At 40.0% G+C, this 144179-nt stretch overlaps 2 protein-coding genes across 4 annotated transcripts; one reads left to right on the top strand and one right to left on the bottom strand.

Annotated features, from left to right (window-relative positions):
• Positions 1-30667: 30667 nt before the first annotated feature.
• Positions 30668-36145, bottom strand: LOC129249851 (uncharacterized). Its single transcript, XM_054889521.1, has one exon. The coding sequence runs from the start codon at positions 36143-36145 to the stop codon at positions 30668-30670; it is 5478 nt and encodes a 1825-aa protein (XP_054745496.1).
• A 25510-nt stretch (positions 36146-61655) lies between these two features.
• Positions 61656-136330, top strand: LOC129249766 (protein BCL9 homolog). Of its 3 annotated transcripts, none has more exons than XM_054889393.1 (7): positions 61656-61877; positions 63335-63966; positions 130014-130355; positions 130434-130646; positions 130702-132870; positions 132934-133127; positions 134631-136330. In XM_054889393.1, exons 2-7 carry the CDS (start codon positions 63423-63425, stop codon positions 136236-136238), a joined length of 5070 nt encoding a protein of 1689 aa, XP_054745368.1. In that variant the 5' UTR covers positions 61656-61877; positions 63335-63422; the 3' UTR covers positions 136239-136330. The 3 variants fall into 3 exon arrangements, with proteins under 3 accessions (XP_054745368.1, XP_054745366.1, XP_054745367.1); XM_054889391.1 differs by having other exon boundaries at positions 132931-133127; XM_054889392.1 differs by having other exon boundaries at positions 61876-61990; positions 132931-133127.
• The last annotated feature ends 7849 nt before the right edge of the window (positions 136331-144179 follow it).

Below are 144179 nucleotides of genomic sequence, written 5' to 3'. Positions count from 1 at the left end.
ATAAGTCAATGGACACTATTACTGGTCAAGATGAGGTCGTAAATTATCCAACTGAATTCTTAAACTCACTCGATTTGTCAGGCTTACCACCTCATAATTTACGATTAAAAATTGGAGCACCGATTATTATGCTGCGCAATAGTAATGTGCCCCGACTTTGCAACGGTACCAGACTCGCTGTGAAGAAGCTAATGGGTAACGTTATCGAAGCAACTATTTTGAAAGGGAAGTACAAAGGAGAAGACGTTTTGATACCCAGAATTCCATTGATTCCGGCGGATTTACCATTCGATTTCAAACGTTTGCAGTTCCCTATTCGCCTTGCCTTCGCTATGACAATTCATAAGGCGCAAGGACAGTCTCTACAAATGTGCGGTATTAATTTAGAATACCCAATTTTTTCTCATGGACAATTGTATGTAGCTTGCTCACGAGTTGGCAAACCATCGTCATTATTCACGCGAAAGATGAAAAAACCAAAAACGTTGTCTACCAAAAAGTGTTACAATAAAGTTCGAATGAAATTGTATCAAAGAATTTGCTTTGTTTCGTATTAATTTTATTCTCTTTCAGCAAATCATTGAATTTAACGTCTAGCGAAGCGGGCGAGGGTACGCTAGTATTATATAAAAATGAAATGATGTTCGCTTGTCCGCATTTTTTTGGGCCGATACGAGGCCAATTTTATTCGTTCTTTTTTTCATATTATAGGGATCCACTAGGGGAAGGTTTTCAGCAAAAAAAAATTTCTTTTAAATATTTTCTTCATATAAAAAGAGAAAAAATCAAAATATTGTCCAAAACAAAACTTGCTCGATTGTTAGATTAAAGTAAGTTTCGAATCGACATTCATTTTATGTGTACAACTTTTTTTGAATTTTTTGTATTTGTATTGTGATACAGAAATGTATTGTATACAGAAATTTCAAATGATTCGAATGAAATTTTTTTTTTTTTTTTTTTATTTCTTCCATAAAATATTACACCTGTCGTTAGACAATAAGTAATTTGATTTACAAAAAGATGGAATGAGAGTGATGTTGAAGGGCCAATGCCCCCAAGCTCATTTAGAAGAAATATATACATATTATTTAAAAACAAGTGGTGAACAAACAATGATATATACGATTAGTTGACAATTGATTACAAGGATTTTGCAAGATCTGTTGGTGTTTGACGGTTAAGCCGACTTTGGGTAGATTTTTCTTTATTTGGTAGTCTTCTCATCATAGGATTTGTATGCGTTTATAGTCTATTTATGTGTCTTCTGCTAGCGCTTTGTATTGTTTCATCAATAGTATCGATGTCAAGGTCGCGATGAATATCTGCGTTAGGTATGTACCAAGGTGCATTAGTTAAGGTCCTAAGTATTTATGAAAATAATGTTTCAATTCAATTGAGCAATGCTTTCTTTGACCAATTCTATATGGAAATGAATGCGTTTGCAAACGATGTTTTCGGCTATGAACAAATGTTGGAATCGAATGAAAAAGGAAAGAAACGCGAAATGATAAAAAAAATTCTTGGAAAATTTAAAATGAATGGTGCTTCATTGGAAAAATTCAAAGGTAATAAGAACATACACAAGATAAAGTTAGAATTCGAATTTTTAGATTTATTTTGTTTATTTCTCATTTTTTTCAGAAGTACACCACACAACAACTCATTCCAACTCTGATTTTGAAATCCTGTTGGAATTGGTGATCGATAATTTTGTCACTATAATGGTCAATGGAAATTTGCGTGTATCAGACCCTGCATATTATTTACCATATCAACTTTTTATGGAACATATGGACCAAATAAACACAAAAAAATAATTTAGTTTTGTTTTGATTTTTTGCAACATTTTGGTTTTCAGTTAATACAATAAAAACAATACTGTTTTTTCGTGAACACAAAATTCTAGATTTATTACGTTGTTTGTTTAGAATTTTTTTAGAAAAAAAGTAAATTTTTTGGTTTTGAGGAAATTTGTTTATTGTTGCTATTTGTGAAAGCGTAGATATTTGTAAGTATTTGACTATAATCCTAAAAGTTAATGGAATACCACTATGACACATAGAAAACATTTTTTCAAAGGGGTGTTTTTCGAAAATTATAAAAAAAATTGTTTTCAAAAATTTCGAAAGCATGAAATTTTTTCAAAACCAAATTTTCCTCAAAAAGATAAAAGAAATTTCTTCGAAGAGGTGTTTTTCTACAATTACAAAAAAAAAATTTCAAAAATTTTAAACAAATAAAATAAAATAAAACTTTTTCAAGAGTAGGAAATTTTTTCAAAACAAAATTTTCTGAAAACCAAACAAAATTAAAAAAAAAAAAATGGTGTTTTCAAAGCATTTCATATTCCACTATTAATAGAGAATACATTTTTTCGAGGGGGTGTTTTTCAAAGCGGAAAAAATCTTTTTTAACAAATCAATTTAAATTTTTACAAAAGTATAAAATTTTTTCAAGAACAAAATTTTCTCAAAAACGTTAAATTAAAAAAAAATAGTTTTTTCAAAATATTTAATTTTCAGCAATTAACTGAGAAGAAATTTGTTAGAGCGAAGTGTTTTTCACAACTTCAAAAAACACTTTTTAACCAAGAAAAATAAACCTTTTTTCAAAAACAACAGGAATGATAACATTGCCTAACAATTTCTGCACTTTTGCACAGTCTAAAGAGGCATTGATACAGAGTGCATTTCCAAACATAGTTCAACATTACAAAAACCATGATTGACTCAGCGAAAGAGCAATTTTAGCTGGGAAAAATAAGGACGTCAATGATATAAATTCAGCTATTTTAGATCAAATACCTGGTGACATAGTTGCGTATAAGTCAATGGACACTATTACTGATCAAGATGAGGTCGTAAATTATCCAACTGAATTCTTAAACTCACTCGTTTTGCCAGGCTTACCACCTCATAATTTACGATTAAAAATTGGAGCACCGATTATTATGCTGCGCAATAGTAATGTGCCCCGACTTTGCAACGGTACCAGACTCGCTGCGAAGAAGCTAATGGGTAACGTTATCGAAGCAACAATTTTGAAAGGGGAGTACAAAGGAGAAGACATTTTGATACCCTGAATTCCACTGATTCCGGCGGATTTACCATTCGATTTCAAACGTTTGCAGTTCCCTATTCGCCTTGCCTTCGCTATGAGAATTAATAAGGCGCAAGGACAGTTTCTACAAATGTGCGGTATTAATTTAGAATACCCAATTTTTTCTCATGGACAATTGTATGTAGCTTGCTCACGAGTTGGCAAACCATCGTCATTATTCACGTGAAAGATAAAAAAACCAAAAACGTTGTCTACCAAAAAGTGTTACAATAAAGTTCGAATGAAATTGTATCAAAGAATTTGCTTTGTTTCGTATTAATTTTATTCTCTTTCAGCAAATCATTGAATTTATCGTCTAGCGAAGCGGGCGAGGGTACGCTAGTATCTATATAAAATTAAGTCAACTTTTTGTGTGTGTTCGCTAACCGGCCGTGTCTTTGCACCAAATTAAACCAAACTTACACACATTATTAAGTAGGTATTGAAGATGGTTTACGTATAGTTTGGATGCCTATTGGTGGATAGGGCTCGAGATATAGGTCAAAACATGGACCCGGGTAACCTTCGGATGTGTATGTACAATATGGGTATCAAATGGAAGCTGTTGGTGAATGCTTTGGTCCAGAGTATTTTTCATGCCGCTCCGTGACTAGGGTCTCGAGATATAGACCAAAACGTGGAGCCTAGAATGTGTTTGTACAATATGGATATCAAATTGAAGCTGTTGGTGAATGCTTTAGTTCAGAGTATTTTTCATGCCGCTCCGTGACTAGGGTCTCGAGATAGAGACCAACACGTGGACCCTAGAATGTGTTTGTACAATATGGATATCAAATTGAAGCTGTTGGTGAATGCTTTAGTACAGAGTATTTTTCATGCCGCTCCGTGACTAGGGTCTCGAGATAGAGACCAAAACGTGGAACCTAGAATGTGTTTGTACAATATGGATATCAAATTGAAGCTGTTGGTGAATGCTTTAGTACAAAGTATTTTTCATGCCGCTCCGTTACTGGGGTCTCGAGATATAGGTCAAAACGTGGACCCGGGTAACCTTTGGTTGTGTATGTACAATATGGACATCAAATGAAAGCTGTCGATAAGTGCTTTAATACGGGGTAATTTTCATACCTATTGATGACTAGGGTCTCGAAATATATGCCAAAACGTGGACCCGCCGTGTCTTTGCGCCGAATTAAACCAAACTTACACACATTGTTAACACTTGATGATCATGAAAAAAGAACATTTTTTTTAAATTTCAAATCAACGCAAATGAATAACTAAGAAACAATCGTCAAAAAGAAAAAAGAAATTTATTATTTTTTCAATTAACAATCGCTCACGTGCTTATATTTTTCTTATACATTTAGGAATTTTCACGTGGTAAATTGGAATTAATTAATGTAAGTTTTCATCAAATTTAATGGATTTATTTTTTCGGTTCATATGCGATAAACTACGATGCACCATGAGTGAATCAAATGATAAAAAAAATAAAAAAACCAAAAATATAATCCACAGTGTGTGTGCCCAGCGAAGCGGGCGGGGTTTGCTAGTAAATTTTTACTTATGTTTTCATTGTTCATTACTTTATTATTATTACATTATATTCTTTTTTTATATCAATTTTGAATAATTTCATTTAAATATCAGTTTTCGAATATTATGCTTATTTATGTATTTTGTACTGATTATGCTTATTTTTATTATATGTAGGTGTATACGGGTGATATTAGGCTACCGGGTAACCGTGCATTAAATACTAACCTCAATGGGGTAGTGGAAACTAAAAATTCCCAATTTTAGTTTCAAAACTACCCATTCAATTTTTTTTCTACAATTCTGTTGCAATCGCGAAGTTTCGCGAACCGACTGACAACATTAGCGAACAAGAGGCCAAAACAAAATCATTAATTAGCCTTGATAGCGTCAGCAGATAGGCATTACACGCTTTCTGGCCCTCAACTATGTGAGTTAGACGAAGACACCAGGTGACTAGTACGCTGCTGCTACAACAGAACTCGCCAGAAGATACGAGCTGTCAGATCTAGAAATTACGATAGTTATTAAGCACATGTATAACAGGTGGCGCTAAAGTAATCCTCCTATCAGAAAATGCTATAAATTTTGCGATTGGCCCCTAATGTCAGTTCTGTTTTGACATTTGTGTAGTAAACACATGCGAAATACACGTTAATAAACAATGTTACGCTACACTGCTCCAGAACGCGGAATATTGTTGACTAATTATTTGACCAATAATCGGTCGGTGACTTTGGCACAACGTGAATTTCGCCGCAGATTTCCTCGCCGTCTAACGCCTACTGGTGAAACACTGCGACGTTTAGTCGCTCGCCTCGAAGAGACTGGCACAACACGAGATGCTGCCAGGCGTGGCAGACCCCGGAGTAGCCGTTCTGCAGAGAATATTGCTGCTGTACCCGGTGACGTCATGGAAGCGCCGTCGACATCGACCAGACGACGTGCCACGCAAACGGGTATCAGTCGACGGTCTTTACAGCGAATTTTGGTACAAGATTTGAAGATGTTTCCGTACAAAGTCCAGAGGGTGCATCAGCTGTTAGCTGCTGACCGCCAATCGCGTCTAACATACGCTCAAGCCATCCTTAATCACCACCAAGAGGAAGATGATTTTTCATCAAAACTAATCATGACTGATGAGACCCATTTCCATCTTAGCGGGTACGTAAATAAGCAAAATTTACGCTTCTGGGGCACTGAAAATCCGCGTGTAACCCACGAAGAGCCATTACACCCGCTGAAAGTCACTGTATGGTGTGCTGTTTTCGCTGGAGGAGTCATCGGACCTTTTTTCTTCGAAGACGTCGCGGGCCAAACGGTTACTGTGAATGGTGAGCGCTACAGAGCAATGATCAACGAGTTCTTTTTGCCGCAACTTGCTGAATTGGGATTGGAAAACATGTGGTTCCAACAGTACGGTGCAACGGCACACACTGCACGTGCGACAACCGATATGTTGAAGAATGCATTTCCCGGGCGCCTAATCTCCCGTTTTGGCGATTTGCCCTGGCCAGCAAGATCGCCTGATTTGACCGCTCCAGACTTCTTTTTGTGGGGCTTTTGGAAGTCGCGGGTTTATGTCAACAAGCCTCAGACTCTTGCAGCTCTTAAAGGCAATATCCGTCAAGAATGTGAGGACCTATCGCTGGAAGTTTTGGCCAAAGTGATGGAAAATGCCATAAAAAGGGCTCAAATGGCAATCAACTGTGGCGGCGGCCATTTACATGACATCATATTCTCGACTTGATGTAAAAAAATTAAAAGACAAAATAAAAATAATCCACAAGAAGAATCAAAGTTTTTCATTTTTTTTTTTAAATTACAGCCAAAAAACATCGCAAGGTTACTTTTGCGCCACCTTGTATACGAAAAGTAAAAGAGTGATTCATTCTTAAGCTGAACGTGTACATTTAGAAGTCAAGTGTTGGAAATAAATCCAGTGATCGAACTCAGAGAGTTATTGTACGAGATTTATTTCGTAACAATTGTTATCAGAAGTGGGATTGTTGGATAAATGCCAAAGTTGAGCAAACTCAGGCTTCAGTGTGAGGCTATGGAGACAGCGGGCGTTGATGTAGACGAATATGTGTTACAGCTAGAAGATGAGGAATTATAAGCCAAAATGAAAGAAAAGACAGAGCCACCAAGCAGTCAACCGAAGGCGAGTCCAGGAGCGAGAAAACGAGGCTCTGAAAGTGACAATAACGCTCCAGATGCAAAGTAGACGTTAAACGATAACGAAACAGCTCTAAGGTGCGAGAACTGGTTCCCACAACTGAATGCCTCACAGTTTCTTACTCGCAAATTGAACGGAAAAGCAACAACTTGACTATAAGGAGAAATGTAAATCTTCGATCCCAAGTGCTTACTCTGGACACAGCTGCAACGAACTCGATCATGCGGTCAGATTTGGCAGGCAATGGCATACCTCCGAGTGTATTTCTGCCATGAAAAAGCTCCTCATAAAAAATACCTGCCGTTCGGAGTCTGCTCGAAACTGTAGATCCCTCCATTTGTGGAACAAGATCAAGACGCACACCACAAATAGGAGGAGGAGCTCGGCCAAACACCCAAAAAGGGTGTACGCGCCAAATGTAGCCCGCGACTGCAGGGTAAGGAGGTGCACTGCTTTCAGCCACCATCCTTCTCCACTTTCCCTGAGAGCGGGACAGTTTGGGAGCGCCCGTGCCTACCGAGGACTCGGTAGCTTCCGTGGGTGTCACTTCCATCGACCGAAGTCTTTTGGAAGACACAGCCGCAGAAGGGCCGGCAGAGCCACATAAAGACTTCCCCTGCATGAGCCTTGCCCGCCACTTTCTTCTTTCCCTCCTTGCCACGCTCTTCGTTTTCTCGGCTTCTTTGGGAGGTCGTGCCGCCACCGAATTGACTTCAAAACTCAGGCTCTCCGAAATTGGGAAACGTTTTTCAGTCTCTGAAGAAGAGGAGAAATCCATGCTCCTGCCACCGAAGCGGGTTGATCCCCACTTGTGTGGGTTCCACCTGGAGTAATATCCTTTCTGTTATCCATTACCAAAGAAGGTTTTTATTTGAAGATAGCCCATCAGGGAAGGCCACTCGTGTGATGCCAATGCTTCCCTATCCCCAAAATGCGACGCGCCCGATGGGAGATCAGGCAACTCCTCATGGGGAGCGGTAATTGGTGACACGGTTTGAATTGCATTCAAACCAAGGAAGAAACTTCGAACACGCAGCATTTGAAAAGATAAGCAACACATGGAGATTAAAAAACACGTACAACACTCTTGCACCCGCAATCAGATAGAATGGTCGAAAGCACGAAATGGTCAACTGCACTCTAGAGGAGCACATGCGAAAGGTAGTTGAGAAGTGCCAACAAAATTCGAAGAAACACATCTAAACGTTCCTATTGCTTTAGCGCTCAGCTAAACATGAAGCCACAGACCAATCCCCGCAAGGACTATCTTTGAAGTGGGTGGTTAAGTGTTCGGAATAGGTGCCAATCCGGGAATGGACGAAGGTAGTCATTGGGAAACACTGCAAGGTGATATAGATGAACTATAATACATAATTATGTGAGGTTATATACCAGCATAAGTAATAACATTAATGATCGATTTGACCATGCTGTGAGCTCCGAGGGAATTAGCGAAGGTAATTTCGTACTTCTTTATAATCCGCAAAGAAAAAAAGGGGTAGCTCCGAAACAGCAAGCAGTCTGGGAAGGTCCATGCAAGGAAACTGAAAGATTGAATGATGTGGCGTATCGTATACAGCAATGCAAAACTGGACAGGGGAAAGTCAAAGTAGTTCAACTGGAGAAAGTGGCTGCTTTTCGATACAGTAATTTAATGGATTAGTTAGAACTGCTCAGGCCTTAAGGCATATATGGAGTTGTCCCCATGGCTTATGGTGACATGGTTGCTCCCCCCATCCGACGCACATATCTACCACAACAAATGGAACCTCAATGGCTCCAACCGACTTCACGAACCGACACGGTATTTTAATATCTACGGTCCAAGAAACAAAATTCCACCGATGTGCGCGTAGCAAACACGCATTCCGCAAGGCGATCACTGCCGTTCTAGCAAACGAGCGTGATCACCTACCCCAGGTCGATTCGGGGATCTCCACGTACGGGATCTCAATTTGGAGATTCGGCAACTGGGTACTCAACGTAAGCGGACCAAATAGGCTGATTACCTGAAAACTTGCAATTTCCCCTCTGGTGCAAGTAAGCTCTGGTCCCCTGTAAGGTTCTTATCGAGCCCGACAGGGGGGCAATCGCTTTCTGTGGTTTTACTTCATCGACGACAATTCATTTCACATCCTCTGGTCAATAGTTCTAAGCGTCTTTTCACCAGATGTCTGCACAATCTGCCAAACAACTGTACACCGCAACACTGCGTCAACAAAGTGAAACCTTCAAAAGCCATTAGCCCCGACGGTATTAACATGCCGATGTTGAAAAACCTGGCCCCATTGGGTGTAGCATACTTCCTCAATCTGTCTATGGCCACAGATTATCCGGTTTTTGCCTTCAAACACAATGGTATTGAAGTAAGGTTGCGGCATGTCATATAACTTATCTTTCATTTAAAACCATTCAATTATATTGTCATAAATTTGCGGTCGCCGTAGCCGAATGGGTTGGTGCGTGACTACCATTCGGAACTCACAGAGAGAACGTAGGTTCGAATCTCGGTGAAACACCAAAATTAAGAAAAACATTTTTCTAATAGCGGTCGCCCCTCGGTAGGCAATGGCAAACCTCCGAGTGTATTTCTGCCATTAAAAAGCTTCTCATAAAAATATCTGCCGTTCGGAGTCGGCTTGAAACTGTAGGTTCCTCCATTTGTGGAACAACATCAAAAAGCACACCAGAAATAGGAGAAGGAGCTCGGCCAAACACCCAAAAAGGGTGTACGCGCCAATTATATATATATGTATATATATAAAGGTTTTTTTCTGCAATTAAGAATTTTTTCTAAGAACTTTCCTCTAAAATTTTGTAATTTACAAAAATTTTGATAATCTTGTTAATAATTATCTACAGATAGTAATGTTTTAAAAAAAACTCCCCAGAGTTCCCTAGAGGAGTTAAAGTGGTTAGGGGTAACTTATGTTAAAGTACAGATACTGCTTTTCCTAAGGAGGAGGGTTGAGAAACCCACACCTTCTTGTACTCCTTCCACCACACCAAAATATCAAATAGAATGCTACTTGCCTCAGCGTAATCATAATCCTTTTCTCCGTGCTAATGCATTCTCGGATGTTGGTAATTTGTTTTAGACATCCTGTAAAATGTCTGAAATTTGTAATCATCCTCTTGTAACTCCCTCGTGGCAATGAATAATCTGCTGTTTGAGTTATTCCTAATGTACGGATACACCCAGTACCTCCGATAGAGAAGAATTACTCTTACTGTAGAATTACTCTTAATGGGAGTTTTTGGTGATGCAGGCGATTGCTTCTTTTCGTTTTTCTTTCATCCTAAGATATTACTTCGGCATCTGCAGGCAATTCGGCGCACTGAGGTGCTAGAAGTTTGTCGTCAAATACCTCTTCCGCATCATTTATTTCTGGTGTATGCAACAGCTCCATTATTGGCATCCGTACAAACTCCAATGTCTTCTGCAATTACCGGTTCAGATAGCGGATAGGTCATCCTTTTTAACATAATTTTCCTCATCCCCTCTGTCAATGGCAAACTATTGACATTGTCACTGGCTAAGGAAGCGGGTACAAAACTTTCTCTCAGACTCATTCGTACCCTCTTCGTTTTGTACACCCGTTGGTCCAAATGGCAATGAGAACTTTTTTTGTCGATGCCTGTTTCTGATACAAGGAACTCTTCCGTGACAACTTGCTCGTCTTCCTGCATGGTGAACATGCACCTCCTTCGGGCGGTCAACTAGAAGTTCTCAGTATACAATACGGTCATCGTCTTGTGGCATTTCTTCAACTATTTCCTTTGATTCTACAATGTGCTCCTCATATATTATAACATCTCCATCGCCAACTGGACTGTTACGCTTGCGCTTCTTGCAACACTTACGTAATAACGTCTATTAGTTAACAAACCACGCTGTTCAAACTTTTTCTTAGGATGCTGAATTTTAAGTTCGCACAGCTTTGCCATTTTCCCTTTCCTGTTCTATGGGGCTTTATTCACCAATCCCACTTCTAACACCAATTGTTACGAGTTTGTTTGAATTACTTTATTATATTTTTCGTTTACTCTTTTACACGTTAACTTAAGACTGAATATCCTATAAGAATGCTCATCTGTGTATTTACATGTGCTTAATAACAATTTTTATATTTGGCAAATCGTATCTTCTGGCGATTTCTGTCTCGCCATCTAGAGTTTGGTTTGGTATCTCATTCGCTCAGTATTGTTGCTAGTCGGTTCGGGAATATCCGCGTTTCGTTACAATATATGTATTAAACAAATTCCTCTACTTCGCTCGACATATTGACAACTCGACTTGTAAGCGTGTTGTCGCTGTAAAAACACATATCATGCCGATGACGATACGAGCCGTATGCGAAGGGCTTTGAAGATTCTCGAAATCTGTGTATAGGTCTTAAGATTGTTACAAAATTAGTACCACAACTGAGATCATCTAATTACAAAATTATTATTATTTATTATTATTATTATTATATATTAACTATTATTAACTAAATATTAATATTGAACGAGCATTAGCTGCCAGGGCTATCAGCTCTACAAAAATATGATATGTAAAAACAGTAGGACTAGTATGTTTGTGTGGAAATAAAAGGTATACATTTTTACTTACGTACTAAAAACCTAATAGGGAAAATTTGTAGTTCATTTAAATTCGGATTTTTTAATAATTCAATCCAGTTTTTCCTGAGATAATGATTTCTGCCGTGTACTGTGTGCGCGCACTGGTGTGGCTCCACTGTCATAATGTGTTCTTGCGTGTCAATAGTGTGGCCAAGCCGTAGACCTTAGAAACGTTTTATCTGTGTTTCCATAGGCCGGTGGGATATTATGGGATACATACTCTCGATTTACGGTAGTGTTTAGTCATTCTATTTTCGTTCTGATGTTTAGATATCGCTAATTGATGATAATATCTCTTTTTCACATATGAGATCTTTTGTTACCGGTGCTGAGGAGGCTTGTTTGTTTTAATAAGAGATGCACAGTCCGGCATAGTTTGAACCCGTAGAGTGTCGCCGTTTGTGTGAACTACTGCAAAGCTGGCTGGTATACTATCAGATTTTAAGCCATCTGTGAACCACAAAATCCAGTTTTCAGATTCATAGTATGTCTTGCGCTCTTGGAACATGGAAAGGAATGCTTCTGGTTATGTGGTTTTTTTGCAAATTTTAATAAATTGGTGTCGCACGATAATTTCGTTATCTCCCATTCAGGGTTTTTTGCTTGGTAGTTCTCCAGCGGATTAGATAACTCCAGCTTGTTGACGATCTCAAGTATTTGATACATAGCAGAAGGAACTTTTTATGGGTCTTTCTTCTTTTTTTCTTTATCTTTTATTATAGGTTTTGTCTGTTTTTCTTTACATAAAAATTGTAATACATACACACATACTTACACATATACATTGATACATCAACTCATTTTAGCATTTAGAGAAATTACACATGCATAAATCTCATATCATTGCTGTGTTTGATTTTTGGTACATAGATATCCATCTTTCTGCCCATCGTTTTGGTGGTCTTCCTGGTCGTCTTCTTCCTTCCTATATCGAGCTATTTTTATCAACCGATTTCTAGGGGCTCGTGTCACATATTCGTTCCATGCCCGTCTTCTGGCTCTTATGAATTTTATAATATCGATCACACCTGTCTCCGTTCTTATCTCCTCGTTTCTTATGTGGCCTAGTCTAGTTTTTCCAGCTATGGTCCAAAGCATGCATTTCGGTAGTCCACAGCAATTGCTTCGTTTTCATGTTTTTTGCACGAGCTTCTACTCCGTAAGTCGTATTTTGTTTTCCATGTTCATATAGATACTTGTTTCTACAAACGAGTTGTCACAGACACTGTGATATCCGTTCACCACTTCCGCATCTCTCTCACACCTGTGGTATTATATTTCGATTGCTAGATACATCTATACCCAAATATTTAAATTACATTACTTTTTCTATCATATGAACAGTTGATAGGCGAAATTGCGAGCTGCCAGAAGTAAGCCACCAAAAATAACTGACAGTTCTTTTATGCTTTATGGAAAAATGCCGAGATTCAAATATTTATAAGAATTTATCTTAAAATCAATTCAATTGAAATGTAATAATTTAAATTGAAGAGAGTTTTTAGAATTTTTCAAAACCTCTTATGTCCTTTTCGGTTTGTGTTTTTAATTTGTCTTGTGTACATAGGTATATGAATGCATTTATTTAAATATTGTACATATAATTTTATTGAAATCTGTGTGTTGATTTATGTCTGTAAATTTGTATATTTGTATGTTTAAGTTATAAAAAATTAAAGGTTACCTGCTCTGTCTTATTCATTAAAAATCCCAATATTTTATATATCTTATATCTATATAAAATAAAGTCAACTTTTTGTGTGTGTTCGCTAACCGGCCGTGTCTTTGCACCGAATTAAACCAAACTTATACACATTATTAAGTAGGTATTGAAGATGGTTTACGTATAGTTTGGATGCCTATTGGTGGATAGGGCTCGAGATATAGGTCAAAACGTGGACCCGGGTAACCTTCGGATGTGTATGTACAATATGGGTATCAAATGGAAGCTGTTGGTGAATGCTTTAGTTCAGAGTATTTTTCATGCCGCTCCGTGACTAGGGTCTCGATATAGAGACCAAAACGTGGAACCTAGAATGTGTTTGTACAATATGGATATCAAATTGAAGCTGTTGGTGAATGCTTTAGTACAAAGTATTTTTCATGCCGCTCCGTTACTGGGGTCTCGAGATATAGGTCAAAACGTGGACCCGGGTAACCTTTGGTTATGTATGTACAATATGGGCATCAAATGAAAGCTGTCGATAAGTGCTTTAATACGGGGTAATTTTCATACCTATTGATGACTAGGGTCTCGAAATATATGCCAAAACGTGGACCCGCCGTGTCTTTGCGCCGAATTAAACCAAACTTACACACATTGTTAACACTTGATGATCATGAAAAAAGAACATTTTTTTTTAAATTTCAAATCAACGCAAATGAATAACTAAGAAACAATCGTCAAAAAGAAAAAAGAAATTTATTATTTTTTCAATTAACAATCGCTCACGTGCTTATATTTTTCTTATACATTTAGGAATTTTCACGTGGTAAATTGGAATTAATTAATGTAAGTTTTCATCAAATTTAATGGATTTATTTTTTCGGTTCATATGCGATAAACTACGATGCACCATGAGTGAATCAAATGATAAAAAAACCAAAAATATAATCCACAGTGTGTGTGCCCAGCGAAGCGGGCGGGGTTTGCTAGTAAATTTTTACTTATGTTTTCATTGTTCATTACTTTATTATTATTACATTATATTCTTTTTTTATATCAATTTTGAATAATTTCATTTAAATATCAGTTTTCGAATATTATGCTTATTTATGTATTTTGTACTGATTATGCTTATTTTTATTATATGTAGGTGTGTACGGGTGATATTAGGCTACCGGGTAACCGTGCATTAAATACTAACCTCAATGGTGGAGTGGAAACTAAAAATTCCCAATTTTAGTTTCAAAACTACCCATTCAATTTTTTTTCTACAATTCTGTTGCAATCGCAAAGTTTCGCGAACCGACTGACAACATTAGCGAACAAGAGGCCAAAACAAAATCATTAATTAGCCTTGATAGCGTCAGCAGATAGGCATTACACGCTTTCTGGCCCTCAACTATGTGAGTTAGACGAAGACACCAGGTGACTAGTACGCTGCTGCTACAACAGAATTCACCAGAAGATACGAGCTGTCAGATCTAGAAATTACGATAGTTATTAAGCACATGTATAACAGGTGGCGCTAAAGTAATCCTCCTATCAGAAAATGCTATAAATTTTGCGATTGGCCCCTAATGTCAGTTCTGTTTTGACATTTGTGTAGTAAACACATGCGAAATACACGTTAATAAACAATGTTACGCTACACTGCTCCAGAACGCGGAATATTGTTGACTATTTATTTGACCAATAATCGGTCGGTGACTTTGGCACAACGTGAATTTCGCCGCAGATTTCCTCGCCGTCTAACGCCTACTGGTGAAACACTGCGACGTTTAGTCGCTCGCCTCGAAGAGACTGGCACAACACGAGATGCTGCCAGGTGTGGCAGACCCCGGAGTAGCCGTTCTGCAGAGAATATTGCTGCTGTACCCGGTGACGTCATGGAAGCGCCGTCGACATCGACCAGACGACGTGCCACGCAAACGGGTATCAGTCGACGGTCTTTACAGCGAATTTTGGTACAAGATTTGAAGATGTTTCCGTACAAAGTCCAGAGGGTGCATCAGCTGTTAGCTGCTCACCGCCAATCACGTCTAACATACGCTCAAGCCATCCTTAATCACCACCAAGAGGAAGATGATTTTTCATCAAAACTAATCATGACTGATGAGACCCATTTCCATATTAGCGGGTACGTAAATAAGCAAAATTTACGCTTCTGGGGCACTGAAAATCCGCGTGTAACCCACGAAGAGCCATTACACCCGCTGAAAGTCACTGTATGGTGTGCTGTTTTCGCTGGAGGAGTCATCGGACCTTTTTTCTTCGAAGACGTCGCGGGCCAAACGGTTACTGTGAATGGTGAGCGCTACAGAGCAATGATCAACGAGTTCTTTTTGCCGCAACTTGATGAATTGGGATTGGAAAACATGTGGTTCCAACAGTACGGTGCAACGGCACACACTGCACGTGCGACAACCGATATGTTGAAGAATGCATTTCCCGGGCGCCTAATCTCCCGTTTTGGCGATTTGCCCTGGCCAGCAAGATCGCCTGATTTGACCGCTCCAGACTTCTTTTTGTGGGGCTTTTGGAAGTCGCGGGTTTATGTCAACAAGCCTCAGACTCTTGCAGCTCTTAAAGGCAATATCCGTCAAGAATGTGAGGACCTATCGCTGGAAGTTTTGGCCAAAGTGATGGAAAATGCCATAAAAAGCGCTCAAATGGCAATCAACTGTGGCGGCGGCCATTTACATGACATCATATTCTCGACTTGATGTAAAAAAAATTAAAAGACAAAATAAAAATAATCCACAAGAAGAATCAAAGTTTTTCATTTTTTTTTTTAAATTACAGCCAAAAAACATCGCAAGGTTACTTTTGCGCCACCTTGTATAAGTCGAGGTGCATGCGTTTGGGATATTTAGTTGGAAATTAAACTTGTAAGCGAATAAACGAAAAGTAATAGTGTGATTCATTCTTAAGCTGAACGTGTACAATTAGAAGTCAAGTGTTGGAAATAAATCCAGTGATCGAACTCAGAGAGTTATTGTACGAGATTTATTTCGTAACAATTGTTATCAGATGGCAAATGCCAAAGTTGAGCAAACTCAGGCTTCAGTGTGAGGCTATGGAGACAGCGGGCGTTGATGTAGACGAATATGTGTTACAGCTAGAAGATGAGGAATTATAAACCAAAATGAAAGAAAAGACAGAGCCAAGCAGTCAACCGAAGGCGAGTCCAGGAGCGAGAAAACGAGGCTTTGAAAGTGACAATAACGCTCCAGATGCAAAGTAGACGTTAAACGATAACGAAACAGCTCTAAGGTGCGAGAACTGGTTCCCACAACTGAATACCTCACAGTTTCTTACTCGCAAATTGAACGGAAAAGCAACAACTTGACTATAAGGAGAAATGTAAATCTTCGATCCCAAGTGCTTACTCTGGACACAGCTGCAACGAACTCGATCATGCGGTCAGATTTGGCAGGCAATGGCATACCTCCGAGTGTATTTCTGCCATGAAAAAGCTCCTCATAAAAAATACCTGCCGTTCGGAGTCTGCTCGAAACTGTAGATCCCTCCATTTGTGGAACAAGGTCAAGACGCACACCACAAATAGGAGGAGGAGCTCGGCCAAACACCCAAAAAGGGTGTACGCGCCAAATGTACCCCGCGACTGCAGGGTAAGGAGGTGCACTGCTTTCAGCCATCATCCTTCTCCACTTTCCCTGAGAGCGGGACAGTTTGGGAGCGCCCGTGCCTACCGAGGACTCGCTAGCTTCCGTGGGTGTCACTTCCAGCGACCGAAGTCTTTTGGAAGACACAGCCGCAGAAGGGCCGGCAGAGCCACATAAAGACTTCCCCTGCATGAGCCTTGCCCGCCACTTTCTTCTTTCCCTCCTTGCCACGCTCTTCGTTTTCTCGGCTTCTTTGGGAGGTCGTGCCGCCACCGAATTGACTTCAAAACTCAGGCTCTCCGAAATTGGGAAACGTTTTTCAGTCTCTGAAGAAGAGGAGAAATCCATGCTCCTGCCACCGAAGCGGGTTGATCCCCACTTGTGTGGGTTCCACCTGGAGTAATATCCTTTCTGTTATCCATTACCAAAGAAGGCGCCCGATCGGAGATCAGGCAACTCCTCATGGGGAGCGGTAATTGGTGACACGGTTTGAATTGCATTCAAACCAAGGAAGAAACTTCGAATCCGCAGCATTTGAAAAGATAAGCAACACATGGAGATTAAAAAACACGTACAACACTCTTTCACCCGCAATCAGATAGAATGGTCGAAAGCACGAAATGGTCAACTGCACTCTAGAGGAGCACATGCGAAAGGTAGTTGAGAAGTGCAAACAAAATTCGAAGAAACACATCTAAACGTTCCTATTGCTTTAGCGCTCAGCTAAACATGAAGCCACAGACCAATCCCCGCAAGGACTATCTTTGAAGTGGGTGGTTAAGTGTTCGGAATAGGTGCCAATCCGGGAATGGACGAAGGTAGTCATTGGGAAACACTGCAAGGTGATATAGATGAACTATAATACATAATTATGTGAGGTTATATACCAGCATAAGTAATAACATTAATGATCGATTTGACCATGCTGTGAGCTCCGAGGGAATTAGCGAAGGTAATTTCGTACTTCTTTATAATCCGCAAAGAAAAAAAGGGGTAGCTCCGAAACAGCAAGCAGTCTGGGAAGGTCCATGCAAGGAAACTGAAAGATTGAATGATGTGGCGTATCGTATACAGCAATGCAAAACTGGACAGGGGAAAGTCAAAGTAGTTCAACTGGAGAAAGTGGCTGCTTTTCGATACAGTAATTTAATGGATTAGTTAGAACTGCTCAGGCCTTAAGGCATATATGGAGTTGTCCCCATGGCTCATGGTGACATGTTTGCTCCCCCCATCCGACGCACATATCTACCACAACAAATGGAACCTCAATGGCTCCAACCGACTGCATGAACCGACACGGTATTTTAATATCTACGGTCCAAGAAACAAAATTCCACCGATGTGCGCGTAGCAAACACGCATTCCGCAAGGCGATCACTGCCGTTCTAGCAAACGAGCGTGATCACCTACCCCAGGTCGATTCGGGGATCTCCAAGTATGGGATCTCAATTTGGAGATTCGGCAACTGGGTACTCAACGTAAGCGGACCAAATAGGCTGATTACCTGAAAACTTGCAATTTCCCCTCTGGTGCAAGTAAGCTCTGGTCCCCTGTAAGGTTCTTATCGAACCCGACAGGGGGGCAATCGCTTTCTGTGGTTTTACTTCATCGACGACAATTCATTTCACATCCTCTGGTCAATAGTTCTAAGCGTCTTTTCACCAGATGTCTGCACAATCTGCCAAACAACTGTACACCGCAACACTGCGTCAAAAGCCATTAGCCCCGACGGTATTAACATGCCGATGTTGAAAAACCTGGCCCCATTGGGTGTAGCATACTTCCTCAATCTGTCTATGGCCACAGATTATCCGGTTTTTGCCTTCAAACACAATGGTATTGAAGTAAGGTTGCGGCATGTCATATAACTTATCTTTCATTTAAAACCATTCAATTATATTGTCATAAATTTGCGGTCGCCGTAGTCGGATGGGTTGGTGCGTGACTACCATTCGGAACTCACAGAGAGAACGTAGGTTCGAATCTCGGTGAAACACCAAAATTAAGAAAAACATTTTTCTAATAGCGGTCGCCCCTCGGTAGGCAATGGCAAACCTCCGAGTGTATTTCTGCCATTAAAAAGCTTCTCATAAAAATATCTGCCGTTCGGAGTCGGCTTGAAACTGTAGGTTCCTCCATTTGTGGAACAACATCAAAAAGCACACCAGAAATAGGAGAAGGAGCTCGGCCAAACACCCAAAAAGGGTGTACGCGCCAATTATATATATATGTATATATATAAAGGTTTTTTTCTGCAATTAAGAATTTTTTCTAAGAACTTTCCTCTAAAATTTTGTAATTTACAAAAATTTTGATAATCTTGTTAATAATTATCTACAGATAGTAATGTTTTAAAAAAAATTCCCCAGAGTTCCCTAGAGGAGTTAAAGTGGTTAGGGGTAACTTATGTTAAAGTACAGATACTGCTTTTCCTAAGGAGGAGGGTTGAGAAACCCACACCTTCTTGTACTCCTTCCACCACACCAAAATATCAAATAGAATGCTACTTGCCTCAGCGTAATCATAATCCTTTTCTCCGTGCTAATGCATTCTCGGATGTTGGTATTTTGTTTTAGACATCCTGTAAAATGTCTGAAATTTGTAATCATCCTCTTGTAACTCCCTCGTGGCAATGAATAATCTGCTGTTTGAGTTATTCCTAATGTACGGATACACCCAGTACCTCCGATAGAGAAGAATTACTCTTACTGTAGAATTACTCTTAATGGGAGTTTTTGGTGATGCAGGCGATTGCTTCTTTTCGTTTTTCTTTCATCCTAAGATATTACTTCGGCATCTGCAGGCAATTCGGCGCACTGAGGTGCTAGAAGTTTGTCGTCAAATACCTCTTCCGCATCATTTATTTCTGGTGTATGCAACAGCTCCATTATTGGCATCCGTACAAACTCCAATGTCTTCTGCAATTACCGGTTCAGATAGCGGATAGGTCATCCTTTTTAACACAATTTTCCTCATCCCCTCTGTCAATGGCAAACTATTGACATTGTCACTGGCTAAGGAAGCGGGTACAAAACTTTCTCTCAGACTCATTCGTACCCTCTTCGTTTTGTACACCCGTTGGTCCAAATGGCAATGAGAACTTTTTTTGTCGATGCCTGTTTCTGATACAAGGAACTCTTCCGTGACAACTTGCTCGTCTTCCTGCATGGTGAACATGCACCTCCTTCGGACGGTCAACTAGAAGTTCTCAGTATACAATACGGTCATCGTCTTGTGGCATTTCTTCAACTATTTCCTTTGATTCTACAATGTGCTCCTCATATATTATAACATCTCCATCGCCAACTGGACTGTTACGCTTGCGCTTCTTGCAACACTTACGTAATAACGTCTATTAGTTAACAAACCACGCTGTTCAAACTTTTTCTTAGGATGCTGAATTTTAAGTTCGCACAGCTTTGCCATTTTCCCTTTCCTGTTCTATGGGGCTTTATTCACCAATCCCACTTCTAACACCAATTGTTACGAGTTTGTTTGAATTACTTTATTATATTTTTCGTTTACTCTTTTACACGTTTAACTTAAGACTGAATATCCTATGAGAATGCTCCTCTGCGTATTTACATGTGCTTAATAACAATTTTTATATTTGGCAAATCGTATCTTCTGGCGATTTCTGTCTCGCCATCTAGAGTTTTGTTTTGGTATCTCATTCGCTCAGTATTGTTGCTAGTCGGTTCGGGAATATCCGCGTTTCGTTACAATATATGTATTAAACAAATTCCTCTACTTCGCTCGACATATTGACAACTCGACTTGTAAGCGTGTTGTCGCTGTAAAAACACATATCATGCCGATGACGATACGAGCCGTATGCGAAGGGCTTTGAAGATTCTCGAAATCTGTGTATAGGTCTTAAGATTGTTACAAAATTAGTACCACAACTGAGATCATCTAATTACAAAATTATTATTATTTATTATTATTATTATTATATATTAACTATTATTAACTAAATATTAATATTGAACGAGCATTAGCTGCCAGGGCTATCAGCTCTACAAAAATATGATATGTAAAAACAGTAGGACTAGTATGTTTGTGTGGAAATAAAAGGTATACATTTTTACTTACGTACTAAAAACCTAATAGGGAAAATTTGTAGTTCATTTAAATTCGGATTTTTTAATAATTCAATCCAGTTTTTCCTGAGATAATGATTTCTGCCGTGTACTGTGTGCGCGCACTGGTGTGGCTCCACTGTCATAATGTGTTCTTGCGTGTCAATAGTGTGGCCAAGCCGTAGACCTTAGAAACGTTTTATCTGTGTTTCCATAGGCCGGTGGGATATTATGGGATACATACTCTCGATTTACGGTAGTGTTTAGTCATTCTATTTTCGTTCTGATGTTTAGATATCGCTAATTGATGATAATATCTCTTTTTCACATATGAGATCTTTTGTTACCGGTGCTGAGGAGGCTTGTTTAGCTGCACAGTCTGCCATCTCATTCCCGTGAATTCCTATATGACTTAGTATCCAAAGTATACGTAAGGTAGCCTCCTTGCCAATACGCGTATCTCATTTTATACTGAAGATAAATGAGTTAGATAGAGGGTTTTGAACGGCTTTTAGAACGGATTTTCTGTTGGTGCATATAAGAGTTTTACAATCTGTTTCCAAAGTCATGTTTATAGCCTGATAAACGGCAACTGCTTCTGCAGTAATAAGAGATGCACAGTCCGGCATAGTTTGAACCCGTAGAGTGTCGCCGTTTGTGTGAACTACTGCAAAGCTGGCTGGTATACTATCAGATTTTAAGCCATCTGTGAACCACAAAATCCAGTTTTCAGATTCATAGTATGTCTTGCGCTCTTGGAACATGGAAAGGAATGCTTCTGGTTATGTGGTTTTTTTTGCAAATTTTAATAAATTGGGGTCGCACGATAATTTCGTTATCTCCCATTCAGGGTTTTTTGCTTGGTAGTTCTCCAGCGGATTAGATAACTCCAGCTTGTTGACGATCTCAAGTATTTGATACATAGCAGAAGGAACTTTTTATGGGTCTTTCTTCTTTTTTTCTTTATCTTTTATTATAGGTTTTATCTGTTTTTCTTTACATAAAAATTGTAATACATACACACATACTTACACATATACATTGATACATCAATTCATTTTAGCATTTAGAGAAATTATACATGCATAAATCTCATATCATTGCTGTGTTTGATTTTTGGTACATAGATATCCATCTTTCTGCCCATACTTACGCATATACATTGATACATCAATTCATTTTAGCATTTAGGGAAATTACACATGCATAAATCTCATATCATTGCTGTGTTTGATTTTTGGTACATAGATATCCATCTTTCTGCCTATCGTTTTGGTGGTGCCCATCACACCGATTTCTAGGGGCTCGTGTCACATATTCGTTCCATGCCCGTCTTCTGGTTCTTATGAATTTTATAATATCGATCACACCTGTCTCCGTTCTTATCTCCTCGTTTCTTATGTGGCCTAGTCTAGTTTTTCCAGCTATGGTCCAAAGCATGCATTTCGGTAGTCCACATCAATTGCTTCGTTTTCATGTTTTTTGCACGAGCTTCTACTCCGTAAGTCGTATTTTGTTTTCCATGTTCATATAGATACTTGTTTCTACAAACGAGTTGTCACAGACACTGTGATATCCGTTCACCACTTCCGCATCTCTCTCACACCTGTGGTATTATATTTCGATTGCTAGATACATCTATACCTAAATATTTAAATTACATTACTTTTTCTATCATATGAACAGTTGATAGGCGAAATTGCGAGCTGCCAGAAGTAAGCCACCAAAAATAACTGACAGTTCTTTTATGCTTTATGGAAAAATGCCGAGATTCAAATATCTTAAAATCAATTCAATTGAAATGTAATAATTTAAATTGAAGAGGGTTTTTAGAATTTTTCAAAACCTCTTATGTCCTTTTCGGTTTGTGTTTTTAATTTGTCTTGTGTACATAGGTATATGAATGCATTTATTTAAATATTGTACATATAATTTTATTGAAATCTGTGTGTTGATTTATGTCTGTAAATTTGTATATTTGTATGTTTAAGTTATAAAAAATTAAAGGTTACCTGCTCTGTCTTATTCATTAAAAATCCCAATATTTTATATATCTTATCTTTATATATATATTTCTTATGTTCGTGTGTTTGTCACTGAACTCCTCCTAAACGACTAAACCGATTTTGATGAAATTTTTTGTGTGTGTTCAATGGGATTCGAGAATGGTTTAGATTCACAATTTGGTCTCCTGGAAAATGTCTAGGGTCTCGAGATAGAGACCAAAACGTGGAGCCTAGAATGTGTATGTACAATATGGGTATCAAATGGAAGCTGTTGGTGAATGCTTTAGTTCAGAGTATTTTTCACGCCGCTCCGTGACTAGGGTCTTGAGATAGAGACCAAAACGTGGAGCCTAGAATGTGTATGTACAATATGGGTATCAAATGGAAGCTGTTGATGAATGCTTTAGTTCAGAGTAGTTTTCATGCCGCTCCGTGACTAGGGTCTCGAGATAGAGACCAAAACGTGGAGCCTAGAATGTGTTTGTACAATATGGATATCAGATGGAAGCTGTTGGTGAATGCTTTAGTTCAGAGTATTTTTCATGCCGCTCCGTGACTAGGGTCTCGAGATAGAGACCAAAACGTGGAGCCTAGAATGTGTATGTACAATATGGGTATCAAATGGAAGATGTTGATGAATGCTTTAGTTCAGAGTATTTTTCATGCCGCTCCGTGACTAGGGTCTCGAGATAGAGACCAAAACGTGGAGCCTAGAATGTGTATGTACAATATGGATATCAGATGGAAGCTGTTGGTGAATGCTTTAGTTCAGAGTATTTTTCATGCCGCTCCGTGACTAGGGTCTCGAGATAGAGACCAAAACGTGGAGCCTAGAATGTGTATGTACAATATGGGTATCAAATGGAAGCTGTTGGTGAATGCTTTAGTTCTGAGTATTTTTCATGCCGCTCCGTGACTGGGATCTCGAGATATAGGTCAACACGTGGACCCGGGTAACCTTTGGTTGTGTATGTACAATATGGGCATCAAATGAAGACGTTCTAATACCGAGAATTCCAATGATTCCACCTGAATTGCCATTTGAATTCAAGCGTTTGCAACTACCCATTCGCTTAACATTTGCAATAACTATCAATAAATCACAAGGGCGAACTTTAGAAATATGCGGGATGAACTTAGAAGAACCAGTATTCACCCATGGTCAACTATACGTTGGCTGTTCACGTGTTGGGAAGCCAACAGCATTATATATTTACTCAAAAACAAATAGAAAAACAAAAAATATTGTGTATGCCAAAGCGCTGGAATAAAGAATAAAGAAATAAATAATATGAAAACCATATCTTTTCTGTTCTAAACCATATCTATTCTATTTTAGTGTGCCCAGCGAAGCGGGCGGGGTTTGCTAGTATCTATATAAAATAAAGTCAACTTTTTGTGTGTGTTCGCTAACCGGCCGTGTCTTTGCACCGAATTAAACCAAACTTATACACATTATTAAGTAGGTATTGAAGATGGTTTACGTATAGTTTGGATGCCTATTGGTGGATAGGGCTCGAGATATAGGTCAAAACGTGGACCCAGGTAACCTTCGGATGTGTATGTACAATATGGGTATCAAATGGAAGCTGTTGGTGAATGCTTTAGTTCAGAGTATTTTTCATGCCGCTCCGTGACTAGGGTCTCGAGATAGAGACCAAAACGTGGAGCCTAGAATGTGTTTGTACAATATGGATATCAAATTGAAGCTGTTGGTGAATGCTTTAGTTCAGAGTATTTTTCATGCCGCTCCGTGACTAGGGTCTCGAGATAGAGACAACACGTGGACCCTAGAATGTGTTTGTACAATATGGATATCAAATTGAAGCTGTTGGTGAATGCTTTAGTACAGAGTATTTTTCATGCCGCTCCGTGACTAGGGTCTCGAGATAGAGACCAAAACGTGGAGCCTAGAACGTGTTTGTACAATATGGATATCAAATGGAAGTTGTTGGTGAATGCTTTAGTACAGAGTATTTTTCATGCCGCTCCGTGACTAGGGTCTCGAGATAGAGACCAAAACGTAGAGCCTAGAATGTGTTTGTACAATATGGATATCAAATTGAAGCTGTTGGTGAATGCTTTAGTTCAGAGTATTTTTCATGCCGCTCCGTGACTAGGGTCTCGAGATAGAGACCAAAACGTGGAGCCTAGAATGTGTTTGTACAATATGGATATCAGATGGAAGCTGTTGGTGAATGCTTTAGTTCAGAGTATTTTTCATGCCGCTCCGTGACTAGGGTCTCGATATAGAGACGAAAACGTGGAACCTAGAATGTGTTTGTACAATATGGATATCAAATTGAAGCTGTTGGTGAATGCTTTAGTACAAAGTATTTTTCAGGCCGCTCCGTTACTGGGGTCTCGAGATATAGGTCAAAACCTGGACCCGGGTAACCTTTGGTTGTGTATGTACAATATGGGCATCAAATGAAAGCTGTCGATAAGTGCTTTAATACGGGGTAATTTTCATACCTATTGATGACTAGGGTCTCGAAATATATGCCAAAACGTGGACCCGCCGTGTCTTTGCGCCGAATTAAACCAAACTTACACACATTGTTAACACTTGATGATCATGAAAAAAGAACATTTTTTTTTAAATTTCAAATCAACGCAAATGAATAACTAAGAAACAATCGTCAAAAAGAAAAAAGAAATTTATTATTTTTTCAATTAACAATCGCTCACGTGCTTATATTTTTCTTATACATTTAGGAATTTTCACGTGGTAAATTGGAATTAATTAATGTAAGTTTTCATCAAATTTAATGGATTTATTTTTTCGGTTCATATGCGATAAACTACGATGCACCATGAGTGAATCAAATGATAAAAAAAATAAAAAAACCAAAAATATAATCCACAGTGTGTGTGCCCAGCGAAGCGGGCGGGGTTTGCTAGTAAATTTTTACTTATGTTTTCATTGTTCATTACTTTATTATTATTACATTATATTCTTTTTTTATATCAATTTTGAATAATTTCATTTAAATATCAGTTTTCGAATATTATGCTTATTTATGTATTTTGTACTGATTATGCTTATTTTTATTATATGTAGGTGTATACGGGTGATATTAGGCTACCGGGTAACCGTCCATTAAATACTAACCTCAATGGTGGAGTGGAAACTAAAAATTCCCAATTTTAGTTTCAAAACTACCCATTCGATTTTTTTTCTACAATTCTGTTGCAATCGCGAAGTTTCGCGAACCGACTGACAACATTAGCGAACAAGAGGCCAAAACAAAATCATTAATTAGCCTTGATAGCGTCAGCAGATAGGCATTACACGCTTTCTGGCCCTCAACTATGTGAGTTAGACGAAGACAGCAGGTGACTAGTACGCTGCTGCTACAAGAGAACTCGCCAGAAGATACGAGCTGTCAGATCTAGAAATTACGATAGTTATTAAGCACATGTATAGTCACATGTAATGCCAGTTCTGTTTTGACATTTGTGTAGTAAACACATGCGAAATACACGTTAATAAACAATGTTACGCTACACTGCTCCAGAACGCGGAATATTGTTGACTATTTATTTGACCAATAATCGGTCGGTGACTTTGGCACAACGTGAATTTCGCCGCAGATTTCCTCGCCGCCTAACGCCTACTGGTGAAACACTGCGACATTTAGTCGCTCGCCTCGAAGAGACTGGCACAACACGAGATGCTGCCAGGCGTGGCAGACCCCGGAGTAGCCGTTCTGCAGAGAATATTGCTGCTGTACCCGGTGACGTCATGGAAGCGCCGTCGACATCGACCAGACGACGTGCCACGCAAACGGGTATCAGTCGACGGTCTTTACAGCGAATTTTGGTACAAGATTTGAAGATGTTTCCGTACAAAGTCCAGAGGGTGCATCAGCTGTTAGCTGCTGACCGCCAATCACGTCTAACATACGCTCAAGCCATCCTTAATCACCACCAAGAGGAAGATGATTTTTCATCAAAACTAATCATGACTGATGAGACCCATTTCCATCTTAGCGGGTACGTAAATAAGCAAAATTTACGCTTCTGGGGCACTGAAAATCCGCGTGTAACCCACGAAGAGCCATTACACCCGCCGAAAGTCACTGTATGGTGTGCTGTTTTCGCTGGAGGAGTCATCGGACCTTTTTTCTTCGAAGACGTCGCGGACCAAACGGTTACTGTGAATGGTGAGCGCTACAGAGCAATGATCAACGAGTTCTTTTTGCCGCAACTTGATGAATTGGGATTGGAAAACATGTGGTTCCAACAGTACGGTGCAACGGCACACATTGCACGTGCGACAACCGATATGTTGAAGGATGCATTTCCCGGGCGCCTAATCTCCCGTTTTGGCGATTTGCACTGGCCAGCAAGATCGCCTGATTAGACCGCTCTAGACTTCTTTTTGTGGGGCTTTTGGAAGTCGCGGGTTTATGTCAACAAGCCTCAGACTCTTGCAGCTCTTAAAGGCAATATCCGTCAAGAATGTGAGGACCTATCGCTGGAAGTTTTGGCCAAAGTGATGGAAAATGCCATAAAAAGCGCTCAAATGGCAATCAACTGTGGCGGCGGCCATTTACATGACATCATATTCTCGACTTGATGTAAAAAAAATTAAAAGACAAAATAAAAATAATCCACAAGAAGAATCAAAGTTTTTCATTTTTTTTTAAATTACAGCCAAAAAACATCGGAAGGTTACTTTTGCGCCACCTTGTATAAGTCGAGGTGCATGCGTTTGGGATATTTAGTTGGAAATTAAACTTGTAAGCGAATAAACGAAAAGTAATAGAGTGATTCATTCTTAAGCTGAACGTGCACATTTAGAAGTCAAGTGTTGGAAATAAATCCAGTGATCGAACTCAGAGAGTTATTGTACGAGATTTATTTCGTAACAATTGTTATCAGAAGTGGGATTGTTGGATAAATGCCAAAGTTGAGCAAACTCAGGCTTCAGTGTGAGGCTATGGAGACAGCGGGCGTTGATGTAGACGAATATGTGTTACAGCTAGAAGATGAGGAATTATAAACCAAAATGAAAGAAAAGACAGAGCCACCAAGCAGTCAACCGAAGGCGAGTCCAGGAGCGAGAAAACGAGGCTCTGAAAGTGACAATAACGCTCCAGATGCAAAATAGACGTTAAACGATAACGAAACAGCTCTAAGGTGCGAGAACTGGTTCCCACAACTGAATGCCTCACAGTTTCTTACTCGCAAATTGAACGGAAAAGCAACAACTTGACTATAAGGAGAAATGTAAATCTTCGATCCCAAGTGCTTACTCTGGACACAGCTGCAACGAACTCGATCATGCGGTCAGATTTGGCAGGCAATGGCATACCTCCGAGTGTATTTCTGCCATGAAAAAGCTCCTCATAAAAAATACCTGCCGTTCGGAGTCTGCTCGAAACTGTAGATCCCTCCATTTGTGGAACAAGGTCAAGACGCACACCACAAATAGGAGGAGGAGCTCGGCCAAACACCCAAAAAGGGTGTACGCGCCAAATGTACCCCGCGACTGCAGGGTAAGGAGGTGCACTGCTTTCAGCCACCATCCTTCTCCACTTTCCCTGAGAGCGGGACAGTTTGGGAGCGCCCGTGCCTACCGAGGACTCGGTAGCTTCCGTGGGTGTCACTTCCAGCGACCGAAGTCTTTTGGAAGACACAGCCGCAGAAGGGCCGGCAGAGCCACATAAAGACTTCCCCTGCTTGAGCCTTGCCCGCCACTTTCTTCTTTCCCTCCTTGCCACGCTCTTCGTTTTCTCGGCTTCTTTGGGAGGTCGTGCCGCCACCGAAGTGACTTCAAAACTCAGGCTCTCCGAAATTGGGAAACGTTTTTCAGTCTCTGAAGAAGAGGAGGAATCCATGCTCCTGCCACCGAAGCGGGTTGATCCCCACTTGTGTGGGTTCCACCTGGAGTAATATCCTTTCTGTTATCCATTACCAAAGAAGGTTTTTATTTGAAGATAGCCCATCAGGGAAGGCCACTCGTGTGATGCCAATGCTTCCCTATCCCCAAAATGCGACGCGCCCGATGGGAGATCAGGCAACTCCTCATGGGGAGCGGTAATTGGTGACACGGTTTGAATTGCATTCAAACCAAGGAAGAAACTTCGAATCCGCAGCATTTGAAAAGATAAGCAACACATGGAGATTAAAAAACACGTACAACACTCTTGCACCCGGAATCAGATAGAATGGTCGAAAGCACGAAATGGTCAACTGCACTCTAGAGGAGCACTTGCGAAAGGTAGTTGAGAAGTGCAAACAAAATTCGAAGAAACACATCTAAACGTTCCTATTGCTTTAGCGCTCAGCTAAACATGAAGCCACAGACCAATCCCCGCAAGGACTATCTTTGAAGTGGGTGGTTAAGTGTTCGGAATAGGTGCCAATCCGGGAATGGACGAAGGTAGTCATTGGGAAACACTGCAAGGTGATATAGATGAACTATATGCTAATTATGTGAGGTTATATACCAGCATAAGTAATAACATTAATGATCGATTTGACCATGCTGTGAGCTCCGAGGGAATTAGCGAAGGTAATTTCGTACTTCTTTATAATCCGCAAAGAAAAAAAGGGGTAGCTCCGAAACAGCAAGCAGTCTGGGAAGGTCCATGCAAGGAAACTGAAAGATTGAATGATGTGGCGTATCGTATACAGCAATGCAAAACTGGACAGGGGAAAGTCAAAGTAGTTCAACTGGAGAAAGTGGCTGCTTTTCGATACAGTAATTTAATGGATTAGGTAGAACTGCTCAGGCCTTAAGGCACATATGGAGTTGCCCCATGGCTTATGGTGACATGGTTGCTCCCCCCATCCGACGCACATATCTACCACAACAAATGGAACCTCAATGGCTCCAACCGACTTCACGAACCGACACGGTATTTTAATATCTACGGTCCAAGAAACAAAATTCCACCGATGTGCGCGTAGCAAACACGCATTCCGCAAGGCGATCACTGCCGTTCTAGCAAACGAGCGTGATCACCTACCCCAGGTCGATTCGGGGATCTCCACGTACGGGATCTCAATTTGGAGATTCGGCAACTGGGTACTCAACGTAAGCGGACCAAATAGGCTGATTACCTGAAAACTTGCAATTTCCCCTCTGGTGCAAGTAAGCTCTGGTCCTATGTAAGGTTCTTATCGAACCCGACAGGGGGGCAATCGTTTCTGTGGTTTTACTTCATCGACGACAATTCATTTCACATCCTCTGGTCAATAGTTCTAAGCGTCTTTTCACCAGATGTCTGCACAATCTGCCAAACAACTGTACACCGCAACACTGCGTCAACAAAGTGAAACCTTCAAAAGCCATTAGCCCCGACGGTAATAACATGCCGATGTTGAAAAACCTGGCCCCATTGGGTGTAGCATACTTCCTCAATCTGTCTATGGCCACAGATTATCCGGTTTTTGCCTTCAAACACAATGGTATTGAAGTAAGGTTGCGGCATGTCATATAACTTATCTTTCATTTAAAACCATTCAATTATATTGTCATAAATTTGCGGTCGCCGTAGCCGAATGGGTTGGTGCGTGACTACCATTCGGAACTCACAGAGAGAACGTAGGTTCGAATCTCGGTGTTGTAAAGAAAAGAGGATTCTAATTTTTAATAGCTTCTTTGATTGATGCTTTAAAAAACCTGTAAAGGTATTTATTTATTTTATTCTTTTAGTTTTTACATATTTTTTACAATTCATAGTTTAATTATATTTCAGTTTTTCTTTACCTTAGTTTTCCTCTCTTATTCTTTATTTCTTTCAATTAGGCCTTATGTGTGTCCGCGCGCACCGATAAAAATGAAATGAGCGATATAAAAGAGTAAAGCTTAGTTATAGTGACAAGTCATAATTTCGCGCAGAGTTGCTCTTATTCGTAAATTTTTACGGGTTGCTTAAGTCGGCAACAATGTCCCCCCGGTAAGCGGACGAATCTTCGGAGCTTGCCTTGTCTTTGCCGATGTCGAGCACTGCAAGCTTTACTGCTGGTCGTTCTAAAACACCTTGCCTCGTTTTTACTTTAGCACGCCTTACTTGTCCATCTTTTGCCATCGTTGTTTCGACGACTATACCTTTTAGCCAAGTGTTCCTTTCTGCGTTTTCATCGACAATCAATACGATGTCACCCTCGCTTATGGGTTTCACTTTTTCAAACCATTTACTGCGACGTGTAAGTGATGGAATCATTTCGCGTACCCATCGACGCCAGAACAAATTCGCAAACATCTCGCTTTGACGTAAATTCATTTTTAAGCTAATTTCTTCAGGTTTACAAAACGGCTTGGCTCCATTTGAACTGCCCAATAAAAAATGGTTTGGGGTAATCGGTTCCTGGTCCTCATAGTCGAGCGATAGATATGTCAGCGGTCGAGAATTAATGATCATCTCCACCTCCAGCAAAGCCGAACGTAAACTTTCATCAGAGAATCTCTGCGACGGCGAGATCTTATACAGCACTGCTTTTGTTGTTCTTATTAGGCGTTCCCATGCTCCACCCATGTGAGGTGCAGCTGGTGGATTAAACTTCCAGGCGATACCTTTGTGAGCAAGTTCACGTTCTACTATAGAAGCATTCAGTTTAAGCAACTCGTCTTTTAAAAAACTATCAGCTCCGCGAAAATTCGTACCGTTATCGCTATATATTTCAACAGGGCAGCCACGGCGAGCAATGAAATTTCGCAAGCACATTAGACAGGAGTCAGTACTTAGAGAATGGGCTATTTCTATGTGTATAGCTCTTATTGTCAGGCAGGTCAGCAATACTCCCCACCTCTTCTTCGCCTTGCGGTTTTCAGTAACTAAGATCGGCCCAAAGTAATCGATTCCAACATACGTAAAGGGACGAGAGAATGCGGCAAGCCGGGCTATGGGTAATTGCGCCATTTGTGGAGCTTGCGGAGCGGCGTTCGCGATTTTACATACTTGGCAATTTCGCCTCACAGCTTTAAATAACGATCGCAGTTTTGGTATAAAAAACAATTGTCTTACCTCATTCAAGGCTGTCTCGTGCTGAATATGGTAAAAGCGTTGATGATAGTGATCTACTATAAGATAGGTTACTCGATGACCAGGTGGTAGAACAATGAAATCACGTTGAGGCTGGTCGCATGACTGAAAATATGTTGCCCTATTTTTCACGCGAATGAGATGCTCGTCGTCCATATAAACTTGCAGGTTTCGTAGCGGACCAGTTTTACATACAGGCTTACCAACTTTAAGCAATGACCAGTCATCAAAATGTTCCATTTGGATTGTCTTAAAAATAAACAGTTTTGCACGCCGAAAATGACATGCGGTTAGATGACTGCCTTCCGATGTGATTTGGAGCCGTTGTTTAAGTTTTTCGATGTAAAGCACACAGTTTGCTATAGCTCTATATAGTCGAATCCAATTCGAAAAATATTCAAAGTTGATATTTACCTTTTGCACGTTGTGAATTAGAAGCTTAGCTCGAAATTCGCTAGGGTTCACCGTACCCAGATCTTCTTGTTCCGGCCACTCTTTAGTAGGTAAAGTAAGGAAAGCGGGACCATTTATCCACTGATGAGCCACCTCAATGCAAGGCCTCGTTTTCGTAGCAATATCAGCGACATTCAATTTTGTTGGTATCCAACGCCATTCACTGATAGCAGTTGCTTCTTGGATTTCAGCGATACGAAACATTACAAATTGTTGAAATTTACGCGGATCACCATGAAGCCACTTTAGAACGGTTTTTGAGTCGCTCCAGATGCAACGTTTCTCAAATTTTATATGATGTGCTTCCTCAACCATGTTTGTTAAACGTGCACCAATTACCGCAGCCTGTAGTTCCAGTCGTGGTATTGAGAGCGGGCGCAACGGTGCGACCTTTGCTTTAGCTGCCACCAACCTACTGACGATGTGACCACCAGCTTCAATACGAAAATATGATACGGCAGCGTATGCATTTTCACTTGCGTCTACGAACGTATGCAGTTGTACTTTACAGTCATCTTCATAAAGGAGTGGAGAGTAGCAACGCGGTACCGACACGCTAGTAATAACGGGAATGTATTCAATCCAAGTTTTCCATTTCAATGAAAGTTCATAATTTAACGGTTGATCCCAGTCTATTCCACTTCGCCAGATATCTTGAATAAGAATCTTTAGATATGAAGTTAAGCAAGCTACTAGTTCCATCGGATCGAAAACTGACATGAGCACTTGCAATACTTCTCTCTTTGTAGGGACGACCCTGTCCGCGAATACGTTGCGCTTAAGCCGAACAAATTTGAGCACGTAGCTGAATGTATCGGATTTTGGTTCCCAATACATACCAAGTATTTTTTCGAAATTTATGACATCCTTACTGCAGTCAAATGATTTAAGTAGTGGCTCCCCATCTCCATTAAGCGCTGCTAAAACATCTGGCGAATTGCTTGACCAATTACGCATGTTGAAACCACATTTGGAGTGAACATCTCGAACATTTTTTGCCAATTTGATAGCTTCGTCGACGGTTTGAGTCGAATCAATAAAATCATCGACGTAATGGTGATTCTTTATTGCACACGCTACCTGAGAATTTTGAGCAGCGTGTACCGAAGCATTTAGGTTTCGCACGTAATGCGCTATACATGGAGAACAAGAAGCACCAAAACTTAAAACGTTGAGCCTGTAAACGTTTATCGGATCATTCATGTTAGTACGCCAGAGAAAACGCTGAGCATCTGCGTCTGGGTGTCGTAACTTAATGCGGTGGAACATTTCTTCGATATCACCGCATATTGCGATTCTACCCATTCGGAAGTTGAATAATATATTTACTAGTGGAGTTAACATATCTGGTCCTTTCAGTAAGAAATTGTTTAGGGATACATCTCTAGATTTTGCGGCTGCATCCCACACAAGTCGAATTTTATTTGGCTTGTGCGGATTGCGAACAATAAAAACCGGCAAATACCAAATTTTATCACCACGATCATTTATAGCTTCGTTCGGTAACTTGGTCGCATAATTTTTCTTAACTAAGTTGTCAATTTGTTGCTGCATATTGCGTTGTAGTTCAGGATTGCTAGATAACTTACGTTCCAGACACTTAAAGCGACTAAGAGCTGTTGGCAAGCTGTCTGGCAATCGTATATTATCATTTGACCACAGCAAGCTCGCGGTGTACTGACCCTCATGCAACTCGCAGTTACCCAAAATTGCTATGGCTCGTTGATCTTCCATTGAAACTGGATTTACCTTTGGCACTGAAATTCCAATATTTTCATTCAACATGAAAGACTTTACGAGTTCATGCAAGTTGCTATCGCTCTCACAGTCGCATTTATGTAAGTTTAATCCGTTACCTTTACTCTGATTATTACCGCCACCAAAAATTGTCCACCCTAATCTGGTTTTTGCCCCTACGGGATCTTGCCATCCACCTTCACGTACCTTCTGTGCCATTATCAAATTGGGGTTATTTACACCAATAATTAGCTTAGGAACTATGTCAATAAAGTTTGGCAAGGGAATGCCTTTTAAATGTGCATATTTTGTTTTCAATTGGTCAGCAATCAATGTTGATGATGACATATTTAAGCTACTAACCGTGTAAACACCTCGGAGTGGATATATTGTCGCACCTTGAATATTACCTGAAATTCGTAAATCGAGTCGTTGCGAATCAGCTTCATATCGGTTTATGTCTCCAGTCCAGTGAATGCATAGAGGATCGGGAACGCCAACCTCACCCAATTCATCTGCAAGTGTTTGATCTATAAGTGTTAGTGTAGATCCATCATCCATAAACGCGTATGTGGATATTGTTTTATTTCTTCCATACAAAACTATCGGCAAGATTCGAAAATATGTGGTGTTGTTGCTGGAAATCGAACGGTGGTTATTCAGCATCGTTGAAACTTCACTATTTTGTTTAACATCAGAATTGTGAAGGAGTCTGTGGTGACGTATTGTGCAGCTATCCACCCCACACGACTTATTACTCCAGCAGCGGCGAGAGTGTGTTCCCAAACACTGGCGGCATAGATTTTTCCTCTTAACAAAGTCCCATCTCTCATTCATAGTGAGTGCTTTAAACCGGTCACACTGAGGAACCTTATGCGGGTTATTACATATTGCGCATCTGGGCATAGATTTTGCTTCTTCGTATTGTTTTAAAACGGCATCAGATTTATGCGTGTGCAAATGAGCTTCACGCTTGTTAAGTTTCTCTGAGAGTGATGCCGGATTCGTAACACGGCAAGCTGCTTCAGCCAATGTGGACAACCAGGTAGAAAAATCTTCCAAGCAAGGGTTATTCATGCCAGTTGAATAAATTGCCCAGTTAAGTTTTGACTCCTGAGAGAGCTTCTCAACGAATTCCTGCAATAGTAATGGGCTGTTGAGGTAACCGCTTAGTTTGCTTGCATGAATTATTGCTACTATATTCTTGATAGCAAATGCAAAGTCGATGAGTAGATCAAGTTTACCCTTAGGCGATGGTAATTGCCGCGCCCTATCAATAAGTACTCTAAGTATTTGCTCAGGACGTCCAAAATACATTCTGAGCGTATTTATAATATCAGGTACCATCTCCGGTAATACCAGTAAATTGCGCACGACCTCCCTAGCCTTACCACGTAGACATTTTTGAAGGCGAACTAAATTCTCATGATGAGAGTAACCAGCCATTTGTGTGCTCTGTTCATATGCACTAACAAAAATATGCCACTCTTGGGGGTCACCGCTAAATATCGGCAAGTCTTTTGGCACGCATTGCCGCGCTGCAAACTGCGAAGTCGTCAAATTACAGGTATCGGCTGATTGAGTTGCGAATACCTGATTTGGCGAACGTGCTGTACTGGTTGGTGCTGTGAACGTTGTAAATATGTTTGGCGAATTACCGTTGCAGTCTACATGTAAGGCCTGACTACGCTCTGCCGCAGTCCGCGTCGACGGCTGACGTGGTGACTGCATAACTGTATGTACCGGTACCTCACGCGCTGGACATATGTTGGTTCTATTATTTTGTACAGGCTGCACTGGAGTAGGAGAAAATGCTGTGTTACCGCTCACATTAGTTCCACACATTTTGGTGGGGCCAATAACACATGGACCTTCTATTTCCTCGTCTGCATCTTCTGCGTTCAAAATGCGAAATTTTTCCCGTAAATACTCTTCTCTTAAACGCATGGTCTCTTCTAGTTGCTGTAAACGGAGCTGTTTTTTTCTGCTATGGATTAGCAATTCTTGTGGTGCGCTGAGACTGCCACCGTCGCCACCTAGATTTATTTGTAAATTTTGATCTGCAGGCGGTGCAGGACTAGTGACGTTATACTCACAATCATTTTGCACTACAACTTCTTCAGCCATCGTGTTTAGCGTTGCTGGAACACCGTTTAATTCCGCCATCATTTAATAAGGTTTTTTAAAGATTTTGTTGTAAAGAAAAGAGGATTCTAATTTTTAATAGCTTCTTTGATTGATGCTTTAAAAAACCTGTAAAGGTATTTATTTATTTTATTCTTTTAGTTTTTACATATTTTTTACAATTCATAGTTTAATTATATTTCAGTTTTTCTTTACCTTAGTTTTCCTCTCTTATTCTTTATTTCTTTCAATTAGGCCTTATGTGTGTCCGCGCGCACCGATAAAAATGAAATGAGCGATATAAAAGAGTAAAGCTTAGTTATAGTGACAAGTCATAATTTCGCGCAGAGTTGCTCTTATTCGTAAATTTTTACGGGTTGCTTAAGTCGGCAACACTCGGTGAAACACCAAAATTAAGAAAAACATTTTTCTAATAGCGGTCGCCCCTCGGTAGGCAATGGCAAACCTCCGAGTGTATTTCTGCCATTAAAAAGCTCCTCATAAAAATATCTGCCGTTCGGAGTCGGCTTGAAACTGTAGGTTCCTCCATTTGTGGAACAACATCAAAACGCACACCAGAAATAGGAGGAGGAGCTCGGCCAAACACCCAAAAAGGGTGTACGCGCCAATTATATATATATGTATATATATAAAGGTTTTTTTCTGCAATTAAGAATTTTTTCTAAGAACTTTCCTCTAAAATTTTGTAATTTACAAAAATTTTGATAATCTTGTTAATAATTATCTACAGATAGTAATGTTTTAAAAAAAATTCCCCAGAGTTCCCTAGAGGAGTTAAAGTGGTTAGGGGTAACTTATGTTAAAGTACAGATACTGCTTTTCCTAAGGAGGAGGGTTGAGAAACCCACACCTTCTTGTACTCCTTCCACCACACCAAAATATCAAATAGAATGCTACTTGCCTCAGCGTAATCATAATCCTTTTCTCCGTGCTAATGCATTCTCGGATGTTGGTATTTTGTTTTAGACATCCTGTAAAATGTCTGAAATTTGTAATCATCCTCTTGTAACTCCTTCCTTCCTCCTTTCATCCTAAGATATTACTTCGGCATCTGCAGGCAATTCGGCGCACTGAGGTGCTAGAAGTTTGTCGTCAAATACCTCTTCCGCATCATTTATTTCTGGTGTATGCAACAGCTCCATTATTGGCATCCGTACAAACTCCAATGTCTTCTGCAATTACCGGTTCAGATAGCGGATAGGTCATCCTTTTTAACATAATTTTCCTCATCCCCTCTGTCAATGGCAAACTATTGACATTGTCACTGGCTAAGGAAGCGGGTACAAAACTTTCTCTCAGACTCATTCGTACCCTCTTCGTTTTGTACACCCGTTGGTCCAAATGGCAATGAGAACTTTTTTTGTCGATGCCTGTTTCTGATACAAGGAACTCTTCCGTGACAACTTGCTCGTCTTCCTGCATGGTGAACATGCACCTCCTTCGGGCGGTCAACTAGAAGTTCTCAGTATACAATACGGTCATCGTCTTGTGGCATTTCTTCAACTATTTCCTTTGATTCTACAATGTGCTCCTCATATATTATAACATCTCCATCGCCAACTGGACTGTTACGCTTGCGCTTCTTGCAACACTTACGTAATAACGTCTATTAGTTAACAAACCACGCTGTTCAAACTTTTTCTTAGGATGCTGAATTTTAAGTTCGCACAGCTTTGCCATTTTCCCTTTCCTGTTCTATGGGGCTTTATTCACCAATCCCACTTCTAACACCAATTGTTACGAGTTTGTTTGAATTACTTTATTATATTTTTCGTTTACTCTTTTACACGTTAACTTAAGACTGAATATCCTATGAGAATGCTCCTCTGTGTATTTACATGTGCTTAATAACAAATTTTATATTTGGCAAATCGTATCTTCTGGCGATTTCTGTCTCGCCATCTAGAGTTTTGTTTTGGTATCTCATTCGCTCAGTATTGTTGCTAGTCGGTTCGGGAATATCCGCGTTTCGTTACAATATATGTATTAAACAAATTCCTCTACTTCGCTCGACATATTGACAACTCGACTTGTAAGCGTGTTGTCGCTGTAAAAACACATATCATGCCGATGACGATACGAGCCGTATGCGAAGGGCTTTGAAGATTCTCGAAATCTGTGTATAGGTCTTAAGATTGTTACAAAATTAGTACCACAACTGAGATCATCTAATTACAAAATTATTATTATTTATTATTATTATTATTATATATTAACTATTATTAACTAAATATTAATATTGAACGAGCATTAGCTGCCAGGGCTATCAGCTCTACAAAAATATGATATGTAAAAACAGTAGGACTAGTATGTTTGTGTGGAAATAAAAGGTATACATTTTTACTTACGTACTAAAAACCTAATAGGGAAAATTTGTAGTTCATTTAAATTCGGATTTTTTAATAATTCAATCCAGTTTTTCCTGAGATAATGATTTCTGCCGTGTACTGTGTGCGCGCACTGGTGTGGCTCCACTGTCATAATGTGTTCTTGCGTGTCAATAGTGTGGCCAAGCCGTAGACCTTAGAAACGTTTTATCTGTGTTTCCATAGGCCGGTGGGATATTATGGGATACATACTCTCGATTTACGGTAGTGTTTAGTCATTCTATTTTCGTTCTGATGTTTAGATATCGCTAATTGATGATAATATCTCTTTTTTCACATATGAGATCTTTTGTTACCGGTGCTGAGGAGGCTTGTTTAGCTGCACAGTCTACCATCTCATTCCCGTGAATTCCTATATGACTTAGTATCCAAAGTATATGTAAGGTAGCCTCCTTGCCAATACGCGTATCTCATTTTATACTGAAGATAAATGAGTTAGATAGAGGGTTTTGAACGGCTTTTAGAACGGATTTTCTGTTGGTGCATATAAGAGTTTTACAATCTGTTTCCAAAGTCATGTTTATAGCCTGATAAACGGCAACTGCTTCTGCAGTAATAAGAGATGCACAGTCCGGCATAGTTTGAACCCGTAGAGTGTCGCCGTTTGTGTGAACTACTGCAAAGCTGGCTGGTATACTATCAGATTTTAAGCCATCTGTGAACCACAAAATCCAGTTTTCAGATTCATAGTATGTCTTGCGCTCTTGGAACATGGAAAGGAATGCTTCTGGTTATGTGGTTTTTTTGCAAATTTTAATAAATTGGGGTCGCACGATAATTTCGTTATCTCCCATTCAGGGTTTTTTGCTTGGTAGTTCTCCAGCGGATTAGATAACTCCAGCTTGTTGACGATCTCAAGTATTTGATACATAGCAGAAGGAACTTTTTATGGGTCTTTCTTCTTTTTTTCTTTATCTTTTATTATAGGTTTTGTCTGTTTTTCTTTACATAAAAATTGTAATACATACACACATACTTACACATATACATTGATACATCAATTCATTTTAGCATTTAGAGAAATTATACATGCATAAATCTCATATCATTGCTGTGTTTGATTTTTGGTACATAGATATCCATCTTTCTGCCCATACTTACGCATATACATTGATACATCAATTCATTTTAGCATTTAGAGAAATTACACATGCATAAATCTCATATCATTGCTGTGTTTGATTTTTGGTACATAGATATCCATCTTTCTGCCTATCGTTTTGGTGGTGCCCATCACACCGATTTCTAGGGGCTCGTGTCACATATTCGTTCCATGCCCGTCTTCTGGTTCTTATGAATTTTATAATATCGATCACACCTGTCTCCGTTCTTATCTCCTCGTTTCTTATGTGGCCTAGTCTAGTTTTTCCAGCTATGGTCCAAAGCATGCATTTCGGTAGTCCACAGCAATTGCTTCGTTTTCATGCTTTTTGCACGAGCTTCTACTCCGTAAGTCGTATTTTGATTTCCATGTTCATATAGATACTTGTTTCTACAAACGAGTTGTCACAGACACTGTGATATCCGTTCACCACTTCCGCATCTCTCTCACACCTGTGTTATTATATTTCGATTGCTAGATACATCTATACCCAAATATTTAAATTACATTACTTTTTCTATCATATGAACAGTTGATAGGCGAAATTGCGAGCTGCCAGAAGTAAGCCACCAAAAATAACTGACAGTTCTTTTATGCTTTATGGAAAAATGCCGAGATTCAAATATTTAAAAGAATTTATCTTCAAATCAATTCAATTGAAATGTAATAATTTAAATTGAAGAGGGTTTTTAGAATTTTTCAAAACCTCTTATGTCCTTTTCGGTTTGTACTTTTAATTTGTCTTGTGTACATAGGTATATGAATGCATTTATTTAAATATTGTACATATAATTTTATTGAAAACTGTGTGTTGATTTATGTCTGTAAATTTGTATATTTGTATGTTTAAGTTATAAAAAATTAAAGGTTACCTGCTCTGTCTTATTCATTAAAAATCCCAATATTTTATATATCTTATATCTATATAAAATAAAGTCAACTTTTTGTGTGTGTTCGCTAACCGGCCGTGTCTTTGCACCGAATTAAACCAAACTTACACACAGTAGGTATTGAAGATGGTTTACGTATAGTTTGAATGCCTATTGGTGGATAGGGCTCGAGATATAGGTCAAAACGTGGACCTGGGTAACCTTCGGATGTGTATGTACAATATGGGTATCAAATGGAAGCTGTTGGTGAATGCTTTAGTTCAGAGTATTTTTCATGCCGCTCTGTGACTAGGGTCTCGAGATAGAGACCAAAACGTGGACCCTAGAATGTGTTTGTACAATATGGATATCAAATTGAAGCTGTTGGTGAATGCTTTAGTTCAGAGTATTTTTCATGCCGCTCCGTGACTAGGGTCTCGAGATAGAGACCAACACGTGGACCCTAGAATGTGTTTGTACAATATGGATATCAAATTGAAGCTGTTGGTGAATGCTTTAGTACAGAGTATTTTTCATGCCGCTCCGTGACTAGGGTCTCGAGATAGAGACCAAAACGTGGAGCCTAGAACGTGTTTGTACAATATGGATATCAAATGGAAGCTGTTGGTGAATGCTTTAGTACAGAGTATTTGTCATGCCGCTCCGTGACTAGGGTCTCGAGATAGAGACCAAAACGTAGAGCCTAGAATGTGTTTGTACAATATGGATATCAAATTGAAGCTGTTGGTGAATGCTTTAGTACAGAGTATTTTTCATGCGGCTCCGTGACTGGGGTCTCGAGATATAGATATAGGTCAAAACGTGGACCCGGGTAACCTTTTGTTGTGTATGTAATTACTACATGGGCATCAAATGAAAGCTGTCGATAAGTGCTTTAATACGGGGTAATTTTCATACCTATTGATGACTAGGGTCTCGAAATATATGCCAAAACGTGGACCCGCCGTGTCTTTGCGCCGAATTAAACCAAACTTACACACATTGTTAACACTTGATGATCATGAAAAAAGAACATTTTTTTTAAATTTCAAATCAACGCAAATGAATAACTAAGAAACAATCGTCAAAAAGAAAAAAGAAATTTATTATTTTTTCAATTAACAATCGCTCACGTGCTTATATTTTTCTTATACATTTAGGAATTTTCACGTGGTAAATTGGAATTAATTAATGTAAGTTTTCATCAAATTTAATGGATTTATTTTTTCGGTTCATATGCGATAAACTACGATGCACCATGAGTGAATCAAATGATAAAAAAAATAAAAAAACCAAAAATATAATCCACAGTGTGTGTGCCCAGCGAAGCGGGCGGGGTTTGCTAGTAAATTTTTACTTATGTTTTCATTGTTCATTACTTTATTATTATTACATTATATTCTTTTTTTATATCAATTTTGAATAATTTCATTTAAATATCAGTTTTCGAATATTATGCTTATTTATGTATTTTGTACTGATTATGCTTATTTTTATTATATGTAGGTGTATACGGGTGATATTAGGCTACCGGGTAACCGTCCATTAAATACTAACCTCAATGGTGGAGTGGAAACTAAAAATTCCCAATTTTAGTTTCAAAACTACCCATTCAATTTTTTTTCTACAATTCTGTTGCAATCGCGAAGTTTCGCGAACCGACTGACAACATTAGCGAACAAGAGGCCAAAACAAAATCATTAATTAGCCTTGATAGCGTCAGCAGATAGGCATTACACGCTTTCTGGCCCTCAACTATGTGAGTTAGACGAAGACACCAGGTGACTAGTACGCTGCTGCTACAAGAGAACTCGCCAGAAGATACGAGCTGTCAGATCTAGAAATTACGATAGTTATTAAGCACATGTATAACAGGTGGCGCTAAAGTAATCCTCCTATCAAAAAATGGTATAAATTTTGCGATTGGCCCCTAATGTCAGTTCTGTTTTGACATTTGTGTAGTAAACACATGCGAAATACACGTTAATAAACAATGTTACGCTACACTGCTCCAGAACGCGGAATATTGTTGACTATTTATTTGACCAATAATCGGTCGGTGACTTTGGCACAACGTGAATTTCGCCGCAGATTTCCTCGCCGTCTAACGCCTACTGGTGAAACACTGCGACGTTTAGTCGCTCGCCTCGAAGAGACTGGCACAACACGAGATGCTGCCAGGCGTGGCAGACCCCGGAGTAGCCGTTCTGCAGAGAATATTGCTGCTGTACCCGGTGACGTCATGGAAGCGCCGTCGACATCGACTAGACGACGTGCCACGCAAACGGGTATCAGTCGACGGTCTTTACAGCGAATTTTGGTACAAGATTTGAAGATGTTTCCGTACAAAGTCCAGAGGGTGCATCAGCTGTTAGCTGCTGACCGCCAATCGCGTCTAACATACGCTCAAGCCATCCTTAATCACCACCAAGAGGAAGATGATTTTTCATCAAAACTAATCATGACTGATGAGACCCATTTCCATATTAGCGGGTACGTAAATAAGCAAAATTTACGCTTCTGGGGCACTGAAAATCCGCGTGTAACCCACGAAGAGCCATTACACCCGCTGAAAGTCACTGTATGGTGTGCTGTTTTCGCTGGAGGAGTCATCGGACCTTTTTTCTTCGAAGACGTCGCGGACCAAACGGTTACTGTGAATGGTGAGCGCTACAGAGCAATGATCAACGAGTTCTTTTTGCCGCAACTTGATGAATTGGGATTGGAAAACATGTGGTTCCAACAGTACGGTGCAACGGCACACATTGCACGTGCGACAACCGATATGTTGAAGGATGCATTTCCCGGGCGCCTAATCTCCCGTTTTGGCGATTTGCACTGGCCAGCAAGATCGCCTGATTAGACCGCTCTAGACTTCTTTTTGTGGGGCTTTTGGAAGTCGCGGGTTTATGTCAACAAGCCTCAGACTCTTGCAGCTCTTAAAGGCAATATCCGTCAAGAATGTGAGGACCTATCGCTGGAAGTTTTGGCCAAAGTGATGGAAAATGCCATAAAAAGGGCTCAAATGGCAATCAACTGTGGCGGCGGCCATTTACATGACATCATATTCTCGACTTGATGTAAAAAGAATTAAAAGACAAAATAAAAATAATCCACAAGAAGAATCAAAGTTTTTCATTTTTTTTTTTTAAATTACAGCCAAAAAACATCGCAAGGTTACTTTTGCGCCACCTTGTATAAGTCGAGGTGCATGCGTTTGGGATATTTAGTTGGAAATTAAACTTGTAAGCGAATAAACGAAAAGTAATAGAGTGATTCATTCTTAAGCTGAACGTGTACATTTAGAAGTCAAGTGTTGGAAATAAATCCAGTGATCGAACTCAGAGAGTTATTGTACGAGATTTATTTCGTAACAATTGTTATCAGAAGTGGGATTGTTGGATAAATGCCAAAGTTGAGCAAACTCAGGCTTCAGTGTGAGGCTATGGAGACAGCGGGCGTTGATGTAGACGAATATGTGTTACAGCTAGAAGATGAGGAATTATAAACCAAAATGAAAGAAAAGACAGAGCCACCAAGCAGTCAACCGAAGGCGAGTCCAGGAGCGAGAAAACGAGGCTCTGAAAGTGACAATAACGCTCCAGATGCAAAGTAGACGTTAAACGATAACGAAACAGCTCTAAGGTGCGAGAACTGGTTCCCACAACTGAATGCCTCACAGTTTCTTACTCGCAAATTGAACGGAAAAGCAACAACTTGACTATAAGGAGAAATGTAAATCTTCGATCCCAAGTGCTTACTCTGGACACAGCTGCAACGAACTCGATCATGCGGTCAGATTTGGCAGGCAATGGCATACCTCCGAGTGTATTTCTGCCATGAAAAAGCTCCTCATAAAAAATACCTGCCGTTCGGAGTCTGCTCGAAACTGTAGATCCCTCCATTTGTGGAACAAGGTCAAGACGCACACCACAAATAGGAGGAGGAGCTCGGCCAAACACCCAAAAAGGGTGTACGCGCCAAATGTACCCCGCGACTGCAGGGTAAGGAGGTGCACTGCTTTCAGCCACCATCCTTCTCCACTTTCCCTGAGAGCGGGACAGTTTGGGAGCGCCCGTGCCTACCGAGGACTCGGTAGCTTCCGTGGGTGTCACTTCCATCGACCGAAGTCTTTTGGAAGACACAGCCGCAGAAGGGCCGGCAGAGCCACATAAAGACTTCCCCTGCTTGAGCCTTGCCCGCCACTTTCTTCTTTCCCTCCTTGCCACGCTCTTCGTTTTCTCGGCTTCTTTGGGAGGTCGTGCCGCCACCGAATTGACTTCAAAACTCAGGCTCTCCGAAATTGGGAAACGTTTTTCAGTCTCTGAAGAAGAGGAGGAATCCATGCTCCTGCCACCGAAGCGGGTTGATCCCCACTTGTGTGGGTTCCACCTGGAGTAATATCCTTTCTGTTATCCATTACCAAAGAAGGTTTTTATTTGAAGATAGCCCATCAGGGAAGGCCACTCGTGTGATGCCAATGCTTACCTATCCCCAAAATGCGACGCGCCCGATGGGAGATCAGGCAACTCCTCATGGGGAGCGGTAATTGGTGACACGGTTTGAATTGCATTCAAACCAAGGAAGAAACTTCGAATCCGCAGCATTTGAAAAGATAAGCAACACATGGAGATTAAAAAACACGTACAACACTCTTTCACCCGCAATCAGATAGAATGGTCGAAAGCACGAAATGGTCAACTACACTCTAGAGGAGCACATGCGAAAGGTAGTTGAGAAGTGCCAACAAAATTCGAAGAAACACATCTAAACGTTCCTATTGCTTTAGCGCTCAGCTAAACATGAAGCCACAGACCAATCCCCGCAAGGACTATCTTTGAAGTGGGTGGTTAAGTGTTCGGAATAGGTGCCAATCCGGGAATGGACGAAGGTAGTCATTGGGAAACACTGCAAGGTGATATAGATGAACTATAATACATAATTATGTGAGGTTATATACCAGCATAAGTAATAACATTAATGATCGATTTGACCATGCTGTGAGCTCCGAGGGAATTAGCGAAGGTAATTTCGTACTTCTTTATAATCCGCAAAGAAAAAAAGGGGTAGCTCCGAAACAGCAAGCAGTCTGGGAAGGTCCATGCAAGGAAACTGAAAGATTGAATGATGTGGCGTATCGTATACAGCAATGCAAAACTGGACAGGGGAAAGTCAAAGTAGTTCAACTGGAGAAAGTGGCTGCTTTTCGATACAGTAATTTAATGGATTAGTTAGAACTGCTCAGGCCTTAAGGCATATATGGAGTTGTCCCCATGGCTTATGGTGACATGGTTGCTCCCCCCATCCGACGCACATATCTACCACAACAAATGGAACCTCAATGGCTCCAACCGACTTCACGAACCGACACGGTATTTTAATATCTACGGTCCAAGAAACAAAATTCCACCGATGTGCGCGTAGCAAACACGCATTCCGCAAGGCGATCACTGCCGTTCTAGCAAACGAGCGTGATCACCTACCCCAGGTCGATTCGGGGATCTCCACGTACGGGATCTCAATTTGGAGATTCGGCAACTGGGTACTCAACGTAAGCGGACCAAATAGGCTGATTACCTGAAAACTTGCAATTTCCCCTCTGGTGCAAGTAAGCTCTGGTCCTATGTAAGGTTCTTATCGAACCCGACAGGGGGGCAATCGTTTCTGTGGTTTTACTTCATCGACGACAATTCATTTCACATCCTCTGGTCAATAGTTCTAAGCGTCTTTTCACCAGATGTCTGCACAATCTGCCAAACAACTGTACACCGCAACACTGCGTCAAAAGCCATTAGCCCCGACGGTATTAACATGCCGATGTTGAAAAACCTGGCCCCATTGGGTGTAGCATACTTCCTCAATCTGTCTATGGCCACAGATTATCCGGTTTTTGCCTTCAAACACAATGGTATTGAAGTAAGGTTGCGGCATGTCATATAACTTATCTTTCATTTAAAACCATTCAATTATATTGTCATAAATTTGCGGTCACCGTAGCCAAATGGGTTGGTGCGTGACTACCATTCGGAACTCACAGAGAGAACGTAGGTTCGAATCTCGGTGAAACACCAAAATTAAGAAAAACATTTTTCTAATAGCGGTCGCCCCTCGGTAGGCAATGGCAAACCTCCGAGTGTATTTCTGTCATTAAAAAGCTTCTCATAAAAATATCTGCCGTTCGGAGTCGGCTTGAAACTGTAGGTTCCTCCATTTGTGGAACAACATCAAAACGCACACCAGAAATAGGAGGAGGAGCTCGGCCAAACACCCAAAAAGGGTGTACGCGCCAATTATATATATATGTATATATATAAAGGTTTTTTTCTGCAATTAAGAATTTTTTCTAAGAACTTACCTCTAAAATTTTGTAATTTACAAAAATTTTGATAATCTTGTTAATAATTATCTACAGATAGTAATGTTTTAAAAAAAATTCCCCAGAGTTCCCTAGAGGAGTAAAAGTGGTTAGGGGTAACTTATGTTAAAGTACAGATACTGTTTTTCCTAAGGAGGAGGGTTGAGAAACCCACACCTTCTTGTACTCCTTCCACCACACCAAAATATCAAATAGAATGCTACTTGCCTCAGCGTAATCATAATCCTTTTCTCCGTGCTAATGCATTCTCGGATGTTGGTATTTTGTTTTAGACATCCTGTAAAATGTCTGAAATTTGTAATCATCCTCTTGTAACTCCCTCGTGGCAATGAATAATCTGCTGTTTGAGTTATTCCTAATGTACGGATACACCCAGTACCTCCGATAGAGAAGAATTACTCTTACTGTAGAATTACTCTTAATGGGAGTTTTTGGTGATGCAGGCGATTGCTTCTTTTCGTTTTTCTTTCATCCTAAGATATTACTTCGGCATCTGCAGGCAATTCGGCGCACTGAGGTGCTAGAAGTTTGTCGTCAAATACCTCTTCCGCATCATTTATTTCTGGTGTATGCAACAGCTCCATTATTGGCATCCGTACAAACTCCAATGTCTTCTGCAATTACCGGTTCAGATAGCGGATAGGTCATCCTTTTTAACATAATTTTCCTCATCCCCTCTGTCAATGGCAAACTATTGACATTGTCACTGGCTAAGGAAGCGGGTACAAAACTTTCTCTCAGACTCATTCGTACCCTCTTCGTTTTGTACACCCGTTGGTCCAAATGGCAATGAGAACTTTTTTTGTCGATGCCTGTTTCTGATACAAGGAACTCTTCCGTGACAACTTGCTCGTCTTCCTGCATGGTGAACATGCACCTCCTTCGGACGGTCAACTAGAAGTTCTCAGTATACAATACGGTCATCGTCTTGTGGTATTTCTTCAACTATTTCCTTTGATTCTACAATGTGCTCCTCATATATTATAACATCTCCATCGCCAACTGGACTGTTACGCTTGCGCTTCTTGCAACACTTACGTAATAACGTCTATTAGTTAACAAACCACGCTGTTCAAACTTTTTCTTAGGATGCTGAATTTTAAGTTCGCACAGCTTTGCCATTTTCCCTTTCCTGTTCTATGGGGCTTTATTCACCAATCCCACTTCTAACACCAATTGTTACGAGTTTGTTTGAATTACTTTATTATATTTTTCGTTTACTCTTTTACACGTTTAACTTAAGACTGAATATCCTATGAGAATGCTCCTCTGCGTATTTACATGTGCTTAATAACAATTTTTATATTTGGCAAATCGTATCTTCTGGCGATTTCTGTCTCGCCATCTAGAGTTTTGTTTTGGTATCTCATTCGCTCAGTATTGTTGCTAGTCGGTTCGGGAATATCCGCGTTTCGTTACAATATATGTATTAAACAAATTCCTCTACTTCGCTCGACATATTGACAACTCGACTTGTAAGCGTGTTGTCGCTGTAAAAACACATATCATGTCGATGACGATACGAGCCGTATGCGAAGGGCTTTGAAGATTCTCGAAATCTGTGTATAGGTCTTAAGATTGTTACAAAATTAGTACCACAACTGAGATCATCTAATTACAAAATTATTATTATTTATTATTATTATTATTATATATTAACTATTATTAACTAAATATTAATATTGAACGAGCATTAGCTGCCAGGGCTATCAGCTCTACAAAAATATGATATGTAAAAACAGTAGGACTAGTATGTTTGTGTGGAAATAAAAGGTATACATTTTTACTTACGTACTAAAAACCTAATAGGGAAAATTTGTAGTTCATTTAAATTCGGATTTTTTAATAATTCAATCCAGTTTTTCCTGAGATAATGATTTCTGCCGTGTACTGTGTGCGCGCACTGGTGTGGCTCCACTGTCATAATGTGGTCTTGCGTGTCAATAGTGTGGCCAAGCCGTAGACCTTAGAAACGTTTTATCTGTGTTTCCATAGGCCGGTGGGATATTATGGGATACATACTCTCGATTTACGGTAGTGTTTAGTCATTCTATTTTCGTTCTGATGTTTAGATATCGCTAATTGATGATAATATCTCTTTTTTCACATGTGAGATCTTTTGTTACCGCTGCTGAGGAGGCTTGTTTAGCTGCACAGTCTGCCATCTCATTCCCGTGAATTCCTATATGACTTAGTATCCAAAGTATACGTAAGGTAGCCTCCTTGCCAATACGCGTATCTCATTTTATACTGAAGATAAATGAGTTAGATAGAGGGTTTTGAACGGCTTTTAGAACGGATTTTCTGTTGGTGCATATAAGAGTTTTACAATCTGTTTCCAAAGTCATGTTTATAGCCTGATAAACGGCAACTGCTTCTGCAGTAATAAGAGATGCACAGTCCGGCATAGTTTGAACCCGTAGAGTGTCGCCGTTTGTGTGAACTACTGCAAAGCTGGCTGGTATACTATCAGATTTTAAGCCATCTGTGAACCACAAAATCCAGTTTTCAGATTCATAGTATGTCTTGCGCTCTTGGAACATGGAAAGGAATGCTTCTGGTTATGTGGTTTTTTTGCAAATTTTAATAAATTGGGGTCGCACGATAATTTCGTTATCTCCCATTCAGGGTTTTTTGCTTGGTAGTTCTCCAGCGGATTAGATAACTCCAGCTTGTTGACGATCTCAAGTATTTGATACATAGCAGAAGGAACTTTTTATGGGTCTTTCTTCTTTTTTTCTTTATCTTTTATTATAGGTTTTATCTGTTTTTCTTTACATAAAAATTGTAATACATACACACATACTTACACATATACATTGATACATCAATTCATTTTAGCATTTAGAGAAATTATACATGCATAAATCTCATATCATTGCTGTGTTTGATTTTTGGTGCATAGATATCCATCTTTCTGCCCATACTTACACATATACATTGATACATCAATTCATTTTAGCATTTAGAGAAATTACACATGCATAAATCTCATATCATTGCTGTGTTTGATTTTTGGTACATAGATATCCATCTTTCTGCCTATCGTTTTGGTGGTGCCCATCACACCGATTTCTAGGGGCTCGTGTCACATATTCGTTCCATGCCCGTCTTCTGGTTCTTATGAATTTTATAATATCGATCACACCTGTCTCCGTTCTTATCTCCTCGTTTCTTATGTGGCCTAGTCTAGTTTTTCCAGCTATGGTCCAAAGCATGCATTTCGGTAGTCCACAGCAATTGCTTCGTTTTCATGCTTTTTGCACGAGCTTCTACTCCGTAAGTCGTATTTTGATTTCCATGTTCATATAGATACTTGTTTCTACAAACGAGTTGTCACAGACACTGTGACATCCGTTCACCACTTCCGCATCTCTCTCACACCTGTGTTATTATATTTCGATTGCTAGATACATCTATACCCAAATATTTAAATTACATTACTTTTTCTATCATATGAACAGTTGATAGGCGAAATTGCGAGCTGCCAGAAGTAAGCCACCAAAAATAACTGACAGTTCTTTTATGCTTTATGGAAAAATGCCGAGATTCAAATATTTAAAAGAATTTATCTTCAAATCAATTCAATTGAAATGTAATAATTTAAATTGAAGAGGGTTTTTAGAATTTTTCAAAACCTCTTATGTCCTTTTCGGTTTGTACTTTTAATTTGTCTTGTTAACATAGGTATATGAATGCATTTATTTAAATATTGTACATATAATTTTATTGAAATCTGTGTGTTGATTTATGTCTGTAAATTTGTATATTTGTATGTTTAAGTTATAAAAAATTAAAGGTTACCTGCTCTGTCTTATTCATTAAAAATCCCAATATTTTATATATCTTATCTTATATATAAAATAAAGTCAACTTTTTGTGTGTGTTCGCTAACCGGCCATGTCTTTGCACCGAATTAAACCAAACCTACACACATTGTTAAGTAGGTATTGAAGATGGTTTACGTATAGTTTGGATGCCTATTGGTGGATAAGGCTCGAGATATAGGTCAAAACGTGGACCCGGATAACCTTCGGATGTGTATGTACAATATGGGTATCAAATGGAAGCTGTTGGTGAATGCTTTAGTACAGAGTATTTTTCATGCCGCTCCGTGACTAGGGCCTTGAGATAGAGACCAACACGTGGACCCTAGAATGTGTTTGTACAATAAGGATATCAATTGGAAGCTGTTGGTGAATGCTTTAGTACAGAGTATTTTTCATCCCGCTCCGTGACTAGGGTCTCGAGATATAGGTCAAAACGTGGAACCTAGAATGTGTTTGTACAATATGGAGATCAAATTGAAGCTGTTGGTGAATGCTTTATGCAAATGAAAGCTGTCGATAAGTGCTTTAATACGGGGTAATTTTCATACCTATTGATAACTAGGGTCTCGAAATATATGCCAAAACGTGGACCCGCCGTGTCTTTGCGTCGAATTAAACCAAACTTACACACATTGTTAACACTTGATGATCATGAAAAAAGAACTTTTTTTTTTTAATTTCAAATCAACGCAAATGAATAACTAAGAAACAATCGTCAAAAAGAAAAAAGAAATTTATTATTTTTTCAATTAACAATCGCTCACGTGCTTATATTTTTCTTATACATTTAGGAATTTTCACGTGGTAAATTGGAATTAATTAATGTAAGTTTTCATCAAATTTAATGGATTTATTTTTTCGGTTCATATGCGATAAACTACGATGCACCATGAGTGAATCAAATGATAAAAAAAATAAAAAAACAAAAAATATAATCCACAGTGTGTGTGCCCAGCGAAGCGGGCGTGGTTTGCTAGTAAATTTATACTTATGTTTTCATTGTTCATTACTTTATTATTATTACAATATATTCTTTTTTTATATCAATTTTGAATAATTTCATTTAAATATCAGTTTTCGAATATTATGCTTATTTATGTATTTTGTACTGATTATGCTTATTTTTATTGTATGTAGGTGTATACGGGTGATATTAGGCTACCGGGTAACCGTGCATTAAATACTTACCTCAATGGTGGAGTGGAAACTAAAAATTCCCAATTTTAGTTTCAAAACTACCCATTCAATTTTTTTTCTACAATTCTGTTGCAATCGCGAAGTTTCGCGAACCGACTGACAACATTAGCGAACAAGAGGCCAAAACAAAATCATTAATTAGCCTTGATAGCGTCAGCAGATAGGCATTACACGCTCAACTATGTGAGTTAGACGAAGACACCAGGTGACTAGTACGCTGCTGCTACAACAGAACTCGCCAGAAGATACGAGCTGTCAGATCTAGAAATTAGGATAGTTATTAAGCACATGTATAACAGGTGGCGCTAAAGTAATCCTCCTATCAGAAAATGCTATAAATTTTGCGATTGGCCCCTAATGTCAGTTCTGTTTTGACATTTGTGTAGTAAACACATGCGAAATACACGTTAATAAACAATGTTACGCTACACTGCTCCAGAACGCGGAATATTGTTGACTATTTATTTGACCAATAATCGGTCGGTGACTTTGGCACAACGTGAATTTCGCCGCAGATTTCCTCGCCGTCTAACGCCTACTGGTGAAACACTTCCACGTTTAGTCGCTCGCCTCGAAGAGACTGGCACAACACGAGATGCTGCCAGGCGTGGCAGACCCCGGAGTAGCCGTTCTGCAGAGAATATTGCTGCTGTACCCGGTGACGTCATGGAAGCGCCGTTGACATCGATCAGACGACGTGCCACGCAAACGGGTATCAGTCGACGGTCTTTACAGCGAATTTTGGTACAAGATTTGAAGATGTTTCCGTACAAAGTCCAGAGGGTGCATCAGCTGTTAGCTGCTGACCGCCAATCGCGTCTAACATACGCTCAAGCCATCCTTAATCACCACCAAGAGGAAGATGATTTTTCATCAAAACTAATCATGACTGATGAGACCCATTTCCATCTTAGCGGGTACGTAAATAAGCAAAATTTACGCTTCTGGGGCACTGTATGGTGTGCTGTTTTCGCTGGAGGAGTCATCGGACCTTTTTTCTTCGAAGACGTCGCGGACCAGACGGTTACTGTGAATGGTGAGCGCTACAGAGCAATGATCAACGAGTTCTTTTTGCCGCAACTTGATGAATGGGGATTGGAAAACATGTGGTTCCAACAGTACGGTGCAACGGCACACACTGCACGTGCGACAACCGATATGTTGAAGGATGCATTTCCCGGGCGCCTAATCTCCCGTTTTGGCGATTTGCACTGGCCAGCAAGATCGCCTGATTTGACCGCTCTAGACTTCTTTTTGTGGGGCTTTTGGAAGTCGCGGGTTTATGTCAATAAGCCTCAGACTCTTGCAGCTCTTAAAGGCAATATCCGTCAAGAATGTGAGGACCTATGTATCGCTGGAAGTTTTGGCCAAAGTGATGGAAAATGCCATAAAAAGGGCTCAAATGGCAATCAACTGTGGCGGCGGCCATTTACATGACATCATATTCTCGACTTGATGTAAAAAAAAATTAAAAGACAAAATAAAAATAATCCACAAGAAGAATCAAAGTTTTTCTTTTTTTTTTTTAATTACAGCAAAAAAACATCGCAAGGTTACTTTTGCGCCACCTTGTATAAGTCGAGGTGCATGCGTTTGGGATATTTAGTTGGAAATTAAACTTGTAAGCGAATAAACGAAAAGTAATAGAGTGATTCATTCTTAAGGGGGAAGTCTACTGTGACAAGGGAAAAAACAGGCTTATTTTCCGGATTTTATTTCTAACAAAATATTGCTCGTACATAAAATCTATTTAAACTCTTATCTTTATTATATATTTAAGTTTTTGAAAAAAAAATTTTAAGTCAAAATATTCAAAATGGCCGCTGTGGCACTTCTGCAAGCGCAGGTCCGCTTTTCTATACGGTGTACACGATATCTCGAGTTCTGATAAATGAATCAGCTTAAAAATTTAATTATATATTCTCTGTAATAGTGTCTCTCGTCTGACATAGGATTTTTTTGATATCGTTATTTGTTAAATTGTTATAAACAATAGTAACATCAATTTTAGGCAAAAAAAAAGAAAAAAATTTCAAGAATTTTTTTTTCAACGCCAAAATTTTTTATCGACATAATCCTACGTCAGACGAGAGTCAATACTATGTATATGATAACAATATTTTGTTTTTTTGTTTTAAATCACCGAAACGTAAGATTTCATGTACACCGTTTAGGCACCTAAGAAAAGCGGACCTGCGCTTGCAGAAGTGCCACAGCGGCCATTTTGAATATTTTGACTTACAATTTTTTTTTTTCAAAAACTTAAATATATAATAAAGATAAGAGTTTAAATAGATTTTATGTACGAGCAATATTTTGTTAGAAATAAAATCCGGAAAATAAGCCTGTTTTTTCCCTTGTCACAGTAGACTTCCCCCTTAAGCTGAACGTGTACATTTAGAAGTCAAGTGTTGGAAATAAATCCAGTGATCGAACTCAGAGAGTTATTGTACGAGATTTATTTGAATTTTATCGTAAAAAAATTCGTAACAATTGTTACCAGAAGTGGGATTGTTGGATAAATGCCAAAGTTGAGCAAACTCAGGCTTCAGTGTGAGGCTATGGAGACAGCGTGCGTTGATGTAGACGAATATGTGTTACAGCTAGAAGATGAGGAATTATGAACCAAAATGAAAGAAAAGACAGAGCCACCAAGCAGTCAACCGAAGGCGAGTCCAGGAGCGAGAAAACGAGGCTCTGAAAGTTACAATAACGCTCCAGATGCAAAGTAGACGTTAAACGATAACGAAACAGCTCTAAGGTGCGAGAACTGGTTCCCACAACTGAATGCCTCACAGTTTCTTACTCGCAAATTGAACGGAAAAGCAACAACTTGACTATAAGGAGAAATGTAAATCTTCGATCCCAAGTGCTTACTCTGGACACAGGTGTAACGAACTCGATCATGCGGTCAGATTTGGCAGGCAATGGCATACCTCCGAGTGTATTTCTGCCATGAAAAAGCTCCTCATAAAAAATACCTGCCGTTCGGAGTCTGCTCGAAACTGTAGATCCCTCCATTTGTGGAACAAGGTCAAGACGCACACCACAAATAGGAGGAGGAGCTTGGCCAAACACCCAAAAAGGGTGTACGCGCCAAATGTATATATATACATAATGTGGAACCACTGGTTGGCTAGAAGTTCCAGACAGCTACAGGAGAGATTTCCGAAAAGGTAGTTTGCGAAGTCGTTATTGGAGCTCTGTCAGTCTCAAATTTTTACTGGCCGAAATTTACCTTGGATTTGGGTAAAAGGGTTCTGTCGTGTCAGAATATGGAGATACCGCTGAGCACCGAGTATGAGCCAAGTGTACAGTTCTAAAAGGTAATCCTAAGTCATCATCAACGCATTCCGCCGAAATCTGAAGAAGTTATATAAGCTTATGTGGAACGAAGCTGTGGACAGGCGAAGTGTGAGTCATAGACGACGACAAACATAATCGTGAGAAGGACACTAGAGAACGGAAAAAAACAGAAGAGTTCCAGTAAGGGTTCCAAAAAATTTGAAGTCAGAAGTTTTTCTGGATAAAGGAGCTGTAATTGGGAAATGTCGGGCTGTAGAAGCTATAGTTAACTGCGATCGACCACAACAGGAAAGGGAAGAATTCCAGGAAGCAGTAAGAAAAACCTCCAATTTCGTAAGGACTTGGTGGCAAGAAGTAAGACGACTATAGAGAATGAAAGCTAAGAAATTGCTGGAGAAATACGGTTACCTATTCAACAGCGATTTTGAAAATTCTGAGATCGTGAAATATCGACTAGATACAAAAGATGCAAAGCCAATTCGCCAAGGTCCACGTCGAGTTCCACTAGCAAAGCGCGAAGAAGCAAATCCGATAATCCAGGATATGCAGCAAAGTGGAGTTATTGAACCACCAATAAGCCCGTGGAGCACACAGGTTGTGCTGGTTAAGAAAAAGGATGGAAGCAGCCGATTTTGTGTGGGTTATAGAAAGCTGAATGAAGTCACGAAAAAGGACAGCTACTCATTACCACGAATAGATAACACTTTTTATCCGGCGCAAAATGGTTTCTACGCTTGATTTATGTAACGCACCAGAACCTTAGAGCGCCTAATGAAGCATGTGCTGAGGGGACTGCACTGGAAAACGTGGTTAGTCTATCTGGATGACATCATCATCATGGGTAAAATTTTAGCGACCATCTCAAAAATTTGGAAGAAATGCTTCAGGACATCGCCCCCGCGGGATTACGAGTACACCCGAAGAAGTGTGTCTTGTTCAAAACGGAAGTCACGTATCTTAGACATAAGGTGACAACCGATGTCATCAAAATGGACGAGGAAAAATTTAAATTAGTATAAGATTGGCCACGACCCAGATATGTGTACGAAGTGCGAAGTTTCCGAGGACTGTGCACGTATTACCGTCGTTTTGTTCCAGTGTTCACTAAGAAGAATTGAGCGTTTGTGTGACACAAAGAACAGGAGGAAGCGTTCCAAGAATTGAGAGAGCTACTCTGTACTGCATTTATGCTAGCGTATCCGGTCGCGGGGGAAAAGTTCGTTGTGGATACAGATGCTAGCGCATACGGTGGAGTGCTGATAAGAACAGAGTTCTCGGAAAGCCGGAGATGAATTACTGAGTGGCCAGACGAGAACTGTTAGCTGCAGTTGAGTGCGTAAAACATTTCCACATATACTTTTGCCGTCAACGATTCCAGTTAAGAACCGACCATGTGTATTGAGATGGTTACTCAAGTTCAAGCATCCGGAAGGAAAAATTGCACAGCGGATCGAAAGACTGCAAAATTACGACTAGAGGGAACACCATGGAAATGCTGATGCAGTATCTCGGCGACCTTGTGCAATAGAGTGTAAGCATTGTTCCAAAATCGATAGGTCTGAAGGGATAGTTGATATCAGACTAATGCAATTGGATCTCGATGATGAGTAGGAACTAAGTGCAATAAGAAGAAGTCAATTCAATGATGCTGACCTTGGGAAAATCATGGAAGTGAAAGAGGCAGGAAAGAGCTAATCTAAAAAAGAAAAGACAAAAAAAAGTCCTGGGGCTAAAGCCCATTGGGTGCAGTGAACTAGTCTTAATATTAATTAATGGAGTTTGGCATCGCGTATGGAAAAGTGAAGATGGAAACCATCCCCGTGATCTGATTATAGTCCCTAAATCTAGAACTGCCTCTGTGTTAGAGGAATTTCACCATGGGGCAAGTGGAGGTCATCTGGGTATCACTAAAACGCTGGAGAAGATTAAACAGTAGTTTTACTGGGTAAATTGCAGAGAATTAGTAGCAGGATGGATTCGAAATTGCGCTGAATGTATCGCAGAGGTCCAAAGGAGTTGAGACATGGGGATTACAAAAATATAATGCAGGTTCACCAATTGAGCGAGTGGCCATGGATGTTGAAGGCCCGTTTCCAACAAATGATTCCGGCAACAAATATGTAGTCGTTGTTATCGAGTACTTCAGTAAATGGCCAGAAGTGTACGCTCTACCAAACTAAGAGGCCAAACCATTGCTAATGGTTTTATGAAGAATTGGGTGACTCGGTTTGGAGTTGCATTCAGACCAAGGCAGGAACTTCGAATCCGCAGTATTCAGAAAAATGTGTTGCTTGTTGGAAATTAAAAAACACGTCGAACACTCGTGCACCCCCAATCATATGGAATAGTCGAAATATTCAAGCGCACTCTGGTGGAGCACTTGCGAAAGGTAGTTGGAAAGTTCAAATGAAATTTGGATAAACACGGCTAAATGTTCCTGTTGTCCTATCGCTCATCTGTTCATAAAATACTGGCTAATCGCTTGCTAGGACCATTTTTGGGAGCGAATTAAGACTTTTGGGTGATTTATCGTTCGGAAGAGGTGCCGCTCCTGAAATGCACGCAGGCTGTCATTGGGAAACGCTGCAGGATGACATGGACATGAATGAAGAACAGATTTGACCATGCTTTGAACTCCGAAGGATTCAGCAAAGGAAGTTTGGTACTTCTGTATAATGCGTAAGGAATGGGAAGATGATTAAAAGATCAAAAGATTAGATCAAAAGATTTGGTGTCTAATCGGGGCAATCAGACTTAATCAAAAGGCAGTATTACATTCACGAAGTTTCGAAAAACAACTGACAAAGTCATTAATTAGCCTTAATAGCGCCAGCAGATAGCGAGATAGTGCACGCTTTCTGGCCCTACAACTATGTGAGTTAGACGAAGACAACATTTGACTAGTACGCTGCTGCAACAACAGAACTCGCCAGAAGATAGGAGCTTGTCAGATCTAGAAATTGCTATGATTATTAATATGGATTGGAAATAAAAGTTGTGAGCGAATAAACGAAAAGTAATAGAGTGATTCACTCTTAAGCTGAACGTGTACATTTAGAAGTAAAGTGTTGGAAATAAAATAAAGCAAGTGTGTTGCGGCCGCCGTAGCCGAATGGGTTGGTGCGTGATTACCATTCGGAGTTCACGGAGAGAATGTAGGTTCGAATCTCGGTGAAACGTCAAAATTAAGAAAAACATTTTTCTAATAGCGGTCGTCCCTCGGCAGTCAATGGCAAACCTCCGAGTGTATTTCTGCCATGAAAAAACTCCTCATAAAAATATTTGCCGTTCGGAGTCGGCTTGAAACTGTAGGTCTCTCCATTTTGTGGAACAACATCAAGACGCACACCACACATAGGAGGAGGAGCTCGGCCAAACACCCAAAGAGGGTGTACGCGCCAATTATATTATATATATATATATACATAAGTGTGTTGCCATTAATTTTTGTGTTTTATTCAACAAGCCAGTGATTGAACTCAGAGAGTTATTGTAAGAGTTTTATTTGAATTGTATCTTAAGAAAATTCGTAACAATATAATATAAATTATCACAATCCTAATAAATATGTACATCAATAACCAAAAAATACTAAAATTGATATTTAAATAAAATTATTCAAAATTGAAAAAATGCTGATAATAAAGAAATATACCCGAAAAACATACGTATAAATAAATACATAAAATATTCCGATTTTTTAGTATAACATAAAAACTGGGTAATATAGGTTATTAGAATAAGTTAAAGCAGTATCAATTCCCTAACCTACGCTTTTCAACCATAAAATATTTACGTATATACAAATTTACAGACATAAACCAGTACACAGTTTAAAATAAAATTACATGTATGTAAAATGTATTCATATATGTACACAAGATTAATTAAAAGTAGAAGCCGAAAAGCATATAAGATGCTTTAGAAAATTCTAAAAGCTCTCTTCAATTTAAATCATTACGTTTTAATTGAATTAATTTAAGACAAATAATTGTAAAGATTTCATTCGCAGCATTTTTACGCAAACGGTTTTCGTCAGTTATTTTCGGAGCGTTTTTTTTTCATCGCCATTCTGCCTATCAGCTGTTCACCGTTCCATGATGTGTGAATACTGCCAAGCTCTGTCACAAGCTAATGGGCGCGCTCTCACTCCAGATGAAAAGGTTTCGCATCTTATTATCTATGGTCAGAACAACGACTGATTTTAAGAGCGTAAGAATACGTATGTTTAGTCATTGCATAGGCCTATAAGTAAAAATACTCTCACTTGGATGTCGAAAAATTCCCTCAACTTAGATAAGCTGATTTTAAATTGCTCTTTTATGTAGCGTGGTTGCATACAAATCGATTATATTTCATAGAAAATCTGATCAAGAGGTCTAAACAATGGCTTAAAAATTCAGATATTTCTCAATAAAAATCATAATTATAGATATAAAATGTATTAAAAGTATTTTTTATTGTAAATTTTCCAAGTCAAAGATAATATTTTGGATATTTGTTTATTATTTTTGTTGCTACCATAAAAATTTTAATTCGGCATAGCAACGCAGCCAATACGCTCAAACAAAAATACCAAGCATCACCCGCTGGACTGCCTGTCAAATTCACACCAAAGGTGCTTGTCAACAAATAGAGAAATGAAGATTGTTTTTACTTGAATTTTTGTACAATTAACTTACACCCGAAGTAGAATTGCAGCAGGACTGCGGGTAACGGATTGACTGGTGGTCATCAGCTGATCGACTGCCGTCGGAAGATGGCAATTGCGACGGGGGCGGAAAACATTATTACGAGAAAAGGGTTTTCAGTTGACATTTTGTGGTTACAATAAAATTAAGTTTGTCGTAGAGTATTTTTGTTTGATATATATATTTGTGAGGCAACTCGTTTCAGCTCATTGATACATAAAAACATATTCTTTTTCAGTGTATTGAAACTGTGTGGGTTTTCTTGTGCAAATCGAATATTATTTGCCTGCTGTTTGCTCGTAAAAAAATTGTTATCAAATGATCAGAAAAGCAAACCCTGAGCCTTCAACGAGTCGGAGAAATTATAAATTAATCTAACTATTTTCCCGATGTATAAATAACCGATGCCAAGCAATCCGTCGTTTGTGCAATTTCATGCTCTTAAATGTTTTAATTTTGCTAATGTGCAGTCGTCAACCCATTTCTCGATGTCCGCTCCGATTCTGAACAAGGTGTAAGCTTTTTACACAAGCCACTGTGTGTGGTGAAAAACTATGCTACACTTAAGACCCGTCTATATACAATTTTCGTTTCCTTTTGGTGGTCGCTTCGTTTTGATGCAACGGGAGAGTTCGATGCTTGACACAATGACCGCTTCAGTCATTGTCTTTCGATTTTGTTAAAAGCTTTGTTAAGTGACATTTCACACGCAATTATACTAGTAGCAATATTTTACAGATTTGAGCTAAAAAGAATATTATTATATTGAGAAACTAATGAAACTGGTGCCCGCCGTAGCCGATTGTGTTGGTGCGTGACTACCATTCGGAATTCACAGAGAGAACGTTGGTTCGAATCTCGGTGAAAACACCAAAATTAAGAAAAACATTTTTCTAATAGCGGTCGCCCCTCGGTAGGCAATGGCAAACCTCCGAGTGTATTTCTACCATGAAAAAGCTCCTCATAAAATATCTGCCGTTCGGAATCGGCTTGAAACTGTAGGTCTCTCCATTTGTGGAACAACATCAAAACGCACACCACAAATAGGAGGAGGAGCTCGGCCAAACACACAAAAAGGGTGTACGGCCAATTATATTTATATAATTTTTATTTATTTATTTATTTAATTATAATGGTATAAAAAAATTGTATGTGTAATCCCCTCCATTCGTAGAACAGCATCGAGATCCACACCACAAATAGTAAGAGAAGCTCGGCCCAGCTCCTAATTAAGGGTGTAAGAGCCAATTATATATATATATATAAATGGCTCTTATATACATATGTATAAATATATATGCTATATATATATACATATACCATTTTTGTAAGAAATACTGATTTATATATGATTGTACGCAGAGCTTAATCCCCTTTATATTTTCTGAAATTGGAAGAAGTTATGCGTAGTCATGCGAATTGGACCTTAGGTAAATATGCATAATATAGTAAATACAATTTTTTATTTACAATAAAAACAAAATGCAGTTTTTCACCTATTTATATCAAATGTTATACCTACTTATATTTAAATCCGGTAAAAATTTTTTTAATAATATTATTTGTTTACATCTGATGATCGTCGATGCATGCAAAAATATGCGATATACATACCTGTCTGACGCTTTGACGTTCGCGGTGCCCAACTTTGGTTATGGGGGATGCTTATGTAATTTTGGTTTTCACAGTCAGCTTTCGAAGCGATGCCAACGCAACAAAATAATTGTATGTAGACGGACCTTTAATTTCACTACTTGGAAATTTAACATCATAAATGACTTTCACCACACGTTTGTACAAATTTGATTGTAAAGTAAAGATACACCAAAATCGCTGCATTGATTGTGATTCGATGTCCGCGGTAGTAAAGTATGATAATAATCGTCTGAAAACCTGATAATATTATAAGTCACAGTTGTTTGTTATTAGAACGTAGAACGTTGAGATTCCTAATTTGGATACTGTTTGCTATATTGAAAGGCAGACGGATAAAAGGTGTGTTTACAAGTTTTCTATGCTAAAATGAAAAAGTTTGGTAAATTAAGTGACGATTGGTAATTTTGGCATCGGACAGCGAGATTTGAATCGCTTTGAATGAAAGGTCTTAGGTGAGCTGCACTGAGAGTAATATGGAATTTGAGCTAATTCATTTCCGAGTGAAATTGGCTGGTCCTGGGCTAAACTTTCCAGTATGAACACAAAGTATTTTATTTTTGTTGGGAGGTGGATAGAGCTTGTCTTCGTCTACAACCCTCATATTAAAGAACACCGTACTATTTACAGAAGTCCTAACCTACTAGGATCTATATACATATATCCTTAGGGAACCTCCAGAAAAAGAAAAGAAATAACGTTGAGAACTGTATAACGCAATTGGTAACCCAACATGCATTTAATCAGGATTTTATAATTCATAACAGATGAACTTTTAAACTAGAAAGTGTTTGTGTTTTTTGAAAACACCTCGAAAACAGTGAAGAGAAAACTTTAGAATGAAGCCCTCCAAATAATCAAATTTCATATGCAGACAATAAAAACTACAAAAAATATTAAAAATTAAACAAAAAGAAGATTCGCGTTTTTTTGTTCAAAATTTTCACTAATTATTAAAATATTCTAATAAAAATGCTTATGTAAATCTTGACAATTAATGCCGGTGTCGTCTGAGATGCATAACCCTCAATCAAGAGAATTACCCTTTCTGTTACCGCAGTATTACAGAACATAATTCGTTCTCTTACTGCAGTATTATGTGCTGGTTTTATCCGCCGCTTTCGTAATCATTTTTCTCCAATTTTTTTTTCTAAAATAAATAGTATTACAAAAACTTTTCGCTTTTTGTTGGCTGGGTGTTTTCTTGTGTCGTTTTATTCTTTTCACGATTTCGTTCTTTTGACTTCGTCCCTCACTTCTATTTCATTACAACTACTTAGAAGAACAGTTTTAATAATTGAATTAAGAAAAACATAGAGTATTATTTAGTAGCAAAGCTTTAAATGAAGTGAAGATTCTTTATAAGTGAATTTTGTTCCTGTTCGGTGTTTGTATTAAAGTAAAAAAAAGTGTAATAAGAAGTTTCTTAAAACGTATGCAAAAATAAGAATGCTTACCGTTAAATTTTCATATTAGTTCTTAATGGTAATTTGTAAAAAATACTGTTATACAAAAGGCTATATATTGACCATATTTCTGTGCAATAGTTTTTAAATTAGGTCCACGCACTTGGACATTATAAGCAAACTTTTGGAAAACCAATATCAAAAATTGTACCATTAGAAAAGCTTTTTGTCTTATAAGACATTCCATTCATGTTTATGAATCGAATATTTGGAATGTCCGTTTCAACTCTCCAAAAAGCATAATGCCAGGAAACAGAATTTAATTTATGACTTCATCTTTGTTTAAATTTTTCTATCATTCTAATAAATTTCTTTATATAATTTGTCTTACAGTTAATAGTGTGATCCATTAACGAAAATTACGCGTGTAAACAAGTGGCATAACAATATAAATGTCAAGTATAATTTTATATATTCAGCAATGAACACTGCGTCAAGGGCAGTTTCGAAGCTACTTATAAGTCAAACGAAATCATTGGAGACATTTGATATAACATCGCCTTTGGTTGAGATTTCATCAAATACTGCAACAATTGAGTCAATTACAGTAGAGAGATCTTCCAAATCTTCTTCGCCATTTAAAGATTCTTCAAAGTTCTCACCAAAGTCTGAAGTAAAAATATCATCCTCAGAAATTGCCTCTGCTATTAATTGTGTTGGGAGTACCATTATCGGTGATTCGAATACAAACAATTTGGCGAACTCTCGCATTCTATCTGGAAAGATATCGCCAATAGACAGCCCCGTACTTCCATTTCTGAGTGAAACATATCAAAATAAGCAGCAAGAGATTCAAAAAAAAGATAACATATTGAAAAATCATTGTGAGAGTATGTTATCAACGTCAGGAAATAATAACAAGAAACCTTCGGGGCCGACTCCTACAGGAGGAACTGCATCGTCACCGACTAACAATAATAAAAGTATCAAATGTGAGCCTTATTCGACACTATCGCCACTTAATGGTAAGTTCCTATCTTATATCGACTTGTGACGTATAAATAAGTAATGGTATAGTAATTTTTTGGGTGGTGTTTAACCGAATAGGTTTGTGAGTGACTATCATTCGGTAGGGCTCGGGCTCGAAACCCACTGCGAGCATGAAACAACAAATGATTAAAAAAAGTTTTATTCTAATAGTGGTCGCCCCTTGGCAGGCAATGGCAAACCTCCGACTAAATTTCCGCTATAAAAAATTCCTCGTAAAAAACTACTTGCCGTGCGGTGGCGGCTTAGGCTGTAGGTAGTTTGTGGAACAAAATAAAGACTCCCTCCACAAATTGGAGGAGGAGCTCGGCGAAGCAACCAAGAAATATCATATCATATCCCGCATGCACTAATGATGAACTGTTGCAAACACATTTTCTTGTACTGATCACGTGTTCTTAGAAATCGAACATTTAGTTTATCGATAAAAAATAAGGGAAGACATGGTAAGTACACTTAAGGAGCCAAAACAGGATGGCAAAACAATTGACTTTTCCATTTATATCCAATATTATTTACTTTTAAAATAATAAACGCAATTAACTAAAAAAAAGGTGGGAAATTGCATCTGCGTCTTAATAGTTAATTGCTGATTCTTGTTGTAGCAACTTACTAAACCCTTTCAGGGCGATGTAGTTACCGGTCGTTTTCGTCCAACCATCTAACGGTGTACCAAGAAAACGTGCTGTTTCCACAGGTTGAGTCCAGAGGGAGAGGGGTGCTGGTCAGTAGGTTTGCAAGTGGGCCAAAGTTACGCGGGTCTCGCCGGGTAGCTGAAGCTCTTCACCTGCCATAGGACTCCCATGACCTCATTCAGAGAGTTTAGTAAAATGGTAAGTGTCTCCCGATGAATGTCGTTAGTCCAATAATTATTAATGTGTGGCTGCGGACGTGTTACCTTCCGAAGCACCCAGGGAGAAACTGCTTGCAGCATTTTATTGTGCTCCCTGACCGGAAGCATTGATGCCTCATTGTGTATGTGTTACAGGGTGGACATCAGAAGGTATCCTGTAGCTGTCTTGATTGCAGAATTTTGACATGTCTGCAGCTTTATCCACTGGGAATCACTTGTGCCAGGCGACTAGACAGGCGCAACATAATTAAAAACCGGCTGGCCGAATGCTTTAAATTTCGCTAGCAACATTTCTTTGCCTTTGCCCCAAGTGCTACCGGCGAGTGATTTGAGGACCTTGTTGCTACTTTAGTGGCAATTGCTGTTGGGTGCGCAGAGAAGGAGAGCAAACTGTCGAAGGTGACACCCAAGCTTTTGGGCTTGTTTACTGTCGGTATTAGTGTGTGTCGACTTTCACTTTGAGTTTCAGTTTGACCTCTTTTGTCCTCGCAGTGAAAAAGTAAGAAAAGTTGGTGAGGTAAACATTCACTTCGGCGCACTGGCCGTCAATGTCATTGTCCGACACCAATATTGTGCAGCGTAGGAGACCCTAGAGACTCCCATTCCCATGGCAGCCGGGTCTACGTTACCGGAATGACTCAGGTTTTTCCCGTCCAAGGGCTGCCGCCCCAGTAAACTAGCCCTGTCTAGCGAAACAGCATATCACCCCACCCCTTACGTCACAGGAGCAACTTCTCGCAGCAGCCTTCCTCCAAATGCTTCCCCTCAGGGCTACAATTGAATCCAACCCTAGGCCAGAAGTATTCTATTGCTGCGTCTGCCATAAACGGCTCCATCCGAATTCCACCTTGGTTAGGTGCAGACCTGTTCAGGTCTTTCTGTTCAGGTCTTCAGGTGAGTGGCCAACGCGGTATGTGGCCTCGTGTTGCTCCCGCCAGCAGGCCCAACGAAAGCAACCCCACGCGTCCCTCACCCCCCCGAGTTACAACGACCTTACCTAGAAGCTTCATGATTCTACAATTCAACTGCAACGGACTCACGAGTAAGGTCGACGAGATAGTTGACTTCATGAGCCGACACAGTATCAAAATAGCTGCGGTTCAGGAAACCAAGCTGCACGCTAGGTCCTCTCTGATCACCAGATATGGCTATAACGTGCACAGACATGATCGCGAGCGAGACAATGGTGGTGGCCTGGCGTGTATATTCCACCTTGGCATTCAAGCCTGCCAAATGATCATAGGGGGCAGCAATTGGCAGAGCAAATAGACGATTCGACATTCAGCACTGTGAACGACGAAGCCCCCACCAGGGTAGTGGGCAATTGTAGCAGCTCGCCTGATCTAACAATAGCTAGCGCAGGTCTGATAAATAGCATAACGTGGCGACCTATGCTATCGCTTCCATCAGACCACTTGCCCATTATCGTCTCGATTGAGAGACCTGCCGACTTTGTTTCCGCGAACCACCGGTCCTATTTTAACTTTAAAAAAGCTAATTGGGCCGGCGTCACGGAATTCACGGCTTCATACAACGACAAGGTGGCCATCACCTTCAACGGTTGTACTTCGTCGGACCCAAAGAGATGCGCGAGCTATTTTAGCCGGCTTTTTATACTGCATCCTCCGGTCGACAGATCCAAGCGTCGTGCTACCAGGAGGCTGCACAAACTGACGAACGGCAGTGCGCCACATACTTTCTCCGGTGATGAGGTTCAGGGGGCCATCAACAAGTCGAAAACATCCAAAGCCATTGGCCCTGACGGACTAAACGCGCTGATGCTGAAGCACCTGGGACCTTTGGAAGTAAGATTTCTCACAAGGGTCTTCAATCTGTCCTTGGCCACTCTCATCATCCCTGAGGAATCCAACCAAGAGGAATCGTCCGATAACTCTCCTTTCCCCAGTAGTGAAGACACTTGAAGCTCTCCTACTCCCACTCTTCACGAAATACCTGGGCCCAGCCCAACATCAGCACGGCTTCCGACGAGTGCATAGCACCATTACTGCACTCACCGCCATAAACGCCCAGATAAACCGCGGGCTTAACCGAAACCCCCCGCTGCGAGAGGACTGTCCTAGTACCATTGAACCTGAAGAAAGGTTTCGACACAGTCAGCCATTCCACGCTACTAGATGATATTTATCAGTCACTCGTCAGTGATTTTTCGAGACCAAATATCAAAGCAGAGGAAGATAAAGCAAGGTGTACGGCAAGGTGGTGTCCTTTCACCCTTGCTGTTCAACTTCTACATCTCGAAGCTCCCCCAACCATCAGAGGGAGTCTCCCTGGTCTCATACGCGGATGACTGCACGATAATGGGGTCGGGCAATGACATTGATGGTCTCTGCTCCAAAGTGAACAACTACCTCACCGACCTTTCTCGCTTTTTCACTGCGAGGAATCGACAACTTTCCCCCGCTAAATCCACGGCGACCCTATTTACCTCCTGGAAAAAGGAGGTCAAACTGTCCCTCAGGGTAAAAGTGGATGACACACCCATTCCGACGGTAAACAATCCCAAAATTTTGGGTGTGACCTTTGACAGTTTGCCCTCCTTCTCGGCGCATACAACCGCAAGGTCCAAAATCGCAACAAGGTCCTTAAGTCGCTTACCAGCAGCACTTGGGGTAAAGACAAAGAACTGTTGCTCTCGACATTTAAGGCAATTGGTCGGCCGGTTCTAAACTATACTGCGCCTGGCTGGTCGCTTGGAACTAGTGACACGCAGACATGCCAAAATACTGCCATTCGGACAGCGACCGGTTGTCTCCTGATGTCCCCTATTCAACACCTTCACAACGAGGCACTAATGCTCCCTGTAATGGAGCACAGCAAACTGCTCAGCAAGCAGTTACTGCTGGGGTGCTACGGCAGGTTTCACCCTTGCAGACACCTGCTTGAGCCAGAGCCGCCTCCTAGGCGCGTCAGGAGGCACCTTTTAAACTATACCGACGAGATCCAGGACAAAACTGACAGAAATCTACTGGACCAGACAGTATTTAGACAGTCAATAAACGACATTCACCGGGAACCGTCACCACCTTCTTAAGTTCCCGCCCTGGGAATGCCGTAATCGGAGACCAACCATTGAAGATGAAGAGCTCCAGCTTCTCCGTGGGACACATGTAACACTGGCGCAACTATATATATTGTAGCAGGTTAAACTCCTTCTTATCCAGAATTGACCCCGACATACGAAACATATGTTCGGCAGGCAAAGACACTCCGCACGACACTAACCACCTCTTCAAATGCCCCGTTAAACCTACTCATCGAAGACCCCTCTCCCTCTGGACCCAACCCGTCGAAACAGCTTGTTTCGTGGGCCTACCCTTAGATGAGCTAGACGAAGACGACCGGTGATATGCCCGACACTGGCGGGGCTGCTATTACTGTTAACAAACAAACCAGCGAGAGTCCCTCTGGTGGCTGGGGAAACTTCGATATATGGATATAGAAGCTGAGAAGCAAGCGTGAAATGACACCACTCTTCGGAACCCTTTGCTTTGTCTTCCTCTGTTTAGAGATTTGGTCGCGAAAGATCACTGACGAGTGTCGACCACTTAGATAGTTAGCGAACCACCTCCTCAGCCCTGGCTGGAATGTCGACTGTATAATGTCATCGAGTAGTGTGGAATGGCTGACTGTGTCGAAAGCCTTCTTCAAGTCCAAAGCTACTAAGACAGTCCTCTCGCAGGGGCGGTTTTGGTTGATCCCGCGCTTATCTGTTATCGTCCGACAACAGTCGGTTGGCGGGTTTCCCAGGCTTCAGTAATTTTATTTTTATTTATTTAGTTTTTACGGTCTTAAAACCTAATTTATACATTTATATGCTTATATGCTAAATAGTACAATAATAATATTCCTATGTGTACAATAAAACAAATTATAGTTTACAATTATCAAGTTTTTACAGCGTAATTTATAGTTTAGCATAGTTAATGTAATACATATGACCACTGCTTGTAAAGGAAGGGTCTAGTTTCTATCTAATCGGCAACGTTTTACAGTGATTAAATAGCAGCCTCTTAAAAGTGCTCATGTTAAGAGAATTTTTAATTTGAGTTGGTAGCTCGTTAAAACATATTAATCCTTTAAAAAGGGGTTTCCAATAAAATCTGTTACAGGTGAATGGATTGCGCTGTCGAGAGATGATTAACGATTTTTTATGGCCTGAATTGGATGGGATTGATCTGGACAACGTTTATTTTCAACAAGACGGCGCAACGAAACTATAGATCTTTTAAGGGAAAAGTTTCCGGACTGTGTTATCTCTCGAAGAGGTGATCACAATTGGCCACCGAGATTTTGTGAGTCAACACCTTGTGACTTTTTTCTTTGGGGTCACGTGAACGAGAAGGTCTACGCCAATAGCCCAGAGTCGATTCAAGACCACAAATATGGAATTCGTGAGGCTATCGAGGACATAGGTCAGCCACTTTGCAATTCGGTTATGGAAAATTTCATGAAAAGGGTAATGTCCTGTAAGCGTGATCGTGCTGGTCATTTGCCTGATGTTATTTTCCACTATTAACGGCATACCTTCCTCTTTATAATGAAATAAACATCCGATCATTTATATTAAAAAATAAAATTTTTCTTTGAATATCAAAATAACACCTCTTATTAGATAACCCTATAGAATATATTTTTCTTATCAACTTCTATTCTAAACAGTGGTAGTCTAAAACTATTACTTTCCCTGAGTATATGAATGGATTTCGTGTATGTATCTAAGATTATCGCTCAGATAATACGGTAACTTGCCCTGGTTTATATTAAAAACGAACTTCATGGCGTGATAAAATATTTGCTGTTTCACGCTCAGCCATTTCAAGTTTCTGATCATTTCTTGTATGGGTGTATCATAACGCTTATTCGAAATGAATCGCAGCTCTCTGTGGAGTTTCTCAACTTATGTGTCGCTAGCCATGATAAAAATTGTTGAACAGTATATAAAATGCGGCTCAACTATTGATCTATAAACCAAAATTGTATACCTCTTTCCTTTATACCTTTCGTTCCCACTACAGTTGGTTCTAAGTTACCGGAACGACCCGGATTTATATCCGGCCAAGGACTGCCACCTCAGCAGCATTCCCCATATATGTATGGGGAATGTTTATGCTGCTACAACAACAACAACAACCTCTTTCCTATGTACTTGCATGATCTTTTCACGAGTCCGATTTTTTTCGCAATCTTATTAACTGTATATTCAACGTGCTCTTCTTATTTTAACTTATTATCTATATAAATTCAAGATATTTAATTATCTTTTTGTAATCTTCTTGTATTTTTGTTACTGCTCTAGGCAGATTTCTATCGCTGACTGTTGAGAGAGTATCGTCAGCGAATAGATTTATCTTGCAAATTTCAATGCTGTATTTATATCATTAATGTTTATTTATTCATTCTTTGATCAATTAAAGTACAACTCAGATTACTAACACTAAAGCTTAAATATAATATTATATATGGTAAACAATACTGTGAGATACATTTATTTATTTATTTATTTAACAAACGCCAATCGGCAATATACATACAAATAAAAAGAGGGTACAGAAACAGAACTTATAGAGGGCTGGTATGTAATACAATGATAAAGAAAATGGGCCGGACGGTTCTTGAGAAAAATCTATAGGATGATATTTTTGGCATTTCGCAGAAAAGTATCGTAGGTTCCACCATAGAAGTCGAGAACACCATGAAGTGAGTTGACACTGATGGCTATTCTATTGCACGGGCCGTGATAGACGTAGCTTTTGTAAGTAGCGACTGTTTTCAGTAGACGACTATTCCTAAGTGTGAGACCAGCCGGGGCAAGCTCGAAGGAGCTGCGTACTTCCGGGGCATCAATAATACCATTTACCACTTTATAAAAGAACGCCAGATCAGTTATGCGACGGCGAGCCCGCAGACTGTTGATGTTGTACCGAATGTAGATAATATATCTTCTGTAGCTGAAGCGGTTGATGATGAATGTCGGAAGGCTAAGGTCTTGCAGAGCTTACGCTGCACTCTTTCAAGTCTAGTAATGCCTGCTTCAGTGTATGGAGACCAGATTATGGATCCGTACTCCAGTATTGGAAGAACTTGAGTTTTGAAAAGACAAATCAGGGAGTAGGGATTCTTGAAGTCCTTGCTATTCCTAGTTATAAAACCGAGTATCTTGAAAGCTCTCTGAGTTATTCCGTCTATATGCTTGTGGAAAGTTAGTTTTGTGTCAATCGTGACACCGAGGTCTTTGATGTCATCCACCTCCCTTATTTTATCACCATTGAGTGTGTACACTGCAGGTAAGGGAGTGCGCGATCTCGAGATGCACATCACTGCACACTTTTTAAAGTTGAGATCCAGTTTGTTCCTTGCACACCAGCCAGAGAGATTGTCGACGTCCTGTTGTAGTAGATGACCATCCAGCACACTAGTGATTGATCGATAAACTTTAAGATCGTCTGCAAAAAGTAGGTATTCCGAGTTGAAGTCGTTACCAATATCATTCACGAATATGCTGAAAAGAATCGGACCGAGGTGAGAACCTTGCGGAACACCCGAGTTAGCCACATATTCATCGGATAGGTGGCCATCCACTTTGACCTGCAGGTGCCTACCAGCTAGATATGACCTAAGCCAGTCTAACGCTTTGCCGCCGACGCCATATTTCCTGAGCTTGTATAGCAAGATGTCATGGTCAACTCGATCGAACGCTTTTCTGAAGTCAGTATAGATGCTATGAACACAGGTGTTGGTATTCAGTGAGTTCAGTAGATAGTTGGTGTAGGCGAAAAGGTTAGTTGACGTTGAACGGCTACTAATAAAACCATGCTGTCTTGTGGTAATGATTGGACCAAAAGCAGCAGAGAGTTTCGGTAGGATCAGCTTTTCAAAAAGTTTAGCCAAGGCCGACTGAATGCAGATTGGCCGATAATTCGTGACTGTATTCTTTGGACCTTCTTTATGAATGGGGCTGATGTACGAGAGTTTCCAGTCTGTAGGAAAAACACCACACTGCAGAGACGATTGGAAAATGTGTGTCAGCGGTTCACAGAGGCCATTGGCGCAGTTCTTAAGAAAGGCATTCGGTAGGCCATCAGGTCCCGCACCTTTACTAGGATCTACGGAGTTCAGCTGCTTGAAGACATTGTCAAAGGTAACCTCAAAGTCATTTAGGTTTACCGATTGCGTTGACATTAGTCAGAATTCAGAAAGTGTATCTCCAGATTAAGTTTTGATTTGAAAGCCTCTCGTGAGTTAGAGAATATATCCAAATTTTTGCATAATTGGTTAGACTGTTTTATACAATGTGCACGCGGTTCATTTCGACTAAAATTGGTCTTGTGATAAGGTAAATGGAACATATTGCTGAGTCTTAGGTTACTAGTGGGACAATTAAAAAGTATTAGCTCCAGCAAGAAGTGACATTTGATATCATTCGTAACTATGTCCCTTATAAACATTACCGATGAAATTTTTCTCCGCATTTCTAAAGTTGGCAAGACTAACAAAATACCTCTACTTCATATGCAGGCAAACTGCTAGGCCAACGAAGTGAATGAATAGCAAATCTAGTGAAACGTTTTTGAACCTTCTCAATTCTTAAAGATGAACCCATATAGAATGGATCCCAAATAATGCTGCAATATTCGACGTTTGATCTCTCAAGGGAAAAATACAAATTCCTCAGCGTAGAAATATTCTGGAACTCCCATGAATTCCTTATTACAAAGCCAAGCATAGATCTAGACTTGACAATTATAAAGTCTATATGTTAAGAAAACGACATTTTCGATGTAAATATGACCCCCAAGTCTTTCTTGTAATAATTTTTTTTCTGAATGACATGTGCTGGCAAACATTAAGAGGTAAGGAGTTATCATCACACCAAGCTTCCAATCTTGTTAAGTCTTCTTTAAGTCTTATGCAGTCAGTTACGTCCTCTATCCGACTGTAAATTTTCAGGTCATCTGCATAAATCAGACAACGTGATGTCTCGAAAACGTCTGGAATGTCATTAACAAACATTAAGAACAATAGTGGCCCAAGAGGCTACCTTTCGAAAAATCGGTGAATATAACATCGCAATCGGTGAATATAACATCGCATTGTTGGCCTGTTTCAAATTGGTTTAAGACATAATTTGCAAATAACCCTAAATTCGTAACAGTAGATCTACCCTTAACAAAGCCGTGCTGATTAGGCGATATGAGATTTGAAATTTGAAAAAAAATAAAATCATGAACTAGCTTTTCAAAGAGTTCAGGTATGCAAGAGATTTTGCAGATAGGGCGATAATCGGTATGATAAACGATTTTTTCCAATTATGTAAAAACTTACCAGAAGCTAGTGATTTATTGAAGATAATTGTTAATGGTTTTGCTAACGATGTAGCACAGTTTTTTAATAATATAGGAGGGAAGCCATCTTCTCCAGGAGTTGGGTAATTTGCCAAGGCCGAAAGGCTCCTGGGTACATCATTAGACAGTCGGTTCTACGTTACCGAAACGGCCCGGCTTTATATCCGGCGAAGGACTGTCACCCCAGCAGCATTCCCTGTATGTAAGTATGGGGAATGTTTATGCTGTTACAACAACAACAACAACAGCTGGAAACCATTATTTGTTCGTGAGCTGTTAAAAGAGGTATCTTCTATTCCGGTGTCGGGTTGACAAACATAAACTGATCGAAAAAAATCTGCAAAAAGGCTACTAATTTTTTGAATGTCCGACAACGTTTCCGCCAAATAATGCATTTTATCCAGAATTCCAGTGATTATCTTTTTACGGTTAATGAACTGCCAAAAAGATTTACAATTTTCTTTGATACCACTCGACTTTAGAAATGTAGTTCTGATATAAAAATTTGTTCAGAACATTGAATTCTTTTTGCAACCGATTGTTTTATTTTTAGATTTGCGGTATAGTTTGTATGCTTTGGTTTTTTGATTGTTAAGATTAATGAGCCTAGAATTATACCAGGCCGGTTTGGACTGATTTTTTGCAGATACTATAGGAACAAACATATGAATTGCCCTTTCTAATCTGTGATAGTTCGGATTTGTTTAAGACAGTTCCCCAATCTACCAAATCCAATGACCGCGATATCTGGTTGAAATTGGCGTTATAGAAGCTATAATTTATGCAATTATTAATAACTGATTTGATATAGCTTATATGTTTAAAACGTACACACAACGCTTTGTGGTGCATGGAGTTAGGAAGAGGGGCTGAAGAGAGGGACTCGACATCGGACTTTAGGTCATTCCTTATGAATACTAAATCCAGTAAGCGATTTATATCATTGTGTACTCTGTTAATCTGATAGAGGTTATATTCGGCAAAAATGTCAAGCACTTCACATTCTCTCTCGCTTGATACTCCATATGGTACTAATTTCTTAGAATCATCGTCGAAACACCAATTAACATTGGGTAAGTTAAAGTCACCCAAAATAATTATGTTTTGACTGTCAGTTAGACTATCCAGTATTGTACAACAATTATTTACATGCTTTTTATATAATTCAATTGGGCTTGAAGGCGGTATATAACTTACACTAATTTCGATTTTCCTAAATTAATTTTAATTAATATCTGGTCAACATCAAAAAATCCCTTGTCGGAACTCATATTTGGTGACAAAGTGATTTGTGTGAGTAGTCTCGAACTTACAACAACAAGTACGCCACCACCTGTCTTTACGAAATACATTATACAGTTGACAGTCAAATATTTCTGCAGTATAATGCCGTTCAGAAAGCCAAGTCTCTGTTAAAACTATGATATCATAGACAGATGAAGAGGAGAAAAACAACAATGGTAGCATTTTAGCATTCTGAAAATACAGTAAAAAATCTGCCGTATTTGATATCTTATTAACAGCGTCTTTTTGAAAATTCTTAAATGGACGCACTTTTATATTCTCTTGCCAAAGAGAAGCATCGAAAATCTTGTTATAATTTTTTTCAGACACACCAAGTTTAAACGATACTCTCTTTAGTCCTTTAAGTTCGACGTCTATCTTTACTAACATATAACAAGAAAGGTCGCTCTCATCAATCGCTGCATGGTTGTGTACATATTCAATTATGCTTTCAGTGGCCACTGTGTGGTTGAAATATGACAAATGTACCCACTTCATGGCTACAATTACATCCAGTTTACGGTTTGCATTGGAGCCAACAACAGTGTCTTTCGGTTTACGTTTTGGTTTTTTGTTCTTAGCACCAACAGTTGCAAACATTTCGTCTTTAACCGACTGCTGCTGTGAATCAGCAAGAGAAAGGTTATCCGACGGCACTGCTTGATTGCTTTGTGATAGCAACGACGTAAGCAGCGCTGGATAGTGCGTATTATGTTTTTGTGTTTCTGCTGTATTAGATATTTTAACATTAGGCGTAGCAGCGAGAGAGAGCTTATTAAAAACCTTAGCATTTCGTTCGATATTGACTGGAGAGTCGGCAGCGGCTGCAGCAGATGTAACATGAGAGGTAGATGGAGCAGAAGAGAAAGATGACGGTGTTGAGTTAGAAACAAGTACCCGATCCTTGTTCTTTGTTGTTGCAGAATTATTGTCGTGTAGTACATGTAAATTGTTGCGAGGGGCTTTTATATTATATCATTAGCCAAAGCAGGAATAGTAGCAGCGACATCGAGATCGCAAAGTTTGTGACGAACGGCTTTTACCTCAAACTGTAATTCTTCTACCTTTTTAATTAGATTTCTCTTGTCGGTTTGCAAAGAGCTAGTTACAGCTATCATTTTCTTCTGAGCATATCTAAGAGATCTAATTTCGTCGAAAACAGCTTGCAGGTTGATTTCTTGCTTGCTGCACTCCGCTGATGAATTTGAATGAGATGTTGGCGGTCCAAGAAATATTTTCATTAGTGTTGTCTGCATCTAGTGGCGGAGAAACTGAGCGAGGAGACAGTAGGACCGAATTACGGCGCGCTTTTGTGCATTGTTTACAACAATACTGCTTATTTATTTTCAGCAGGTACTCAATGTCAGCAGGCAATAAATTTTCACAAGTAAGATGATAAAATTCGCTGCACTTCACACTGAAGTTTTTGGTTTGGCTGCCCACGGTCAACCTTTTGACCGCATATGCATGGGATTATAGACAAAAAAGTGTCCAAGTGAGTAAAACGATAAGCAAAATCGAGTCACTGTCGCACGAACGATTAGGTATATTACCAATAAAACTTAATTTATTTATTTATTAATTAACGCGGGAGGTCCGAAAAACACGTCCGTTACGTACAATGTTATTGCGAAGAATATAATATAATATAAACATTAAAAAGTATGGGAGCTAGGACCGACCCCTGTGACAAGCCAAGTTCGACTCCTACCTTTCTTGACATATATGAGTCTATAAGCGTTTGTTGATTCCGATCTGACAAGAAACTACGGAACCATTCAAGTTCAGTGTTCTCCACACCAATATATTTAAATTTTTTAACATTACTTCCCGTTCAATCGTCTCGAAAGCTCTTTTAAGGTCAATAAATACTGCTACTACATTCAGTTTGGAATTGAGGTCTTCCTTCCACTGCGACAGTACCAAGTTAAGCGCAGTTTCGCATGAATGCTTTGCCCTGAAACCGGATTGCTCCTTTATGAAAATATTATTGGACTCAATATAGGGTATTAGTTGGTTTTTTAACACCGTTTCTAATATTTTTTCTAAGTTCTTTACTGGTACTATGGTGGAAGTTTTCTATTCCATAGGTACTGTTCTTGACCTAAGACTATTATTTACCAGTAAGGCGTAAAACTGACCCATATATTTCACTGAATCCTTAATTTCCCCTTCTGATAAAAAGTTATTTCCACCCAATTTTCTCTTTGATTTCCTAACAATAGGTATGAACGATATCTGTGCTTATTTCTTCAAATTTAAACGTAGTTGGAGGTTTTTCCTGCCTTATAAATTCATAACACCGCGTTACACACATTCTGTCCTATGAACCAAATATACTTTTTCGGAAAGGGGATAAAAAATAAAAATAAACGTGTATCGGCGATTTTCATGTACACGTCATAATTTTTTTTTTTGTATTTTATAACTTTAAACGAGCAATTCTTGTATGCATATCTGTATAGCCACACGATCTCAGGATTAGCTTAACGGATTTCAATGAAATTGGGCACACAGATAGTGTATCACATTTCTAGACTTTTCACCTAGGTGTTGCCACTGACAAAGTGACACAGGGTTGCCACCTGTTCGAAATGAAAAAAAAATTGCATGAGATATGCCGATGTGGGTATCAAAAGAAATGTATTTCACTCCGCATTACAATAGAGATATAAAACCCCGAATTTTTTTATTTATTTTATTATATTAAAATTAAAAATTGTTACATTAAAAATTTTAATGCTTTTAAAGAAACTTAAGCCTTTTATTTTTGCGTTTGTAAGCATTTGTGTCAGTATCGCGACAAATAGGCCAACAGTATTCGCCAAGCATATGCGTAATGTCTTGTCCTTTAAAGCGCTTTTCAATAGCCGCAATGTCCTGATGGAACCTTTCGCCATGTTCATCGCTACAAGCTCCTAAATCACCAGGGAACAATCAAAATGATTGTGAAGGAAATGGATCTTTAGCGACATTAATATGCCCATTTCGCCATATGCCGAAATAATTTCTGCAACAATATTTTTATAATTGTCAGCTCGTTTCTTGCCAAGAAACTGCTCAATAACGGCAACTGTGCCTTTCCATGCACGTTGTTCGATAGCATTCAATTTTGATGAAAATTCATAACTTGCAACTATTTTTTTTATCTGCGGGCCACTGAAAACACTTTAAATTATACACATCATTAAAAAAATAAAGTTACTAAAAGCCTTCGTAAAAAAAATACCAGCATGAATCTTTGCGTCACTCAGTTTCGGAAAAATATTGCGCAAATTTGTAATCGCGTCGCCCTTACGATCCAGTTTTTTAACAAAATTTGATACGATACCGAGCTTAATATGTAGTGATGGCAAAATGATTTGAGATGGCTGCACTAATGGTAGATTTTCTATACTTTCTACGCCTACTTTGTAGCATGTTCGCGGCTTTCACTTAGATTCAGTGTAATGCTGATCTCTTTTGCGATCTTCCCATGTACACAAAAAGCACTGGTGGGTTGGAAATACACGCTTAACACCCATGAGTAATCCGACCACTTTTAGATCGCAGCATATTTTCCAATTATGCTCTTGGTAGTTTATCAGCTGTAATATTAATTCCATGCCTTCGTGTGTTTCTTTGAGGTTGGTGGTATATGCGGTCGGGACAGCTGGATGTTTGTTACCGATATGAAGCAGCACTACTTTAAGGCTGTTGACCGATGCATCGATGAAAAGTCGCCACTCCTCTGAAATATGAGGGTAACCAATTTTTTCAAACATCGAATCAATATCACAACAATAAGCCAGGTTTTTTCCCGATCTTCGTGCAATTTAAAAAATTCGTCATATGGAATACTGCTACGTCGATCACGAGCGGCTGTTATTTTAAAATCAGCCGCCACTATATTCCACTGCTTAAAGCGTGATGCAAAGAGTTCGGCTGTTCTCTTTGACAAATTTCCTTCTCGTACAAGGTCATTGAAGTCGGCTTGCGTTACTAAAGGCGGCACTGCAGTTCCAAGTTCACTGGGTGTTGGTACAAATTCCGATACTTCTGGTTCCCCGCATCTCGCATTCGATGCAAGAGTTATCATCACACCAAGCTTCCAATCTTGTTAAGTCTTCTTTAAGTCTTATGCAGTCAGTTACGTCCTCTATCCGACTGTAAATTTTCAGGTCATCTGCATAAATCAGACAACGTGATGTCTCGAAAACGTCTGGAATGTCATTAACAAACATTAAGAACAATAGTGGCCCAAGAGGCTACCTTTCGAAAAATCGGTGAATATAACATCGCAATCGGTGAATATAACATCGCATTGTTGGCCTGTTTCAAATTGGTTTAAGACATAATTTGCAAATAACCCTAAATTCGTAACAGTAGATCTACCCTTAACAAAGCCGTGCTGATTAGGCGATATGAGATTTGAAATTTGAAAAAAAATAAAATCATGAACTAGCTTTTCAAAGAGTTCAGGTATGCAAGAGATTTTGCAGATAGGGCGATAATCGGTATGATAAACGATTTTTTCCAATTATGTAAAAACTTACCAGAAGCTAGTGATTTATTGAAGGTAATTGTTAATGGTTTTGCTAACGATGTAGCACAGTTTTTTAATAATATAGGAGGGAAGCCATCTTCTCCAGGAGTTGGGTAATTTGCCAAGGCCGAAAGGCTCCTGGGTACATCATTAGACAGTCGGTTCTACGTTACCGAAACGGCCCGGCTTTATATCCGGCCAAGGACTGTCACCCCAGCAGCATTCCCTGTATGTAAGTATGGGGAATGTTTATGCTGTTACAACAACAACAACAACAGCTGGAAACCATTATTTGTTCGTGAGCTGTTAAAAGAGGTATCTTCTATTCCGGTGTCGGGTTGACAAACATAAACTGATCGAAAAAAATCTGCAAAAAGGCTACTAATTTTTTGAATGTCCGACAACGTTTCCGCCAAATAATGCATTTTATCCAGAATTCCAGTGATTATCTTTTTACGGTTAATGAACTGCCAAAAAGATTTACAATTTTCTTTGATACCACTCGACTTTAGAAATGTAGTTCTGATATGAAAATTTGTTCAGAACATTGAATTCTTTTTGCAACCGATTGTTTTATTTTTAGATTTGCGGTATAGTTTGTATGCTTTGGTTTTTTGATTGTTAAGATTAATGAGCCTAGAATTATACCAGGCCGGTTTGGACTGATTTTTTGCAGATACTATAGGAACAAACATATGAATTGCCCTTTCTAATCTGTGATAGTTCGGATTTGTTTAAGACAGTTCCCCAATCTACCAAATCCAATGACCGCGATATCTGGTTGAAATTGGCGTTATAGAAGCTATAATTTATGCAATTATTAATAACTGATTTGATATAGCTTATATGTTTAAAACGTACACACAACGCTTTGTGGTGCGTGGAGTTAGGAAGAGGGGCTGAAGAGAGCGACTCGACATCGGACTTTAGGTCATTCCTTATGAATACTAAATCCAGTAAGCGATTTATATCATTGTGTACTCTGTTAATCTGGTAGAGGTTATATTCGGCAAAAATGTCAAGCACTTCACATTCTCTCTCGCTTGATACTCCATATGGTACTAATTTCTTAGAATCATCGTCGAAACACCAATTAACATTGGGTAAGTTAAAGTCACCCAAAATAATTATGTTTTGACTGTCAGTTAGACTATCCAGTATTGTACAACAATTATTTACATGCTTTTTATATAATTCAATTGGGCTTGAAGGCGGTATATAACTTACACTAATTTCGATTTTCCTAAATTAATTTTAATTAATATCTGGTCAACATCAAAAAATCCCTTGTCGGAACTCATATTTGGTGACAAAGTGATTTGTGTGAGTAGTCTCGAACTTACAGCAACAAGTACGCCACCACCTGTCTTTACGAAATACATTATACAGTTGACAGTCAAATATTTCTGCAGTATAATGCCGTTCAGAAAGCCAAGTCTCTGTTAAAACTATGATATCATAGACAGATGAAGAGGAGAAAAACAACAATGGTAGCATTTTAGCATTCTGAAAATATATCTTATTAACAGCGTCTTTTTGAAAATTCTTAAATGGACGCACTTTTATATTCTCTTGCCAAAGAGAAGCATCGAAAATCTTGTTATAATTTTTTTCAGACACACCAAGTTTAAACGATACTCTCTTTAGTCCTTTAAGTTCGACGTCTATCTTTACTAACATATAACAAGAAAGGTCGCTCTCATCAATCGCTGCATGGTTGTGTACATATTCAATTATGCTTTCAGTGGCCACTGTGTGGTTGAAATATGACAAATGTACCCACTTCATGGCTACAATTACATCCAGTTTACGGTTTGCATTGGAGCCAACAACAGTGTCTTTCGGTTTACGTTTTGGTTTTTTGTTCTTAGCACCAACAGTTGCAAACATTTCGTCTTTAACCGACTGCTGCTGTGAATCAGCAAGAGAAAGGTTATCCGACGGCACTGCTTGATTGCTTTGTGATAGCAACGACGTAAGCAGCGCTGGATAGTGCGTATTATGTTTTTGTGTTTCTGCTGTATTAGATATTTTAACATTAGGCGTAGCAGCGAGAGAGAGCTTATTAAAAACCTTAGCATTTCGTTCGATATTGACTGGAGAGTCGGCAGCGGCTGCAGCAGATGTAACATGAGAGGTAGATGGAGCAGAAGAGAAAGATGACGGTGTTGAGTTAGAAACAAGTACCCGATCCTTGTTCTTTGTTGTTGCAGAATTATTGTCGTGTAGTACATGTAAATTGTTGCGAGGGGCTTTTATATTATATCATTAGCCAAAGCAGGAATAGTAGCAGCGACATCGAGATCGCAAAGTTTGTGACGAACGGCTTTTACCTCAAACTGTAATTCTTCTACCTTTTTAATTAGATTTCTCTTGTCGGTTTGCAAAGAGCTAGTTACAGCTATCATTTTCTTCTGAGCATATCTAAGAGATCTAATTTCGTCGAAAACAGCTTGCAGGTTGATTTCTTGCTTGCTGCACTCCGCTGATGAATTTGAATGAGATGTTGGCGGTCCAAGAAATATTTTCATTAGTGTTGTCTGCATCTAGTGGCGGAGAAACTGAGCGAGGAGACAGTAGGACCGAATTACGGCGCGCTTTTGTGCATTGTTTACAACAATACTGCTTATTTATTTTCAGCAGGTACTCAATGTCAGCAGGCAATAAATTTTCACAAGTAAGATGATAAAATTCGCTGCACTTCACACTGAAGTTTTTGGTTTGGCTGCCCACGGTCAACCTTTTGACCGCATATGCATGGGATTATAGACAAAAAAAGTGTCCAAGTGAGTAAAACGATAAGCAAAATCGAGTCACTGTCGCACGAACGATTAGGTATATTACCAATAAAACTTAATTTATTTATTTATTAATTAACGCGGGAGGTCCGAAAAACACGTCCGTTACGTACAATGTTATTGCGAAGAATATAATATAATATAAACATTAAAAAGTATGGGAGCTAGGACCGACCCCTGTGACAAGCCAAGTTCGACTCCTACCTTTCTTGACATATATGAGTCTATAAGCGTTTGTTGATTCCGATCTGACAAGAAACTACGGAACCATTCAAGTTCAGTGTTCTCCACACCAATATATTTAAATTTTTTAACATTACTTTCCGTTCAATCGTCTCGAAAGCTCTTTTAAGGTCAATAAATACTGCTACTACATTCAGTTTGGAATTGAGGTCTTCCTTCCACTGCGACAGTACCAAGTTAAGCGCAGTTTCGCATGAATGCTTTGCCCTGAAACCGGATTGCTCCTTTATGAAAATATTATTGGACTCAATATAGGGTATTAGTTGGTTTTTTAACACCGTTTCTAATATTTTTTCTAAGTTCTTTACTGGTACTATGGTGGAAGTTTTCTATTCCATAGGTACTGTTCTTGACCTAAGACTATTATTTACCAGTAAGGCGTAAAACTGACCCATATATTTCACTGAATCCTTAATTTCCCCTTCTGATAAAAAGTTATTTCCACCCAATTTTCTCTTTGATTTCCTAACAATAGGTATGAACGATATCTGTGCTTATTTCTTCAAATTTAAACGTAGTTGGAGGTTTTTCCTGCCTTATAAATTCATAACACCGCGTTACACACATTCTGTCCTATGAACCAAATATACTTTTTCGGAAAGGGGATAAAAAATAAAAATAAACGTGTATCGGCGATTTTCATGTACACGTCATAATTTTTTTTTTTGTATTTTATAACTTTAAACGAGCAATTCTTGTATGCATATCTGTATAGCCACACGATCTCAGGATTAGCTTAACGGATTTCAATGAAATTGGGCACACAGATAGTGTATCACATTTCTAGACTTTTCACCTAGGTGTTGCCACTGACAAAGTGACACAGGGTTGCCACCTGTTCGAAATGAAAAAAAAATTGCATGAGATATGCCGATGTGGGTATCAAAAGAAATGTATTTCACTCCGCATTACAATAGAGATATAAAACCCCGAATTTTTTTATTTATTTTATTATATTAAAATTAAAAATTGTTACATTAAAAATTTTAATGCTTTTAAAGAAACTTAAGCCTTTTATTTTTGCGTTTGTAAGCATTTGTGTCAGTATCGCGACAAATAGGCCAACAGTATTCGCCAAGCATATGCGTAATGTCTTGTCCTTTAAAGCGCTTTTCAATAGCCGCAATGTCCTGATGGAACCTTTCGCCATGTTCATCGCTACAAGCTCCTAAATCACCAGGGAACAATCAAAATGATTGTGAAGGAAATGGATCTTTAGCGACATTAATATGCCCATTTCGCCATATGCCGAAATAATTTCTGCAACAATATTTTTATAATTGTCAGCTCGTTTCTTGCCAAGAAACTGCTCAATAACGGCAACTGTGCCTTTCCATGCACGTTGTTCGATAGCATTCAATTTTGATGAAAATTCATAACTTGCAACTATTTTTTTTATCTGCGGGCCACTGAAAACACTTTAAATTATACACATCATTAAAAAAATAAAGTTACTAAAAGCCTTCGTAAAAAAAATACCAGCATGAATCTTTGCGTCACTCAGTTTCGGAAAAATATTGCGCAAATTTGTAATCGCGTCGCCCTTACGATCCAGTTTTTTAACAAAATTTGATACGATACCGAGCTTAATATGTAGTGATGGCAAAATGATTTGAGATGGCTGCACTAATGGTAGATTTTCTATACTTTCTACGCCTACTTTGTAGCATGTTCGCGGCTTTCACTTAGATTCAGTGTAATGCTGATCTCTTTTGCGACCTTCCCATGTACACAAAAAGCACTGGTGGGTTGGAAATACACGCTTAACACCCATGAGTAATCCGACCACTTTTAGATCGCAGCATATTTTCCAATTATGCTCTTGGTAGTTTATCAGCTGTAATATGAATTCCATGCCTTCGTGTGTTTCTTTGAGGTTGGTGGTATATGCGATCGGGACAGCTGGATGTTTGTTACCGATATGAAGCAGCACTACTTTAAGGCTGTTGACCGATGCATCGATGAAAAGTCGCCACTCCTCTGAAATATGAGGGTAACCAATTTTTTCAAACATCGAATCAATATCACAACAATAAGCCAGGTTTTTTCCCGATCTTCGTGCAATTTAAAAAATTCGTCATATGGAATACTGCTACGTCGATCACGAGCGGCTGTTATTTTAAAATCAGCCGCCACTATATTCCACTGCTTAAAGCGTGATGCAAAGAGTTCGGCTGTTCTCTTTGACAAATTTCCTTCTCGTACAAGGTCATTGAAGCCGGCTTGCGTTACTAAAGGCGGCACTGCAGTTCCAAGTTCACTGGGTGTTGGTACAAATTCCGATACTTCTGGTTCCCCGCATCTCGCATTCGATGCAAGAGTTATCATCACACCAAGCTTCCAATCTTGTTAAGTCTTCTTTAAGTCTTATGCAGTCAGTTACGTCCTCTATCCGACTGTAAATTTTCAGGTCATCTGCATAAATCAGACAACGTGATGTCTCGAAAACGTCTGGAATGTCATTAACAAACATTAAGAACAATAGTGGCCCAAGAGGCTACCTTTCGAAAAATCGGTGAATATAACATCGCAATCGGTGAATATAACATCGCATTGTTGGCCTGTTTCAAATTGGTTTAAGACATAATTTGCAAATAACCCTAAATTCGTAACAGTAGATCTACCCTTAACAAATCCGTGCTGATTAGGCGATATGAGATTTGAAATTTGAAAAAAAATAAAATCATGAACTAGCTTTTCAAAGAGTTCAGGTATGCAAGAGATTTTGCAGATAGGGCGATAATCGGTATGATAAACGATTTTTTCCAATTATGTAAAAACTTACCAGAAGCTAGTGATTTATTGAAGATAATTGTTAATGGTTTTGCTAACGATGTAGCACAGTTTTTTAATAATATAGGAGGGAAGCCATCTTCTCCAGGAGTTGGGTAATTTGCCAAGGCCGAAAGGCTCCTGGGTACATCATTAGACAGTCGGTTCTACGTTACCGAAACGGCCCGGCTTTATATCCGGCCAAGGACTGTCACCCCAGCAGCATTCCCTGTATGTAAGTATGGGGAATGTTTATGCTGCTACAACAACAACAACAACAGCTGGAAACCATTATTTGTTCGTGAGCTGTTAAAAGAGGTATCTTCTATTCCGGTGTCGGGTTGACAAACATAAACTGATCGAAAAAAATCTGCAAAAAGGCTACTAATTTTTTGAATGTCCGACAACGTTTCCGCCAAATAATGCATTTTATCCAGAATTCCAGTGATTATCTTTTTACGGTTAATGAACTGCCAAAAAGATTTACAATTTTCTTTGATACCACTCGACTTTAGAAATGTAGTTCTGATATAAAAATTTGTTCAGAACATTGAATTCTTTTTGCAACCGATTGTTTTATTTTTAGATTTGCGGTATAGTTTGTATGCTTTGGTTTTTTGATTGTTAAGATTAATGAGCCTAGAATTATACCAGGCCGGTTTGGACTGATTTTTTGCAGATACTATAGGAACAAACATATGAATTGCCCTTTCTAATCTGTGATAGTTCGGATTTGTTTAAGACAGTTCCCCAATCTACCAAATCCAATGACCGCGATATCTGGTTGAAATTGGCGTTATAGAAGCTATAATTTATGCAATTATTAATAACTGATTTGATATAGCTTATATGTTTAAAACGTACACACAACGCTTTGTGGTGCATGGAGTTAGGAAGAGGGGCTGAAGAGAGGGACTCGACATCGGACTTTAGGTCATTCCTTATGAATACTAAATCCAGTAAGCGATTTATATCATTGTGTACTCTGTTAATCTGGTAGAGGTTATATTCGGCAAAAATGTCAAGCACTTCACATTCTCTCTCGCTTGATACTCCATATGGTACTAATTTCTTAGAATCATCGTCGAAACACCAATTAACATTGGGTAAGTTAAAGTCACCCAAAATAATTATGTTTTGACTGTCAGTTAGACTATCCAGTATTGTACAACAATTATTTACATGCTTTTTATATAATTCAATTGGGCTTGAAGGCGGTATATAACTTACACTAATTTCGATTTTCCTAAATTAATTTTAATTAATATCTGGTCAACATCAAAAAATCCCTTGTCGGAACTCATATTTGGTGACAAAGTGATTTGTGTGAGTAGTCTCGAACTTACAGCAACAAGTACGCCACCACCTGTCTTTACGAAATACATTATACAGTTGACAGTCAAATATTTCTGCAGTATAATGCCGTTCAGAAAGCCAAGTCTCTGTTAAAACTATGATATCATAGACAGATGAAGAGGAGAAAAACAACAATGGTAGCATTTTAGCATTCTGAAAATACAGTAAAAAATCTGCCGTATTTGATATCTTATTAACAGCGTCTTTTTGAAAATTCTTAAATGGACGCACTTTTATATTCTCTTGCCAAAGAGAAGCATCGAAAATCTTGTTATAATTTTTTTCAGACACACCAAGTTTAAACGATACTCTCTTTAGTCCTTTAAGTTCGACGTCTACCTTTACTAACATATAACAAGAAAGGTCGCTCTCATCAATCGCTGCATGTTTGTGTACATATTCAATTATGCTTTCAGTGGCCACTGTGTGGTTGAAATATGACAAATGTACCCACTTCATGGCTACAATTACATCCAGTTTACGGTTTGCATTGGAGCCAACAACAGTGTCTTTCGGTTTACGTTTTGGTTTTTTGTTCTTAGCACCAACAGTTGCAAACATTTCGTCTTTAACCGACTGCTGCTGTGAATCAGCAAGAGAAAGGTTATCCGACGGCACTGCTTGATTGCTTTGTGATAGCAACGACGTAAGCAGCGCTGGTTAGTGCGTATTATGTTTTTGTGTTTCTGCTGTATTAGATATTTTAACATTAGGCGTAGCAGCGAGAGAGAGCTTATTAAAAACCTTAGCATTTCGTTCGATATTGACTGGAGAGTCGGCAGCGGCTGCAGCAGATGTAACATGAGAGGTAGATGGAGCAGAAGAGAAAGATGACGGTGTTGAGTTAGAAACAAGTACCCGATCCTTGTTCTTTGTTGTTGCAGAATTATTGTCGTGTAGTACATGCAAATTGTTGCGAGGGGCTTTTATATTATATCATTAGCCAAAGCAGGAATAGTAGCAGCGACATCGAGATCGCAAAGTTTGTGACGAACGGCTTTTACCTCAAACTGTAATTCTTCTACCTTTTTAATTAGATTTCTCTTGTCGGTTTGCAAAGAGCTAGTTACAGCTATCATTTTCTTCTGAGCATATCTAAGAGATCTAATTTCGTCGAAAACAGCTTGCAGGTTGATTTCTTGCTTGCTGCACTCCGCTGATGAATTTGAATGAGATGTTGGCGGTCCAAGAAATATTTTCATTAGTGTTGTCTGCATCTAGTGGCGGAGAAACTGAGCGAGGAGACAGTAGGACCGAATTACGGCGCGCTTTTGTGCATTGTTTACAACAATACTGCTTATTTATTTTCAGCAGGTACTCAATGTCAGCAGGCAATAAATTTTCACAAGTAAGATGATAAAATTCGCTGCACTTCACACTGAAGTTTTTGGTTTGGCTGCCCACGGTCAACCTTTTGACCGCATATGCATGGGATTATAGACAAAAAAGTGTCCAAGTGAGTAAAACGATAAGCAAAATCGAGTCACTGTCGCACGAACGATTAGGTATATTACCAATAAAACTTAATTTATTTATTTATTAATTAACGCGGGAGGTCCGAAAAACACGTCCGTTACGTACAATGTTATTGCGAAGAATATAATATAATATAAACATTAAAAAGTATGGGAGCTAGGACCGACCCCTGTGACAAGCCAAGTTCGACTCCTACCTTTCTTGACATATATGAGTCTATAAGCGTTTGTTGATTCCGATCTGACAAGAAACTACGGAACCATTCAAGTTCAGTGTTCTCCACACCAATATATTTAAATTTTTTAACATTACTTCCCGTTCAATCGTCTCGAAAGCTCTTTTAAGGTCAATAAATACTGCTACTACATTCAGTTTGGAATTGAGGTCTTCCTTCCACTGCGACAGTACCAAGTTAAGCGCAGTTTCGCATGAATGCTTTGCCCTGAAACCGGATTGCTCCTTTATGAAAATATTATTGGACTCAATATAGGGTATTAGTTGGTTTTTTAACACCGTTTCTAATATTTTTTCTAAGTTCTTTACTGGTACTATGGTGGAAGTTTTCTATTCCATAGGTACTGTTCTTGACCTAAGACTATTATTTACCAGTAAGGCGTAAAACTGACCCATATATTTTACTGAATCCTTAATTTCCCCTTCTGATAAAAAGTTATTTCCACCCAATTTTCTCTTTGATTTCCTAACAATAGGTATGAACGATATCTGTGCTTATTTCTTCAAATTTAAACGTAGTTGGAGGTTTTTCCTGCCTTATAAATTCATAACACCGCGTTACACACATTCTGTCCTATGAACCAAATATACTTTTTCGGAAAGGGGATAAAAAATAAAAATAAACGTGTATCGGCGATTTTCATGTACACGTCATAATTTTTTTTTTTGTATTTTATAACTTTAAACGAGCAATTCTTGTATGCATATCTGTATAGCCACACGATCTCAGGATTAGCTTAACGGATTTCAATGAAATTGGGCACACAGATAGTGTATCACATTTCTAGACTTTTCACCTAGGTGTTGCCACTGACAAAGTGACACAGGGTTGCCACCTGTTCGAAATGAAAAAAAAATTGCATGAGATATGCCGATGTGGGTATCAAAAGAAATGTATTTCACTCCGCATTACAATAGAGATATAAAACCCCGAATTTTTTTATTTATTTTATTATATTAAAATTAAAAATTGTTACATTAAAAATTTTAATGCTTTTAAAGAAACTTAAGCCTTTTATTTTTGCGTTTGTAAGCATTTGTGTCAGTATCGCGACAAATAGGCCAACAGTATTCGCCAAGCATATGCGTAATGTCTTGTCCTTTAAAGCGCTTTTCAATAGCCGCAATGTCCTGATGGAACCTTTCGCCATGTTCATCGCTACAAGCTCCTAAATCACCAGGGAACAATCAAAATGATTGTGAAGGAAATGGATCTTTAGCGACATTAATATGCCCATTTCGCCATATGCCGAAATAATTTCTGCAACAATATTTTTATAATTGTCAGCTCGTTTCTTGCCAAGAAACTGCTCAATAACGGCAACTGTGCCTTTCCATGCACGTTGTTCGATAGCATTCAATTTTGATGAAAATTCATAACTTGCAACTATTTTTTTTATCTGCGGGCCACTGAAAACACTTTAAATTATACACATCATTAAAAAAATAAAGTTACTAAAAGCCTTCGTAAAAAAAATACCAGCATGAATCTTTGCGTCACTCAGTTTCGGAAAAATATTGCGCAAATTTGTAATCGCGTCGCCCTTACGATCCAGTTTTTTAACAAAATTTGATACGATACCGAGCTTAATATGTAGTGATGGCAAAATGATTTGAGATGGCTGCACTAATGGTAGATTTTCTATACTTTCTACGCCTACTTTGTAGCATGTTCGCGGCTTTCACTTAGATTCAGTGTAATGCTGATCTCTTTTGCGACCTTCCCATGTACACAAAAAGCACTGGTGGGTTGGAAATACACGCTTAACACCCATGAGTAATCCGACCACTTTTAGATCGCAGCATATTTTCCAATTATGCTCTTGGTAGTTTATCAGCTGTAATATGAATTCCATGCCTTCGTGTGTTTCTTTGAGGTTGGTGGTATATGCGATCGGGACAGCTGGATGTTTGTTACCGATATGAAGCAGCACTACTTTAAGGCTGTTGACCGATGCATCGATGAAAAGTCGCCACTCCTCTGAAATATGAGGGTAACCAATTTTTTCAAACATCGAATCAATATCACAACAATAAGCCAGGTTTTTTCCCGATCTTCGTGCAATTTAAAAAATTCGTCATATGGAATACTGCTACGTCGATCACGAGCGGCTGTTATTTTAAAATCAGCCGCCACTATATTCCACTGCTTAAAGCGTGATGCAAAGAGTTCGGCTGTTCTCTTTGACAAATTTCCTTCTCGTACAAGGTCATTGAAGCCGGCTTGCGTTACTAAAGGCGGCACTGCAGTTCCAAGTTCACTGGGTGTTGGTACAAATTCCGATACTTCTGGTTCCCCGCATCTCGCATTCGATGCAAGAGTTATCATCACACCAAGCTTCCAATCTTGTTAAGTCTTCTTTAAGTCTTATGCAGTCAGTTACGTCCTCTATCCGACTGTAAATTTTCAGGTCATCTGCATAAATCAGACAACGTGATGTCTCGAAAACGTCTGGAATGTCATTAACAAACATTAAGAACAATAGTGGCCCAAGAGGCTACCTTTCGAAAAATCGGTGAATATAACATCGCAATCGGTGAATATAACATCGCATTGTTGGCCTGTTTCAAATTGGTTTAAGACATAATTTGCAAATAACCCTAAATTCGTAACAGTAGATCTACCCTTAACAAAGCCGTGCTGATTAGGCGATATGAGATTTGAAATTTGAAAAAAAATAAAATCATGAACTAGCTTTTCAAAGAGTTCAGGTATGCAAGAGATTTTGCAGATAGGGCGATAATCGGTATGATAAACGATTTTTTCCAATTATGTAAAAACTTACCAGAAGCTAGTGATTTATTGAAGATAATTGTTAATGGTTTTGCTAACGATGTAGCACAGTTTTTTAATAATATAGGAGGGAAGCCATCTTCTCCAGGAGTTGGGTAATTTGCCAAGGCCGAAAGGCTCCTGGGTACATCATTGGACAGTCGGTTCTACGTTACCGAAACGGCCCGGCTTTATATCCGGCCAAGGACTGTCACCCCAGCAGCATTCCCTGTATGTAAGTATGGGGAATGTTTATGCTGTTACAACAACAACAACAGCTGGAAACCATTATTTGTTCGTGAGCTGTTAAAAGAGGTATCTTCTATTCCGGTGTCGGGTTGACAAACATAAACTGATCGAAAAAAATCTGCAAAAAGGCTACTAATTTTTTGAATGTCCGACAACGTTTCCGCCAAATAATGCATTTTATCCAGAATTCCAGTGATTATCTTTTTACGGTTAATGAACTGCCAAAAAGATTTACAATTTTCTTTGATACCACTCGACTTTAGAAATGTAGTTCTGATATAAAAATTTGTTCAGAACATTGAATTCTTTTTGCAACCGATTGTTTTATTTTTAGATTTGCGGTATAGTTTGTATGCTTTGGTTTTTTGATTGTTAAGATTAATGAGCCTAGAATTATACCAGGCCGGTTTGGACTGATTTTTTGCAGATACTATAGGAACAAACATATGAATTGCCCTTTCTAATCTGTGATAGTTCGGATTTGTTTAAGACAGTTCCCCAATCTACCAAATCCAATGACCGCGATATCTGGTTGAAATTGGCGTTATAGAAGCTATAATTTATGCAATTATTAATAACTGATTTGATATAGCTTATATGTTTAAAACGTACACACAACGCTTTGTGGTGCATGGAGTTAGGAAGAGGGGCTGAAGAGAGGGACTCGACATCGGACTTTAGGTCATTCCTTATGAATACTAAATCCAGTAAGCGATTTATATCATTGTGTACTCTGTTAATCTGGTAGAGGTTATATTCGGCAAAAATGTCAAGCACTTCACATTCTCTCTCGCTTGATACTCCATATGGTACTAATTTCTTAGAATCATCGTCGAAACACCAATTAACATTGGGTAAGTTAAAGTCACCCAAAATAATTATGTTTTGACTGTCAGTTAGACTATCCAGTATTGTACAACAATTATTTACATGCTTTTTATATAATTCAATTGGGCTTGAAGGCGGTATATAACTTACACTAATTTCGATTTTCCTAAATTAATTTTAATTAATATCTGGTCAACATCAAAAAATCCCTTGTCGGAACTCATATTTGGTGACAAAGTGATTTGTGTGAGTAGTCTCGAACTTACAGCAACAAGTACGCCACCACCTGTCTTTACGAAATACATTATACAGTTGACAGTCAAATATTTCTGCAGTATAATGCCGTTCAGAAAGCCAAGTCTCTGTTAAAACTATGATATCATAGACAGATGAAGAGGAGAAAAACAACAATGGTAGCATTTTAGCATTCTGAAAATACAGTAAAAAATCTGCCGTATTTGATATCTTATTAACAGCGTCTTTTTGAAAATTCTTAAATGGACGCACTTTTATATTCTCTTGCCAAAGAGAAGCATCGAAAATCTTGTTATAATTTTTTTCAGACACACCAAGTTTAAACGATACTCTCTTTAGTCCTTTAAGTTCGACGTCTATCTTTACTAACATATAACAAGAAAGGTCGCTCTCATCAATCGCTGCATGGTTGTGTACATATTCAATTATGCTTTCAGTGGCCACTGTGTGGTTGAAATATGACAAATGTACCCACTTCATGGCTACAATTACATTCAGTTTACGGTTTGCATTGGAGCCAACAACAGTGTCTTTCGGTTTACGTTTTGGTTTTTTGTTCTTAGCACCAACAGTTGCAAACATTTCGTCTTTAACCGACTGCTGCTGTGAATCAGCAAGAGAAAGGTTATCCGACGGCACTGCTTGATTGCTTTGTGATAGCAACGACGTAAGCAGCGCTGGATAGTGCGTATTATGTTTTTGTGTTTCTGCTGTATTAGATATTTTAACATTAGGCGTAGCAGCGAGAGAGAGCTTATTAAAAACCTTAGCATTTCGTTCGATATTGACTGGAGAGTCGGCAGCGGCTGCAGCAGATGTAACATGAGAGGTAGATGGAGCAGAAGAGAAAGATGACGGTGTTGAGTTAGAAACAAGTACCCGATCCTTGTTCTTTGTTGTTGCAGAATTATTGTCGTGTAGTACATGTAAATTGTTGCGAGGGGCTTTTATATTATATCATTAGCCAAAGCAGGAATAGTAGCAGCGACATCGAGATCGCAAAGTTTGTGACGAACGGCTTTTACCTCAAACTGTAATTCTTCTACCTTTTTAATTAGATTTCTCTTGTCGGTTTGCAAAGAGCTAGTTACAGCTATCATTTTCTTCTGAGCATATCTAAGAGATCTAATTTCGTCGAAAACAGCTTGCAGGTTGATTTCTTGCTTGCTGCACTCCGCTGATGAATTTGAATGAGATGTTGGCGGTCCAAGAAATATTTTCATTAGTGTTGTCTGCATCTAGTGGCGGAGAAACTGAGCGAGGAGACAGTAGGACCGAATTACGGCGCGCTTTTGTGCATTGTTTACAACAATACTGCTTATTTATTTTCAGCAGGTACTCAATGTCAGCAGGCAATAAATTTTCACAAGTAAGATGATAAAATTCGCTGCACTTCACACTGAAGTTTTTGGTTTGGCTGCCCACGGTCAACCTTTTGACCGCATATGCATGGGATTATAGACAAAAAAAGTGTCCAAGTGAGTAAAACGATAAGCAAAATCGAGTCACTGTCGCACGAACGATTAGGTATATTACCAATAAAACTTAATTTATTTATTTATTAATTAACGCGGGAGGTCCGAAAAACACGTCCGTTACGTACAATGTTATTGCGAAGAATATAATATAATATAAACATTAAAAAGTATGGGAGCTAGGACCGACCCCTGTGACAAGCCAAGTTCGACTCCTACCTTTCTTGACATATATGAGTCTATAAGCGTTTGTTGATTCCGATCTGACAAGAAACTACGGAACCATTCAAGTTCAGTGTTCTCCACACCAATATATTTAAATTTTTTAACATTACTTCCCGTTCAATCGTCTCGAAAGCTCTTTTAAGGTCAATAAATACTGCTACTACATTCAGTTTGGAATTGAGGTCTTCCTTCCACTGCGACAGTACCAAGTTAAGCGCAGTTTCGCATGAATGCTTTGCCCTGAAACCGGATTGCTCCTTTATGAAAATATTATTGGACTCAATATAGGGTATTAGTTGGTTTTTTAACACCGTTTCTAATATTTTTTCTAAGTTCTTTACTGGTACTATGGTGGAAGTTTTCTATTCCATAGGTACTGTTCTTGACCTAAGACTATTATTTACCAGTAAGGCGTAAAACTGACCCATATATTTCACTGAATCCTTAATTTCCCCTTCTGATAAAAAGTTATTTCCACCCAATTTTCTCTTTGATTTCCTAACAATAGGTATGAACGATATCTGTGCTTATTTCTTCAAATTTAAACGTAGTTGGAGGTTTTTCCTGCCTTATAAATTCATAACACCGCGTTACACACATTCTGTCCTATGAACCAAATATACTTTTTCGGAAAGGGGATAAAAAATAAAAATAAACGTGTATCGGCGATTTTCATGTACACGTCATAATTTTTTTTTTTGTATTTTATAACTTTAAACGAGCAATTCTTGTATGCATATCTGTATAGCCACACGATCTCAGGATTAGCTTAACGGATTTCAATGAAATTGGGCACACAGATAGTGTATCACATTTCTAGACTTTTCACCTAGGTGTTGCCACTGACAAAGTGACACAGGGTTGCCACCTGTTCGAAATGAAAAAAAAATTGCATGAGATATGCCGATGTGGGTATCAAAAGAATTGTATTTCACTCCGCATTACAATAGAGATATAAAACCCCGAATTTTTTTATTTATTTTATTATATTAAAATTAAAAATTGTTACATTAAAAATTTTAATGCTTTTAAAGAAACTTAAGCCTTTTATTTTTGCGTTTGTAAGCATTTGTGTCAGTATCGCGACAAATAGGCCAACAGTATTCGCCAAGCATATGCGTAATGTCTTGTCCTTTAAAGCGCTTTTCAATAGCCGCAATGTCCTGATGGAACCTTTCGCCATGTTCATCGCTACAAGCTCCTAAATCACCAGGGAACAATCAAAATGATTGTGAAGGAAATGGATCTTTAGCGACATTAATATGCCCATTTCGCCATATGCCGAAATAATTTCTGCAACAATATTTTTATAATTGTCAGCTCGTTTCTTGCCAAGAAACTGCTCAATAACGGCAACTGTGCCTTTCCATGCACGTTGTTCGATAGCATTCAATTTTGATGAAAATTCATAACTTGCAACTATTTTTTTTATCTGCGGGCCACTGAAAACACTTTAAATTATACACATCATTAAAAAAATAAAGTTACTAAAAGCCTTCGTAAAAAAAATACCAGCATGAATCTTTGCGTCACTCAGTTTCGGAAAAATATTGCGCAAATTTGTAATCGCGTCGCCCTTACGATCCAGTTTTTTAACAAAATTTGATACGATACCGAGCTTAATATGTAGTGATGGCAAAATGATTTGAGATGGCTGCACTAATGGTAGATTTTCTATACTTTCTACGCCTACTTTGTAGCATGTTCGCGGCTTTCACTTAGATTCAGTGTAATGCTGATCTCTTTTGCGATCTTCCCATGTACACAAAAAGCACTGGTGGGTTGGAAATACACGCTTAACACCCATGAGTAATCCGACCACTTTTAGATCGCAGCATATTTTCCAATTATGCTCTTGGTAGTTTATCAGCTGTAATATTAATTCCATGCCTTCGTGTGTTTCTTTGAGGTTGGTGGTATATGCGATCGGGACAGCTGGATGTTTGTTACCGATATGAAGCAGCACTACTTTAAGGCTGTTGACCGATGCATCGATGAAAAGTCGCCACTCCTCTGAAATATGAGGGTAACCAATTTTTTCAAACATCGAATCAATATCACAACAATAAGCCAGGTTTTTTCCCGATCTTCGTGCAATTTAAAAAATTCGTCATATGGAATACTGCTACGTCGATCACGAGCGGCTGTTATTTTAAAATCAGCCGCCACTATATTCCACTGCTTAAAGCGTGATGCAAAGAGTTCGGCTGTTCTCTTTGACAAATTTCCTTCTCGTACAAGGTCATTGAAGTCGGCTTGCGTTACTAAAGGCGGCACTGCAGTTCCAAGTTCACTGGGTGTTGGTACAAATTCCGATACTTCTGGTTCCCCGCATCTCGCATTCGATGCAAGAAATGTTGATTGCATTGTTGGTTCTCCACCATCCCTTAATTCGTGAACATCATCAAAAATCTCCATTGAAGCCGCTATACGTTCTTCTGGTGAGTACAGAACCGCTGGAATAACCGATTCTACATTAGCGTAGCGAATTTTGTTGCGGCGAAAGTATCGGTACCCTTTAGTTTGAGTAAAAGTTACGCAAAAGTAGCACAGTTCACTGCAGTGCTCCGTACGTGGTAGCCAAATTGTTGGTACAGAGTACTTTATTGTTGACCTTCCATCAGTAAACTTGCATAAATTTCTATAGTAATAGTCGCACACGACTTCCGGAGTATACCACAAGTAAGGAACATAAGCAGTCTTGAATATTTTCTGAAACGAATTAACCACTGTTTTCGTAATATTTTTAAAATTTTTACTTGGTGCGAATAAGCCACAAACGTAACAAAAGTTATTTCGAGTCGGGCACTGCATTTTTCGTAAGATGAAATATACAGAAAGACGTTTTCGCGCAACAGAACTTAAAACAATTGTCAAAGTATACGTCTCCTAGTAGCGCAACTGTCAGATGATCGGAACTGTAACAAACACACAAACGGCACAGAGTGTGTTGTGAGAAACAATAAATTAAAGGTTAATAAGTTGTTTAAAAATTTGGAGTTCCTTCAAGTTATGCCGAAAATTTAGAAAAAAGTGGTTTTTTTAGAAAAAAAAATTCAAGAAAATCTGAGAATTGATAAAATTTTTTTTTTTTTAATTTTACATAATAAAAACATTTCCACGAGTCTGCCGGCAGAAATTCAGCGCGATTGGATCACGGAAAAAGGGTTAAAAAATGATCCAAAGTTTTTCACACAGGCGGACTCTATATTTTATACATAAAAAAAAAAATTCTGTCGTGTACATGAAAATCGCCGATACACGTGTATTTTTATTTTTTCTCCCCTTTCTGAAAAAGTATATTTGGTTCATAGGACAGAAGTTCGTTTTTGTAACGCAGTGTAATCAACATTTTCTATGTTACAATACTATTTATGTCAATAATACTATCCACAAAGAATTAGTTTAATTTATTAGCAATCTTGCTATTATTTCTATATATTTTCCCGTTGATAAGCACGTCTTCATGTTTTCTTTGTTATCTATGTTATGAACAACATTTTTTAAATATTTCATCATATCTATTTGTTTCAACCTTGTGTTCCATACACTGAATTTTTTTAACTTTAACCATTTTCTTGAATCTTTTCTTTATTTCGTTGTATTCTACCCAATCTTCTGTCATAATGGCTTTTTGATAAAACGTAAACTTTTTTTATTAGTTTCGACTAATTCTCTGTCATACCATTTATTCCTAACTAGCTGACCCGACGAACTTTGTTTCCGCCCTAGAGGCAATAAAAAAGCAGATTTTTGATTTTATTAAGTTTATTTTTTTATTAATCAAGTATTTCAATGAAGCTTTAATATATTGTACTCTTCAGTTAAGCACCTTGCGATACACGACATTTTTTGTTTTATTATCAGGTGCAAGAACAAACAACGCAGATGGTTTTCCGAACCGTGAACGTGCCACATATAATTGACCATGTGAGAATCATTTATTTTCTAGATTCAGACCACAAACTTTCAAGGACTGTATTTGTGATTTGTTAATGGTCATGGCGAATGCAAGACGGATCGGAAATAGAAGTCTTTTAAACTCAAACGGAAGATCGGTTAGGATCCTCGGAATGAGAAATTCTTCACCTTCGAAGTATCATCGCGTAAATCACATTGTTCATCAATTTATTTACCACCAAACGCGTACCGTTGCAAAGTTTTGGTGGGCTTATGCTTCGAAGCATGATTAATACGGAGCTAACTTTTAGGCGCAAATTGTGCGGTGATAAGCTAGGCACATCCAAGGAGTTTAAAAATTCAATTGGATGGTGGCTTCATGTTCATTTGTTACACAGTCAATGGATTTGAATGAATACATTGTTCCAATGATATCATATTGAATCAACATATGTATTCTGAACCGCTAAAATTGCTCGCTCACTCAACCATTCATTATTTTTGTAATTATTAATGATGTTTGGGAATATAGTACTTTATTGATCAGTTCGTCTTTCGATGAGACAAAGTTACAGAAATTCTGAGGAAAAGACATCAATCCGCTCGATTCGTCGACAGGTACTCGACCATTAGCGATAGTCAGTAATAGCTCAGAGAAATCTTCAGTAGATGTATCATTAAGGAATGCAACTCTCATGTTTGTCGTCAGCTGAAATTTCTTCACAAAGCGCCATCAATTCGATGATTTGAGGCAAGCGTTTATTTCGTCAGCAGCCGTTGATCTTGGAATTACTGGCAGTGTTTGGCGGAAGTCGCCAGACAGTAAAATCATTGCGCCTCCAAAACGTCTCGAGTCATTGCGCATATCTTTCAATGTTCGGTTAAGTGCTTCTAATGCACGTTTATGCGCCATTGTGCATTCGTCCCAGATGATGATTTTCGATGCTGATAAAACTTTGGCCATTGCTAGGTTAGGTTAGCCTGGTTGGCAATAAGCCACGCATAGACCTTTTGGTCCCTAGCGATACCAGATGGAGACCGACCTCTATGAATCCCTAAAGTAGACATCGTGTAGGATGCCAGCGCTTTTGGCGAATCTAAGTAGGTCTGGGAGCTCCGCTTTTGAGACGTCTTCCAGACCCTCAAACAGTGGGGCTCCCAGGCATCTTAGTCGTGTTTTTGATAATGCCGGACAAACGCACAGAAGGTGTTCTAAAGTCTCCTCAACATCCTCTCTGCATTTTCTGCATTTGTCCGTGTTAGCAATCCCTATCTTGTACGCATGTGCAGCCAATAGATTGTGACCTGTTAGCATACCTATGATAGTTCTGCATTCCTTTCGCGAGAGCGTAAGTACGAATTGAGTGAGTTTTTTGTCGTTGGTTCTACACATGAGTTTTGCTGTTTTGCATGTGGCCAGGTTAGTCCACCTAGCTTTCACTTGCCTTTTCATGTGGTCGTCCATTTCATTGTATATTGTGTTTAGCGGTCTCGGTATGTCGTTCTCTTGTTCAAATGGTAGTCTCACAGCACTTTTTGCTATCTCATCTACTATTTCGTTCCCTATAATGCCTTTGTGACCAGGTACCCAGTAGATATGCAGCCTACTGTTTTCGGCTAGCCTTTCTATGGCCTCCCTGCTCCGTCGAACATTTTTGGATTTAATACAATATGAGCTTATTGCTCTTATTGCTGCTTGACTATCCACGTATATGTTAATTGTTGAGTTCTTTCTTGTTCTAGTGTAGGCTAGCTCCGCGGCCTTCCCCACAGCAAAAACTTCCGCTTGGAAAATACTGCTGTGGTCTGGCAGCTTGATAGACTGCCTTATTCCTAGTTTTGAGCAATAAATACCTGCTCCCACTCCGTCTGGAGTTTTCGAGCCGTCTGTATAGATGTGAAAAGTTCTATGGCCAGGCTTCATGCCTTTGTGCCATCCCTCCTCTTCAATTGTAGTGCGAAACCTTCTCTCCCAATTAAAGTACGGAGTCATGTAGTCTGTGCCACCTGAGCTCCACTTTCCTATTGAGCTGTGACCGAAGGTTCTGCAGATGAATACCCCCGCAGCCATTAGCCTTCTCGCGGATTTCGCTGCCAGGTTTTCCGCCATGAGGTCAATAGGTGGCATGCTGAGTATCATTTCCAGCGCCGCCGTTGGAGTGGTCTTCATCGCTCCTGTTATGCACAGAGCAGCGAGTCGTTGAATCCTTTCCAGCGGCATTAAGTATGTCAGTTTTTTTGTCGCAGTCCACCATACTAAGGTTCCGTACAGCAATATCGGTCTGACTACTGCTGTGTAGCACCAATGCATCAGGGAGGGTGATAGACCCCAAGTAACGCCCAGCATTCTTTTACATGCGTACAACGCATTACTGGCCTTTTTCACCCTCTCCTCAACGTTGTGCTTCCACAGCAATTTGCTGTCCAATATTACTCCGAGGTACCTTGCATAATCTTTGAGAAGTAATTCGTTGTTGCCTAGCTTCGGGAGGTTCCACGCCGGAACTTTGTACTTCCTGGTAAAAAGTACCATGTCCGTTTTTCCCGCGTTTATCCCTAGCCCTGCGTGAGATGCCCATTGGTGTATCGTTTTGAGAGTGTTGTTCATCACATTACTGATGGTGTCCAGGTACTTTCCTGTAACTACTATAGCTATGTCATCGGCATATGCCACTAGTTTAGGTGCCCCTCTGTCAAGTTTCTTAAGAATTTCATTTGCTACTGGTAGCCATAATAGCGGCGATAGTACCCCACCTTGCGGAGTACCTCTGCATGCATATTTGGTGACGGTCGCATCGTTCCACTCCGCTCTTATCTTTCTGCTAGCTAGTAGCTGCCTTATCCATAGATAAACCGCGGGTTGCACGTTAAGTGACTCTATGCTATTTAAAATAGCATCTTTTGTCACGTTGTTAAAGGCCCCTGATATATCTAGAAATACTCCTAGAGCATACTCCTTATATTCTAACGCCTTTTCTATGTTTAGTACAAGTGAGTGAAGTGCAGTTTCAGTGGATCTGCCTTTAGTGTAAGCATGCTGCGCTTTGGATAATTCGTCCGGCGCAATTGTGTCTCTAATGTATGTATCTAGAATCTTCTCTAACGTTTTCAGGAGAAATGAAGTCAAACTAATGGGCCTGAATTCTTTTGAGTATAGAGGGTTGCTTTTTTCCGCTTTTGGAATAAACACAACCCTCGCTTCTCTCCACGATACAGGAACGTAGCTGAACCTCAGGCATCCCCTGAATATCGTTCTTAACCATGGTACCACAAGGTGGCTTACCTTTTGGAGCATGGCTGGGAAGATTCCATCCAGTCCTGGCGATTTATATGGGTCGAAACTTTGTATAGCCCATTCTATTTTGTTGGTTGTAATTACGTTCGTCGGGATTTCGTGCACAATATCTCCTCTAGGTTCGAGATCTGTAATGTCCGCACACCCTGGAAAATGTGTACTGACTAGGTCTTCTAGAGAGTCCTCACAGCTGTCAGCCCACTCCCCGCTAATTTTTCGTATTGTTCTTGGCATAGACGGATTCTTGGATAGCAGTTTCCTGAGTCTAGCCACATCGTTAGTATCTTCCATACTGCTACAGAAGTCTTTCCAAGATTCTCTCTTGGCTTTACGTATCTCTTTCTTGTATACTTTTAGTAGATCCTTATACTCTTTCCAACAGAACTCATTGTCAGCCACTTTGGCTAACCTATAGAATTCATGTACTCTACGCCTTTGTGCTCCTAATTCCCTGTTCCACCAGGGAGGCTTCACCTTGCGTTTATTACGTGTTGGAGGGCAGGATTTTTTAAAGGCTTTGACGAGAGTAGTTGCAAACAATTCAACCCCTTTCTCAAGTGCGACGTGTGACTTGTATTTCCGGGGTATCATTGGTGTTTTTGATAGTATATCCCTATACAAGTCCCAGTTCGTATTCTTAGGATTTCTAAAGGATGTAATCTTGTTCTTTGAGCGGAATATGACCTGAAAGCTTATGTATCTGTGATCAGAGAATGAGGGCCTACTCAACACTTCCCATTCCATTGGCCATTGTTAAGTTTTTTGAAATATTACATGTTGGTTCTTAAATTTTTTGAAGATTGAACTGCAATTTGAATGCTGAATGAGCCCTTCGAACAATGTGGCTGATATTCCAGAAGAAGCAACTGCAAACGCAATGTTGGATTTCCCACGAACAGTGGCTAAAATTACTGACATGAGGAATGTCTTACCAGTTCCACCAGGGGCATCAAGGAAATATAAACCACCATTTCCATCAGCAATTGCCTTCATTAATGTATCATTCAACAGTGGTACATTCGTTTGAACTACTAAATCTACTTGTTGATCTTTGTTATTCGCTCGACGATTTCGCATTGCCAACCGAGCCGTTTCACGGGCTGCCTCGCTGTGCTCTTGTGATTGAGAAGCACGAAGTCGAGCCATACTAACGCGGCGTTCTTCACGGGCAATTCCTTGTGCTTCTTCAGTCGTTTCATTCCCAATGTTTCGTATCCTTCTTGCATTACGGCTTTGTCGGGAAAGATTCGATCGTCTTGGTCGCGGCATTGATAATGATGATTCAAAAAAAAAAAATACAAATTACTGTGATTATATATTTCTGACAAAATTTATATTATCAAATTTTCTACTGAACCATAGACAAAATTACGTTTAGCTGTCATTTGCGTTTTGTTATACCACATTTTATAGTGACTTCACGGAAACGCGTTCGAATGGGATAAAAAGTATCCTATGTCCGTCTCCTGGTCCTAAACTACCTCTCCACCGATTTTCAGCCAAATCGGTTCAGCCGTTCCCGAGTTATTAATAGTGTAACTAACATGACTTTCTTTTCTATATACAGATTTTAATGTGAATTTGCTTTTTAATAATTAACTGTTTCATTATAGACATCAGACAACTGCTAATCTGTTCTTGCATAACCTCAGTGGTAAAACTATGCAGGTCAGCAAAGTTGCACTGTAACGGGAAATTTGAGCTTTGTTTTTTATGCTGCACCGGAACAATATAGTTTCATGATGTGATGTTTTTTGTTCCTCTGCTTTTTCATATACTAACACATCAGTATTCGAGTATAGTAAGTCGATAAAGGTTTCAGTGTGTTCAGTAACCCGTGTATTAAAATTTATTAGTTGTGTCATTGCTTGTTGAGCGAAAATCTCTTTAAGTTTCTTACTATATGTCGAAACTATGTTAAGGTTTATATTGAAGTCGCCAATAATAATAGTATTTACCAAGTTGTCGCATATTTCTGACAAAATGGCCTCCATATAAGTAAGAAAATCAGTATCACTTGCACTAGGTGAGTGATATATCACCCCGATCTTCCATTTGGTTTTGCAATTTTTCAACTGAATAACTAAGCACCATATATAATATTTTTATCTATAGATTTATTAAATTGTTTTAAAGTCTAGTGTGTTTCGCATGATCATTATTACTCTGCCTGTACAGGGTGACAAAAAATAACTGTATACAAACTTCTCTGTGCAATTAAATGAATGTAAATTTTTTAAGCGAATGCTCTTATTTTGTGTTCTGAAGTACAAAAAAAAGTATTCGTTTCTGCTCCAGTTCTTTTTAAATACTATGTGTAACGATGTCAAGAAGTCGCTCAGCTATTATAGCCCTGCATCAGCTAGGAACACGCAACTGCGAGATAGCGCGGAAGCTTGGAATTGCACGTTCATTGGTTTCTCGTGCAATCAAACGATTTAAGGAGCTTGGAAATGAAGGTGGCCATCCTGGAAGAAGATGCTGTTAACACTTCCAACAACCGAAAAATCAGCAAAAAAAGAGTTCAAAGAAATTCTATGGTCTCGTTGAGGAAAATTGCTCGTGAGACAGACATCAATCGTGAATCAGTTCGCCTTATAGCAAAAAAAGACCTTGGACTCAAACCTTATAAACTACGAAAATGCCAGCTGCTCACGGATGAAAAAAAGAAAGTAAGACTCGAAAGATGTCGCTCGCTCCAACGTCGGGCAGCAGGTACGGGCTGGGAAAAATTGGTTTTACTGATGAGAAGCTGTTTACCGTTGAACAAGCTCACAATCATCAAAACGACAGAAATTAATCTACAGTAGCCTCTGGACCTTCGTCCATTGTTGAACATCATCAAAATCCGTGATCTGTCATGGTATGGGGTGGAATTTGCGCCAGTGGCAAGACTTCTCTGATTTTCATAGACCAAGGAGTCAAAATCAATAAAAACAAGTTTACCGTATTAGAAGCAGTTTTTCTTCCCTTGTCCAGCCCACAGAGCAAAAACAACCCAAGAGTGCTGCAAAGCCAATTTCCCCTCTTTCATTACTTCCCAAGAATGGTCACCCTGCTCACCGGATCTGAATCCGTTAGATTACAGCGTATGGTCGATTTTGGAAGCATGGGCCTGTGCAAAACGCCACAAAACTTTGGAGTCCCTGAAGCAAGCGTTGCGTCGAGAGTGTGATCGCATAACGGTAGACGAACTACGGCCTATAGCCCAACATTTTTTGAAACGTTTGAGCTTGTGTATTCGTGCTAAAGGTGGCCACTTCGAAATTGGCTGAATATAATGTTACTCAAACATTGTCTATTAAAATTTAGCAATTTGCTTTGAGCTACTATCAATGATAAATTTTTTTCATTAAGAAATGTTGTATACACTTATTTTTTGTCACCCTGTATGTCTACTGTATGAATCGCACCTTAGTAATTGATACTTTGGGAACTTTAATTCGGAATTGTTTATTTCATATGTTGTACATATTTCAGAACATAGAACTATATCCGGGTCAACAGTATCAATAAGCCTTTGAGTTTATCTTTATTAGCTATAATACTATTTATATTAAGATATACGCACTTAAATAATTGTGTTGCCCTCTGTTCGATTTTAGTTGCTAACATCCTACCCTTTGCTTTTCAAGTTTAAGTCGTCTAATGTAGACCGGATACTCCCGACTAAATGCATGGTGTTCGGTGTCAAGATTCAGCCCTAAATCTTTGTTGGCATCACAACAGTTACAACAAATTGGTTTTGGACTACTCTCATCGCAGTTCTCTGATTTGTGCTCCCCAATACATTTGCTACACATTAATTTTTTTGCTGCAGTTATTAGAGCCATGGTTGAAACCCAAACACTTGTAGCATCTGTTTACTGTTTGCCCATCATAGACGGGACAGCGGTTCCAAACAATATTTAGTTCCCTTGACTGACTTTGGACTATTCATTTTTCTTCTGTGATATCATACACTTTATTGAGATTGTTGGTTAAAGCTGATTTAATTTTTTCTTTCTCTATAACACTATCAATTTTCACCTTAACAATAATATAAGGTATACCTTTTAAAGCATTTGCATATGATACACCCATACTATTTTTCTCTTTATTTTGGTTTGTTGCCTTCAAAACTTCACTTATAAGTTCATTTTTCTGCTTGCATAATTCAATAATTTTTTAATGCTATTCACCAACAGTTTAATTTGTTTGTTATGCTCACGTAATAGTTTCTCAATATCACTTTTTGTTCTTTTATGTTGACTTTGTTGGTCTCTGTTACGTTGAACATTTCTTTTAGGACATCATAAACACCTGTTTCTCCTCTGATTCCTTTTCGGCATCTTCCACACTCCGACATTGCTCTCACTGCTCTCAGTAATCTATTACTTTTGGAAGGACAAAGGCAACAGCTACTAATGGGACCACTCTTCCTGATTTCCACTCTGCAGCCGTCTGGTGGCACGACGCTTGGATCTGTCGACCGGAGGATGCAGTATGAATTGCCGGCTAAAATAGCTCGCGCATCTCTTCGGGTCCGACGAAGTGCAACCGTTGAAGGTGATATCCACCTTATCGTTGAGCTTCGTCGAGCTTAGAGACCTTACGGTGGACCAGAGCTTACTCACACCCGTGGTGAAGTTACAGGTTTTCAGGTGCTCTACCCATTTGGTCCGTTTATGTTGGGTGACCAGTTGCCGAATCTTCAGATCAGCGCTAGCAATTGTTACGACAGGCGAGCTGCTGTAATTGCCCACTACCCTGGTAGGTCTGCACTGCCCTACGTTCGTTTGGTAGGCTTGAATGCCAAAGATCGTGATGCGAATTAGAGTCACTCACAACCAATCGCTTTTCACCTCTGATGAGCGCATCAATATCAGGGTGATATTCTGCCGGGCAGCAGGTGACAAAGAGCATATATTATATTATAAATTTCGAGCTCGGTATCGCTTGGCCGGACAACTATACCTCGACATTCTAGCTGACATGCTAAGGTGGACTATGAACGTAAGGTCATCGCCACTGTCTTGCTTACGCTCTTGTTTGTGTACGTTATAGCCATCCTTGGTTATCTTGGACAGCTATTGGGACTCTGTGTTGGCTCAAAAAGTCGATTACCTTGTTGTTGTTGTTGTAGCAGTATCTTTGCCCTGACAGTGTAGTGTAAATTACCGGTCGTCTTCGTCTAGCTCATCTAACGGTAGGCCCAGGAAACTGGCAGTTTCGACGGGTTGGGTCCAGAGGGAGAGAGGTATTAGATGAGTGGGTTTGATGGGGCATGTGAAGAGGTGGTTAGTGTCGTGCGGGGTACCTTCACATGCAGGACATATGTTTAGTATGTCGGGGTCGATTCTGGATAGGTAGGAGTTTAACCTGCTACAATATCCAGAACGTAATTGTGCCAAGATTACACGGGACTCTCGAGGAAGCTGGAGCTCTTCGTCTGCAATGGGTGGTGGCTGGACTCCGATAACGGCATTCGGGGGTCGGGAGCTTAGGAAGGTGGTAAGTGTCTCCCGATGAATGTCGTTAATAGCCTGTCTGTATACTGTCTGATCCTGGAGAGGTCTGTCCGTTTTGTCCTGGATCTCGTCCACGTAGTTGAGGAAGTGTCTCCTGATGTGCCTGGGAGGTGGCTCAGGCTCGAGCAGGTGTCTGCATGGGTGAGGCCTACGGTGACACCCAAGCAGAAACTGCTTGCCGAGCATTTTGTTATGCTCCTTAACCGGGAGCATGTGCGCCTCGTCATGTAAATGGTGGATAGGGGACATCAGGAGACATCCTGTCGCGGTCCTGATGGCAGTATTCTGGCAGGTCTGAAGCTTCGTCCACTGCGTATCACTGGTTCCAGGCGACCAGACAGGCGCGGCATAGTTCAGAACCGGTCGGCCTATTGCTTTGAAAGTCGACAGCAACATTCCTTTGACCTTGTTGCGATTCTGTACTCTCGTTGCAAAAGCGGTTGTGTGCGCCGAGAAGGAGAGCAAGCTGTCAAAGGTGACTCCCAAAATTCTGGGGTTGTTTATCGTCGGAATTGGGGTATCGTCGACGTGTACCTGAAGTGGCAGCTTGACCTCCTTTGTCCAGGTGGTAAAAAGGGTCGCCGTGGATTTAGTGGGAGAAAGTTTTAAGTTTCTCGCAGTGAAGAAGCGAGAAAGGCGGGCGAGGTAGTCGTTTACTTTTGAGCATAGGCCATCAATGTCATTGCCCGACGCCATTATCGTGCAGTCGTCGGCATATGAGACCAGTGAGACTCCCTCTGGTGGCTGGGGGAGTTTCGAAATATAGAAATTAAAAAGCAAGGGTGAAAGGACACCACCCTGCGGTACTCCTTGCTTTATTTTTCTCTGTTTTGAGGTTTGGTCTCGAAATACTACCGACGAGTGACGACCACTCAGGTAGTTCGCGGTCCACCTCTTCAGCCCTGGCGGGAGTGTCGACTGTAAAATGTCATCTAGTAGCGTGGCGTGGCTGACTGTGTCGAAAGCCTTTTGTAGGTCCAACGCTACTAGGACAGTCCTCTCGCAGGGGCGGTTTTGGTTAAGTCCGCGGTTTACCTGGGTGTTTATGACGGTGAGTGCTGTGGTGGTACTGTGCACTCTACGGAAACCATGCTGGTGTGGGGCTGGAGTCAGGTGTTGAGTGAGGAGTGGGAGTAGAAGGGCCTCAAGTGTCTTCAATACTGGGGAAAGGAGAGTTATCGGACGATAAGACTCCCCTTGGTTGGCGGGTTTCCCAGGCTTCAGCAGTGGGACCACTCTCCCTAATTTCCACTTATCAGGAATGATGAGAGTAGCCATAGACAGGTTGAAGACCTTTGTGAGATATTCTACTCCCAATGGACCCAGCTTTTTCAGCATCAGCATGTTTAGTCCGTCGGGGCCAATGGCTTTTGATGGTTTCATGTGTTTGATGGCCCCCTGAACCTCGTCGCTGGTGAAAGCAAGCGGTGCACTGTTGTAGGGCAATTTGTGCAACCGTCTGGTGGCACGACGTTTGGATCTGTCGACCGGAGGATGCAATATAAATTGCCGGCTAAAGTAGCTCGCGCATCTCTTCGGGTCCGACGAAATACGACCGTTGAAGGTGATATCCACCTTGTCGTTGTGCTTCGTCGGGTTCGACAGGGACCTTACGGTGGACCAGAGCTTGCTCACACCAGAGGTGAAGTTACAGGACTTCAGATGCTCTACCCATTTGATCCGCTTATGTTGGGTGACCAGTTGCCGGATCGCCAAATTGAGATCCTTGATACGAGGATCCCCGGGATCGGCCTGGCGTAGACGGTCACGCTCGTTTGCCATAACAGCTGCTTCGGCTGGGAAATTGGGACGTAATTCCCGGATCCGTCCAGCAGGTATGAAGCGAGCCGCGGCGGCTGTAATCGCCTTGCGGAATGCGCGTTCGCCTGCGCGCACATCGGTGGGAGTGGGTAGGGCTGCGAAGATGTTCTCAGTAAATTCCGCGAATCTGGTCCAATCAGCTTTGTTAAAGTTGATATATGACCGGTGATCCGCGGAAACAAAATCGGCGGGTCTCTCGATCGAGATGATAATGGGCAAGTGGTCTGATGCAAGCGATAGCATAGGTCGCCAGGTTATGCTATTTATCAGTTCAGCGCTAGCAATTGTTATGTCAGGCGAGCTGCTACAATTGCCCACTACCCTAGTGGGGGCGTCGTCGTTTACAGTGCTGAACGTCGAATCGTCTATCTGCTCTGCCAATAGCTGTCCCCTACGATCATTTGGCAGGCTTGAATGCCAAAGATCGTGATGCGCGTTAAAGTCACCTACTACCAATCGCTTTTCTCCCCTGATGAGCGCACCAATATCGGGGAGATATCCTGCCGGGCAGCAGGTGACAGGGGGTATGTAAATATTATAAATTTCGAGCTCGGCATCGCCTGACCGGACAGCTATACCTTGACGTTCTAAGGTGCTGTCCCTGCGGTCGATGCTTTCATCAATAAGACGATACTGCACTGAATGGTGTACTATGAACGCTAGGCCACCACCATTGCCTCGCTCGCGGTCCTTTCGGTGCACGTTATAGCCGTCCCTGGTAATCAGGGGGGAGCTAGTGTGCAGTTTTGTCTCTTGGGCCGCAGCTATCTTAATTCCGAACCGACTCATGAAGTCGACTATCTCGTCAATCTTACTCGTTAGTCCGTTGCAGTTCAGTTGCAAAAGCTTGAAGCTTCGCGGGAGGGTCGTCGTAATTCGGGGGGTGAGGGATGCGTGATGTTGTCTGCGTTGGTCCTGCTGTGCGTTCCGCAAAATGGGGAGTGGCCTGATGTTGTCGGGTGGCCGCGCCACGGGGGGCGGTTGCGGGTGCAGAGCTCTGCAGCAGGGGGCAACATAGTCGCGTGTCCACTCACGGGTGGTGTGCAGGCCGGAGCACCTCCGAAAGTGACACCAGCCACTGCAAGAACTGCATTGGACAGTTGTCAGGTTCCGAGGTACTACGGTCTGGCACACGGAGCAGACTATGCGGGGGACCAAGAGCTGCTGGTTTGTCCCCGCACTGGGGTAGGAGCAGGAGGGTTGTGGGTTGGAGAGGGAGTCGTGTTGCTCTTGGGGGCTCCTGGCCGTTGAGGTGTTGTTAGTGACGGCAGTGTGATGTGCCGGCACTGAGGGCAGTGTAGCCGTAGAGGCGGTGACCGCCTGTGGGCGGGAGCAACACGTGGCCACATACCTTGTGGACCACTCCCTGTGAGTCTTAAGGCCTGAACAGGTCTTAAGATGGCACCACCCGTTGCACTGGTTACACCTAACCGAGGTGGAGTTCGGGTGGAGCCGTTTGTGGCAAATGCAGCAGTAAAATACTTCAGGTCCGGGGTTGGGTTCGACGCCAGCCCGGAAGAGAAGTATTTGGAGCAAACCGTCTGCAATGAGTTGCTCCTGTGACGAAAGGTTTAGGGTAAAATACGGTGCACTAGACAGGGCTAGTGTACTGGGGCGGCAGCCCTTGGTCGGGAATAAAAACCCGAGTCATTCCGGTAACGTAGAACCGGCTGCCATGGGAATGTAGATTACCTCATCTATCTTGCTTGTACATCCGTTACAGTTGAATTGAAAAAACTTGAAGCTCTTCGGGAGGACTGCCGTAACGCGGGGTGTGAGACACGTAAGGTTGTCTGCGTTGGACCTGCTGTGCGTTCCGCTGTTAATGTTGCGGCATGATTGTGGTAGGCGGCCGTGCCACAGGGGGCGAAAGTGGTACCAGCCATTGCAGGAATTGCATTTGATACACGGAGCAGACTATGCGGGGGACCAAGAGCTGCTGGTTTGTTCCCGCACTGGGGTTGCTGGAGTTGTGTTGCGCCGATAAGCTCTTTATCGTTGAGGTGTGATTTGTGGCGGCGGTCGGTAGTGCCGGCACATTAGAGGATGTAGTAGCCGTTGAGGCTAGAGGCTCCTGGTGGCGGTAGCAACACGTAGCCACATACCGTGGGATCCCCCTGACTACCTGCGGTCTGCTCCTGGAAATATGGGCCTCGCGCCAACTCATCGAGCGTTGAGCAAGTACACAAACTTGTACGGTCGCGAAATCTTTCTGGCCACGTGTGGACCGGGGGCGCTCGCGAGCCTCTGGGGTTAACAAAATATCAGCTCTCGAGTCTCGTGGGCTTTCTTACAGGACACTATGCGCGAATATATATAATAGTACGAAAAATAAATATGTGCAATATAAAGTAGCCTCGAATGGTGGTGATCAAAAGGGACTGTGGCGTGCAATAAAAAGTCTAGTTTTAGGGGACAATCGCAATGACATACATTGTCTGGTTATAAATGATGTAATAGAAAAAGATCAGAGTGTTATAGTGAACTATTTAAATAAGTTTTTCGTCGATAGTGTAATGGAGTTAAATTGATCTATTGTAAATGTACCATATTTGTCAAACATTTGTCCTGTTGAAAACAATTTTCATTTCGAACTGCTAACGTTCAGAAATTTAAAAGATATCCTCAAAAGAATGAACAGAAAAAAAGACTTGTTTGGCCTTAGTGCAAAAATATTATTGGAAAATATCGATAATCGTAGAAATGAAATTCTGCATTCTAAGTCGATGACCGAAGGTTCATTCCCGAAAACTTTAAAAAAATCAATAGTGATTCTAGTTCCAAAAGTGTCAAATCCAAAAACAGCTGTAGAATATAGACCAATAAATATGTTGCCAACTTTAGAAAAAGTAATTGAAAAGGTGGTTAGTAAGCAGCTCACAAAATTCGTACAAGACAATAATATTATAATTCGGCAACAATCTGGTTTTAGAAAGGGTCATTCTTGTGAGACGGCCTTAATTTGGATAATTCACGAATGGAAAAAGAGGATTGATGTTGGAGACAAAGTACTTGCGATATTCCTTGATTTTAAAAGAGCTTTTGAGACAATTGATTGCGGGATCCTTATTCAGAAATTGGAAGGCTATGGAGTCAGAGGTGTTGAAAAGAAATGGTTTGAATCCTATCTTTGTGGAAGGTCGCAGCAAACAAAAATTATGGAATTTACTTCTCAAGAGGAACATGTAGATATTGGAGTGCCTCAAGGTTCAACGTTAGGAGTGGATCTCTTTTTGCTATATATCAATGAAATAAATACGGTGTTAAAGTGGTGTAATATTGCTTTGTTTGCTGATGACACCTTGCTATACATAGTTGATAAAAATCTAAGTGATATCCATAACAAGGTACAAGAGGACTTTAAAAATCTAGAAATATGGCTCTGCATGAATAAATTAAAGCTAAATACCGATAAAACTAAATTCATGGTTCTCAATTCGAATGAAAATATGCGATTACAAATTGGTTGTGAAAACTTAGGTGAAGTTAGCACAATAAAATACTTAGGAGTCATAATCGACAAACAATTAAATTTCAATGAACATCCTGGCTATATATGCAATAAAATTAGTAAAAAGATGGGATTTTTGAGCAGAATGAGAAAAAGACTGAGTTTTGATAATGCAGTAATGATTCACACAATCATATTGCCATATTTTGATTACTGTGCAACTATTCTTTATATGTGCAATAATGATATTAAAAAAGACTTCAAGTTTTGCAAAATAAAGCAATGCGTGTAATAATCAAGTGCAATATATAAACATCAACGTCTTCTATGTTACAAATGTTAATGTGGTTGAATGTAAAGCAACGTTTGGCGTTAAGAGTCCTAGTTTTTGTGTTCAATGTAAAGCACAGTATGTTTCCTGAGTACCTACAAGATGGGCTCGTCTATGTCAGAGATATTCAACCTTATAATTTGAGAAGAGCAAATGACTTCGGATTAGGAAGATTTAATAAGAGAAGCACTCAGAATTCAATAATGTATAATGGCTTAAAATTATTCAACACTTTACCTGATGTAATAAAAAATGAAAATAATTTGCTTCACTTTAGAAAACTTGTAGTGGATTTTATAAAATTAAATATAAATTAAATGAATTTGGAATTTTATATCATGTAAAATAATAATGTAAAATGAATTATAAATGTAAAAAGTTATATATAACTAATAAAGAAATAATAAAGGAATGCATGCTGTGAGATTTGGAATTACCTCGAGTCCTTTTTGCTCTGGATGTTTGGAGGATGAGGTGAAATCATCTCAGCACATTCTCCTTAGCTGCCCTGCTCTGGCAGGGTTAAGATCCAGGAATCTTGGATCTTACTTCTTTGCTACCCCTGTTGATATAGCTGGCGTGGACATTAAAACTCCAATGAATTTCATCGTTCGTAATCCACACACTCTCAACCCACCCTCCTAACCATGCCACCATCGCCTTCTCCTTGCAGACCATTGGTTTTTCTCTTTCAGCTCACCTCCTTCATAATGGGATCCCAAAGGACGAATCCCTTTATCTGCATCCAAGTGTGCTCATTCCTTGGGCAGCCGTTCCAACCTAACCTAACCGTGTTACTTAGGACCTGAACAGGTCTTAAGGTGGCTTCACCCTATGCACTTGTCACACCTAACCGAGGTGGAGCTCGGGTAGAGCCGTTTTTAGCAGACACAGGAATAGAATACCTCTGGTCCAGGATTGAATTCAGTACCAGCCCTAAAGGGAAGTATTTGCAAGAAACTTGATGCATAGGATTGCTCCTGTGACGGTAGAAGAGGGGTGAGAAATGGTACACTAGACAGGGTTAGTTTTCTGGGACGGCAGCCCTTGGTCGGGAAAAACCCAAGTCATTCCGGTGACGTAGAACCGGCCTAAGAATTGTTGATGTTGTTGTTGTTGTTGTAGCAGTAAGAGACGCCCCGTCAGTGTAGAGTATATCATCGGTCGTCTTCGTCAGGTTCATCTAAAGGTAGGTCCTGAAATCATGCTGTTTCGACAGGTTGGGTCCAGAGGGAGAGGGGTGTTAGATGAGTGGGTTTCAAAGAGCATGTGAAAAGGTTGTTAGTGTTGTTGTTGTAGCTGCATAATCATCACCATACATATATGGGGCATGCTGCTGAAGTGACAGTCCTTGGCCGGATATAAATCCGGGTCGTTCCGGTAACGTAGAACCGACTGTCGTGGTTAGTGTCGTGCGGGGTGCCTTCTTATGCCGAACATAAGTTAGGTATGTCGGTGTCAATTCTGGATAAGTAGGAGTTTAACCTGCTACAATATCCAGAACGTAATTGTGCCAGTGTTACGTGGGTCTCACGGGGAAGCTGGAGCTCTTCATCTGCAATAGGTGGTGATTGGACTCCGATTACGACATTCACTGATCGGGAGCTTATGAAGGTGGCAACAGTCCTGTCAGTAAACTAGCCCTGTATAGTGAACAGAGTAATTGTTGATCATTTGGATTGGTTAATAGCGGCGCATCTTCGGGGTAAATATATCACGAATTGTCCACTTTGCTCCTTCGTGATGCATTGACTAACCAACTGGATTTTTTGGCCTTAAATCCATTTTATTAGGTGGCATAGAACCTGCAACGTCTCAATGGTTTTTGCAATAGAACTTTCCCAAACAGGTCCCAATTTTTATTTCTAGGATTTTTTAAGGTTTTGCTCTTTAGCTAGTTTGTAAAATAAAGTTAAGTAGGTACTCACCTCTATGGTTTGTGCCAGAGCTCTCCCAGAGAGTGTGATGAGAGTTAGAATCGAAGCCTATAATTAGAGCTAGCTTCTTTCGCTCGCTTTCCTTAACCAGCCTATGAAGCTCATACGGCGGTGCTTCCTTGTCGTGTGATATATAGCGGGACCCACGAAGTAATATTTTATTTCTGCAGCTCTGAATAGTCACCACCGTCAGGTAATCTGCGGAGAGATTGGTATTAAAGTAGGAACATACACTTTTCTTAGCAAGTATTACTGCTCTTACCCTGTTCAAAAATCACTATCCAAAGGTGACTCAAGTCCCATAGGTATACTAAAAGGTCCAAACGGTACTATTACCAACACGTTCTTAGAAACACTAGAGCTTCTTCTAAAGACTCACTTCCCAGATTGTAAACGTCATGACTTATCAATCGATAATAGTGTAGACATGGTAACTCACCATCAACGGAGATCGACGGTCTCATTTGTCAACAAAATCATAAATTTTGAAAGGGTAGAGTGGGCAATTAACTCCTTTAAACCCTTTAAATCACCAGGCCTTGATGGAATATTCCCAGCACTTCTATCCAAAGACACTGTGGAACTGATCCGAGTCATGGTGAAAATCTTCAGAGCTAGTCTAATATTGGAATACATTCAAAAGATATGGAGGAAAGTGAAGGTAATATTTATTCCTAAGGGAGGTAACAAACCCCCCTGAATCTCCAAAATCTTACACACCAATCAGTCTATCATCGTTTATGTTAAAGACAATGGAAAAACTACTTGAATACCATCTAAGAGAAGAAGTAATCTTAAAAAAACCCCTCCATAAGCTGCAATTTGCTTACCAAAAAGGAAAATCCACAGTCACAGCACTGCACACACTCGTTGTCAATATAGAAAAGGCTCTAAATCAAAAAGAAATAGCCCTCTGTTCCTTTATGGACATAGAGGGAGCCTTCGACAATGCAAATTACAAATCCATGGAAACAGCACTCGAGAAAAGAGGTGCAAACTCTATACTAACACATTGGATAAGCCAAATGCTTAATCAGAGAATTATTAAAGCCTCGTTAGGCCAAGCTGAACTTAATGTAACAACAGTAAAACGATGTCCGCAAGGAAGAATTCTTTCTCCACTGCTATGCTCCCTACTAGTTGATGACTTGTGCTGCACCAAAACAATAAGGGATTTATAACCATTGGTTATGCAGATGACATATCTGTTATAATAAAAGGCAATCATGAAAGGACACTAACAGACTTAATGCAAAATGCCTTGAACACAGCATGAGAAAGGTGTAAAAAGGACAGCCCCGATCAACCCTAACAAAATCACAATTATCCCCTTCACAAGAAAAAGAAAGTTGGAGTTTCCTATATTGAAAATAAATAAAACAGTGATAGAACTGAAGGAAGAGGTCAATTATCTAGGTTTAACCTTAGATAAAAAGCTCACTTGGGAATCACATATAAATAATATAACAAAAAAAGCCACGAGATCCTGGGGCCTCAACCCTAGTATGGCCCTCTGGATATACACCCAAATGGTTAGACCAATCATACTGTATGGGGCACTAGTATGGTGCAGCAAATCTATTCAAAAAACAGCTATAACCAAACTGGGAAAAGTACAAAGGCTTGCTTGCCTATGCATCACAGGGGCTATGAGATCTACCCCAACAGCTGGCATGGAAGTACTAAATCTCCCACCACTTCATATAGCAATCCAAGAGGAAGCAGCTACGCAAGCACTCATGCTACACATGAAAGAAAATTTCAAATTAGGTAACCTCACCGGTCACCTAAGTATCCTAAATAAAATCAAAAACACCATAACCAAGGCTCAAGTTTCAGACCACATTGACCCAACTCTCTGTTTCACAAAAGGATACACAGTTACCTTTCCTGAGAGGATCGAGTGGAAAACAAACCCAAAATGGATGAATGATGATTCACAAAAATGGTACACTGATGGATCAAAAACCCCTTATGGTGTAGGAGCAGGAGTAGTGGGACCCAGAACCCACAAATCATTCACTCTCACCAGGGACACCACCATCTTCCAAGCGGAATTATACGCAATAATGGAAGCAGCAAACATCATGCAACGTAGAAACCACGAGAGAGTAAAGATTAGAATACTCTCGGACAGCCAATCAGTTCTAAAAGCTTTAGATAGCTATACCTACAACTCAAAAACTCTCTTAGAATGCCACAAGGCACTCAATAACCTGTCATCCAAAAACAATGTCTCATTAACGGCAACGAAAAGGCAGACTTTCAAGCCAAAAAAAAGGGGCAGATATAAATTATATCGGACCTAGTCCCATGTTTGGATTTAACAAAAACAGCCTAAATCAAAAACTAAAATACTGGGCCAAAACTCTAATAAACCAGCATTGGAACAACGTAGAGTGTCTTAGACACTCCAAAAAGTTCTTAAGTTTCACCGCTAAAAGAGCTAACATGGCCCTCACGTTAAACAAAAAGAGCATTCGCACTCTCACAGGCGCCCTCACGGGTCACTTCACCTGCAACATACATAAATTAGGCATAACTAACACCAGCATCTGCAGATTTTGCTGCGAAGATGAGGAGTCTATAGAACATCTCATCATCGAATGTCCGGGAATGACGCATAGAAGGAAAAAGTTTTTAAACAAGTTCATGCTTATAGATGAAGACCTTCAATCACTCCCTCAGAAGGAGCTGGTACAATTCATAAGCATACTTAACAGTCAATAGACAGCACAGGGTGCACAATAGATCAATATGGTCGCAGCGCTAAAGGCGGATACCTTAACCCTACAATTACTACCATTAACCATTAATCAATACCCTGTTCGTAAAGCTCGGGAAGTATGTGTTATGATTTGGAGAGTCCAGTCCAGGTACCAAGTTTGCCGAATTGATCCATTGTTCCTGGACTAAAGCCACGTCGTAGTTGATCCCCTCTCAATTTAGAAGGAGCTCAACTGAGGCTACCTTGCTTTTATGAAGGTTAATTTGAAGGACCTTCAGCGTTGGTTCATTCACGGGGTTGAATACCTGCTCCAGCTCACCCACCTCCTCGTCCAATATGTTAAGAGAGGTTTCGAGGATGTCTTCAATGCCGATATCCTTCTCCACCTCCCCAGTTTTGAGCGTGTTTTCGTTTTTATCCGTTGGGTTGCGATTTTGAGACGAAAGGAAAACGCTTCCAATGCCCCACACCGTTTTCCCAAATCGTTTGTACAAGATGTCCTCCGCCGTTTTATTTATCTGGAGGATGTAGTTCTGGCGTTCGCTGATTTAGCCACTTTCAACACCTTCCTGTCGTCGGTAGGTACAGCTTTGTTCTTGTTTGCATTTGTAGCAGACGCAGAGCATGCTCCGGGCTTATCGTGCGCGGTATTAACACCTTTGCATATGGTATCGACGGTACACAGCTGCTATTCACTATTTCAAAAGCGGCACCTTCCCATAGGCCTTGAAGCTTCTTCACAGCTTCTTTAACCCGTACATTTGCTTACGGTCGATCGTTGCCTTTTTTCGGCCAGTCTATCCTCAAACTTATTGGCGAACTCCGGGTATGATGCAGCACACCCAGCGCGATTTGCAAAGTGAGCAGGCCCCTTTCGACTTCCTTTTTAGCCCATGCCAATCGTTCCGCTTCAGCTTTCGTCAAATTGGTCATGCATTGATTTTGACCGCGGCCAGCTTTCGCTTGCATTTCCTGCTTGGTTGGCTCAGCTCTAGGCCCTTTCTTACTCACAGAACTGGCACCATCAAGCTTCGCCGGAGAGCGAAGTAAAACTTCTTCTTCATTAGTATTTACGCTTGCAACACTTTCCAGGCCCGAGTCTTCGCGGACTATAGCACCCGTGCGTTGCATACCGTTTTTAGAGGCAAGAAGAGGAAAGAATGGGATGACGGGGACTTAGGAATAACAAGGGATCTTCGTCCGTACGGTGATCTTCGCATGGTGATTGGAGGGCCACCAATTTCGCTGTAAAGCGGATGGATGGCTAGCCAATCCCCATATGGAGATTCCCTCTTAGTTCATGTTGGATTGGTCCCCATGATATGGGCGTCAAACCACCACTTAAGCCTCATTCCTCATAGCCTTGTTTCGCCAATACTGACTTCACGCAGGAGCTGAATATTCGCAGTTTAGTACGCTTTGAGATTCGCGAACTCGCCCATACTCTATACATTCGCCCGCTGCCTTTGCTTTGTTTAGCCTGTAGTTGAAATCTCCATCTGCTTCGCCGTCTGCCCTGAGAATGCAGCCGAGGTAGCATCCAACAATATTCAGTATATATTATATCCAAAGGAAAATAAGGTTCTTAAAAATTCACGTTGGGGATCATTACTTACTTACTTAGGTGGCCATAACAACCCGTTACCGAGTTACGGCCGACCTCACTAGCTCTCTCTAGGCGCCTCTGCTCCGCGCGTGCCTTCTCCAATTCTGTACACCAAGCGAGCATAGGGTTTCCTCCACCTGGTCTTTCCACCGGAGCAATGGTCTTCCTCTGCGTCGGCTCCCTTGGACTTCGCCCTCGAACACCTTCTTTGCTGGAGTTTCTTCATCCATACGCACGACATGCCCTGCCCTAGCCAACGCAGGCGTTGGATGGCGATGCGTTGAACTACGTCAATTTCGGCGTAGAGCTCATACAGCTCGTGGTTCATTCTTGAACGGTAGTCTTCGCCAACGCGCACAGGACCGAAGATCTTACGAAGCACTTTTCTCTCGAACACCCCAAGAGCGGCTGCATCGCTTTGTGACACTACCCATGCCTCTGCGCCATAAAGCAACACGGGTATGATGAGCGTCTTGTAAAGTGTCAGTTTGGTCATGCGAGAGAGGGCTCGACTACTCAATTGCTTACTTAGCCCATAGTAACACCTATTAGTAAGAGTGATTCTCCGTTTGATCTCCAGGCTGATATCGTTGTTGCTGTTAACGGCGGTGCCAAGATAAATAAATTCTGGCACAACTTTGAAAGTATAGTTGTCCGCAATGACGTGCGTTCTTGTGTGTTCCGCGTTGTAGACAGCACATACTTCGTTTTACCCTCGATCACCGCCAGACCCACTCGTGATGATTCCTTCTCGATAGCAGAAAACGCAGCGGTGACATCTCGTTTACAGCGGCCGATAATGTCAATGTCATCGGCGTACGCAAGGAGCTGGACACATTTGTAGAAAATAGTGCCATTACGATACACGACCGCTTTTCGGAGCACCCCTTCCATGACATTGGATCGCCTTGTCTGAAACCTTGAACGGTACTGAATGGCTCGGAGAGGTTATTTCCTACCTTGACAGAGCTGGTTGTGTTGCTCAACGTCATTCTGCAAAGCCGTATGAGCTTCGCTGGTATACCGAACTCAGACATGGTGGCGTACAGGCAATCCCTTATCGGGCTATCGAACGCAGCTTTATAGTCGACAAAGAGATGATGGGTGTCGACTTACTTTTCATGGGTCTTTTCCAGGATTTGGGATCGGGGATCATTATATATATAAATAATTGGCGCGTACACCGTTTTTGGGTGTTTGGCTGAGCTCCTCCTCTTATTTGCGGTGTGCGTCTTGATACTGTTCCACAAATGGAGGGGCCTACAGTTTCAAGCCGACTCCGAACAGCAGATAGTTTTATTTTGGGAGGATCTTTTTCATAGCAAAAATACATTCGGAGGTTTGCCATTGACTGTCGAGGGGCGACCGGTATGAGAAAAAAACCGTTTTCTTAATTTTGGTGTTCCACCGAGATTCGAACCTACGTTCTTTCTGAATTCCGAGGGGTAGCCACGCGCCAACGTACTCGGCTACGGCGGCCGTCGGAGATCATTACATTACATTAATTTAGATGTATCGGATTTTAAATTGAAATAAAACAACGAAAACTCAAAATTATTGGGTAATCTTTATTAATTTTGTGTGGAATCATTCATGACATTTATTTTTTAAAAGTAATTTCTTTTAAATGTTGGCTGCAAGTGCGCCGTGATTCGGTCATCCGTAAACACCAATTTAGAATGACTGGCTGGCTGACTTTGGTCGGTATATCGTGAATAACTTTAGTAACGTTGGCCTCCAATGCCGCAATCAAAGTTTCAATCCACTGGTCCGAAACGAGAGACTTGCTCACCAAAACGACGACGCAGTAAATCTAGCCTATAGGTCGTTAAACTGGCACAGCACTTGTTGATGGACTTCTCGTGTACATATCACCTTTTTTGTTTTGTTTGCTCACCTTTGTTGCCTAATTTGTTGTTATGTTACAACAATTGGTGGTCATTTAAGAGCACTCGAACTCTGACACTGGAGGACACTGGCACGAAGCAAGAGACAATTGGAGGCATATGCTACAGCAGGGTTGTCCAGCCAACAATGTTGATGATGAAGACTTAGAGGTGGAACTCCATTAAAAAAACCAGAAAATTTGTGTTGAATTCAATAATGAGCTACAACACCTGAAAATAGAAAACGCTAAACTAAAAGCATGAACTGTATTCACTAGTAAAACCAACAAAATAAAACTTGACCTCGGTGAAACCGATGAAGAAGAACTATATCGAGAGACGGACTGGATTTTAAAAAAGCGTCCATCTAAAAAAATTTGAGTACAGCAATAGCTAACAATAAAACACAAAAAGATGATAAAACAGCCCCAGGTTCGCACCAATTATGATAACAGCAGAATGTGAGTACGAAAAACTGTTCAACCGAGTAAAAAATGGGTCTAGCAATGCGTTCTCTATTAAACTTCTAAACAATAAGATTTATAAAATAAATACATTTCATCCAGTTTATTATAGAAAGACTACAAATTCGCTATCAACACAAAACATTTCTTGGTACACTTATGAAACCAAGCAAAGAAGGCCAATAAAAGTTTTAGCAAAAAATCTTCATCATTCATGCGATCCTACTGAAATCATACTACATCTTAAAAAACAAGGCTCAAAAATCATTAATGCAGTGAAAAAACTAAATAGGAAAACGAAGGAGGCATTAGATATGTTTCTACTCATACATATTCGAATCAACTGAAGATATTAAAAAAAATTTGAAATAAAAACAATGTTATATGCGATTGTCAAAATTGAAGCGGTTAAGGTTAAACAAACAATACCTCAATGCAAATCATGTCAGTCCTACGGACACACTCAAAACTATTGCGGCAAGCAGCCACGCTGCGTCAAGTGTGCACAGAAGCACAAAACAATCGACTGCACAAAATCAAGGAGCAACTGCCAAAATGCTGCAACTGTGGAGAAGCACACCCTGCTAGCTACAGAGGTTGCATAGTACCCAAAGAATTACAAAAAAATCGAGATAAGAAAACCGGACAGTGGAAAAATAACACTGACGCTGAGAGCGAAACCAGAGGAATAGAAAAAAATAAAAAAGAAGCTAGTACAAAAACAATATCGCATAAAGCAAGACAAATTACAGCACCAAGCAACCTACAAACCTACTCACAGGTGGCTAAAATTAACGAAAATGTCACTACACATGAACAAAATATGCTTTCAAAAATATTGCAAAAATTATCAGAATAACAAGAATTTAACAAATTACTTGAGCATAGGTTGCAAAATCTTAAATTTAAAATTTAATTTTTAAAGTCAATTACACATGCCGAACGGTCTCCCAAAGCACCAGGAAGAATTGGAAATGATTCTCAATTCAGAAAAAATCGAGATTTGTTTAATTACTGAGACGCATTTCACTAATCAAACTTGTTTCAAAGTCAAAAACTTTAAAACCTACCACGCTATTCACCCAAGCAGCAGTGCACGAGGTGGAAGTGTTGTAATTATTAGAAGTAATATCAAACACTACGAGCAAGAAAAAGTCGGTTCTACGTAACCGGAACGACCAGGATTTATACCCGGTCAAGGACTGTCACTTCAGCTGCATTCCCAGTATGTGGATTGTTTATGCTGCTACAACAGCAACAACAACAGCAAGAAAAAGTCAGTATCAATGAATTCCAAGCCATCACCATCTCAATTAATGCTAGAGGTGATCTAACATTGACTGCTGTTTACAGCCCTCCAAGACTCCAAATCAAATGCGATCATTATGTCCATCTTATTGAGCGTCGAAAAAAAAAAATCCATTATGGTTTTTACGGCGATTTTAATGCTAAACATATACATTGGAGATCTAAGCTAACAGCCACTAAAGGAAGGGAGCTCTTCAAGGTGCTTCAACAAACAAACTGTAGCACTGCATCTTCATGGATGCCAACGTATTGGCCATCTGATCCACAAAAAACCCCGGACCTTATCGATTTTTTCATCATCAGAAGTCTCCACTGCATATTTTAATACTGAAAACGGGCTAGACATGAATTCAGATCACTCGCCAATCTATCTAACTCGCAGCGAAACAGTAATGTTAAGAGATTCAGTTCTCAAACTAACTAGTCCATTCCCCGACTGTGATTATTTCAGCAAAATTTTAGAAGTATCTGAAGACAATACGTTACCAATAGACTCAACAACAAAGGTAGATAACAAAGTTTTAAAATTGACAAGAGAAATACAATACTCTGCCTGGTCGAACACACCTTCTTTAATTAAAATTCCCTCTTGACACAAATGCACAAAATATATAAAATAAGCGAAAAATGCGGCGTAGATGGCATCAAACAAGATCAGCCGTTGATAAAGCAGCAAAAAATCTCAAATCTTAAATTAAAGAATACAAAAATCAATCGCTACGTACAGCAATTAAATAATAAAAGAGACACAAATTACTCACTATGCAAATGCACCAAAAAGCTGCAACAGCCAGCTAGCCATAATCCAGCAATCAAAGTAGATAATAACGGGTGGGCGAAAACAAACCTAGAAAAAGCAAACATATCTAGCAAAAATCTTTAAATCCAACAGCGACTCATCACCAACACCTAATAATGATGGCATAGCCAGCGATAATGATGGCGATGTAGTACCCACAACTGAAGATGAGATGTGCGACGAGATACAAAAGTTAAATCCGAAGAAATCTACAGGGTTTGAAGTCCTCAAAACATGATTACAAAACTAACAAACGCAATAAACGCTTGCTTTAAGCTGCAATACTTTCCAATTTATTGGAAAATAGCTGATGTTATCATGATTCTAAAACCAGGAAAGCCTCCAAACGATGCAGCATTATATCGACCAATATTAATATTGCACATTTTATCAAAAATTTGCAAAATTTTTTGATAAAGCGCCTGAACAATATCATAGAATCACAGAATTCCGCGCACAACACTCAACAACTGAACAAATTCGCAGAATTACTCGTATCATCCAGAATGCAAATGTCGTGTAATGTTATACTAGTTGCAATAAAAATACTAATAATGAAAAAAATAAGATTTGCACTAAATTTGAGTAATTTCGCTTCATTTGCAACAGAGAACTCCCGATTTTTTCTTTTTTGAAAATTAACGGTTTCTCTCATTAGGACTAATTGTTATATGTGTTTAAAATTTCATTTCCTGAACATAACAAATTAATGATTTTGTATAAAATCCGCTCATCAATATTAATATATATAGTAGCATAAGTAAATATTTATAGACTTCCTCACAATACTTTATTTGTAAAAAAATTAGCGCCATAATTACATATGCATGTGCCCATGAAAGGCAATAAAAAGCAAAAGCAATGCTCTTCAAAAATGATTAAGAATTGAAAAATGAACTAGTAAAGCAGCATAGTAAATTTCAACCTGCACCAAGCTCCAAATTATCCACAGCAGGTTTCAAATTATGTTCCAGCAAAGATTTGTATTTATACAATAGTTTATGGTTTTTCCGACTCCAGATACCGCAACAGCTCATCAAATTCTTACGGAACTGCCACCAAGCTTGACAGTTGATACTAAATTCTTCGTATTAAGTGCAGTATTTAAACTCTGACTTATCTATAAACAAAACTTTTCGCCAAAAATCCATCCCCTTGTTTGCGAACTCCAAGCTAAATTTACGGTTGTATTCCAGAAATTAAAGGCTAATTGCATGGTATTCTACTGTGGAAACCGTTATTGTTCAGAGTTCTGCGAATTCCTCTTTGATGGACACGCTTTTCTAATGTGCCCGCTACCATTTTCGTCTAATTTTGAAGCACTAACTTTTGGATTTTTGTCCACATCTTTGAGAATGAAACTGATGTCTCTACGAAACAGTTTCCTCGGAGGGCCACTACGCGGCTTATTTTCTGTGGAACCAATGTTTTTAAAGTTGTTTTTACAAAGAACTGTACTGTCGACTCAATTTTAAAGTGTCCAAATTACTACTGAATTCAATATTAGAACAGCAAGAAATATTATAAAAGGAGAAAAGGATGATTCCCACCTCAATCGGTTTTACGTTACCGGAAGGACCCGGATTTATAACCGGCCAAGGACTGTCTCTCCAGTATCATTATCCGTACATGTATGTGAAGTGCTTACGTTGTATCAATATACATATATGCTATAACAATCTTGGAACTTAATTCTATATGTAGACTTGTCACCACTTATTTTGCGTTTTTCCCTGATAACTTTGTTATGTGTTAAAAAATTAATTTTTTAGCTTGTTTTGATTAGAAAAAAAAGATTCAATAAAAACTTTATCAATAAGATTTTCAGTGGATAATAAAATTTGTATAGATTTAAAGTAGAGGGTGCATATAAAAGCCTTTGTCCAACATTGTATATTCAGCAGCGTATGGCTGACTTCCTAAACGTTGCGTTGAATAAGTACAAAGTTAGGTTCCTAAACAAAAAGGTCTATGAAGCGTAGTCGTGTGAAGTTTCTAAATGAATGCATTAAGTTATTGATACGCCTCACAAACAAAAATTGCTCATCACAGAAATTTATGATGGAAAACATCGATGTGGTATTGAAAAAGTACATCGCAGTGCTAAATAGCAAAGCGATGTATAGAAAGTTAGCCTATCTTCTGCTTTGAAAACTATTTTTGGCCTTTCCTGGGACCTCGTATTGCAAATTATTTTATACCAAAGATTTAATTCCATCTGATCTTCTTCAAAATCTACTTTTAAGTCGTAAAAATTATGTAATTTTATTTAAATCAGCACTGTGTCAAGACTCGCGGTTTTATCGGGAAAAAGTGTTGAAAGCCAAAGGGATATATCTTTATGTTTAAAAAATGTGACTTTTAGATTGTGAATAAACTAGAATTGCATGCACCGACTTACAAAAAAACACTATAAGTAAGCGTAACCAGCCAGAATGATTGTGAACTGGCCGGTAAGTAAATGAAAAACTGTGGTAGGTCCAATGACTACTAGCCAAACGTCCTCAAAACCGTACTGTGGTAAGGTAACCAAACATAGGGATGGAGATTCAATGTTAAGGGACTGAGATGTTAGATAGATAGATATTTTATGTAGTTTGAACTTCGACCACATGGTCTTTTGCGCTCTCTACTCGTCATAGTACCTCATCCAGACCCAGTTTCCTTATTAAACTCAGGATAGCGCTGGTTGGGATTGATCGTATCTGTCTTTCTTCTGGCTGCAGTTAGCCAAGATTTCTTAACGTTTTTCGCTCTATAGCACTGCATTCCAGGAGTAGTTGCATTGGAGTTTCCTGGGATTTGTTGCAGAAACGACAAGAGTCAGTAGACCAAATCCCGGTCATGCGCAGTCTGCAGTGGCCTGTGAGAATGTCCGTACGCATTTTCAGTTTGTCCTTGGGGAGGGTTTTGAGTTTTTTAGACCTGTTTTGGTTGTAGCATCCCAGTAAGGATTTCGCCTGGCGTAACCTGGGCCCCAAATCAGCCGGATGCGTTTGTGTGTTCTTAGTAGATTGAGTTTTTCGATACAAGCATCAGCGAGGACTTGGTTTTGCAGGACGATAGGGCCTTGAGTGGAGCCTGACTGTCGCTTAGAATGGCTCATTCCGGGAATTTCTGTCCAAGTTTATCTGCACATAGACAAATGGTATACATCTCCGCTTGAAAAGTGCTTGGAGAACTACTCATCGGCACTGAAAGCTTGGTTCTGGGGCCGTAGATTCCAGTGCCTATGCCTTCTGGGTTCTTCGAGCCATCTGTGTACCAGTGTAGGGTACATTCCTGAAGTTTCCTTTCAATACAGGTCTATTCCAGTTTAACTAATCGTCCAGTTCCATTCTGAACTTCTTTTCGAATTTGATGACTTCAGTGATATCATCTCTGGGTAGCTGCATTCTCACCAATTACATGTTTTTAGATGGCAATACCTTTCATTTCCCGAGGCGTTCCAGGGTAATACTCAGCAGGATATGCTTGGCAGATCATGAGAGCCTTTGTTGCTTTGGACACGATTGCGTCAGCGTGCCTCTTTCAATTAGGCTTGGTATCTAGGATAAGGCCAAAATACTCAACTTCGCTGTCGAAACGAATAGCACCCTGTCCATGCGGATTTCCCTCATTTCTGATAAAACCCTTTTCCTGGTGAAAGGAATGATGGCTGTTTTGGACGTGTTTAAATCCAGACGCACCCCCGCACATCATATTTTTGTCACGTTTAAAGCGCTGTTGCGGTTTCAGCTGTCCTGGTCTTAGCAGGGACTATCCATCTGCAAGTGGGTTTCTGCACGTCTCTGTTCTCTATTGCGCGACATATCCACGAGTGAGAGGCGTGGTCGAAACTCCCTCGATATCCAGGAAAACATCGGGATCTGCTTCCTCACAGTCAAATGCTCTCTGGATCTCCGTAAATAGCTGATACAGCGCAGTGTCCGTATATCTTCCTGCCCTGTACGCATGCTGATTTTGATGGAGAGGTGTTATACGCAGAGTTTGTGATCTGATTTCATTCTCAATAATCTTCTCCATTGCTTTTAATACAAAATAGGTGAAAGTAATTTGCCTGAAAGATTTAGCCAGTGATTAGTCCGTTTTTCCTACTTTTGTTATGAAAACCACTTGTGCTTTTTTCCACACTGTTGGTATGAATGCCAGCGCGAAACTGTCCCGCTTCATCCCAACCTTATGGATTGCTGGGTAAACATTTGTTTACGTTGTTGCTTCCTTCCTAAGTTATAGAAGCTTTTCATATTTTCATCTATGGATTGCTGGGTAAACATTTGTTTACGTTGTTGCTTCCTTCCTAAGTTATAGAAGCTTTTCATATTTTCATCTATATTTTAGGCAAATCTTTAGAATGAACCGAAAATCCTTTACCATTTGTGTAACGGGTAAAATGTGACAAAAAAAAACAAAGTTATTCACCACATTATTTACATGACGGTAAGATTGAGTTTACTAATTTCTCTGCTTCCTCGGTTGTAATATTTGTCCTTTCTGACCGCATAACACTTCTGAAAGCCACCTTATTTGTTATTACATGTTGTTGAATAAACGCTCAATTGGGGGAAGTTTTGAGCTGTTTAAAAGCGTTGTACTGGAGCCAAAGCCTTACGACCACGGCTGTGTGTTTTGGGTCCTTAGCTTATTGAAATCAAAACGTTCTTGATAAGCTAAGATCTTCGACAATCTGTTTGAAAAAAAAAAAAATACAGTCGACACTCCCGCCAGGGCTGAAGAGGTGGACCGCGAACTACCTGAGTGGTCGTCACTCGTCGGTGATATTTCGAGACCAATCCTCCAAACAGAGAAAAATAAAGCAAGGAGTACCGCAAGGTGGTGTCCTTTCACCCTTGCTTTTTAATTTCAATATTTCGAAACTCCCCCAGCCACCAGAGGGATTCTCACTGGTCTCATACGCCGACGACTGCACGATAATGGCGTCGGGCAATGACATTGATGGCCTATGCTCTAAGATAAACGACTACCTCGCCCGCCTTTCTCGTTTCTTCACTGCGAGAAACTTAAAACTTTCTCCCACTAAATCCACGGCGACCCTTTTTATAACCTGGACAAAGGAGGTCAAGCTGCAACTTCAGGTGCACGTCGATGATACCCCAATACCGACGATTAATAACCCTAGAATTTTGGGAGTCACCTTTGACAGCTTGCTCTCCTTCTCAGCGCACACAACCGCTATTGCAACGAGAGTACAGAATCGCAACAAGGTCCTCAAGTCGCTCGCCGGCAGCACTTGGGGCAAAGACAAAGAAATGTTGCTGTCGACTTTCAAAGCAATAGGCCGACTGGTTCTCAACTATGCCGCGCCTGTCTGGTCGCCTGGAACCAGTGATACGCAGTGGACGAAGCTACAGACCTGCCAGAATACTGCCATTAGGACCGCGACAGGATGTCTCCTGATGTCCCCAATTCAACACCTACACGATGAGGCCAACATGCTCCTTGTTAAGGAGCACAACAAAATGCTCGGCAAGCAGTTTCTGCTAGGGTGTCACCGCAGGCCTCACCCATGCAGACACCTGCTCGAGCCCGAGCCACCTCCCAGGCACATCAGGAGACACTTCCTCAACTACGTGGACGAGATCCTGGACAAAACAGACAGACCACTCCAGGATCAGACAGTATACAGACAGACCATTAACGACATCCATCGGGAGACCCTTACCACCTTCCTAAGCTCCCGACCCCCGAATGCCGTTATCGGAGTCCAACCACCACCCATCACAGGTGAAGAGCTCCAGCTTCCCCGAGAGTCCCGCGTAATCTTGGAACAATTACGTTCTGGATATTGTAGCAGGTTAAACTCCTACCTATCCAGAATCGACCCCGACATACTAAACATATGTCCAGCATGTGAATGCACTCCGCACGACACTAACCACCTTTTCACATGCCCCAACAAACCCACTCATCTAACACCCCTCTCCCTCTGGACCCAACCCGTCGAAACAGCCAGTTTCCTCGGCCTACCGTTAGATGAGCTAGACGAAGACGACCGGTAATTACACTACACTGACAGGGCGAAGATACTGCTACAACAACAACAACAACAATCTGTTTGAATTTTCTTTGCAAAATGTTCAAATACCCCTATTTGTCCATCGGTCGGTTGGAATGAACTATATCAATTTCCGCTATGCAATCCAACTCCATAACTCCACCATCACCATTTTTAACTGTACCAACAAGGTACGGTGCACTAGACGGCTAGTTTACTGGGGCGACAGCCTTTGGTCGGGAAAAACCGGAATTGTTCTTGTAACGTAGAACCGGCTGCCTGACTTCTGTAGGTCGCCCAAGTCCAACCACCATATTTTGCAGATTAAGAGTTTCAATTGCGTTCTGGATACTGTAGCAGACTAAATTCCTACCTATCCAAAATCGACCCAAACATACGCAAGATATGTCCAGCATGTGCAGGCACACCGCACGATACCCACCACCTTTTCACATGCCTCATCAAACCTACTCACCTAACACCCGTCTCCCTCTGGACCCAACCTGTTGAAACAGCACGCTTCCTGGGTCTACCGTTAGATGAGTTAGACCAGAACGACCGGTAACTACATTGCATATGCGGGGTTTAGTAAGCTGCTAATACAACAAGAACAACAATACCAACAAGTTTTTGTTTCTCAAGAGCAATTCCTGATTTGCGCCAAAGAATTTGATGACATCTTCTCCCAAAATACAAAATTTTCTTTCGTCTGAATAATTAGATAATTATTAGCAATTTCAATACGCTCTCGTCTGTTCATAAGTGAAATAAACGGCTTTTTTTGAGCGACACTGCCATGGCATTCAGCTTCATGTAAAACTTTTCTAGCACTTTCCGCACAAATTCATTTTTGAAAAGTTTGGCTTAGGTTTTCAACAATTTTTAATGATGCAATTCGAGGGTTAATCTTTACCGTACTGATTATGGTACGCATTTCTCGGAACTATATCTAATTTAACTAATAACAGAAAAAGAATCGGACCTTTTCGCTAACATAAAAAAAAAAATAAAATTGGACGTAGAAGACAAAAAAAAAATTATTTTAATTATCTTTAAAACCGAATATTTTGATATCCAAACTAATCAGAAACTACTAAAATAATAATATTCTTAAATATCTATTGTAGGATGACTTTCTCAGTAACCCTGAATATCAGGATTTAATAGACAATGTTATGTATTTTATTTAATTTTTAAAACATTAAAACAAACTGAGATTTATATGTACTAGTAATATTATGAGTTAACACAATTCATATTGTAGACAGCGCAAACAGCCATAGTGCGTTAGATGGAACGCTCAACAATAACAACAGTGGTTCTACTAATGTAGTAATAGATGCCATTGTCAAACGCGAGCGCGATTGCCCCGCGAACTCCACAACAGCGTCTACATCAGTGATGCGTCAAAATTCCAATAGTAGCATTAAATCGTGCCCTAATACTGGCAATGCAGCCTCGCCCAATAATGGTAGTGATCATTCGAATTGCAGCAATATTTCATCACAACCGATAGAAAACAGTGCAACAGATATCCTTCAGGATTTAAACAATTCGGCTAAAAATGTAAATAAAAACCAAGGCACTGTAAAAGGAGAGGAAAATGGTATACACTGTTCTTTGTATAAGCTCTGTTTTCAATTTTATTTACATTTCCCTATTTATATTTATTTTTATACTATAGTTGTGCAGTCATCTTTGGACAAATGTGCTAATCCTCTAACAGGAACTTCTACTAAGAATTTTCTGTGCGCAGAAGAAACTGATGTTATGAATAATTTAATTAACGTTAAGAAAGAAGACGTTAACGTTTCACCTGAAATGTCGCCGGCTGGGTTTGGATCCATTGTCAACTTATCAGGCAGTATCTCGACAGACGTTCGCTCATGCACACCAGGTAAGCAATGTCTTTTATGAATGCAATTTATATACAAGGTTAATAAAACTCGCAGTTAAACTTGACGAGGTATCGACTACGAAGGCCAGTAATAGTTGTAATAACAGCAGCACGAATTCGAGTAATAATGATAAATTGTCATCTGTATTGTGTTCTATTAGTAACAATGGTCCCAGTAGTTGCATAGAAGACTTTAATTCTACACCTTCTGCTTCCCTGGCTAACACATCTAGTGATTCTTGTATTGGTGGCACATATCACACAGCAGTAAATATTATTAATAATACTAATAATTCTGGAGGCTCAATTACAAACTGCATGGATTTTATGCAGCAGCAAAACCATATTTTTGTATTCTCCACCCAACTAGCCAATAAGGGTGCTGAATCAGTTTTAAGTGGTCAGTTTCCAACAATAATAGCATACCACTGCACACAGCCGGCAACGAAAAACTTTCTTGAAGATTTTTTTTCGAAAAGCCCAATGAAAATATCTAAACTACAACGCCAAAATACTCTTAGTTTAAGTAATATATCGGTAAATGCAGGGAGTCAGCAATGGATTGGGGGCAGCAACTCAGGGCCTAAAATGTCACAAAAGCCAAATGGAAACAAAATTAATTTTATGAGTCTGAGTGGAAATTTAGAAAATAAAGCACCTTTACGTCAGTCCAATAATCCTAGTTTTCCCGAAGTAACGGAAACGTTAGGTGGTAATGAAAACGGCTTAATGTGCTGGGAGGAGAGTCGAAATAATGTGGAAGGAGCGTCTAACGAAGTTCACACTGCTATGAAAATGCCCAATGGAGTTGATGGAGTCGTAGGAGGACCTCATTCTATTGGGGTTCCCCACGTTGCAAGTAAGCCGCTTAGCGCATCCGATCCCAGTGCAGGGAGTGAGAGTGGGACTCCTTCATTGCAAGGTATTAAGGTGCCAGATGAAAATTTAACACCACAGCAACGACAACATCGGGAAGAGCAATTGGCAAAATTAAAACAAATAGACCAATTTCTGTCTAACCCGTTACAAAGTGCAAATCCGTTGGGTAAATTGGGCACAGATGTATCGGGAAATCTTTCTGGTCTAATGTTAAATTTGCCTAATTCTGGTTCAACGGGCATCGGATCGCAGATGAGTAACCCCTTGAGTAACAATATGCATAGTATATCACAAAGTGTAATGAATTCTACCAATCAAAATTTATGCAACGCAGAAAATATGGCCACAGCATTAGACGATGGAAATATCCCGAATACTCAGGACAATGTAACGTGTAACTCAAATAAATCAATGAAAATAAATAATCAGTTGAATATGTCATGTGGTCCCAATGGTGTTATTAGTGCAGTTGCTCCGAACGTTAGTGTTGGAAATATGTCTAGTAACGCGTTACCATGCCATACCGTAGGGAACAATAATTGTGGAGGTGGAGGGAGTAGTAACATCAATGCACCCGGTGGACTCATGCCGAACTCCCCTGAAATGATAAGCAATTTCATTGGAGATAGCAATTTAAATAGTAATGCGGTTAAGTTGATGGGTTCTGGTGGTGTTCATCCTCTAGAAGTCGGTCAAGTAGGAATGGCTCAGATAGAGTGGTCTAAGTTGCAACACCAATTTTTCGAAGAACGTATTAAAAATAATAAGTGTCAAGCACCAAACGACGTCGGCTGTATGGCAGCAACACTTTGCCGCTCGAACTCTGCAAGCATAGGAAATGTAAATACAAGACCTCTTATGGGAGGAACGTGTGTATCGACAGCTACGACAAATAATAGTCAAACTATTCGATCAGCACAGGGCCCACCCCCACCATATCACCCCACACAACGTTCGGCGTCTGTTCCAATTGCAACGCAGTCTCCAAATCCAGCAAGCCCTAACAACCCGACATCAAACTTATCCTTACCATCACCTCGAACATCAGGAGCATTAGGAATACCAGCAAACTCGCCAAATATGGATGTGCATGTGCCTACTATACCAACGACGCTGGTTGTAACGTCAGCAACGTCAACAGTTAGCACAACAATTTCCACTACAAATGCTCAAGGTAAAAACAATTTCCAATCGGATGATTCACCGACAAGTAGCGGCACTAATATTAACGTTACGAGTCGAAATCGAAGCATACAAATAAACCAATTCAATAGTAATCCAAGCACTCCTTTATCACACTTGTCACCTAAAGATCTGGAATCGTTTCACACAAACTTACCAACAGGTATATATATACATATATCCTTTAAATTTGGAAAATTTAACATTATATTTTTACATTTAGCAGATTTAAAGAATGCTCGCCCCAGTCCACAAAGATCCCGAACTCCATTGATGGGACCGAACAGTGCAAATATTACAGACTCTGGAAATTTGGAAGGCCGTTATCCTTCAGCTAGTCCTGGCTTGAATTTTTCGCAACATATTCCAAATACAAATAGTAGTGGTGTCAACAATTACAAAGCGCCAGGTCCCATCGAGGTGGAGTAACCGTACACGGCTTATGGTCAAGTAAAAAGTTCTGAATATTTAGTATTTCGACAAAAAAATTAACTTAATTATCATTGTTCGGCTTTCATGAAGCCAGTATTGCACCATCATGGTAACTTTTCAAATGCTTGAAAAGGTAACAATTGCCTAGCACCAGGCCTGGAACAAGCGGAAAATGGGATAGAATACCCCATCAAAACTCTCGGGGCTTCTGGCTTTTATGAGTTTATCGACATTTTCGACGATACGTCTTCTTTGATGTTCATATTACCAGAATAGAATCCTTGGAACCGTCGATGCTGCGTTCAGTCCGATACTGTACTGTGGCCAAACAACACAACTTATTTTGGCTGCATGCTCCGGTTTTTAAATTTGGTCGAAGTGGTATTGGGGATTATATCGAATTTTCTTTTCGAATGAAAATGGGGTACGTACTTCGACCTCATGGTCTTTTGCGTGCTCTACTCGTCACAGTATCTCTTCCAAACCCAGCACCATCAATAAATTTAAGATAGAGTTGGGTTGGGCTGGAGGGTATATACCTTTCTTCTGGCCGCATCTGGTCGAGATATCTAATCCTTCGCGCTGTAGCGTCACACTCGAGAAGAAGGAGTGTTGGAGTTTCCGAGGATTCTTCATAGAAACGACGAGACTCAGTGGACCATATCCCAGCTTGTGAGATGACTTCGTAGTCTGCAGTGACCTGCAAGAATGCCAGTGAACATTCTCAGTTTGTGCTTAGGGAGAGTTATAAGTGGCCTGAATCTCTTTATATTGATTGGATATTATACAGTTTGGTGCCAACTTACATCCCGCAGCCTTAATTCTTCGCCTCTAAGATCCTCTTTGATGGCGTGTTGTTTCATGGCAAGAAAGGGCTCGGATCCTATTAATAATGGTGTTGTAGACTCTTTTCCTTTCGAAAGCAAGTGAATTCCACCTTTCTTCATCGTGACTTCGATTCTAAATTTCTTCTCAAATTTTGTTCAGTTAAGCTTGGTGTCCAGGATAATGCCAACGTACTTAACTTCGACTATAGTAACCCCGTCCATATAGATTTCCCTTATTCCTGATTAAGAAAATGATGGCAGTTTTGGACGGGTTTATGTCTAAAGCCACCAACCTTTGTCAGGTTTAAAGTACTTTGCAGTATGTCGCAGAGTGTATTCTCGAACTTGCCCTTTTCCATCTGAAAGAATGTCTTTGCACGTTGGTCTTCTCTAGTGCGCGATATACTCCCGTGTGAGAAGCGTTGTCGAAAGCTCCCTCGATGTCAAAGAAGCAACAGAGTACTCACATTCAAAAGCACGCTAGATCTCCGTAGACATTTTATACGGCATAATGTCCGTAGACCTTTCTGCCCCTTATGCATGTTCCTTTGGATAAATATCATTTTACTTTAAATTGCTTTTATTAAGAAATCTTTCAGAACTTTTTACTTCACCTAATATGTCATAAATAAATTTCTTATAAATGGTTTTGTTTTATTTCTAGCGCCAAAATTCAGCCCCTTTACCCTCACAATTCTGTCGTCGGACTGATAGCCTCCCACTGAATCCGAATAGTAACCGCTCGGCTCAAAATAAATTAGGCCACTCATTTGACCCAATATCGTCATTAGCTCAAATGTCTCAACAGCTTACAAGCTGTGTGTCTATTAATACAGGTGGTGCCGGAAGCATGAGTCTCATTGGAGTAAATGATGTAAACCTTCCGAATAATTTAAATCCGAATATGGATGCTATAATGGGATCCATGGATTCAGGATTAGATAACTGCAATGCTGGTTCATCTGGTAATATGGCCATGCCGCCGCATATTAATGGTTCCGGGTCATTTTTGTCTAGCAACTGCCATATAAATTCCATGCTTGGATCTATGGGGCAACGTTTGCTTAATCCGAAAATGTGTGGATTTAATCCCGCCAATGGTGGTATTGGACGTGAAGGACAAAGTGGATTGCATGGTGTAATGCCACCTCACCGTATGATGGGTCGTATGGCTATGAACTTTGGTAGCTTTAATGTTTCGCCTAACATACAAGTGAAAGCCAGCACGCCAAATACGATACAGTATATGCCAGTTCGTACTCAGAACAATAATAGTAGCAATATGCGTGTGCCTCCGAGTCTGGAGTTTTTACGTTACACGAATCCACAAGTTGGTGGAACGGGCAATATTATAGACAATAGTCATTTAGGACAAGGAAATTCAGGTGCTGCAACGGATCCGATCAAAATAAGTAACTGCAATAATGGCTCTGGAGGAGCAGGTACCACTGCTGCCCACTTTTTCGGAAATTGCAATCAGATGAGTTCAATGGTAAGTGAGCAGGAAGATATGGCAGGGGGCAATCTTATGACTGGTCACGAAATGAATATGGTACCTCATTCAACAATGATACGTGGCATACGGCCGATAAGACAGCAGCATATTCATTCAGGTCATTCAGGAAATCAAATGCTTCCTGGGCCACGTCTGCAAGCTCCTGGTGTCACAGTGATGCCTGGACATTTTGCAAATGGGACACAGGATCCAATGGAGTGCAGAGAAAGCTCTGTGTTCATGGCAAATAACCCAAGTGGCAATGGACCGGTGCACGGTCTTACGCAGGGCGTCACAGGGGTACCAGGGCAAGGTCAAATGTTTACTGTTGGTAGTAGTCAGCAAAAGTCTGTTAAATCAATAGGAACCAGCAGCATTTGTCAAAATATGAACACAGCAAATGTGGGCAACAGTGGACAAATATCTGCCAACGCTAGTTTGCTTCCAAACGATCACAGTTTATCAATCCAATCTGCAGTAAATGGACCTATAATGATGGGTAACAACAGCACTATGCTCTCAAATGCGATGCAAGTATGTACTAGCTCGTCACCTGTTGGATGTGGTGGCAACGGTGGAAATGGTTCCGGTGATGTAGGCAATGTAGGATACAAACCATTCGTTGGCCCCGCCTCGAATGATCTTAAATACGCACAGCAGTATCACAGCTTTCAACAACAATTGTACGCGACTTCGACAAGAAGCCAGCAAAATACTGGAAGTTCTAATATTGGAAGCAGTGTTTCAACAAACCCAACGTTTTTTGTAAATAAGTAGAACTTAGAGTAATATTGTAGTCAAGGTGCCCGTTTCTATATATTTTCACGTTTTGGCTCACAAAATACAACGCTCATATTCTTATCTGTTAATGTGTGAATTTTCTCGCAATGACTGCTTTGTAAAAGTCAGCTGAGAGTATAAAAGGGTGAGTATTTTTAGTTTAGTTTTAATCATTAATTCCAGATTTTTGTAATCTTAAACGTTCAAACGTCCAGCTACTGAAGTTAAACCGACCTTGATCACAAAATGGATAAACACATTTGAACAAGAAAGGAAAAGAAATATCACATTTATGAAATCAAATTAAAAAGCTCCTAGGTGAAAGCCAAGCATAATCAAACGGTAGTTGAATGTTATATTCCTATAAGTTCCTAAATACTGTTAGGAAATTACACTTTTCTATACTCCGATTATACAAGGTAAAGGGCTTGTTCAAGCTTCAATCACAACCGCAGTGTTGCATGATTTGTGAAAGTATCACGTTCGATGTAAAATTCTGGCAATATTGTCAAAAGTATCACGTTCAAATTGTCAAAAATTCGGCAAATGTTGTGCGCGAAGACTTTTTCACCAGTTTTTAGCTTCTGTATGAAATCAAATTGACGAATAGCCGACGGCATTTTGCAAAGAATTAGCTTGTGCATTTCTATGTTTCCTTGATAAACGTAATTTTATTCAATTTATATTCAACAAATTTAAATGTAGAATCAAAGGATACATATATTTGAATTATATGCGGCAACATTTAAAATCAAAGTAACTTTAATGTTTGTTGATTTAATTTAAAAAGAAGAATTTAAACAAAAACACTATAATACGACTTCACATTTTGTTGTGCGGGTTTTAGTAAATTTAAAACTTTATACAAATTTGATGAACATTTTTACTAATTTTTCGAGTCAAAATTAATTTTAGACGAGAATTCATAGAGCATACAAGTGTTTTGGTATATTGATATGTATGTGTGTCACTGTGTACATATATTATGTTAGTCATATTTGTGCAAAAGTACTCATGTGCATACGCACTGCAGCAACCATAACCTATCTCACGACATTCCCATGGCAGCCGGTTCTACGTTACTGGAATGACTCGGGTTTTTCCCGACCAAGGGCTGCCGCCCCAGTAAACTAGCCCTTTCTAGTAAACAGTACATCACCCCACCCTTTATGTCACAGGAGCAACTCCTCGCAGCAACCTTGCTCCAAATACTTTTCCTCAGGGCTGGAGTTGAATCCAACCCTGGGCCAGAAGTATTCTATTGTTGCGTCTGCCATAAACGGCTCCACCCGAACTCCACCTCGGTTAGGTGCAACAAGTGCAACGGGTGGAGCCATCTTAAGACCTGTTCAGCCCTTAAGACACATGGGGAGTGGACCACACGGTATGTGGCCTCATGTTGCTCCCGCCAGCAGGCGTCTAATGTCTCCAAGGCTACTACCCCCCCTGATAGGCCGGCACTACCAACCGCCACCACAACTAGTACCTCTACGGTAAGGAGACTATCGGAGCAACACCACTCCCCTTCCCTCCTGCTCAAACCCCAGTGCGGGGGCAAACCAGCAGCTCCTTGTCCCCCGCACAGTCTGTTCCGTGTGTCAGGCCGTAATACCTCGGAATCTGGCATCAGTCAAGTGCAATTCTTGCAATGGCTGGTGCCATTTTCGGAGATGTTCCGGCCTGTGCACCACCCTTGAGTGGACAACTGGCTACGTTACCCCCTGCTGTAAAGCCCTGCACCCGCAACCGCCACCCATTGCGCGACCGCCCACCATCATGAGGCCGCAACAACAACAGCGGGTTGCACAGCAGGCCCAACGTAGGCAACCCCATGCGTCCCTCACCCCCCGAGTCACAACAACACCACCCAGAAGCTTTAAGCTTCTTCAATTTAACTGTAACGGACTCACGAGCAAGGTCGACGAGATCTGATCACCAGGGATGGCTATAACGTGCACAGATACGATCGCGAGCGAAACAATGGTGGTGGCCTAGCGTTTATAGTCCACCACACAGTGCACGGCTATGTTCAGAAACGCATTATAATGCGCAGTACTTGCAGCGCTGGCAGCACTGTCAATGTGACAATTCATGCAACTGATAGATTTGTTGAAAAATTGCAAATAGATTTGTTGCATTTATGAACGCGCTGTGCAGTAAAATGGAATTGTTACTAAGTTTGGTCATGGACGATGTATGTGAGGAAAAAACCGATAGTCTTTTATTAAATTTAAGAAAAAAAAACCGTGTAAGCTCTTTTTCCTCCTTCCCGACGTGAAGATTTCATGCTCAGTCGGACTCTGAGCAGTAATTTTATCTCCGATGTACTAAAGTAATCACTAAAACCAAGAAAAGTATAATAAAATAAAGTTTAAATATCGTATTTTTCATCAATTTTTGTATTAAAAGCTAAAATAAATAATTAAATACCCACTTTTCATCAGACATTGTACTAGCGTATTTATTGGCAATGGGAAAATTTTTGCTGCAAATAATGCACGATTTTTGATACAAATACGTTGCATTTGCAGTACTGCCATATTTGCATTTTTGAACGCACTGCTCACTCTAAAATGGTATGTTGCGCATTATAATGCATTGTTGAACATACCCCAGTATCGTCTCATTGATGAAGGAATCGACCGCATGGACAGCACCTTAGAACTCTGTTATCTCATCGATTATGCTGTATGCAGCTCCAGAATGGGCGGAAGCCACAAATTGCACCTCATATGTGAAGTGCATGAAATCAGTGTACCGATTAAGTGCCCTCAGAGTGTGCTGCGCGTTTCGAACTGTATCGGAAGACGCCATTATGGTTGTAGCAGGATTACTCCCAATCAACCTAATGGCAACAGAGTATGCTGAAATATACAAAAAAAAGCTACTTCAGAACGGGTGACAATACTCAAGATAGCAAGAGAGCGTAGCCTGCGTTCATGGCAGGAGAAATGGAGCTTGTCCCCCAACGGACGCTGGACGTACCGTTTGATTCCCACAATTTACAAATGGGTTAACCGTGAACATGGACAGTTAGATTACTATCTGACCCAAATACTGACGGGACATGGGTGCTTTAAATCCTATTTATATAGGTTTAAGCACGAAGGCGACCCGTACTGTTCTCATTGTGCACCAGCTGTAGAAGACGCACAACATGTTTTCTTTGTCTGTCCGCGATTTGTGTTCGAAAGGGAGGAATTAAGCATTCGGGTGGGGAAGCCAATTTCGGCTGATAACCTAGTGGATATTATGTAAGAGCCAGAAGAACATTTGTCCGCTGTATGTAATATGGCAAAAATAGTAATCTCCAAACTGCGTCGCGCTGAACAACAGCGCAGATCTTCATGAAGAGGCAATAGGCCGCTCCCCCTCCCGTGAAGTACTACTTAACGGTTGTCCCGCGGGAGGGGAACGGCGCTGGGGTGGGTTTTTAGTGGGTGAGCCGATAGGCAAGTCTCTCACTTTTCGGCTTTCAATGCTTTGTGCCACCTCCATCAAAAACAAACAAAAAAAAAACATTCAGCACTGTGAACGACGAAGCCCCACCAGGGTAGTGGGCAATAGTAGCAGCTCGCCTGACCTAACAATAGCTAGTGCAGGTCTGATAAATAGCATAACGTGGCGACCTATGATATCGCTTGCATCGGACCACTTGCCCATTATCGTCTCGATTGAGAGACCTGCCGACTTTGTTTCCGCGAACCACCGGTCCTATTTTAACTTTAAAAAAGCTAATTGGGCCGGCTTCACGGAATTCACTGAGGACACCTTCGCCGCTCTTCCCATCCCCACCGATGTGCGCGCAGGCGAACGCGCATTCCGCAAGGTGCTCACAGCTGCTGCGGCTCGTTTCATTCCAGCTGGAAGTTTTAAGGACATCCGTCCTCATTTCCCAGCCGAAGCAGCCAGCTTGGCAAACGAGCGTGATGACCTACGCCAGGTCGATCCCGGGGATCCCCGCATAAGGGATCTCAATTTGGAGATCCGGCAACTGGTAGATCAACACAAGCGGACTAAATGGGTTGAGCACCTGAAGACCTGTAACCTCACCTCTGGGGTGAGTAAGCTCTGGTCCACCGTTAGGTCTCTGTCGAACCCGACGAAGCACAACGACAAGGTGGCCATCACCTTCAGCGGTTGTACTTCGTCGGACCCCAAGAGATGCGCGAGCTATTTTAGCCGGCTTGTTATACTGCATCCTCCGGCCGACAGATCCAAGGGTCGTGCTACTAGAAGGCTGCACAAACTGACGAACGGCAGTGCGCCACTTACTTTCTCCGGTGATGAGGTACAGGGGGCCATCAACAAGTCGAAAACATCCAAAGCCATTGGCCCTGACGGACTAAACGCGCTGATGCTGAAGCACCTGGGACCTTTGGGAGTAGAATTTCTCACAAGGGTCTTCAATCTGTCCCTGGCCACTCTCATCATCCCTGACAAGTGGAAAACAGGGAGAGTGGTCCCACTACTGAAACCTGGGAAACCCGCCAACCAAGGGGAATCTTATCGTCCGATAACTCTCCTTTCCCCAGTAGTGAAGACACTTGAAGCCCTCCTACTCCCACTCTTCACGAAACACCTGGCCCTAGCCCAACATCAGCACGGCTTCCGACGAGTGCATAGCACCACCACTGCACTCACCGCCATAAACGCCCAGATAAATCGCGGGCTTAACCAAAACCGCCCCTGCGAGAGGACTGTCCTAGTAGCGTTGGACCTGAAGAAGGCTTTCGACACAGTCAGCCATTCTACGCTATTAGATGATATTTATCAGTCGACACTCCCGCGAGGGCTGAAAAGGTGGTCCGCAAACTATCTGAGCGGTCGTCATTCGTCAGTGACTTTTCGAGATCAAATATCAAAGCAGTGGAAGATAAAGCAAGGTGTATCGCAGGGTGGTGTCCTTTCTCCCTTGCTGTTCAACTTCTATATTTCGAAGCTCCCCCAACCACCAGCGGGAGCTTCCCTGGTCTCATACGCTGACGACTGTACGATAATGGCGTCGGGCAATGACATCGATGGCCTTTGTTCCAAAGTGAACAACTACCTCACCGTCCTTTCTCGCTTTTTCACTGCGAGGAATCTCCAATTTTCCCCCACTAAATCCACGGCGACCCTCTTCACCACCTGGACAAAGGAGGTTAAACTGTCCCTTAAGGTAAAAGTCGATGACACACCAATACCGACAGTAAACAACCCCAAAATTTTGGGTGTAACCTTTGACAGTTTGCTCTCCTTCTCAGCGCACACAACCGCAATTGCCACAAAAGTCCAAAACCGAAACAAGGTCCTCAAATCGCTTGCCGGCAGCACTTGGGGCAAAGACAAAGAACTGTTGCTATCGACATTCAAGGCAATTGGTGGGCCGGTTCTAAACTATGCAGCGCCTGTCTGGTCGCCTGGAACTAGAAGCTTCACACGGTAGGCAGGAAGCATCGATAGGTTGCAGAAAAATGTCGACAAAAACTGCAAGCTGGGTTGTATTTGTTGATGATTATAGGTCAAAATCCGTTGGAATTGAAATCCTACCTGCTCCTTTTCAAAAGTTATTCATATTTTTATATTTCATGTTGGGACAATTTGGAATCAATATCAAAAGTATAATCTCGTTTGAATTTGTATTATGCAAGAGAATAATAAGGAATCTTACGTAAGTTTTTAGCCGTTTTTAATCGTTTCCAAGGTACACCCCGTGGAGGTAACTTTGTACCTTTTTTTTATTTTTTTTTATGTTTTTTCAGTTGTTTTGTTTTTTTTTCAGATTTTTTGTTTTTTTAGATTGTTTTTTATTTTTTTATTTTTAGATATTAAGATGTGTTACTATTTCTGTATATATTATTTAGAATTTGTAAACTTAAGTTTGTAAATTTAAACATGCGTGATGAAAATGTAACGACAGCTTTCTTTAAGCGACTTATAAAAGATGGTTCATCTAGCAAATTTATTTTAAATCTATTCCAATATTTATTGAACTCGCTATGAACTGACTCTCCAGCCTGTTCGGACCATAAACCTAAGCCATCATTATTCAAGATATGATTGCTTCCTCCAAATGCTCCAGGATAATATGAATTTTTAGTGTTTGAGAAATTTCAGTACTTTTTAAGGCTTCACGGAGTTCTTTTAAATTTTTGTTAAAGTCAGTAAGATCAGCTTTTTTGGCAGCAAAGCACTTTTCAACAATTTTATTCATAGCTTTAAATGCAGCAATATAAGGCTGTAAACGAAATGGTCCTGCAAGCTCGTAAATTTCAGGATCCTGCAATTTATCGGCCTCTTTAAGTAATTTTCGACATTGATTGCCTTCAAACATACCTCCTTGATAGCTCTTATGAGATATACCTAATTTATTCGGCCACAATAACGCTCTATATTTTCCAATTTCCTCAACTTTAACTATACCGTCCCAGAAAAGATGGTTGACAAACCCTTGTAATAGGTGTAGTTCAGGAGGAATGCACTTCTGATGTACGTACAAGTTATCATCTTCAGTAGTGCCGTATTCAATGAATAAAGGGTGATTTACTGTACTGCGACATTCTTTTTTTTGTCATTACCCGAGCTCTTGAATTTAAAGTAGTCATCTTTTAAATGCTTGTAGGTCTTTAAATCAAGATTTTTGTCATCACTGCTTATACAATTTTCCTCAATCATTTTATTATAACTTTTTAATTCATTTAATGTGACGAAGCAATAAGGGCAAGGGTAGAAAGCCGTTGCAGTTTGCTGCCCATTGACCAATAGAACGAGCTTTAAATCTCCAACAAATTTAAATGGTATCTCATTGAGTTTCGTCAATTCAACCAAAATTTTAAAATTATCATAGGTCTCTTTAATCCGAGGCACTAGGCCTAATAAAAGCAATTTAAATATACTAGTCAACTTACGTTTATTTGCCATACTTCCACCAGTAGAGTAAGTTGAAACATTTTTACTTTTATCCAAGTCATTTTCTTTCAAGTCGTCTTCTGGAATTGATATTGAAAGAGAAACTTTGAAGAAATCTTGTCCTCCATCTGTCATTACTTTTATTTTTGATTGTTCAATATGTTCAATGTTTCGATTTTCAAAGACAAAGTGTACGAGTTCTGATGCAGTAGCATACACAACTGGTCTCTGTTTAATACCATCTTGGGATGTTTCGAATTCGTAGAAACCTTCTTTATAAATGTGTTCCAGGATATTAGATTTTTCATACAAATGTTGATTGTAATTCTTGGGAACTGAGTTTCTACCAGCAGAACTACGAATGAAGTTAGCCAATTTTTTCATATCATTTGTAGACGATCCAGTATTAGCTTGGAAATTGTCTAATCTTTCGGCAGAAAATCTTAATTCTTTTTCTTTTTTTTATTAACAGTTACCCGAACCTTCGATCCCAGAGTATTTAACACGAGCTCATCTTTATCTTCGTTATCATTGTTGGATATTTTTTTTTTTCAAAACCTACAACCCATCGTTCTTGTTTCTTTTGATAATTTAAGATCCTCGTAATTGGTAATAACTGGACAAGGTCTTTTGAAAATATCATTTCCATATTCATTTATAGTTAGTCGGCAAGAGCTACATAAACTTTTTGGGAATTTACTATTATAAATATTAAATTCACCATTAATGTGCTTTTTTATAACTTCAATATGTTTTTCAGATAGCAAGAAATGATGGGAAGGTTTATTTTGGAAAATACTTTTTGCATACTTTTGTGCGATTTTCTTCATGATCGCATTTATAAAGCGGATGCTGACTATTCACCCGACTATTCAGCTGACTATTCATTATTAATTAATCTTCTCATATAAGAATTTCTAAAAGTAGAAAATACATTTGCCAGAAAACACTAATATTAATAATTTAAACTGTACTTTTTTATTGCGGGAAGCACTTGACTGCCCTCTGCCACCTAGCGGCATTTATCGTAACTATTATATATAATAT

Source organism: Anastrepha obliqua, chromosome 6 (genome assembly GCF_027943255.1).
Source record: "Anastrepha obliqua isolate idAnaObli1 chromosome 6, idAnaObli1_1.0, whole genome shotgun sequence".
NCBI classification, from domain to species: Eukaryota; Metazoa; Arthropoda; class Insecta; order Diptera; family Tephritidae; genus Anastrepha; species Anastrepha obliqua.
This window is presented reverse-complemented; position numbering and strand designations above follow the sequence as displayed.

Coding starts and splice junctions, on each gene's coding strand:
- LOC129249851 (XM_054889521.1), bottom strand. CDS start 36,145: ATGGCGGAATTAAACGGTGTTCCAGCAACGCTAAACACGATGGCTGAA.
- LOC129249766 (XM_054889391.1), top strand. CDS start 63,423: ATGAACACTGCGTCAAGGGCAGTTTCGAAGCTACTTATAAGTCAAACG. Junction 130,647..130,701: donor CGTTCGCTCATGCACACCAG/GTAAGCAATGTC, acceptor TAAAACTCGCAG/TTAAACTTGACGAGGTATCG. Junction 133,128..134,630: donor AAGCGCCAGGTCCCATCGAG/GTGGAGTAACCG, acceptor TTTTATTTCTAG/CGCCAAAATTCAGCCCCTTT.